At 47.7% G+C, this 141,559-nt stretch overlaps 5 protein-coding genes across 12 annotated transcripts in view; 1 reads left to right on the top strand and 4 right to left on the bottom strand.

The window, feature by feature from the left end:
* Positions 1-258: 258 nt before the first annotated feature.
* MRC2 (mannose receptor C-type 2) lies at positions 259-28,518 on the bottom strand. The gene is made up of 30 exons (XM_021542313.3): positions 28,336-28,518; positions 19,034-19,432; positions 18,587-18,760; positions 18,232-18,396; positions 17,945-18,058; positions 16,605-16,748; positions 15,906-16,094; positions 14,996-15,150; positions 14,617-14,724; positions 12,148-12,263; positions 11,862-12,010; positions 11,528-11,745; positions 11,177-11,319; positions 10,381-10,483; positions 10,154-10,292; positions 9,873-9,908; positions 9,221-9,381; positions 8,841-8,908; positions 8,480-8,577; positions 8,238-8,383; positions 7,712-7,826; positions 7,468-7,631; positions 7,155-7,263; positions 6,478-6,716; positions 6,222-6,390; positions 5,899-6,048; positions 5,503-5,622; positions 4,333-4,512; positions 3,906-3,932; positions 259-3,035 (listed from the first exon to the last, which is right to left on the bottom strand). Exons 1-30 carry the CDS (start codon positions 28,448-28,450, stop codon positions 2,815-2,817), a joined length of 4,434 nt encoding a protein of 1,477 aa, XP_021397988.2. The 5' UTR covers positions 28,451-28,518; the 3' UTR covers positions 259-2,814.
* Positions 28,519-37,084: 8,566 nt separating this feature from the next.
* TLK2 (tousled like kinase 2) lies at positions 37,085-79,628 on the bottom strand. 8 transcript variants are annotated; one of them, XM_021542310.3, is made up of 24 exons: positions 79,510-79,627; positions 78,087-78,161; positions 77,607-77,692; positions 75,802-75,867; positions 69,145-69,216; positions 66,678-66,747; positions 65,602-65,645; positions 64,427-64,522; positions 61,634-61,801; positions 60,990-61,085; positions 58,103-58,195; positions 56,449-56,559; positions 55,181-55,317; positions 53,683-53,835; positions 49,845-49,911; positions 47,938-48,035; positions 47,487-47,568; positions 45,751-45,842; positions 44,616-44,705; positions 43,973-44,142; positions 42,422-42,560; positions 41,228-41,339; positions 40,195-40,302; positions 37,085-39,719 (listed from the first exon to the last, which is right to left on the bottom strand). In XM_021542310.3, the coding sequence occupies exons 3-24, from the start codon at positions 77,685-77,687 to the stop codon at positions 39,546-39,548; spliced, it is 2,319 nt and encodes a 772-aa protein (XP_021397985.1). In that variant the 5' UTR covers positions 77,688-77,692; positions 78,087-78,161; positions 79,510-79,627; the 3' UTR covers positions 37,085-39,545. The 8 variants fall into 8 exon arrangements, with proteins under 8 accessions (XP_021397985.1, XP_021397982.1, XP_021397980.1 ...); XM_021542307.3 differs by lacking the exon at positions 78,087-78,161 and having other exon boundaries at positions 79,510-79,628; XM_021542305.2 differs by lacking the exon at positions 78,087-78,161 and having other exon boundaries at positions 77,607-77,695; positions 79,510-79,628.
* Positions 79,629-96,369: 16,741 nt separating this feature from the next.
* On the bottom strand, positions 96,370-111,996 carry LOC110476972 (tRNA N(3)-cytidine methyltransferase METTL2). The gene is made up of 9 exons (XM_021542304.2): positions 111,886-111,996; positions 110,293-110,384; positions 105,555-105,916; positions 103,582-103,631; positions 102,930-102,990; positions 101,610-101,749; positions 100,751-100,857; positions 100,487-100,552; positions 96,370-99,193 (listed from the first exon to the last, which is right to left on the bottom strand). The coding sequence occupies exons 1-9, from the start codon at positions 111,972-111,974 to the stop codon at positions 99,042-99,044; spliced, it is 1,119 nt and encodes a 372-aa protein (XP_021397979.1). The 5' UTR covers positions 111,975-111,996; the 3' UTR covers positions 96,370-99,041.
* Positions 111,997-116,957: 4,961 nt separating this feature from the next.
* ITGB3 (integrin subunit beta 3) lies at positions 116,958-137,578 on the bottom strand. The gene is made up of 15 exons (XM_021542300.3): positions 137,277-137,578; positions 132,536-132,621; positions 128,201-128,393; positions 126,033-126,285; positions 125,164-125,326; positions 124,416-124,577; positions 124,163-124,258; positions 123,909-123,998; positions 123,388-123,522; positions 122,336-122,765; positions 119,940-120,162; positions 119,576-119,676; positions 119,335-119,454; positions 118,173-118,339; positions 116,958-117,290 (listed from the first exon to the last, which is right to left on the bottom strand). The coding sequence occupies exons 1-15, from the start codon at positions 137,380-137,382 to the stop codon at positions 117,222-117,224; spliced, it is 2,394 nt and encodes a 797-aa protein (XP_021397975.2). The 5' UTR covers positions 137,383-137,578; the 3' UTR covers positions 116,958-117,221.
* A 3,916-nt stretch (positions 137,579-141,494) lies between these two features.
* RPRML (reprimo like) overlaps positions 141,495-141,559 on the top strand; it is a 336-nt gene continuing 271 nt past the window's right edge. The window contains exon 1 of the mRNA XM_077788265.1: positions 141,495-141,559. This exon is cut by the window's right edge and continues 271 nt beyond it. Coding sequence (XP_077644391.1) covers positions 141,495-141,559 — 65 coding nt within the window.

Consider the following 141,559-nt stretch of genomic DNA (forward strand, 5'->3'; position numbering starts at 1 on the left):
GCCTGGTGTGTGGCAGTGCTCTAGCCAACACTTCAAAAAAAACAGTGGAGCAGAGACATCATATCCATGGGACATGCAACCAAAAAACTTAAGGAATCAATACATCCCCCTCATCTGGGCACCTTGGAACCTCCACTGCTGCAGGCAGGTAAGTGTCATTTCAGCTTTATATTCATTACTTGTTGGGGACATAGGGAAAGACAAGTTTTGCTTTTCCCAATTAAAAGGAAGGAAAAGAAATAAAAGGAAGAAAAGAAGTGGGAAAGGAAATTTTATTTCCAAGCTTCTAAAAGGATCTTACAAAAGACAGAAAGTAAAAAAAAAAGCATATATATATATATATATATACATACACACACACACACACACACACACACACACACACACACATATATATATATATATTTGACAGGGTCTTGTTAAGCAATTCTTCACATTATCTAATGGTGATAGATGATACCATGTAATCATATATGCATTTCCCTGTAATCCTGATCACTGCCAACAGCTCACAAAAGTCTTCTTAGACACCATTTCTCCTAGACTGTACAGATCTTTCTCAAAAGCAAATGAGAAGGAAAAAATACAAAAGTAATCCAGAAGAAAGGAAAAAAGAAAACTCTCTTAAGCAAGGTCTTCCAGGTGAGAGCCAAGTTTAACACCTCCTGCAAGGCTGTGTGAGTTCCTTCCCAGCCTCTCCATGGCACAGAATTTCCTCCAGCACCTATCAATCCCCACCATCCCATCCATAATGCCTTGTGTTACCCTGCTTCTACCCTGCGCAGTCTCTTCACTTCAAAGGAACCCCAACCCTGCCCAGCTGCACCCTCAGTACTGCTCCACCCTCACACCTGCCCATCAATCCTAACCTCAATCTTTATTTTTTAGGACTTCCTAACGCCTCTGCCTACCTAGAAGGAGTTAATCCTAGACCTCCACTCCCACTGCTTCCAGCTCAGTATGCTATTCCAAGCATCCCTGCAGCAGGAATTCTAGCTGCTGGGGATGAGAAGGAATTCACACTTGGCTTTCCAGGATCTAGCTCCCACATCAGGAAGACATGGGCTCATGGATAGAACCAACTGCTCCAAATTAGAAAGGACCTCAGGAAATAAACGCAGAGAAAGCTGAGAGAGAGAAATGAAGCCACGGCAGATCTATGTGCTCCAGATTCTTCCTCACCCTGAAATGTCATGGCAGCTTTTGTAGGTTGCCAAAAATTAAACAAAAACTCAGCAATACCTGGTTCCCCTATTCCACCCCCCAACAGTTTCTTAAACACCTAATGTCCAGCTTAAGTGAAATCAACAGATTTTAAAATCCACACAGGTGTTAAAAAAGAGAAAAAATTTGCTTGTTCCTGTTCTTGCAGCAAAACCAACCCCAACTTGAGCCTCATAGGCAGAGAGCTAAAGGCAACATCTTTTGTAGGGCTGTGTTACCCCTCTTCAGAGGTCCAAGGGGTTCTTTGGATCTCCTTCCTAGCAGAGAATCTTTGTTGGGGACCTAACAATTCTCACTGTATCCAGGCATCCTTCATCCTAGGGATGCTGCTGCATGCAGCTGATGGAGAATGGCTTAGCCCTGGGCATCCCCACTTCTTTCTGCACAGCTCAAAAGCCAGACAGGGGATTAGCCAAACACTGCCTTCCTCCTTCCCCTCTACTTCCTCCTCTGCTATACTCTACATGGAAACAGGCAACCACACACACCCCAGTCAGCTGTGTGAAAAAACGTATATATTCAGCACACACTCAGTACAGTATAGTAACAAAAACTACCATAATTTCCTTAAAAAACCAACAAACCACCAACTTCAAAACCACCAAAACTTCCAAATCCTCCCCACCCTACAGCACTGATCCTCATCCCTCTGGGCCCAACAAGGCACCAGTGGCAAGTTACCCCATCCCCGTGCCATCCCTGCTTGGTAAGGCACAGAGAGTGGTCCCAGATCTCTGGCAGCCATCTCCTGCCTCAGCACCCAACTCCTCCTGTGGGGGTCTGGGGTGCTGAGGGTGCTCCCACCAGAGGGGCTTGGCCAGCAGTTTGCTGTGGTGCTCTCCCGTGCAGTTATTTGGGGGACACACACATCAAAGGAAACGGGACAAGCTCTGGCTTACAGAACAGGGAAGCTGCAACAGCATCACTGGGGGTGTACACAGCCCTAGGAATGTGCCAAGGAGGAGAGGATTCCATCGCTGATCATGTGGGGCTCCACGCTGAAATTGTTGCAACAGTGTCTGCTGCTTTCTGCTGGAGGTGGGGATGAGGCTGAAGAGAGGGAAGAAGCAGCAGTTGTGGGGCTGGGAGCTGGCAGGGCCCTTGCTGCTGCACACAGAGGGGAGGTAGATCGGCTTTGGAGATCTCTTGCCTGAAAGGATGTCTTCATGGACACCAGCTTGGTTCCTGGGGGAAGACCCTGCTACAGGGCCCTGAATCCCTGTGCTTGCCTTCTCTCAAGGCAAAGGTATCTTGTAGCCCGTTTGTACCACTGGAAAGCTCTCAAACTTGTGCAGCAACTTCTCTCAAAACTTTTTAGCCCTTAAAACTGCCACCACAGCTGCTACAGGTAAAATCGCAGCAGCTGGGAAACAAACCCAGAGGTGACGGCAGTGACATGCGGGGCAGGAGGGACCCTGGCTTCTCCTCTTGCCTACCTGGCTGGACCGCAATCCTGACACCAGCTCCTCTCCCTTTCCTGCCACACCAGTCCTGCTGCCACCCCTGCCCCGAGCACCATGGGGATAGCATGTGTGATGCTCTCCATCCTCCCCCCTCCCTAGATCCCCATCCCCAGCATCCCCTCTGCCATTAGTCTTGCTGCTCATTCATCTCCATGTCCGATACCAGGATGTTCTTCTCAGCAGATTCACTGGGGTTGGATGTGTTGCGACTGTAGCGAGCGCTCTCAAAGGCGCCACGCTCTGCTCTCTCTCGGCGTTTGTACAGGAAGACAACGACCCCCAGCACAGTGCACAGTGCCAGCATTGACAGCACGACCACTGCAACGGCTGTTGTGTTCTCTGGCAGAGCTGCAGGGAGGAAAGGCTGTTGAGAGGGAGACAGATGACTCCTGTTCCATCCTCAGCCTGCAGGAGAGGCTGGGGCTGGTGGGGGTCCAGCCACACTCATGTATCTGGGCAGGGTCATTTAATCATAGAATGTCCTGAGTTGGAAGGAATCCACAAAGGCCACCAAGTCCAACTCCTGGACCTGCACAGGACACCCCAAGAATCCCACTCTGTGCCTAAGAGCACTGACCAAACACCTCCTGAGCTCTGGCAATCTTGGGGCCAACCACTGCTCTGGGGAGCCTATTTCCCCTGTGGTGGGTCAGAGCAGGACAGGACTGAAATGAGATTAGCTCAGTCGGTTGAGCATTATGCTAATAACACCAAGGTTGTGAATTTAATTTCTGAATGGGTCATTCACTTAAAGAACTGGACTCAATGATCCTTGATCCTGGTGGGTCCCTTCAAACTCAGCATATTCTGTGACTCTGCCAATCTGCTTTGGTGTTTTGTGAACATCTTGCTCCCGGCAGACCTCCTGGAGCTGGGCAGACTTCCTGGGTCTTTCGTGGTGTGTATGAACATTTAGCAGCTGCCTGGGATGGATCTTTGGGATCCTACTAGCAGACATGCTGGCCATCTCTCTGACTGACCAGTAAGTGTGAGCACTGGAAGGAAAGTCTGGCAAGCGGCTGGGCAGACACACACCTTCATGAAAAGGTGGCTCCTGCTGCTGAGGAGTCCTAAGTCAAGGCCAAAGTCACTTGGGAATGGCATTCCCCACACATAAACGCCATTCCTTTCATTATTTACACAAGTCGGGCTGTAGCACAGGCTCCCAGTCCTGGTTTCCAGTGCCAGTACTATGCCCAGGCTAATGGTGCTACTCACCTGTCCTGGAAAAGCTGCTCTCCTCCACTGCAATGGCAACACAGACAGGTGAGTGCACAGCCATGACACCCTTCCATCTTCCCACAACCAGCACCTCTGGACCTACACCCTGCACTGCTCCCAGTGCTGCACCACATGGGCAACAGGAGGTGAATAGTTGGGGTGGTCCTCTGGCTCTGCTCTACCACTGTCCCACTGGCCTCATCCTACCCCATGGAGCTGACACAACCAAATGAGACATGCACAGCCCATCACTGAGCCCAATGGAGACTTGTAGACCCCAACACCAACCCATATAAGCCCTGGAATTACCCAAAACATGTGGTTGATGCTGCCACTGTGACAGTTCTACCATGCACCACCCTGCCCAGACCCCCATCTTACCCTACATCAGCCCAGAAGCCTCAGACAGCAGAGAGGGCCCTACCTCGGGGGATCTTGCAAATTACACCCATGGTTATGTTTGTGCAGGAGCCTAGACGCCACATGCCATTGCTGCTCTGGATCCAGTAGCAGCTGTTCTGGCTAAGCATGCTGGGCCCCGTGTCATGCTGGCCCCAGTTGGAGTAGTTCACGGCACTGTTGTCATGCCAAACCAAGGTGCCACCTGGGAAATGAGAAAATTAGGTTTGAGGAGGCTGAAGAGGACACCCCATCTTTGCCCCAGTTCAGAAAGTACAAGAAGTGTGACAGGGCTCTGGGAAACTTGGTCTAGTGGAAGGTGGCCCTGCCCATGGCAAGAGGTGGGACTGGATTGGCCTTAAGGTCTCTTCCAACCCAAAACATCCTGTCATTCTGTGATTCTATGATGGGGATGTGTGATGGGGTGGAGCAGGGGCTACAGCACACCTTCCTGAATCTGCAGGCTCCAGTGCCTTGAAGAAGGCTTTGGGTTTCTGTTGCAGAGGATAGATAGATATGATTGTTCTCTCAGCTAGCCGGATGTCACTTCTGCCCTTGGATGAATCCTGGAGTGAAATGGACTGTTCCATCCCACCCCCCAAAAGATTGTGGCTCATCCCACACCTCTGTACCTGCCCCTAAAACATCAGAGTCTGTAACCCCACTGGCCCATGCCTTGTCCCGGCCCACCTGGGAACTCCTGATAAGGGAGCTCTGAGGGGCCATGCGGTCTCTTGGACTGCCTCCCCCTCTTGGAACCTCTCCCCCCTCTTGGACCTCTCCCCCTCTCTTGGACTTCCTCCCCCCCTGGGGCTTCCCCTCTCCTAAACCCTCCATTTCTCTCTCCCCTCCCCTGTCCTCCTAAGCCTGTCCACGTGCTACGCCTGAGAACACGAGGCTCGGGCATCCCTGGTCCCCCAATAAACCTCTTTCCCCAAGAGCAAGCTTCAGAGATCCCTGCCTCCCTCCACCCACACCGTGCTGGAGCGTGATCCCATCTCACAGGTTTCCTATTCCACCAAACCAGAGGAGGACACATGCAGTATGCCCAGCACAGCCTGAGACACTGGTCACACTATGGTATGAGTTCTCCTCACTGGTGCCACCACCAAGGGCTTCCTCTGCTCACCAGAGACTTGGTGGGAATTCATGGAGTTGCCTAGGGGAATCTCAAACCTCATTCCTTCCTTTGTACCTTTGGGGTTGAAGGTCATGCCCAGCCAGGCCCCCTTGGAAAGGCCCTCGTACGCCTGAAGATGCTCCCACACAAAGACGTTCTCCATCTCATCCTGGATGGACAACACTGTGCCACCAACTGCAGAGGAAAGACTGTCATGGAGAAGCCCACAACTGAGAGGATAGAGTTAGGGCGCAGCAGTGCCCTACAGGACAAATTTCAGGACCCACCCATGAACCACAAGATGATTGTGGAACCCTAACACAGAACAGCAAGGAGACGATGGCTGACCAAGGCTGGACAGGGGCACAGGGACAAGGGGGCTCTGCTGCACCCACAAACATCCTGGGGATCCCACTGTCTTCCATTTCCAAAGATACATCATCCTCCTTTACCACCCCATCTCCCTCGTACCTTTCTGGCACCTCTTCAAAGCATCCTTCTGCCCAAGAGTGATCTCCATGTGGAAGGTGTAGCAGTGATCCCGGAAGGGGATCCAGGACGAGTCCTCCAGTGATTTGGGACAGCTGCCACTGTAGGTCCACTTGTGCATGCGGGGGTGACCTGGGGAGCATATGGTACATTAAAGGTGTGGTGGGCCACAGGATGCTGAGGCTCCAGAACACACTGGTGCACCCAGACCCACAAGGACATGCTCCAGAAGGTCCCTGGTGGGATGCCTTCTACAGCCCTTGGTCACACCTCACCCAGACCACCCCAGGCCCCCTGGGCAGCACCTGCTTGGAGCTGGCAGATGCCCCCCTGCAGCTTGGTGTCACAGCCAGCTGTGCGCCAGCTCCCATCCATGTCCATGTAGGAGCAGCCAGTGATCTGCTGGGGCTCCCCGTCCTGCCAGTTAGTGTAAATGAGATTCTCCTCTGTCAGCCATGAGTAGCTCCGGCCTCCCTGGAACACCAAAGGGAGGAGGTGCCTGGGAGGCTGCTGTGATCCCTCTGGGGACCTATGCCCCAGGTGCCTGCTCCCTTCCCTCACCTCATCATTGGCCAACCCAATCCAGAGTGGAACCTGCAGGCTGCTGATGGCCTGTGTGAGGAAGGCCTGGCTGTAGGGGTTGGGGATGGTGGCCAGGGTGGCGTTGAGGGTCTCGCAGAGCAGCAGTGCCTCGTGCCACCTGAGTGGTTTCTGCAGGATGCGGTAAGTGCTGTTGTGGTAAAAGAGGGTGCCAGTAGGAGAAGGGGGGAATGGTGCCTGCGCAGGGCTCAGGGCTGGGTCTGGAGGAGCAAAGAGACACTGTCAGAGAGCACAGAGAGGACATTCCTGCATCCCAGGTGGGTCACCCTTTTGTCCATCCCTACCCAGGCCAGGCTGTCCCTGGCAGTATTGTGCTGGTTGCACCTGGCAACATACTGGTGCAACTGGGGAGAGCAGAGGGATGTCCCCAGGAACGACAAGCAGTCATACCCTATCACTATCTCCACCTGGGATGTACATCCCTGTGGGGACACACCGAGTCAAGTTGGTGTGCACAGGTTTCAGGCTGTCCCACAAAAGGCTGGGACCAGGGTCTCACCTGCCCAAGTTAAGTCTGTCTCCCCAGGCTAAACCCATTGCCCCAAGCTCCCCAGTCCCACCACAGCATGGGGCACCAGGGTGGCAGTGGCAGATCCCCAGCCAAGAGAGCTGGAGCTGTCCCCTCATCCCTCTCCTACCTATGCTCCGCTGGCAGACATAGCCATGTTTCTCCTCCAGGCAGCTCCGGTCATCCCAGCGTCCCGTGAAGAGGGGGGGTGAGCCATGCCACACCACAACACAGTTGGTCTGCACAGCCAAACCACAAGGTCATCACTGTCCTTAGCACTACACCACAGAGATTCCCATGCCAGAAAATCCCACCCTGCAGGGCTGCATCCTGCACTGCCCTTGGACAGCCATCCCAGCCCACTAAATCTTTTCTTTTTCAAGGCTGGGTCTGGCACTGAGACCTTCCTGGGAGATGGGGGTGCTATGGGGAATCTCCCTCACCGGCTTGTCAGTGGGGCTGGAGGAGCTGCAGCCTGAGGGTTCTCCAGGTGCCCAGTTCATGTGCCGCAGTGGTTCCCCCTCCACCCACTGGAACTCCCCCTGGGCATCGTGTAGACCAATCCAGAGGTCAAAGGAGATGTTGGGCAGCATGGATGTGATGAAGGCTGCAAGTGACAGGTGACATGCTAAGGACCACCCCTAGCAGGTAGAACCCTGGTGGGGTGATGGGGCAGAGAAGACGTACCCTGCTCCAGGGGGCTGGCAATGGTGGCCAGGATGGCACCCTGGCTCTCGCACACCTGCTTCGCCTCTGGCCACTTCACTATCTCGCCTTTGTTATGGCCATAGAAGCTGAAACACTGCACAGGCAGGGGCACAGGATGGGCCAGGAGGTGCAGCTGACCCCAACCCTGAGCCCTGCACTCTCCCCACTCAGCCACCTCCTCCAGCCCCATTCTGCCCCAATAGTCTTTCTCCCCTTCACACCCTCATGCATGCCACCCTCCAACCCCTCTGGCCCTTTCACATCTCTCCTGGCAAACCTGTGCACACACTTCACCTTCCCTATCCCACAGCATGTCTCCCAGCATCCCTGTAAATGCATCCCCCACAGAACTCCCCACAAAACGTGCAGGCATCTCCATCCTGCCATTTTGCAGCCAACCCCTCTGCGCCTCAGCAGGGCTGGTGGAAGACCAGGAAGTAGTCATCACCTCTCCATCCTTCCATCCCCTCTCCCATCCTGCTCTCTCCTCTCCCTCCAGTGGTACCTTGCTGAGGAAGGGCAGCCAGCCTTGGGGACAACCCCCGCTTGTGGCAGCAGGTACTGTAGAGAGGGAAGGCTTCACAACTGTCCCGTTGCTTCGCTTGCAGATATAAGGCAGTGCTGTCATACACTTCTGGTCCCCCCAGTCCTCTGCAGGGAGAGACAGGCTGGGCATGATGCCCCTCTGCACTGGTACCAGTGCCCCAGCCCCTCAGAGCCCCATATGGAGCCCTGCCCTGCTCTCACCTCGGCTGGCTGTCATGTACACACACTTCCTGTCCTTGCTGGGCCGAGGCTTGCCTGGTGCCCAAGAGACAAAGTTGAGGAGGGACCTATCAGACCACCTGGAACAGCATCAAGAGGATGAGCAGTGATTTAGTGAATGAGACCACCTGAATGCCCTAACTCAGAGCATTTCCCACCACTGCTCTCTTGGAAGAGGAATCTCCAGCCCAGCACCCCAGGATGAGACCCCTGAGATGCAGTTGCTGAGTCATAGTACTCTGACATGTGCAGACAGTAGTGTTCAGGGACATAGTGGTGTGGAGATATGATGGAGACTGTAGTTTGGGGATGTCCAGGGATACAGTGGATGTCTGTGACTTACTTGAACCTCCCGTCGTTCTCATAGGTGTGCAGCCCAATCCACCAGTGCTGCTCCTGGGCCCTGGAGAACTGCATGCCCAGAGAAGACAGATCAGTGCCCTTCAGGGACTGGAGGGTTTTTGGGGGTAACTGAGGCAGCCATAGGGATCAGGCACTCTTCCCCAGCTTACAAAAGCAAGGTCCATGACTTTGCTAAACCCCAAATCCACCCCCAGGCATCAGGGCCAGCCACCACACAAATCCATCATGATCCCAGCAAAACCCAGCACCCCCAAATATGGTCCCTCCAGAAAAGGGTGAAAGAAGACAAGGAAGAGCAGCCCACAAGGCAGCAGAGCCCATGGTCACTGGTACCCTGGGAAGTTCCTGTCTCCTTGGTACCTTCTTCAGGTTCTGGCCCAGGAAGTGCAGCTCGGCCTTGCTGTGCACTGACGTTAGCTCAGCCTGGAACCAGCTGCAGATGCGCTGTGCTTGCAGCCATGTTGAGTGGTGTTCAAAGAACTTGTACTCGGCCTCCTGGTATTTCACCCACTCTTTGCTGCCTGCAGGCAAAGACCAGTTTCACACTGAGGCTGACACCCCTGCCACGGTATCCTGCCAGGGCACCCAGGTCCCTGCCCGTAGGGCTGCTTTGGTTTCATCCCTCTCCTGCAATGAAGCTGCAGCAGGATGCCTGGGTTCCCCTCCCCCCCACAACCCTGCCCACAACCCCTCCTCTTAATAACACTGCAGCAGACACCCATTGAAAACATCAGGGGGTCTATGCATGACCTGAAGTTGAGCCACGAGAGGCTGAGGTTGGGTATCAAGAAAAGGTTCTTTCCCTAGAGGGTAGTCAGGCACTGAACAGGCTCCCCAGGGCAGTAACTATGGCTCCAAAGCTGCCAGAGATCAAGGAGCATTTGGAAAACACTCTCAAGGCCAGGGTGAGATTGCTGGGGTACAGGGCCAGGAGCTGGACTCAATGGTCCTTGTGGGCCCTGTCCAACTCAGAATATTCTGTGACTGTATCAAAAGGCTGTGGCTAACACACCTTGGGTTGTGATCTCTGGCTCCTTCACATCGGCACCTGGAGAAAGGGCAAGTGAAGTTGTCAGTGGTGTGCAGGCTGGGATGCTCCCATGGATGCCCCTCTGCAAATCATCCATGGGCTACAAAGGCAGTATGCCTCTCCTGAATTCTCCCAGAAGTGACACCACCTCTCCCAGTCCCTGAATTAGGAATCATCCTCCCTCCCAACAATTCAACCACCCAGAGTCCATGCTCCTCCAGGTCAGTCACAGCTGATGGGTTTGGGGACCCCTTTGCCAGTACCTTTAGGCAGTTTGCAGATCCAATCCAGCTGGGCTTCACACTGCATTGGCATCCACTGCAGGGAGGCCAGATCCAGCACTACACAGCTCCGGATGTCATCGTCATCATAGTTACTGCGGTCGAAGTTGTGGTAGAAAAACTGGAGGTTGAGAGAGATGGGCAGTGCTGGTCCTTTCCACTAGCACTAGATTTGTCCCTCCCACAACCCAAATGCCCCCTGGACTCACTCCCAGCCCGTCGCTCCACCTCCAGCTCTGGTCCCCAGCAGGGTCTCGCCGGTTCAGGCCGATCCAGAACCAGTGCTGCTCATGGAGCTCCGGTTCTGACTCCCTGTGGGGACCCACGGGGACAGGTGACTACACAACCCCCTTCAAATCACAGGGGTTTATACTTATATACAAATATGTATTTATAATCTGTGGGATTCTTTAAAATTAGAGGGTTTTGGGTACGTTACAAAAGGCAAGCCTCAGAGACAGTAGGTTGGCGATTTAAAGCTAAGTAGTAGCTATAAGATTTGTTAGTAGATAAATAAGATTGTCATAACCATGTTATGAGACTAATGCTAAAAAATAAACAGCTCAAGATGCGTTCCACAGCAGTCCTGTCCCGTTCGCGATTTGTACGTAGCCCCCAACCAACGATAATAATCAAGGCTTTTTCTGTTTGTTTTCAAAGCCTGCCATCCCCACACACCTGAAGATAGGAACTTGGATAACAGGCATGCTGTCTCAGAACTGGAGCTGCTTTAAACCCAAGCTCCATCCCCAAATTACACTGAACTTCCTGCACATCTCCCACATCAGCCACACCAACTGATGCACCTTCTGTACCTCAATCTGTGCTCAGAGAGATCCACCCATCCATCCACCCCTCCATCATCCACCCATCCATCCATCCATCCATCCATCCACCCATCCATCCATCCATCCATTCACATGTGCTAGACCACCAGGAGGGCTGTGGACTTGTGGTAAGCACACACCAGCAGTGGGACACACACTGATGCCCCCAGCCTCTCACCCAAAAATCTTGTTGAGGGTGTTGACAACAAAATGCTCCTCCTCGTAGCTGCCTAGGCTGAGCAGCTGTGCTCCCAGCTCCCGGCAGGATTCCTGTGCAGTAATCCACGTTTTCTTCTCTTGCAGCTTTTCAAAGTTGAACACCTGGAAAGAAGAACCCACAGCATGGAGGGCTCAGCAGAAGAACAGAAGCAGAGCCCTGTTCGCACCTGGAGGCAGCCACGTCCCAGGGCACAGTGCTGCCATCTAGCCCCAGCCAGGGTTGTGGAGTGCCTCTTGCAAGCACCAAAATGTGCCCCTGCACTGGGGAGGCACGTGCATCCCTGCACCAACTTGTCCAACCCCCCTTCACCTTGTAGCAGTGACGAAGTTTGGGGTCGGAGCTCCATCCTGGGGGACAGGTGGCAGTGAGGCTGGGCGTGGGGAAAGGACCAGGCAGTTCAGGATTGACTGGGGTGCCCAGGTTCTGCCGACAGATGTACTTGGCCTTGAAGGTGCTGCAGTTCTTCACCTCCCACAGCCCCATGGAGCTGCCGGTGGCCAGGGCCACGCAGCCACCTTTGTTGTAACCTGGAGCGCTCACGAGAGCAGGGGAGATGCCAGCCTTAGAGTTGGACTGTGCTGAGGGGCAGTGCCAGCCCCGCCCTGCATGAAAAGGAAGTCCTCATCCCATCCCCATCCCTTACCAGGCTGGTTGCGGTTCCAGTGAGTGTACATCACCTCATCACCGCTCAGCCAGCGGAACGCGCCTGTCTCATTAATGTCCTGCAGAGCTGTCCAAAAATACTCCCCATCCCAGCCATAAATGAGGCTGTTCACATATGCCTGCTCGAACCTGGAGGGACAGTGAGAGTGTGCTATGCAGCGAGCTGAGACACTGAGCTGCCCATGATGCTCCAGCCCTCAGAAGTCACACTCCACCTTGCAGGGCTCATTTTGGGGCAAACTCACCACCAGTGGCATGGCACTGACCTGTTGGTGATGGTAACCAGCGTGGAGCTGTAGTCAGAACATGTCTTGCGGGCGCCACTGTAGGGGACACGGTCCTCACCCAGCCAGAAGCAGGATGGGCTGTGCCACTTCCAGCCCTGGGAATGGGTGACAGGGAATATCCACCACTGTCCACCTGGACCTCCCCAGAAGGATGGGAGCAATCCCAGGGCATGAGAGCAACATCCCAAGTTCCCCACCACCGCCTCTGCCTTCTCCTGGGAGGTCTCCTGCCCCCAGCTGCCCCAGATTGATCCCACTCAGCTTTGACCATTAACAAGACCCTGGCCCCAGAGGACATGGCTACAGGGAAAACAAACAACCAGACAGCTTCAAAGATGGGGAAACAGCTCTCCCTGCCAGCGTCCAGCCCCAGCGAGGGCACAGGCAGGGGAACACAATCCTCCTCTTTACACTTAGGACTGAGTCCAAAGTGAGTACCACCGCAGCCAGCTTTTATTCCCCACCTTGTTGATGCTGGAGTCTCTCTGGGGTTGGAGACACAATAGTGTCTGTTTTCTGCCAGAGCAGGGAGCAAGATGGCCCTGGGGCTGGTGGCAGTAGTGGCAGAGTGGGGAGGGACATGGGGGCTCATCTGCAAGAGGGGACACACACCCTTCACAAGGGTGAAGTGGCTCAGCCAAGGAGCCAAGTGGCCCCAGGTCCAGGGACCCCCTGGAAGGGGAAGCATCACTAGGGTTCTACTCCTGGGTCCCCAGGCATTGGAAGGACAGTAGGGGCACATGCCATATGCAGTGTCATCAGCACAGTGGGGAAGAAAGCAGGGGAGCAGCTTTGGGAAATGAAAACAACCACAAATCCTAGTTTTCCCCCCAAGTTCCTGCTCCTACAGCCTTTTTCTGAAGCTGGCACATCCAGGTACAGACCCATAAGCTGGGTCCCTCTAGAACAGTATAGATGCAACTGAGCAGCCAAGAAAGGAGGCCTGTCCTGGGACAGTGCAATCTCCCCAGATGGGTCCCCAACCAACAACAGCCTCAGCACCCCTAATACCCCAAGGGTGTACTCCCACACATTGATTATGACAGCAAGTCCGTGTGATCTAAAAGAGGACCAGGCTAGGCCTCCTTTCTTGGCTGGATCCCCAACCCCAAGTGTTGCTTCCAGTTTCCAACCCAGTGTGCCCCTACATTCCTCTCCATATCTGTCTTTCCCATTGCCCAAACCTCTATCCTTCATTGCTTCCTTTTTAAGGCTCTTCTGAAATAAAGGAGATTTTTAAAGGGGGGAAAAAGCAGCAAAGCCACCATGAAAAACCAGCACAGTGTCTGGAGTGGATAAGACCAAATGCCTGAGCAGGATGTGCCTCCTCTCCACCAGCTTCTGCCTCTGGGTGGCAAAAGTCCTCATTTAGAATGAGGAAATAGAGGAAGGATGGTTCTTGGTTAATTTGTCCCTTGCATTGGTTCATTGGTTTGTTCATCCATCACGGTTTGGTTCCCAGTGCATCACTACTGGGCACCCAGGGCCAGGATAAGACTGTGGCTGGAGAGCCAGGAGGGAGTTAAATCTGAACAGGGAGTCCTCAGGACTGCTTTAGGGACACACAGATGCGTGGTAGCAGAACTTTGCAACTGAGTGTCTCATCCCCAGCACCTGTGGACATGGGGGATCTTTCAGCTATGTCTGGCAGCCCTCCAATTTGGCTCTGTATGGCAGCTCTCCTACCTGCTGTGCTCCCCTGAGCTCTGGCAGAGCCAAGCAATTGCTAGAAATGGGGCAAGGACATGGGAGGAGCCCAGCAGCACCTCTGGGAGCTGGCCTGGAGTGGCTGCTTGCTAGTCAGGGCACAAGCATGCTGGTCAGCTCTGAAAGGCTGGGAGAGGTTCAAGAGCCACAATGCTGCCAGACTCAGTGCTTGGAGGTTTTGCAGAGAACCACAAAAGACACTTCCCAGAAGTGGGGAACAGGCCAGCTTCAGCCTCATGCGACAGCCAGGGAAACTGAGGCAGGGCACGGGCTGAGTGAGAATCTGCTGGTTTGGTGTCCCCAAAATGCCCATGCCTTGCCTGGGGGAGGCAACCTCATATCAACCATCATGTCAAGGCATAGGGCTGGCACCTCCATCTTGCCAGGCTCCCACATGCTCCCGTGTTTTGGCACAAAGAGAGGCAAGGGGGAATAAAATGAACATTCCCGCTGGCAAACAAGGCTGCCTGATGGGGAAAGTCTTGGACAATGTGCCCAGATGCATGTGTTTTGTGTCCATGGACACAAATTTCTTCCCATGGGCTCCTCCACCGCAGCAGCAAGGGGCTCAGCAGCCCCAGAGTGCTCCAGCTCAGCAGCTCTCAGGCACAGACCAACTGCTCTGGGTGCTGCTCATTGGGGCTCCCCAAAATGGTTTTAGGGAAATATCCCCTTGAAGCCTCGAGCACCATGCAGAGCCATGGAGCAGCCAGAACCACTGATGCCCCAGGTGCCCCTCACCTTTCGGCACCCATGGTCATCCTCCTCCTTCTCCTGGCTCACCCGACCAGGCTTTTTGCAGATGGATGGCAGGGTCTGGTTGCAGGGGCTGTCATTCCACCTCCCTTCCTGCAGGTGAGAAGAAGAGTGGCAATGACCCCATCTGACAGCCTGGGGCATGTCCAGCCCCTTCTCCTCTACCTTGGGTCCAAAGACTTTCCTTCCCTATACTAAATCCCCAAGGATGATGAGATGGATTCCTCCCATCCCAATGGCTCAAGTGAGCTAGACTGAAGCCAGCTGGAGACACTCCCTGAGGAACGCCTTCCTCAGCAATGAGGATGCTGCGGTGCTCCCTGCAGAGGTGCAGGATAATTCCCCATCCCCTCCAGGTTCTCACTGGTCCCCAGATGGTAACACAGTCCTCCAGGCTGTCACGGAAGTTGTTGGGCTCGAAGGGGTGCCAGTACGTGAACCTCACAGGCGTCCCGTCTGACCACTCGAAGTTCATTTGCAGCTTGAGGTCATTTAGGCCAATCCAGAGCTCTTCCACATCTGCCAGGATAGGAAGGGAGGGAGTGAAGTTCCCTCGTTCTGGCTGACCCCATGCAGAACCCCCCCATGACTTCAGCTCTCGTGACGGAACTGGTCTCTGCACCAGCACCTGCCAAAACCCACTCAGGGCTCAGCACTGATCTCCTTGTGCCAGTGGGCAGAAGAAGGCAGAAGAGGGCAGGGCAGCTCTTGCCTGCAAGGATGAACCCCCGGAGTGGGAAATACAAGGACATGGACCCCCAGAGTGGGAAACACAGAGACATTTGCCTGCAGCTTTCAGAGAGGGGCCAGTATGGTAGTAAAAGTCCAGGTCTGAAGGCTCAGGTACAGGGAACTACTGGTTTTCAACCATTCCTTTCCAGCACATCTCATTCTGCTCCCAGCCTGGGGGCAGCAGCTTTTCCTCTCCTTCCTCCACTCTCCTATACCTCCTTGCTGGCCTCCTCCGGCAAGTCCAGCAGGAATTTTTTTCCCATCTTTTCCTACATTAACTAGCTTGGACTAGCACCATTCCCAGCTGCAGCTGTGTAGCTTTGACTCAGCACTGCAGGCTCTGGGAACAGCTTTTACATTTGCTGCACAGAGAATGCGTCCAGATTATGGGCTCCTCCAAGGAACACAACACCTGCCAGCCTGGGACTTCCGCTCCCTGCACAAGCACAAAGACAACTCTGCAGCTTCCAGCACATCCAGGGACTTTTCCATGGACCCCATAAGACAGGAAAGGGGCTGCTGGCACAGCAAGCTCCTCTTACCTTGCTTGATCTCCTTGGTGACAAATTCCAGCTCAGAGAGGGTGTGGATGCTGACTAGATCACCCCCACTTCGCAGGCAGGTCTTCTTGGCCTCCTGCCAGCTCTTCTTCTCTCCTACCAACCGGTAGCAGTTGGATTGGAAGGGCTGCCAGCTGGGCTCACAGTCCACCTTCACTTCTGACCACGAGTCTGTCAAGACACAAGACAGCCTGAGGGTTCCTGCCCAGCCATTCATCCCTCTCCTTGGCAATGAAAGGACCACAGTCCTACGGGTGCTCAGCAGACAAAGCCAAAGCCAAAGTGGGAAAGCCATGGCCAAAATATAATAAGCAGTGCAAGACGTGGGAATGGTGGCTTCAGAGCTCCAGGGACAAAACAAAATTCCTTCTGTCTGCAGAGGAATGAGGGCAGAGCAGAAAAGAAAGCATCCCTTCTCCTGGGGACCACAGGGACTGGCTGCTCTCCATTCCTCCCTTACCACCCAACCTGGAATGGCACCAAGCACTTCTTGGAAATGTTCCCTGGGGATGACTTTTCCTAAATTTAGGGAGCTCAAGCCCTGCTCTGCACATTTAGGACACCAACAAGCTGAGGACACTATGGGTACCTATATGGGCAGCATCCCCTGACCATGTTGGGATGGGAGCACATATGGGTTATAGAGCTGTGCATTCCCAGTGCTGGCCATCCCCTTCTCACCTGTCAGGAAGGGGTCAGCTGTGGCATTGGGCTTCTTCTTGCAGACGTAGGGGAGGGCAATTCCACAGTCACGGTTCTGCCATCCCCCGGATGACTCGGTGCGAATCACCCCGCAGTTCTCCTCACTGGGGTTGTCAGGCTGGTCTGGAGAGTGGGTTAAGTAGAGGACAGGCTAATGGGGATAAGGAGGAGCCAGGACAGACCCACCAATGCAGCTTTCCCGGCTTCAACACTATTAAAACCCTTTTTAGTTTGTTATTTTGCATGATGAAGACATGACCCCAATATGCCCAAGATTTATAGTGCCTCAATGCACAAGAACCCAAAGGGTCACTGTTTTACCTGGAAATATTAATAGCAATCAGGAAGTCAAAATACCAGACCTGAACTTCTCCTGCCTGTCCTCAAACCTACTCCAAGAGTGTTGCAGAAGATAGATAAATATGATTATCCATAAATAATACAGCCAGGATGAGAACAGTTCTCCCAGCTGGCCGGACAACACCCCTGCCTAAGGATGGGTCCTGGGGTCAAGTGGACTGTTCCATCTCACCCCCCAAAATGTATGGTTCACCCCACACCTGTAACCCTCCCCTAAAACATCAAGTGCCTGTAACCCCATTGGCCTGAGCCTTGTTCCAGCCCACCTTGAAGCTCCTTGAAAAGGGGGATTCGAGGGGCCACACGGGCTCTTGGAACTTCCTCCCCTCTCTTGGAACTTCCCCTCTCCTAGAGCATCCTTTTGTCTCTCCCCTCCCCCACCTATTTAAGCCTCGCCACATGCTGTGGTTGGCAGCACAGGCAGGACCTTTCTGAATCCCCAGTAAACCTCATTCCCGAAGAGCAGCCTTGAGACATCTCTCGTCATCATTCACCCAAACTGTCCTGGAGAGGCAGAAATCTTCTACACAAGAGTATCACTGTTTTCCCCCAAGTGCCTTTGGGTGATGGCACCAGGCATGACCAACAGGCCATCTTCCCTCTGAGTACCCCAGAGTTAAGGATGGGTGTCTGCAGCTGGGGACCATTCCTCAGCTGGAATGGTCCCCAGCACTAAGCAGGGATGCAGCAACCTGCCAAACAAGGAATGGCAATCCATGTTATCCACAGGGTCAACGAGAGTTTGCAGAGGACCAATTCCCCCTTAGCACCCTGTGTCCCTGCTCCAGCTCCACAGATGTCCCAGGTTGTTGTTACACAGACCACTGGGGCTCTCTGTCCCCATGCAGCAAGGGGATACCCTGCAGCAGCCCAGGCCACTTCCCTTGCCATGGGGCCACCTCTAGTGGTCACACGGTGTTCCTCAAGCCCCATCACCAGTACAACCTCCCCCATCTCACCATTCTCCCAGTTGAGGTACTTGAGGGGTGAGTTGTCTGACCACTGCCAGCCCCCATTGATGTCAAGGTCATTCAGGCCAATCCAGAGCGTGGAGCTGTACCCAGTCAGCAGACCTGGAGCCAACACAGGCAGAGGGGCAGGATCAGTTCCCCAAGCCCAGTTCAGTCGCCAGCTTGTCACCCCCTCAAACCTGGAGCAGGCAGAGCAAACAGGCAGTGGCAATGCCCACACTGCCATCAGTTCTGCCCCAGATGAGAAGTGCACAAATAGGCTGCCAGAATCTCACCATTGATGTATGTCTGCTCATGGATCTCTGTGATGCTCAACAGGTTGGCCCCTTGCTGCTCACAGCTATTCCAGGCCTCCTGCCACGACAGTGTCGATTGAAAGTTGAACTGGTAGCAGCTGTTTGTGAGGTGGTCTTTGTCCCAAAAGGTCTCACAGTCGTTGCCTGTGGGGATGAGCAGGGTGAGCACCCAACACAGACACAAAAAAACCCCTCAATAACCCAATAAACCTCAATAACCTGTTGCTCTGGCACTGCAGACTGCTCACAGGGGAAGATGAGAAGCCTGGAAGTCCCCAAGAGGGACTAGCATGGGTTTTTTGCTTTTTCCCATGGGATGTGTCCCCCTACTTACTCTTTATGGGGCAGAAGCCCCACCGCTCGTCCTTGCCATAGTCCTGGGTAGTGGCACACCAGAGGTGCCCGTCCTCCCGTCCTGTGCTGGTGCACTCGTGAAACCACTGGTTGTCGTACTTGAAAGGGATGGTGCAGGGCTTCCCATGAGAGTTTCCCTGGATGGTGTAAATCTCTGAGGAAAAAGCGGAGCCCTTGCTTGAGGATATGTCTATGGGGGCTAGAGGGAGATTTGGGGTGAGGAGTTCAGGCTGGCCCAGTATGGGGGGCTATGGGGTGCCCAGAGGCTTCCCACTCCCCATCACCCTGATCTTGGGGTTCTGTAGCCCCAAAAATCTGGAACTGAGCTTCCCAGGCAGGACCCAATTGCTGCAGCACCACAGCTTCAGCTCACATTTTGGGGTTGGTTTGGGTTACAGGACAACAGTAATGCCCAATGAGGCTTTACCAGAGTAGGGCATGGAGCACAGATCCTCCTCGGTGCCATACGTCCTCCACTGTGAGCCTTGCACCTGGTCCCCCCTGTCCAGGGAGGAATTGCCTAGGCGGGCACCCAGATGCTGCAAGAGCTGCTCCCCGAGCCCACGGCAGCTCCAGCGCATGTTGACTGACTCATGGTCACACTCATAGGTGGCCAAGAGGTGCAGGCCTGCTGTGGTATTGGTCTCATGCCATGATACTCCCAGGCACTGCATGGCCCCCACATTGAAGAGGCGATTTCGGGAGACCCATTTCCACTGCTGGGCTGGAGTACTGGCATTGCAGCCCTTGGCCAGTCGCACCAGCGAGTCCTTGGTCTCCAGGCAGCCCTGCGTGCCCGTGTTGTAGATGAGAAAGACTTTGGAGTCTGGGGAGAGAACAAATGGAAAGGATGAAAGCATCACTGGGTGAGATTCAGTATGCGCCATGCACGGCCCTGAGTCCTAACAGGACATCCTGGCTCTGTGCAAAGCAAGTTTTGGCATGCACCCCTGGGCACAACACCCAGAATGCTGGGGGCCACCACTTCCCTTCAGCACTGACTCAGGGCTTGCCGCAGTGCCCATTTCCACTGGTGGGCTCTGGGCAGAGTGACATGGGTGGGTGTCTGTAGCCAGTGTGGCATCACCAAGGGTGGCTCTTGGGCATCAGAGCCAGTGCAAAGTGCTCACACACTCTAACTGCACCCGTTAGAGCCGTTCAAAGCTACCTCCCATGGGCAACACTTGGCTGCAGCATTCCCAGGCATTGCAATGGTGCCAGTGCTGGAGAAGCCAATGGCTTTGGCACCAGCCATCTGCTCCAGGCGGAGAAAAACAGAGCAGGAAAACAGCACATCCATCACTGCTATCTGTGTCTGGGGACCTGCTAAAAACTGTGGAGCAAACAGGAACTGCTGGACAAAGTCTCTTATCCTGTGAATGAAAACGCCTGCACAGCCCCAGGAAATACAAAATGTCATGTCAGGACCCTTTGTAATCCCAGCCCAGGCATTGGGAGGAGGAAGCCAAGTGAGGGGAATCGCTGATGGCAGATAGAGGTGCAGCCAACAAAGGAAGACAGGCCAAGATCAGCCCTAACTCCACACACATCCCACAGTCCTGCCTGCTGCCACGGGCCAACCATGCTTCTCCAAGGAAATTCCCTGACCCCCAGCATCACTGCAGGCAATTCCACCATGTTACTTTATCCCAACACCTGCATAAACCAATAAATCCCAGACATTATGCTGGAACATGCTGTTCCAGCTGATATGTCATGTTTAAAAGACACTTTATTTCTTCAAATGAATGTTTCTAAGCAAAAAAGCCACCTCAGGGCTTGTCACTGTGTCTTCCCACCCCAACACCCCAGCAAGAATCTTCCCAAAGCACCACATCAACACCACCACTTTTGTTGTTCTTTGTTATAACACATCCCATTTTTTAACACCACAACCATTCACCTGAAGTCCAAGTGAACTCACGGGCTCCACTATATTTAGCTTTGGTTTGCTTTGGTTTTTTGCCATTGTATGACTTTTTTGGGCTGAAAACATTTTCATTTCCTATTTCCCCACAACCTCACCATGCCCCAGCTCTGTTGTTACAGACAACTCTTGCACATTCAAGCAACAAACATCTTGGCTCACAGAACTTCTCTGCCCTGTGTATGAAAGGGAAAAAGAAGTGGAGGAAGACAGAAATCCCCACTTCTCTGGGAGTTCCAGCATCGACCCAGTTCTGGGTCTGAAATTATGACAGAGGCCCCTTCCCTAGACCAGATAACATTTATTTGATGACGTCAAATAAACAAAAGTGAAGCTTGTTTGCAGAGCTTTATTTAATTTGTGGGAAGCATTTCATTGCACTGAAATTATTTTTTATATCATGGCAAGTGAAAAAATAAATATAAATCTAGACAGAGCTGATTCTGGCTGGCTGGAGCTCAAGCTCCTTAAGTTGGCGCTGGTGTTTCTCCAGCTGGAACTGGCCTGATCCACACCTGGACAGTGTGATACTAACTCGTCTCCCACTAAACACATTCTCCCCATGTCACCACGACCCATGCCACACCCAGCCCATTGCTTTCCCCTTCCCACTGCAGCGAGGGCAGTGAAGCTCCTCCAGCACCAGGCCTATGGGGGTCTTTAAGCAGGTTTGGGTGATGTACTGTGACCCACTGGAGCAGGATGAGGCCTCCCTGGGGCACAGCCTGATGCCACAGTGGCTCTTCTGCAAGGAGCCAAACACCAGAGCTTTGCTTCTTAGAACAGAAAAAGCTGCTCTACCATGAGCATCACCACAGGGAGCATCAGCAACAGGACACCCTGTCTTGCAAGAAAAAAATTAACATTGGGTTGGAAAAGCCCTGGAGCAGCTCAGGAATCGGTGTCAGGGTGCTCAGTGCCACATTGGGGCTGGCAGCATCATGCAAGGGCCACACTCACCAGTGGTCCTGCAGTGACACCATGTTCAAGGAAACCATTCAGACTGCAGTGGGCAGGCCCAGGGCCAGAGAAGCACAAAATACCATTTTACTCTAAAAAGAGAAGAGCTGGAGGTAGGAAATTATAGGCTACAGGATTTTGGCAGCCCCTGCATGCTGCAAGTAGCTCAGCCCCTTGGCTCAAAGAAGGCAGGAGGCCACACAATGTGTATTCCCAGTGACTGCTGGGCCATGGAGGAATGGGAAAGCTCCAGCACCAGCTCACCCCTGACACCCCCACCAACTTTTCCAGCAAAACAACTTGCTGTGCACTGCTGGGGAGGAGCTGGGAGGACAACCTGCACGAGCTCAACACAAGGCAGCAAATCTATGCTTCATCAAAAATACACTTCTTTCCCTTATTCCTATGGAATTTGGGGTTGATTGAGTCCATGGTGTCCATGACATTGGCAGTGGTGTTTGGATAAGCTTCTGGGCACTGAAAGGAGCATTCAGCATTCCTGACCTCAGAACAGATGTGCAGTTGGGTGGAAGAAGGCAAGTTTGGACCAATGAATCCCTTTGCCCAAGCTGGTATTCTTCAGACCAAACCTAATTCTTGCAGGAGGTGGCTCCAGAGGAACATCCCAAAGGGACTGGGAATGCTCCCATCCCTTCCAGGGCCTGCTCTCCTGCACTGCCTTCAGTAGCCATAGCACAGCTATGGCTGACTCCTTTCAGAGATGTTCCTCAGGTTTTGGTACCCACCTGTGGACCTGAAATCACACAGGCAGAGCTTTCCAAACGCTCCCCAGTTATGCAAACCCACCCACAGCAACACCTGCAGATCCTTCCCAAAGAGCACATGTCCTCTGGCACAGGACAAAGAGCATTGGAAAACACAATCCTGCTGGATGCTCTTGCTTGGAATCACCAGAATTAAACCAGGGCTGGTATTGGCATGCTTCATCTCTCCCTCCTACCTTCTCCCTCTTTTGAGCAGGGCCAGCTTGGAGCAGCTCTGACCCATCACATCCTGGTCCTCCTCCTCTGTGGAGGACTTGTGAAAGTAAAGCAAAATCCCACACACTTCCATCAAAGATGGTCTCTTGCTCCAGCCATGCAGCCACTGGGATGCTGCCTTCAGCCTACTGGTGGGATCACAGAAAGCAGCTGGAGCTACAAGGCAGTGTTGTGGTGGGGACAGGGGGAACTGGGACTGAAAGCAGGACACTGGCTCTGCCAGCAGAAACACTCTTCTCACCCATGTGGGAAATACTGGGTGCTCGTGACCAAGCGCCACAGGAGAAACTGGCCTCGGCACTGGTGGCTGAACACTGCAGAGATGGAGAAGCAGCCATCTTTTGAGGCAGCCCTCAGAGAGCTTTTACACCCTGTGTTGGCTCCAGGTTATTTTTCTTACTCAAAAAAAGCAAGTTCTTTGCCAGCAGGAAGCCTGAACTGAAGGAACTCAGCTCAACCCTTCCCACAACAGCTTTACCACCCCGAAGCAAATATGGAAAACTTCACAAACTTTCAGCAGTTCTGGGGACTGTGGGCAGCACTGGATGAGAGGCCACAATGACAGTGGACAGAGAAAGCCCTGCAGCACAACACGGATGGGCATCCTTGGCATCACCCAGCCCCCAGCACATTCCAGCTCAGCCACCCACAACACCCAGAGCATCCCTGCTCCATTGTATTTGTCACCCTCCTACCACCAGCACAGAGCACATTCAAGAAAGGACCCTGGCCCCAGTTATCCTGGACTGGAGCAGCTCCAGGGCTCTGGCTTCAGTTACAACTGAAAGCAAATGCTGTCCCCAAAATGTCAGCTCTGCAAGGCTCTGATACCACAGCCCTGCCAGTCCCTGCCACCTCTCTGGCTCTGTGAGGGAGATCACCCTCTGTGAGGGTCATCATGGCACTGTGTGATGCCAGAGACCCTTGCAAACCTCTGGAACTCAGCCCTGCCCTGGGAAAGGTGCTCCCTGCCCTTGTTCTCACTCAAGGTTCCCCTTTATGTAGGATGTCCCAAAAAACATAGCTCCAAGTTGCTTGTGCAGGAGGCTGAATACACCTGAGCAACAGGGATAGCTCTAGGTGCTCCAAGCCAAGCTCCAGAATAAAAGAGGGTGGTTGTTGTTTTGTTTTAAAAACAGATCTCTGGGAGTTAAGGACCTCTTGCTACAAAAAGGAAAGTGAAGCTTCTGACAGTCTCGTTGGGGGTATGGAGAAGCTGGATGTGCATCTGGAGCTGAGAAACTTCTCTTGGCTGGCCCAGCAGAGAGAAGCTGCTGTTTATATGGTGGGAGCTGTATGAGAGGAGCTCCTTACTTGGCTGCAATGAAGATGGTAGCCCTGCTCACTCCTGCTGTCTCATAAAAGGTTTTGGAAAGAGGCCACATACTTCACTTCAGCCTCTCTGCAGACATTAAGAAGCCCATTCTCCCAGCATCCTGCCTGGGTCACAGATGAATGAATGCATTCCAGAAGGGATGCATGTCCCTTGACAGCCCAAGGTACTCACCACAGCAGTGGCCACAAGAGAGACAAGAGCCCCAGAATCTGCCCTCTGGTACACAGCAAAGGATAGAAATATGGAAATTTTTCCCAATTTCTCCCTAGACTTGGCCCAGGCTCCAGCCCTGCAGCAACTCCATTCATCCAGAGGTTCTGACTCCCAAGGAACATAGGGAGATGCAGGCAGCACCATCCATTGAATGGGCACCAGCCAGGATGGAGGAGTGCAATGGACCCACCAAGAACAGTGGGAGAGGCAAAGGCACTCTCCCAGGACACAGTGGCCAAACACTCACCCCTGAGCACTGCTCTGGCCCACATCCTCTGACTGTTCCCATTCCCTCACACACCAGCACCCCAGACCCCCTGGACAGCAACATGGCCAGTGGTGTGATGTGACATGCAGGACAGCCCTGACACGTCCGCATAGGCAAGGTGCTTCCAGCACAGTTGGCTGAGGACTTATCAAAATTTTCAAAACTACTAAAGAAACTCCCCACAAAATGATGAAAGATCCATGGATTTCTCCTCCCTTGTTTTTCCAGTACCACTCCTAGTGTTACTTCCCTGAGCAGTGGTATCATTGTCTCTTGCCAGGGACATCCCTATTCACCAAACCCAAGAACATTCACACTACTAGGGGCAGCCTCTGGCGTCCCATATATATATTTATATTTTTTAAATTAAAATTATATTTACCATAAAACTTCCCACCGGCTGCCTTTGTCTGCCTCATGCCCAGCACTTCCAGACCAGGCATTACTGGGTTAATGGGGCCTTTACTACAGAGCCTCAAGTTGCCATGTCAGGATTCAGATGGAGGAATGGGAAAAACTCAATCTGTCCATTCCACCTAAGCACCATCCTGCAAACAAATCTGTTTTACTTGGAAAAACCCATATGCGTCCCTATTGCAACATCACAAAGTGCAGTGCAGGACTGAGCAGTGGCATGGAAATATTGGAAAATACTTTGTGCCCCCTGAAACCACCAAACTTTTGGACTAAAGAGTGCTCCCAGAAATTTGCAAGTCAATCCACTAATCATTTTCTAATCCTTAAGAAACTACAGATGGGCTCTTTAAGAAGAAGAGCATCTGTGTGGGTCTCTTGGGCTCCAAGCAATCTTAGGAATGAGAAAAATGTTGATGCTCTTTGAGCTGTGCACAGTTCAGATTAATTAAAGTTCTTCTTCTCACTGCATGTGAAGAACCAAATTTTATAATTTGCTTAAACAACCCTTCAGGAAATGCTGACTTAGGCTGGGCTGAAGTGGGTGAGAGGGAAGCTACCACTCCCCCTCCCACCCAAGATCCAGCCACATTCATAGAGCTGAGCAGGGCATGATGATCTAGTGTGTAACACTGGGACCTCTGCCAGAGCTGGACCAAAGCCTTCCCTTCCCTGCTCCAAGCACCCACTGAGGCAATGGGACCAGAGCTTCTTGTGATGGATTTATCATCTGGAAAAATTTATTTAGTACAGAAGGATGATAACACCCTCAGAACACATTTGTTTTGATTTTGGGGCAAAATGTTTCCTTGGAAAACACTTAAGGGAAAGGTGCAGGGAAAGGTGCAAAATACAGCCAGAGAGAAAATGAAACCAGAGAGAAAAATCTGCAACGTGGCTTTAACCATCACCAAGACCTCAATGCCTGAAAATGCCTTTGCACATGCTGGCAAGAAGCACCTCCCCATGGGAAACCTCCTAGAGGCCCGACACCAGCTGGGTGGCTTTAGGGGAAGAGGAGAGATTTGCAGTTGAACAGTTTTGCATGGAAGGTTAAATTAAATCTCTTTTCACTCTTGTCATTCTTGCACAAGCACCATCCTCAACCCTGCTGCCATATCCTGGTGGCTGCTGTGGCTGCAGATGGTGGTGAAGTCTCCACTGTCTCTTGTGCCCTGCCAGGCTCTAGCAGCAAAGCTAACACCTCTCACCCCTTTTCCTGCTCCCAAACAGTCTGAAGAAGATCAAGATATAATTTCTAGGGGCTCCATTTGCCATGCAACAAGCTATTTCCATTAGGAAGGGGAAAATGGGGGACATTAATGTAATGGCTGCTCTGTTTGCTCTACAGGCTGTAAATTCTTCCCAGGTCCCTTTTGTGTTCTCTCTTGCCCCACAGCTGACATGGTGGGACCTACACTGAGCATTGGATAGGTGGAAAGTCAATCCAGCACCAAGACCTGGCAGTGAGACAAGGACCTTGTCCTGCCTGCAGCCATGGCAGGATGGGAGCTGCTGCCTCTGTTTCCCTGAGAAGGTATGTGGGTGCCCACACGACACTGCACAGATGTGTGAACTGAAGGAGATATTCCACCAAAGAGCCCAAAACCTCCTGCCAAGAGCTCTGCTCCACCTTTCTGGCTGTCCTGGAGGTGAGGGTTTGGCACAAAACTCTTAAAGAAGCAAGAGTTCCCCAGGGGAATCAATGTCTGTCTGCTGGGCTGGCCCCCACTAAAAGTGTCTTTGGGAACAAGGAACTCTTGGGATTACTCCATCCTGATCCCAAACTCCCAGTAAGGATCCTCTCTCAGCTGCAATCCAGCCTGGTGCTGGGGAATCCTGGATGTGGCACCTCCATTGGTGCCATCCTCTGCCCCCTTCATCCACTAGGTCTGAAACAGGACTGATGCAGGGCAGGAGCAGCTGAAAGTGGGGATGGGGAGGAGAAAGAGCTGAGGGTGCTCAGCACCAGCAAGGCCTGAGTGACACAGCCCTGCAGGCTGGAGGCCACTGAAAGCTGCCTTGTTCCTTGCCCAGGCCCAGCATGAGGTCAGCTGCCACTGCTCCTGCTCCACAGCCAGAATAGAGGTGCCTCTGTTCTCAGAATTGTCAGACTTGGATCCCACTGACATTTTTTGGGATGAAACAGCAAGAATCAGCCTGTAAAGGTAGCAAAACCTTGCTGAAATGAAATAACTCCCTAAAAGCCCACAGAAGGAGGAATTCATGGCCCTCAAGAAAATTATGGGGAAGTCTAACAGGAATTCAGCTGTGTGAAGTCCAGCTGAGACGTCCAACAAACAGCAGCAAATCCTGACTGCTCTTCCAAATGCCCCAGGGTACAGGGGTCTCCTTTCCCATTGCTTCCTACTTTCTCATATCCCAGCCAAGCAGTTTCTCCTCTGAACTCAGAACTGACCCCTTGCTTGGCATGGGATTGCTGCCCACTGTCATCATGTCCATGAGACCATGTTTGCCCCTTGGGTGAGGCAGCTCAGCCCCAGGCACTGTGAGACTGAGGGGAGAGGGGAAAGGCCAGGGGGCGCAAGGGGAGATGGGGGAAGGGATCAGTGTGATCCTATGCTGCCTCTTCCAAATGTGCTTCAGATTTGCTAAATGTGCTCTGACAAAATAGGTCAGGGGATCTGAGTTGTTATTTTCAGGCAAAAGTAGCCAATTTTGCTTTCTTTTCAAATCTTAAAATTTTCTTAATAGAGCCAAAATAATTCAAGGAAGCCCCAAAAGCAATTCCTTAGTTCTAGGCTAGACTGTCCTGGGATGAAAAGGGTCTCAAACGGCAATTTCAGGGGCCATGCAGTGGATCTTCCAGTGTCTGACTCATGGTGCCATCGGAAGGTTAAAATAAAAGATAAAATACAATCCACTGACTTTTTTTTTTTTTTTCTAGTAACTCTTCACAATAAAGTTTGCAAATATTCACTCGGGCCCCTATCCCGGAGGGCCCTTTTTCCTAAGATAGACACGTCGGGAGAGGGGAGTGAGTCAGGATGGGAGAGGGCAGCAAGAGCCAACAAAGCTATTCGCCCCCCTCCCAACCTCCCGCTCCGCGAACTGCCCTCCCCGGGGAGACAAAGGGCCGGAGCGGGGCTGCGGAGCGCAGCGGGCCGGCGGCCGTCCCGGCCAGGAGCCGCCCTGGGCCCCCCCGCGGCCGCGGAAGCGTTTCCGCTGGCCTCGGCCGGCGCTGCGTGGCCACTCGGCGCGGGGAGTTAAACTCAAGAGTGATAAAAGTGAGTGAAAACGCGGCGGAACGGGAAGAAAACACGACACCACCAAACTGGAGAAAAGAAAACGCGGCGGAAGACACCACGACCGGACAAGGATGGAGTAAAACAAACCGTAGTAAAAGCAAATAAAACACTCCGCGAGGAAATAAGCCACAGCGATGTGATCCGCGTTAGTGCCAGGCGGCCCCCCCGCCCTGCGCGCCGCCGCGGGGGTCCCACCGCCCCCTCTCCGGAGGAGCCCGGCCCGGGGGGGATCCCACAGCCCTGGTCTGGCTCCTCGACGTGGTTTGGCTCCTCGCCCCCCCTTTTCCCCCCGATAAGAAAACTCGGGAAAGTGGAAGGAGGGAGGGAGAGCGCGGTCCCACCTGGGTGAGCAGCGCCGAGCACCAGCTGGAGCCCGAGGAGGCAGCAGAGGGGGCCGCGGAGTTGGGGGCACAGTGGGGAGCACACGGACCGCGGGCCCCCTGAGCCGCGCCCCATTCCCGGCGCTGCCCGCTCCGCTCGGGCCCCTCCTGCCGCTCCTGCCGGGCCGGGGCCGCGGACGGGGACAGGGGTGAGGGGAGAAGGAGGAGGAGAAGAAGGAGGAGAAGAAAGAGGAGGAGGAGGAGGGACGCGAGCGGGAAAGGGAGGGAAAGAAGGGGACGGCGGGGGGGGGGGGGGGGGAGGATATGTTACAAAATAAAATAAGAAAAAACACGAAGCGTGCGCGCCGGGCTTAGACACTGCGTCAGCAGACCGGGGCCCGGCCCAGCGGCGGCGACAGAGCGGGGCGCGACCCGAGCTCCGGGGGGCTCCACCGCTGCAGCGCATGGCTGCGGCGGGGGGTCCGGAGATGAAGCGGGGGACTGGCAGAAACGAAGGCCGGACTGGCCAGGGCATCCCTGCAGACGCCCAGGGATGGCTGGCTCTCCCCAGCAGGGTACCCACGCAGCTCTCTTCACACCCTGAGAGGTCTCAATGCCCTAGTACGGGGCGGAGGGTGTGGGGGAGATGCCCGCGGTGCCACCGGCCCCGCATCCGCTTCCGCTGTGGGTCCTCAGCGTGGGACCCCACCTCGCCGGAGACAGCAGCCAGGGTCTGCTTTGAACTCCCACCACACATCGTCGCTTGCACTTCTGGGTGCCAGGCAGTTATCATTCCAAGCACAGCCAGCCCAGCTGGATCATCCTCCATCCATCCCTGTGGCACAGAGCTAGGCAGCTCCCAATCCAGCTGTGGATGCTGAAGTTGGACATGGCTCACTGCACTTTCCACCACAAGCCCAGTGCCTCCAGCCATAGGGTGCTGGTGCAGCTCTCCAGCTTCTGGTACTGTGCTTAGGGCATGAGACAAAGAACATCCACAATATTTCATGTAGGTATATCCCACATTCTGGAGCTGAACATAAAAGGCTTTTAAAAACTTTTGAAGGACTTTTAAACTTTTATTTTTCACACTTCCACTCTAGCAGGACTAGCCTCCCAAAGAAGGCAATATACGTGGAAAACACTGGAAGTTGGCATATTCCTGGCTTTTTACATCCATTTGGTGCATTTAGGCGATGCTCACGGTGCCCATTATTGTAGGAATAAGCCTAAGGGTGTAGAAGCCTCACCTCCTCAAACTCTTCTGGGATTTGAGCAGTGCAGGGAGGATCAGTCAGTCCTTGACACACAGACTGTGCCATACAGATTCAGGGGAGATTATGCTTTTGAGGGGACCAAGCTGATGGCAGAGCTCCCTTGAGCAGGGAGCAGGATCTGTTCCCAAGGTGTCACAAACCTCTGAGTGGGTGAGAAATGGGTGTGAGCCAGCCATGTTTTGTCTGTTGTTCAGAAAATAAAGGAATCCAGTTGTTTCCCAGTGAGGCAGGAAAGACCTCCAGGCTGGTGCCAGAATGGGCTTTTGGGGATGAAAACCCTCTGGAGGGGCTAATTAAACACATCAGCATCTGGGCTGTTGGTTTTTCTAAAGCAGGGATTATTTTTTAATTGCAGCAGCACTGAGAGAAAGGCCTTGCTGGCCTCCATGGCTGCCACAGGAAACAAGCATGGCAGCCCAGAGGAGAGGAAGGAATCATCCAGATCCTCTCCCCTATCCCAAAGACTTGGACTCCAGGGGGATGCCACCCACAGAGACACCAGTGGCTGGACATGATGGGGCTGTGAAGTCCCATGAGTGGGACCCTCCACACATTCTGGACAAACCTGACATCCCTTTCAAGGAAGTTTAACCCATCAGAAAGAAGGAACATAGCAGAGTCAAAAGCCTTTGGATCCCATGGGGCATTGCCGCTTCCTGGTCTGGTTCATCTTGTGACTTGGAGGCCCCTATGCTGCATGTGATTAGCAGATAATTAGCACTTCTTAATTAATTTCTTCAACACAGGCCAACAGCTCCTTACCTACTCTCTTCCTAATCCAGTTGAGTACCAGTTGAGTTGCTACTCAGCAGAGTGGATCAGGAGGAAATGTGTTTTTCTCTTGGGAGATTTCCAGGCTGACTGACCCCTCTGGCCCTAATGAGTTGCTGCCAGGCAAGGACAAGTTGACATGGCTGTATGCACGGGATGGCCAACTGCACCTCTGGCCACAATCTCAGGAGAGCTCCTTGCCTTGGAAGATCGATTCAGAGCAAATGGGTTTATCCCAGGATTACCCAGAACTTGGGGTATTCAGTGTCAGTAGCTGATTCCCACAGTTGAAGCATCTGTATCTTGTAATTTAATTCGAAAAATAAATTCTGGGTTTGGGCCAAAGCAATATCCCATGTAGGGAGTGGTCACAGTGCCAGGACTGCGGTGGGATGGGGTGAAACAGCATTGGCTCGAGTAAAAGTCATCCTGGAGAAGGTCTGAATAACATTTCTGGAGATAGATACAAGCCACTTGCCTGCCTTTGGCTGGACATCTGACCTGGTCAGGAACACTCGGGAGAAAGCAGGTCAGTCAGGATGCTCAGCAAGTTGCAAAATATGTCACCAACATGGAGTGGGATCCAACCATAGGGGTGGGGGAGAATCCTCAGATTTGGAGCTGGGGTGCTTAGTGGCAGTGAGGCACCACATGACTTACGAAGTTTGGGGCTGTAATGGGGCACATTTGGTGCATAGAGGCATTAGAGGAAATTTGGGGACCCGTGGACAGCATCTGTAGCCTTCAGAATTTTCTGAAGGAAGGGTCTGGCCACATCTGAGGACTGGCAAGTTCTAAGGGTCTATTTATTATATGAACAGGGAGGCAGCATATCATACTCTGTTGCATTCTTCCAAGGGTGTTCCCCCCAGCCCATTGCTTTCTGCAGGACTGAGGGCTCCAGGAGATCAAAGACCTGCCTCTGGGCAGCTGCTGTTAAAAGGACTCTGGTGTCAGGGGCTTGGCTTTGCTGGGGACCAGCAGTACCTGCCAGCTTCTGCCAAGAGCTCAGCATTGCCTTGGCCTCATTCTGGCTGCAAATAGGACTGGCTAGGCCAAGATCAACACCCACCTGGCAGGCGCTGTGCACTGAGGTCACTGCTTGGGGAAGAGGCTGTCTTGGCGTCTGCTGGCTCCTTCTCCCTTATGCCAGCAGCAGTGGAAGCAGGGAATGGCCATGTTGCTCTCTCTGTTGGAGACAGGCAGGAACAGCCAGTCCAGCTCCCTCTCCAAGCTCCAGGCTTTGCACTGCAGGCAGCGAGGATGATTGGTATCTTCTTGCTGGACTATGAGGTTTGGTGGGGAATCTCATGGGGGTACAGCAAGGGACTCGTCCCCAAGCTTTGCATTTGCACTCTTCCCTTTCAGGAGAAACCTGGGGACACCATGCAGAGGCTCAGCTCCTGAGCAGCCCCAGGCATGTTGGTTGTCATTGGGGTCCCATCCTGATGCTCCTGAGGATTTGGTTTTCTCATAATGGTTCAACACTGCAACAGTGCTCTCAGCGCTGCTGGCTGAGGTTCCACCAAGCACCTCCTGTTTGTGTCCCATTCTCCTCCCCCAGGAGCTGAAATACAGTGTTTGGGATCAGCCCCCTCAACACTCAGCTGCGAGTAGAGGGATCCTGGCCAAAATGAAGGGCCCTTTCCCTGCCTCCAGCCCAACCATCCCTTTGGCTCTTGCAAAGAGCAGATGGAGCTTTGCCAAGGTCCCTTAATGTGCTTGGTCAGCCTCATTCCCCCCAACCTCCTTCCCAAATTTGCTGCCTCCCCGCACTGAAAAGGGGGGTCCCTTCATGGGCGTCCCACATGGCAGCTCTCAGACCTCTTTGCTGCTCTGTCTTTTGCAGCCCTGAAAAGTCAGACAAGTTCAAGCTGCAAATAATTTATTAAAACCAGATGTGCTCACTTGGAGCTGCCATGAGGAATTTCAGGGCTCTCCAGCCTTGTGAAGACCAGTGCCGAGATCCTGGCCTTCTGCTGCAGGGGTGAGACAAGGCTGAGGGCTGCCCAAGGAGAAGTGCTGCCTTGTGAGCCCATTGCCTCTTCTTCCTGCCTGGCCTCCCCTGGAGGGCTCCTGGAAAGGGGCAGATACAGAATTCCACCCATGTACAGAAATTTTTCCTTTTAAAAAGACACTTGTTCTGCATGATTCATGAGCAAATTGGCAAAACTGGGCTGCAGAGTGGGGAGGGGCGGGGGGGGGGGGGGGGGGGGGAAGTAGCTGGAGAGTAGTGGAGGACAGCATATCCTAAACAGCATCTTCCTCCAGCCAGAAGTGGGTATCGGACCACAGAGCATAGCTCTTACCCTGTTCTCTGGCCCTTTCCAGCAAGTGCAGCATGGTCCAGTTGGCTCCAAGTGCTTCATATCCACCTCTGCCACTGCCATACCTCATAGCCATGGGCATGTTCCCTTCTACTTCCATCCTTCACCAGTTCTTTTAGCCTGGAGGGGTTTTGGCATCAATCCCTGACATTCTCCTGGGTTTGGGTGTGAGTGTGGATTTTCAGGATTAGTGGGAGCTGGGATGAGCCAATCCTGAACAAAGCAGGTTTGGAGTCCTGATCCTGATATGAAGTTGAGCCAAGAGCAGGGCAGTTGCCAGCAGGGCAGCGCATGCTTGTGGTTCCTACGCAGCCAGAGCCTTCAGCTGGGAGAAGACAGGGCTGAGCAGAGCTCTGGATTTTTTCTTCCCCTGAATGCAAAGCAGAGTCAATCACCGTATAACTTTGCTGCTGGTGTTTCCCTGGGCAGGCCAGGTGGAAATCGGAGATCTGGCCTGAACATGAGATTGAATCTCCCTGTCTTCATCCTGCTTCTGATCACAGCATCCCTGCATTTTTATCTTAATTCCTGTGTTTTTACCTCCATCCATGTATTTTAACACCATTTGGACCATGGCACTGCTCTGCACCATCCCAACAGCCCAAGCAGGGAGCATGATAAAAGCAGCTCTTGGCCAGGGCTGCCTGGGAGCTGGTGAGGCTCATCCTGAAATGAACAGGGCTTATGCCTTTATTAATGTTCAGTTCTTTATTGAAAAGATCAGCTGGGCAGGGGGCTTGACACTGAGCTCACCCTCGCTGTTGTAGCTTCCCCGGTAGCCGATGGGGGAGAAGGCATGCAGAGTCTGTCCCTGGAGTCTCCGTGGCACACTGGTAGCCAAGGTGAAGAGGTGTCCAGTCTGTATCTGAAGCAGCTGGAGGTGAAGAAGTGTGCAGTCTGTATCTGAAGTCCCAATCAGCAGACTGTCCTCTCTCCTTTCCTCCTGGCACACTGGTAGCCAAAGGGTGAGGGGATGTGCAGAGCCTGTTGCCAAGATCCAGCAGCAGCTATCCCTCTCCTTCCCTCCTGGTAACACCAGGAAGAGTGTCTGTTTTTCTTGTGCCTGCTTCCCACAGCCCAGTCCAGTCTGGTCCTCTGCAGGTTATGGGTGACAGGTCAAACAGAGACTAAGGATGGGGTTCCCTTTTCCCCAACCAGCACACCCATCCAGCCCCCTCCACTGTGCCCAGTCTTCCAGTTAGGGTGTTTTCATCCCCAAACCCCTCCCATTATTCCACTGTTCCCTCTATTTTTGTATCCCAGTCCTAGAATGGCAGCATGGGGGAGGGGAGGGGCGGCGGGAAGGTAGGTGATTCCCAGGAGCAATGGAGCAATTAGCTAATTAACATTTCAGTGTCAGTACTTAGCTCAAGCCCAAGTGTCACAGCAAGGCTGTTTTGTTCATAACAATCCCACACTAGCAGGGCAGATGGTGGATAACCTCTATTTTCAGGCTTCTCCGAATCAGCTCAAAACACTTCAGCTACCCCTTCACTGAATGTGTTTGGAAAGGAGTAGCAACAGAGAGTGAAACACAAGCTGCAGCTAAAGGTGGAGGGAGAAGACTACAGTAACCCATCCCAGGGGGAGATGCAGACTGGGAGCACAGAGGAGCAGGGCAGAGCACACAGGGCTGTGTCTTGGTTTGGAAAGACAGGTGTCTGCTAATAAAGGCAGGAGCCTCCGCTGAAATGGCAAAATGTAGACCCCTTCCCTCCGAATTGTTATAAAATTGAAATTAAGGGGGGCTCTCAGGCAAAAATATGGGAGCAGGAATAACAGTTGTTTATTAGGGAAGAAAATAAAAGTATAAAATAAACAATGCAGTGAACAAAAACAACACTGACAGAGTCAGAAGACAACCTGACACTCTGTTGGTAGCAGTCTAATTGGAATTGTGGCTGCAGTCTCTGGAGTGTCAGGTGGGTTTTATTGGAGCAGTGATTCTATCAAAAAGCGTGTAGTCTTCCTCTGAAGAGGCAGTGGAAGAGGCAGCTGTTCCTCTGGGAAACTCCAGCGCAGAAAAAGCTGTCCTGGTGTCCCAGAAACTCAAGACTAGATGCAGGTAGGAATGCTTGGCCCCTCCTTCTAGGCGGAGCATCTTACAATAGGATGTTACAGTTCTTTTCAGTCAGGTAGTGACATTCAATAGCCCATTATCAGCAGACGTCTCCCAGGAGGGAGGATTGATTGTGGAAGAGATAAGGAAAAACTGCCCACTTAACACAAGATAACGGCTATATAGGTGGCAAATGAATGCATCTTGCTTCTCAGTCTGGGACAAGCTGGTGGTAATATGCAGCTCCCCACCATCAGCACATGCCAGCAGCTTATCCTGGCTTTCACACCCCCTTGCAGCTAAAGCATGGAATGGGAGTGTGTCTCAGGCCTGCTCCCAGAAGAGACAATAGTGTCCTTGTGGCCAAGAGCCTTCTCCTGGGTGTGAATGTAGCAAGGGGAGGCCGAGCTGCTCTGCGTTTGTTTGGCCTTTTGCCCCCACCCAAGGTGATGTCCAGGGGGGCACCCAGCTGCCCCTGAGGGCAGCACTGGGGTCAGGGAGAAGCATACACCACAGGAGAGCCATGTGCAGCTGTGGAAAATCAGTGTCTGGCCGCAAAGATGCACCAGCACGTGGTAGCAAAGATTAGGTCCAGTCTCGGTAGGAGTCAGGGTTGTGCCTAAATTATGCTCCCACACACTCCAGTCTCCTGTTCTCCTCCAAGCTGTGAGTAGGAAGGTTTAGTTTAAGGCTGCTTGAGCCAAGCTTGTGTAGCACCAATAAAACAGCATCCTCCAGCAGCAGACCCCAGGCAGACAGTGGCAGCAGTTGCAAAGCTCACACTGCAGGTTTGCCAAGTCACAAAATAAACTGGGACTGGCCCATTTAGTAGAGGGAAGCTAATTTATAGCATGACTCCCAGCTGTGAATGTAGGAGGTGAAGCATCCAGCGAGGCAGCTCCTTGGTGAATCTTGATCCTGCAGGTGTCAAGGTGCATCCCTCTCACACATCCCTGCACGTGTGGGCACCTGCCTACCCACTGCAGGACGTTGCTGATGCTACTGAAGCACCACTGCTGCCTTTCCTGTCCCAAATCTGTGTCACATCACCTGAACTGGAACAGAGAGCTGGAAATCAATTGCAGCAGCAGGGAGGGAGCCAAGCTAACTCAGTGTTGGGTTTCACTTGCACTCACTGAGTTTGACTTCAGGCACAGTGAAGGTCAGGTTGTTATGAACAGAACAGCCTGGCTGGGACACTTTGGCTTGAGCTAAGTACTTGACATTGAAATGTTAATTAGCCAATTGCTCCGGGGAATCACCTACACCCCCACCCACACTAGGACCGGGATGCAAAATAATCCAGTGGAATCATGGGAGGGAGTTTTGGGGATGAAAAACACCCCAAAATGAAAAAGAGGGGCACAGTGGAGGGGACTAGATGGGTGCACTGGTTGGGGAAAAGGGAACCACGTCTCTAGTCTGTGTCTGACCTGTCACCATAACCTGCAGAGGACCAGACTGAACTGGACTGTGGGAAGCAGGCACAAGAAAATCAGATGCTCTACTTGGTGTTACCAGGAGGGAAGGAGAGGGATAGCTGCTGTTGGATCTTGGCAGCAGGCTCTGCACATCCCCTCATCCTTTGGCTACCATTGTGCCACGGAGACTCCAGGGACAGACTCTGCACACCTTCTTCCCTTTCGGCTACTGGAAAAGCTACAACAGCAGGGAGCCATGTCGAGCCCCCTGCCCAGCTGATCGTCTGAGGTAGCAGCTGTGGAGGCCCTGGCTCCTGGGGTTACCTGGGGACAGCCAATACATGCCTGTGGAGGAGCTGGATGTGCCAAGGATGCTAGCACTCCTCACTCCAGATACCAACTGACTCAACATCTTCAGCTGCCACCATCCTTTGTAATTTTCTGTTGCGTATTTTTTTAAAGTTGACAAAGCCCAGCCCCAAGAAATTAAAGGAGTTGAGCTTCATCACTGCTCAGGGTGGTTATTGTGGGTAACTGGGCGGGGGGACTTAGGTACCCATGGGCTGGGAGTGGATGGGAGGTTGTGACCCACACATTTTCAGCAACAGAGAAGGTGGGGTTTTTTTTATGTCCTCAACATATCTGGCTTCCAAAGGGCAGCTGCTGTTCTACAGGAAATGAGGGACAAATCCACCCCAGCTTTCTAATTTATGTTCCAGGACAAGATCAACACCAATAATTAAATTAATCAAATTTTCAGCAATTTCACCTCTGATGCAGAGATCTCACTGCTCTGAGCTATGGAATACATGCTTCCTCCATCCTTCCTCATCCTTCTTGTGTCATCTCTGTGCAGCCACGGCAAGAGAGCTCATGCCAATGCCAAGAGCAAAAAAATAGTAAAAGCCAAGCAAATCAGTTTCTTAAAACTTATTTTAATATCCGTATCTCATCTGTTGGGTAGAGCCAAAACAGTCTGGCCTGGCTTAAGTTACAAATTCTTCATACACTTTAAGTAAATGAACAGTGTGGCGACAGGGTCTGTTACTGGAAGTGAAACCCATCTTAACAAGGGAAGTGTTGCAGCCAGAATTCTACCAGGGTTCTTCCCTGCTATCAGCCTCAAAAAGCCATCACTGTCCCCTGGCACTAAATGGGTGTCACACAGCAGGAATAAATGCTTTTGACACAAATCACACCCACAAAGATGCACACACTGGATGGCCAAGAAACAAGGGGACCAGGATAGAAAAAAACCCTTTTAGAATTCTCCCTGATATGGAGAGATACCAAATCACCAGTTTTGGCAAATGCGATGAAGCACCAACCCTGATTTCTCCTGACAGAGGCTGAATAAACATGTTGAAGCTCCTTGCTGGACAATTAACTTCTGGCAGCAGGCATGGAAAGGGCTAAGAGAGGATGGCTGAGGATTTAAAGATGCAGTAATTATGTTTTTTGTATAAAACACTACAGCAGTTTAGACACCATCCTAAATGCAGCTGCAAGGGAGTAAATCCAATTAAAAGCCCAAGAGTCACTACAAAAATAATAAGAAAAATCAAAGCAGCAGAGTTCTCCAGTTCCCTGGCCTGTTGCTTAATTCCAACAGACTGCTCCATTTCTCAGTTAACAGATTCCTGATCAGGTTTAAGCACAGTATTTGCAGATGATGGCTTACAATAAGGCAGACAAGTGGCAGTTCTGAGTGCATGATGGAGAACAGCACTTGCCAGGAGATGCCAGTGGGGTAACAGAGCCACCCAAACAGCCCACAGGCTGCCACAACTGTGGGTACAATCCTGGAGGTGTCCCACAAAAAAATCCCCCAGCGCAGAGTAGTCCAGGGACTGGGCTGGGAAGTGTGCACAGGGTGGCTTGTTCAACCACCATCCTGAATTGCCATCATGCAGGGCTCATCTCCCCCCACCCCGCCCCGGGACAAACCCTGCTCCTTGACACTGCATCTTTAAATATTTCCGGCTAAGAACTCCTGCAACATGTTAGGAGCACTCCAACCTGGCTGCCACATGTTCAATTGCTGCGCTTTTTGCATTTTCAGTATTCTTTCTAAGTGGGAAGGAAAAGAAAGAGTGGGAGGCTCTCATTTCACAGCAGGCAGATCCAGCTGGAGGTACAAGACCCCTCCATGCAGATTACAGGAGGGAGACAATAATTAGGGTGTTTGCTCCTTTCAAGAACGTTAATTCCCTGCCATCTGAAATCCGATGCAGTGATGGCAGCAAGTTTCATGAGTCAGCAAGTTTGAAAATTGTTAAGGGAGAGAGGAAGCTTTGCTCCCAAGTCACCCAACAGAGAGGAGCAGACAAGGCTTCAGCTTCAGAACACTCTAACATGAACAAGATCAGTAGAGAGTTGTGTGGGCACAGATCACACCTGTGACACCTGAGCTGTACTTCAATCCCTGCCTGCCAGCCAAGATCAGGCTCACAAGTGTGGAGAGCTCAGTATGAGCATGATGGACTGGGTCTGCAAAAACAGCACTTCAACACATTAAAATGGTGCAACCAATTTGAGAGCGATGAAGCAGCAGCTGAGACCTTGTGGCAGCCTGAGCTGTGATCTCCTCTAATCACAGAATGACACAGGCCTGTTCTCCCAGGGCTTCACCACCCTCCTGAGATCGTGAATCATTCCTAAGAGGCCATCCCAAAGGAGCAGAAAGTTGCACCAGCTGCAGAATGGACACTGTCACAAACCTGCTAATACGGGTTTCACTGAGACCAGAAAACTGTCTTCTTCCAAGAAACTGTTATTAAAAAAAAAAAAAGAAATTAATTAGGGGTAAAACACTAACTCTAGTGCCATGAACAGGCAGGATCAACTTTTTTCCCCTCCAAAGGGCAAAGAGTCATATACCATCCCCAGCTGAACCTTGGTGCTTCGAGCTTTTCAAGGAGATGTTACCTAAACTTTATTAAAAGAAAAAGAACAATGTTTAAATATCAACACTGGACTAGCCCAGTCTTTTTTTCCAAAGTCCACATTCTTCATATGAAGCACACACGGCATCCTGGATTCCCCAAGGCTGCATGTTCAGAAGTTCACAGTACATGGAACCATTTCTTTTTGAATTTTTTTCTTGAATTTCCCCTCCTTGCTCAGAGCAGTCACCCCTTTGTGGTCACTGACTGGCTAAACCTTAAGCCATCTCCTATCCACATGGCTTGGCCTAGATGCTGAAGGCTTTCTTGATGAGAGTTGATGTTGTCATGCTCTATGGATGGAAAAAAGCAAGAGAAAAAAAGCACCTGGTACAGGTTTCTTGAGACCCTTGTGGATTCCTCTGTTCCAAAGGTGTTTCTGAAAGTCTTTTTGCCGGTTTCTCAAGCAGTTTTTGGCTTATGACTCTGTCTCAGTTTGAAGAGCTGTTATTGGATGATCCAGAGGTTGATGCAATTGCAGCTCCAGCTGGGCTGCTTGTGGATACAGATTTGCGGATGTGAGGCAGCAAGTAGGGGTCACAGGCCAGCTGCTGGACATCTATCCGGTCCTCCTTTCGATAGGCCAGACACCGCCTGATGAACGCCTGCAGCACCCCAAAACCAAATCAAGAATTAGTTTTTATGACAGAAGGAGAAAGCTTTTGACTCTTTGGGAGTGAGGCCAATGTGACAACCCCAGCACAGAAATTCCTTTCCTAGACAGAGCCCAGCTCTTGCACTAAATCTCATCTTGTACCACAAGAAGCATGGGCAGAGGCCGACAGCCGATGCTCGGCCTGACAGCTGCAGTAATCATGGAATCACAGAATGATTTGGACTGGAAGGACCTTATAGCTCATGTCATTCCAACCTCCCTGCCATGAGCAGGGACACCTTTCAGTAGACCAGGCTGCTCAGAGCTCCATCCAGTCTGGCCTTGAACACCTCCAAGGATGGGACATGCAAAGCCACTGATGACAGTGTGATAATAGGTGAGCATTAAACACAAGACTCCTGCTGGTTTTATGAAAACCAGGAGGCTGGAACTGCCTGTGCTGCCTGACCCTCAAGAAGATTTACCTTTGCTTCTGGTGTGACTACTGGCTTTGGAGGGAACTGAACCTCAGTAGCTTTCAGAATTGTGTTCTCCTGCAAAATATCCTGTTGTGACTGGTTGTGACCGAAGGGCTACCAAAAGAAAGAAAAAAGTTGTCAAAGGTTGGTGACAGGCATAAAACCCCCATAGTTCTACTGTTTATCATCACCTGACATCAACATTTTTCCAGGCAAGCAGCCCACAACTGCTAGGAAGGTGCTGAGGATACTAGAGGACCAGGACACATTGCTCCCATGCTCAACTGAACAAAAGGGATCAAGCTGGAACATGTCTGGCTTGCCCAGCAGGGATCTTCACCTGCTTCCAGACCTTGTGGTTTCCAGACCTTGTGGTTCCGTTACAGCATTTGTCATCCATTTGAGCTGGCAGAGATTCACCCACTCGTCTCTGCTGGGCTGGTTCCATGTGTCTGATGACAGCACTGAGCAGCACATATTTGTCAGTCCTGGCTTTCACAACACTTAGCTACTAGGGACTCCCGAAAACAAGAGCCCATGGAATCCTTTCCCTTCTCTGTCCAATCTTTCCTGTTGTCATAAAGCTGACAAATCACCTTTTCCTGATCCACACTTTTCCCTTCCAAAAAAGCCATCCTTCTAAAGTGGGTCTTTGTACCTACTTTTTTCCCCCCACCAAGCACTTGCAGCCATCAAGACCAACAAAGACTCAGGGCATGGAAAGTGTCACAGACAAGACCAGACCAAAAACCTCAGACAACGAATGACACACCTTTCCTGCCCAAAACAGCCTCAGTGGGAACATGCTCTGTGGAAAGAGATGTTCTGCAGAATGTCTTTTCTGAAGGAAATGCTAAAGGTAGAGCACAACACAGCCTAGTCTATGCTCCCCACTTCTATTAGCAGGCACTCTGCCCTGGAACTGATGGCAGGGAAACAAGGGAGCACAATCTAAATCTATGGAGAAGGAAGCAGAAGCCTGAGTTGCCTCCCAAAAGGTTTGGGAAATGCCACTAAAAGAAATTAAACGCCTTCTTACCTTTCTGCCATACAGACACTGATAGAAGATGACTCCCACTGACCAGACATCAACTTTATTTGAAATCTTTGGAGGTTCTTTCCCAACCACAAAACATTCTGGTGGCAAATACCTGATTAGAAGAAAGTGTTAAGAAGTTATGAGCAGCAGCTTCAGGTATTGTCCATTATTTCCTTTAGAACAGAAAATTCTATGATCAGATAGCTCATAGAAAATGGGACTCAAGGGTCCCATTACATTCCTGTGCATCTCTGGGACAAGATCACTAATGCCTACTACTCCTTCTGGGAACAGTGATCCCAAGGACTCTCCAGACACTTGTGTTCGGAGCTAGTCAGCACAGTCAGTTTCTTTTCACCAGAGCACGTAAAACAAGCCCATTCTCTTTTATCTTCAGAACTTGTATTTGCTTGGCCAACAATTCCACAATGAAAAGCACACAGCCAAAATACATATTTTTAGAAATACAACTCCAGATGCTATGCCCCAGTTAATGACATTTAGCTTCACTCAGGGTACAGCTAGTTTCATTTTTAGGAACAAAACAAAGCTGTACAACACAGAATGGCCCAATAAATTTTCTGTTGCCCATGGTGATAGTTTGCAGTTTGGATGACATCTAAGAGTGACACTTGGTGGCACTCACCAAGGGTCTGCTCTCAGTCAAGGGTGATACAGTGACACTTGGCACAGAAGATAAAGAATTGCTGAAAACATGACATTCAAGTGAAGCTCTGGCTACAGACAACACTGTGAGATTTACATATTTTTTGAGAGCTAACTATGGATCTTCACCTCCTAATTTCAGAAGAATACTCTTTTCATCTCCCTGATGCCCCTGAATTTCCAAATAGGTACAGTATTTCCCTTGTTCTTAAGATGCAAGACAGAGCCACTCTAGACTGTGAAAGAGCAGCCAAGCCCCACTCCATAGCTCACTATCTCAGCAGCATATGCAGCTTTTCACCAACCTTTTGAATATGAGCTGGTTTTCAAAAACTGAACTGTTAAACAGCGAAAATCTGCCAGCCTCAAAAGGAGCTGTGTGACAACAAAAGCAGTTTGCAGGCCCTCAGACCTCCAGTGTGTCAAGCTACCACAGCTAATGGCAGCACACATAGAGCTGACACACTTCCAAAGCTGTTTATAAACTGTTCTTGATCTTAACTTGCAAATTCCCCAGGCATTGCTTACCAGTAAGTACCAGCCCCCTGTGATGTCAGCTCCATGCCATCAACTGAGTTGTAGCTGTCATCATCCATAATTTTGGAAAGTCCAAAATCTGTAATTTTTATCTCTCCACATGCAGTACCATTGACTAGAAGAATGTTACCTAGACAGAGGAAGGAAATAGCCCTTAGCATACACATTTTGCAAGAATAAAATTGCACTGAGCCCTGCACTGCACAAGGACAAGAGACCTACAGTGAGCTGCACAAGATGTTTTATCTCTCAAAACCCTGAACTTCAGAAACAACTTGGGGACTACCAAGTGCTAGAGCTGATCTGCTCATCTTGAATGACCTCATATTGCTTGGAGTCTCCAGATCCTGAGCCCTGTTAGCCAAATAAGCTTCAAGCCCAGGCTATTTTGACCCCTTCCCAAAGGTCTTGTTGGAAGGGCAGGTCAAAAAGGAGGATTAAGGAGAGAAGTACACATACACAGTTATGACTCATTCTGCCCGGAAGTTCTGACTTGTCCTGTCTTCTCAACATGCCAGAAACTCTCTCGTTCCTGACAGTGTTCCCCAGTGACTTTCTAAGCTCAAAAAGGACAATCACTGCTTAGGCAAGAGTCTTTCATAAACCCATCAAGAAGTCAGATCATTGCTGTTTTTCTTCAAGCCTACAGTAAAGTAGTAGAACTGTGTGTGATAGCAGGAGATGAATCACAGCTCTAGGCAGCTGCAGGCAGAGTTCAAACAACTTGGGAACAGCCAGAGAGGAAACCAGGTCACTACAACCAGTGCAACAGCACCATCTCCCGTACACATTCCTCATGCTGATGCAACAAACCACATCACAAACCAGTTACACAATGCTGATGAGGTGCCACCAGTACAAGGAGACAAGCCAGGGGTTAACTGCCCAAAGAGATGTATGAATTTACTGAACTAGGAAAAAAGCTATGTAGCCAAAATGCATCATCCCAAAACGGAGAATTTCCATTTTCTCCCTTGTGGCTCTGCCTCAGTGGTAGAAGGAAAATATACAACACCATTTGGGGAGGATCTTCTCCACAGCAGATGCAAGTGAATTAACTCAAAGGCAAACCTGAACAGTCTGACTGTACGTCCTCAGCTTTAGGAGCTGACACGCAACATGAAAAAACAAACATTTCAAAATTAGCTTCTGCCAACAAATTCTCAGCTAGATGATTACAGAAAGAGTCAGAAGAATGGGAACATGAAGCACACCAGTAATTGTGGAGCCTTTATGAAGCAGTAACAGAAGCTCTCAACAGCAGAATACAAGTAGGACGTTAAGAATAACACAGTCACTTGGTGATTCAAGGTCTCATTCTTGAAAATATTACACCTCCTTGTTCTATGTTGCAATTCTGGTAGACAACACCCTTTACACATTTTCCAAAGGTTCTGTGAATTTCATGTTCTTTTTTCTTGTTGCAAGTTAGCTGTCCCAGACAGCCCTGTCTTTTTGCTGTCTGAACAAAAGAAACTGCCTCATATTATCTCCAACCCATTACATCTCCTGAGCATCCTTAAGTATGTTAGCACAGCATACCTGGTTTAAGGTCATAGTGTATGATGGGAGGTTTGATTTCATTTAAGTATTTTAAAGCATTCACAATTTGCATGATAATGGATCGTGCCTCTTTCTCTGACATTAGCTTGTGCTGTTTCAGGTAGAAGTCCAGATCATTCCCCTCACAGTATTCTAACACTGTACAAAACCTGAAAGAAAAACACGAGTTGTTGCAATTAAGGCACCTGATAGAAACCAGAACATTTTTGTTACTGCTTGTCTTTAACTCACCCATTTGGCCAATATATTAAGAGTCATTCAGCCTATTAATCCCTTTCTAGAAGTAAGCTACCAGGAGCACAGACCTCAAGGCTCAACAGCACAAAAGTCAGAGATCCCCCATTAAACACCTAGAGGCTGAAAGCTGTATCAGCTGTGGCATTTGCCCAGGGCCAAGAGCAAGATTTACCAGTAAAGCACCACATCTGACAGAATACACCACATTGGTTTGTGAGCTGGAGTCTCTAGAAAACCAGTGTATGCTGGAAGTACACCTTGGTTATCTCTGCAGTAAAGTCCAACATTGGTGTGGACACCTTCTGGACTTTCCTGGAAACTTTTAAATACTTTGCCTTTAGTCAATTGGTCAAACCGTGGGAAAGGACAGAGCAACACAACTTACGAGTCAGTATCCAGTGAGAAGTAATCGTATAGTTTAACTATTCGAGGGTGATCCAGTTCTTTGTGAATTCTGTACTCTCTACATGCATGTCTGGAAACAGCAAAGTCTGAGTATTAGTCATACAAGGTACTTAATTCTAATTTCTCCAGATAGTGAATCCAGACATACCACACAGCATCCAGCTTCAATCAAACCCATGTACGTTCCTCAGACAGCTTCAGACAAATCAAGTGAAGGAGGGACTGCACAGAACAGCTCTTGAGAACCACAAAACCCCAGTGCAGCTCCAACCCTGGCAATGCTACAAAATAACTCATCTTGATTAATGGTACTGCTTGCCAAAATAGAAGAGCCTCACAATTCCTTAAGAGATCTAAGAGAGCTGAATACAAAAACCAACAAGTTCTAGAAGAATTCCATGATGCTTAACAGTCTAATTTCCAGGCTTCGAATTCAGCTTTATTTTTCCCAGTAACTTATTGAGGAATTAAGAACAGCTTTATCTTGAAAGTCCTATGGAGAAGGCTTGGTTGTCATTCTGCAGTTATCTAACCCATGACATTAGGAAGCAAGAGCTACCAACAGCAAAAGGCTTCCAGTAAAGGGTTTCTTCCTAATATTTAATTTAACCCTGCTCTCTGTCAGGCTGAAGCCATTCCTCCCTTGTCCCATCATTCCAGGCCCTTGTAAATAAGTCTCTTTTCATCTTTCTTGCAGGCTCCCTTCAGGTAGTGGAAAGCCACAATTACAATCACTTATTCTAGGAAACAAAGGGAAGGGGAAAGCTTCCAGAGAGCACAATGCAGGTGTGTATCTGAAAGATGGGAAGGAAAAACCATTTCCTATTGAATTGCTTGAACATTCCAGAGAGAAGCCACTTCAGCACTTTCCTCATAGAGCAATGATGTTTTAAAATGCAGAGGCACAGGGCTTATACAAAACTTTCTCTGAGTATGTACACATTTAAAACATTTCTAATCTGACTAGAACTTCTTCAATTAGTTACTAAGACAAAAAGCGGCTTTTGTAAAGTAGCAAAGACAGGAAAAAATAGCCAGCCTGCTCACTGGGTACTGGATAACCAAATGCAGGAGGAATTGGGAAACATTGCTGGCAGCTTTACAAACTCACTTACTTGTGATAGTTTTCTTTCTTCTCATCCCTCCAGTTTTTATTTAACTGGTGTATTTTCACAGCTACATATCTCTGTTCTGTTAAATCAAATGCCTGCAGAGAGAAGAGCTGAAAATCAGTAGGAATCGCAGGCTCAAGTTAATAATGCAAAAGCAGACAGGCTCTAACAAAGCAATATCTCCACCCAAGAAATCAGCATTAAAACAGAGTGAGGGAAAAGCAAACCCACATTTTGATTTGAAAAGTTGCACTAATGAATTCAAGCAACTCTGAAAACAACTGAATATTCTGTGCTTTGATCTGACTTTCCCCATAGGATCTAACTCAACTGCATTGATTTTGTCATTTTAGTACCAGAGTTACAAAGGGACCAGGAAGACCAAATTACCAAAATATAGTTTCTATATTGGGAAACCCTGCTATTATTCTCTCAAGTCCAAAATTCATTTTATACACTTGGGTTAATAAAAAATAACCACCAAAATACAGAAGATTTTTCAATGCTTTGTTTCTCTGGTAGCTCAGTCTCCAGCTTAGAGCATAATGTTTCAGCACATATAAAAGCTGGAGAATTCAAGAATTTAGCAGAGCTGTGTGATCTTGTGCTTTTATCCTTCCCTCCACTTCTTTATTATTTAAACAGTCCTTAAAGAATGGACCTCTGAAAATGCACTCACGATGCAATGCAGAAATCTTCTACCTCGCCTGAGAGTAGCAACAATAATATAATGATTTCCAGGACAGGACACGGTGCTGTGGTAAGCAAACAGGCATAATGTGTGTTCATCTCAAAAGTTGTCTACTTAATTCCTAATGCTTAATAGATTGGCCAAGACCCTGGAGAGGAAGGCCTAAGCACTTCTTTGTTTTAATAACAGTTACAGCTCGAGCAGGCAGGTAGGAAACATTCATACCCTCTTGCTTTCATCTGTGGAGCCAAAGCTTTCTGCTTAGTCAGCAAAGCACTTCAAAGTACTTAGACACTCACATGTTTTCCCCCCCATCTGAGCAGTCTAGTCCCCTTAGTTTAGGTTCCTATTGTTGTGCTGCATCAAAACAATAAAGCAACATGAAGTTTCCAATATTTGCACTGGCATAATTATTTCCATTCTAGCCAAATTCAACATAAATTCCAAACTTTTGAGTAAAACTGGGGAATACCGAGAACTGGAATAGCTCAAAGTGTAATAGTCAAACAACAAGAACCAAAGTATCCCATGTCTTGGCTGTTAGAGTGCTGACACCAGGAATCCTCAGCTCTAAGGAATTCCCAAAACTACACACACACAGCCCCCAGTCTGCTATTTCAGAGGGTAAAATGAAGGCACAAGAAATAGAGGCCTTATACCCCTAGGAAGTACTGGCTTTGCTCTTATTAATTGAGCTATTTTCACTTATTTATAGACACATTCAGACTTGCTGTACCATCTCAGTAAGGCTTAGCTACTGCAAGTATTTGTGCAAGGCATTTGAAGACACAAGTGGTTTGCTCCTCTGTCCTAACAAAAACTGAAGACTTGGTGCAACACTTTTTGACACATATTTGAAGGAAATTTGACCCCTGAGGACAAGGCCAGCACCTGAAAATCTCAACTCTGATGTCTAACACAAGCCAGATGCACCATGAGCTTTGTACTCCTTTTTTCCCTCCGTAACATGTACAGCATTGAGAAAACAAATGTAAAAACTCTGCTTCCTGCAGATCCAGATTACATCAGATTGCCACTTCCAAGTTACCTTATATACTTCACTGAAGCCACCTCTACCCAGGAGATGTAGCAACAAATATCTATCATTTAGCGTTGGATGGTCTTTAAATCTGGTAAGAAAGACAGAGTTTAAGAAAACAGAAATAACGATCTCCTCCGCACAATAAATTACAGCTACCGCACAGTTAAGAAATGAAATTTTCACTTTCAGACAGAGAAATATAATTGTGTTAATGACTGACAAATTTGATGATATTTGATCACACTGCACCTTTTTAAGGGTGCCTTGATGCACGTGGAAGCCTGTTTTACGTGAACCTTCAAGCTATACCTGTACCACCCCACAATCAAGTGACTATTGAGTTGTAACATCAATTTAAAAATGGTTAAGTGAAAGATTATGAAAAGATGGTTTCTCATTATGAAGAGAACAAATAAAAAACTACTTAAGTTCTTATCCCTGAATCCCATGTGCTTACTGTGAATTATCTTCATTGTGTATCCTTTTCAATTCCCTGATGTGCAGATTTCTAACCCTCTCTAGCCGTTCCAGCTCTGCCTGGATCTCAGCTTCTTCCTGCACAAGGGAAAACCAAAACACAACACTCTGTAAGGCACTGCAGGTAGTGTTTCCACCTGATTTATGGAAACACAAATTAAATTCCGCTTCTGAAGAGGTTATTGGTATAAAACTTGTCTGGGAGATCAGAGAGATGGTCAGTGTCAATTTGCAGTCATGTGGCAAGCAACAGGAATGAAAACTGACTGGGCAGTTCTGTTCACACCTACACAGACAGGAGGAGACATATCTTTACACCTCCTTGTTTATAATATTTTCTGTAATTAAGAAGCCTTGTTGCTGTGGTCTTGCTTCTTCCCTGAATAAGTGTCATGCAGCTGTTTTTGAAGGAAGACAGCCCTCAGCAGTAAGAGCAGGGATGTCATGATGACACATGGGATGGGGCAGCATCTGGACAGGATGGGAAGTGTGAGAGAATGACCTTATATTCTACTAGTGATAACTGCTCAAACAGGAAAGAGTGTTCCTCAATGCCACGTGGAAGTTCTGACATAGTGCCTGTCTAGCTGGAAGTTCTGATGCCCTCAAAAATGACATGAGAATTCACATCACTGTGGCCAGGGCTGCAAACCTCAATTCAAACATGCTCTCTGAGCAGTACAATTTGTGTATGTGACTCAGAGGACACTGTTACCCATCTGTCTTATGATTCCACTCCTTCCCTTTCCAACTGGTTCTATTTTTAGACAAAGAATAAGCCAGTTTCCAAAAGTGGAGAAGGATAAGCACAGCTTCAGACAATGCCACGATCCCAACACATGACTTCATTTTCCATTAAGGTCCATTTCCAAATTTCCATTCCAGGGTGGCACTGTTATACCAGGATAGATCGACCTGTAGTTAATTCCCTGGAGCAATATGGGAGCTGTAGAGCCAGCATGCCTGCAGCAGTCTCCCACCTGTGTCACTTCTCTTTGTTCAGAGGTTAGTAAAGCATAATGGGCAGACTGCCAGCAGATTCTGGGTGTGCAGTAACTTTCCCTTCCACAGAAAATAACAACGAGTACAGACACATTAATGAGGCCTTGCATTCAACTTATGTGTCAAGGTTACAGGAAAAAAACTAAACACAGAGCTTAAGCACCAGCTGAGAAAGGAAAGGGCACTCCAGCGAGACATTTACTTCTTCTTTGGTTCATTTCCAAAAGAAAACTCCTTGGCCTAAGCAAATCAGGAAATGGCAGAAGACATCTACTTTTTTTCCCAGTATTTAATCTGTTGAAGTGTCCCAGAAAACTTATTTATAGGTCACTACAATCACTTTCAAGGTAACCAACAGCTTATCTAAATATAACCTCACCTGCAGGTACAGTTTCTACTGAGGCCAAGGTATTTGAGAACAAATGTGCATTGCTGCTGCCTGAACAGGACTGGCTTGCAACAGCCCAAGAGATTTTACTGGAATGATAACGTTGGTTACTCAATATTGCAAAGAATTGGAAAAGTCAATGACTTGCATTTTTTGGTTGTGTTTTTATAATTTTCTTCCCTTAGTTCATTCCTTACTGCTCCCTCATGTTACACACATTCAGAGTCCACCACCAGGCAGGTCACAGTGACAGAAGATGTATCAAAAAACTAGAACTTCTGTATGAAATCTTAACTGTAAGGACAGAGAAAGCTATTTATTGAAGCAAAGAACATCTTCTGTCAGTATCACCGCCCCCAGAAAATCATTACAAAATTCTGGCTATCCCTTTCAAGTGCAAAACCCTCTTGATTATCAAATGAGTACTGACCTCTACAGAGAAAGGCTCTTGTTCACAGAATACTGCACAAAAAGCCTTTGCTTCAACTAGTTCTTACCTTTTTAAGATGACCTAGTCGGAGTTTGAAGATTTCCTCCTGTTCATGGTATTCTGCTAATGTTAACCTGCATGAAAAAGAAAGACTCAACACATTAGGTTTCCAAACACGATAAAGTGAACAATCAGCAGAATGCACATTGCCAGTGGAAGTAACAACTCCACAAAGTAGATCAACAGCCAGCATAAAAAATTTTAGATAAACACTGTAACTTATATTTTTTAATAATCAGTCTAAAGGAGAACAAAACCTTAAACCTCAACAATATCCATTAATTTCAAAGTCAAGTCCCTAATAACACCTATATAGGCCACTGATTGACTTTTAACAAAGACAGCTAAACCACAATCTAAATATAGAAAAGCAAAGCCCAAATATTCCACATCTTATCTTCCATGTAAAGTTTGCTTTACTGACTAATTTTTAAATTTTTCCTTGTAATAAAAGCTGCATAATTCAATCCAGATATTCACTTTGAGACTAGAAACACACCTGGCCACACAGCCACTGTGAAAAGAACAATGACCTCGGATTCAGAACTTTTTCCTGTTTCAGGTTCTGCCAAGTAGTTTCTAGGGAAACCTTCAGAAAGTTATCGTATTTTTGACCTCATGTAGTTAGGAGAAGCAATGGGATGAGGGGAATAATCCCTACTTTATTTATAGCAAATTATGTGCAAAGTCTCTGCTCTAGGTGGTTGGTCAAAAGAAGTTTCATAATGTTTTTGACCTCTTTTCCATACAAGCATGCTATGTAGGACAAAGCACAGCCTTACACTAAACCAGTGACAGAGCCCATTGCTAGTGAAATGCAACGACAAACTGAGGTCTTTAGGACTAGGAAAATGAATCGCTATATTAACTGTCTCATTACTACCTTGCTTTTACCAAGGAATTTGGTAAAAGCATCACATGCCAAAACAAAGTTATGACACGCTTATCAATGGCATCTGTTCACACTGTAAACGTGACCTGCATGTGACAGCATACAAATATCTTCTTTTAAACCTAAACTGAGTTCAAAGCATATCCCAGGAAGATTTCTGCAACAGCAATTATGGTCTACACAGTATTTTCACACAAAGTTGGTGAAGAAGGCCTCCAGAGCATCAACACCTCAACTTCTTTAAAAGGGGGACTGAGTCTGGTGTCTGTGCAGGGAGACCTTGCTCAGTAAATTGAGAGGAGAGAGCATTCAGCTCCTCAAGTGCTCATCTTGAAATGTCCCAACTTCCCTCTGTTGATAATGCAGAGTCCAGGTACTAGAAACAAGGCCTAAAGCAGCTACCTGACAAATTTAATGAAAAACTCATAAGTCAAGTTCCCTATGAAAGAATCTTGAGCAGAAGGAACTGCTTCATAAAAAACAAAGCCAGTACCAAAGATGGTCACATGCTGTCTCATTTCTTACACAACTGCTGGTGGCCCTGAGCTGGACTTGAGGATCTTTGGGAGTCCCCTCCAACTCGGGATATTCTGTGATTCTATGATTCTAATTCACACACACAGCCTGAATTTTAATTAGATTCAGATAATCTAAAAGACCGTCCCAAGAGTTTAGGTCTTTGTGACTCTGTGATTCTTTGGTTGCTGTTGCTATGTGAAGAATAAAGAGAAAACTGAATAAACCAGCAACAAGGTTTGCACATATGTTTGTGCACAAATAACAAACCCATCAGTCTACTCACTAGGGCAGAGATGTAACAAGCACCACCAGGCTAACAATGCCCAAAACAGCTGCCTAACACAGTAACCATCACAAAAATCAAGGGGGCTCTGAGACAAACACTACCCTGTTCACAGAAACATACTAGAAACACCCTACCTACCTCTAGCACAGCTCAAGGCTGCCCTGCTGAATCTCAACCAGTGCCAGTGGAATTAAAAAAACTCTTTTCTCATTCACAAACTAGAAAACTCATTTTGGGAGAGCTTGTGTTTAAATTTGCATCACAGGACCTTCCTCTCCTTTTTAAGACACAGCAGCAACCATAAACCACAGAGGAACCAAAAATCAAAAAGGAACTTGACTGTCTGCTTCTCATTCAACTTTTAGAAACATTTCTATTTAAATTACCTAAATATCACCCTCTCTAAGAGTTCCACAATGAAAAGCCTCTCTCTAGAGGTCATAAAATTTTGTTCCTGATACACAATGGTCCAACAAATGCACTTACTGGATAACTAATGATTATCACTTAGTTAGTTCAGTTGCTACAGCTGACTTGCAAAAATCTTATGTTTTCACATAAGCTACAACACTCCACACGAACCATATCCTTACCCTGGCAAGCAGTTTTTACAAAGTACACCACAGGAGCCTTTTCTAAACCATGAAAATATCACCCTAAAACGTATTAGTGAAGAATGATAAACCAGCAAGAAACAGAGAAAAAGTCTTGGGAACTCAAGAGGCTTCCTAGCAGAGCATGGTAAAGCTGGATTATGCCAAGGCAGGCTCACAGCACAAGCCAGGGGACACTAGGACCTGTGCTGCCATGTCTTCAGAATAAGCCATGCTACAGCTGCACCAGACTGCTGGAGAAAAAGTAGCCCACAAAAATGGAGAAAGCTCATCCTGCTCTTTGGAAGTGAAAGTTGCCAAGGTGAATAGCAATGCTTCAAAATATCCATGTACAGACATTCCATTTGCTTCTCCCAGCTCAAACCTGGCAATAAAAAGGATGACTTGGAAGTTTTATTTAGTTCTTTTCAGGCTCCCTTGGCCAGAATGAGTGGGTAAAAGGTCTCCAACCAGTTTAGTTATTTTCAGGAAGCAAATAGTGCTCTCCAACACAACCCACCTGATCTGCAGGTACCTGTATCGCACTCTGAGGACACAGCCCTGGAGCTGAGGGCACCCTGAATACCAGGATTTACACAGCCTTGTCCCATCTCTGCTGAGACTGCAGAGGCAGTGGGACCTTTTGCTTCACATGTCCTTTTAAAGATTAAGACCAAGAATTCAAAGGGCTTCTGGAACTTTTGAGGTCAAGTCAAGCCCAGGAGATTTAATAATGAAAAACGAAAAGCATCAATAAGGGTTATGGTATTAGCCTACCACAATAAAATGAAGTCTATAAAGGGAACTAGGAGAAGGTAGGGCTAAGTCTCTGCATTGTATGGAAATACATTGTATTTCTAACTCACAAAAGATTCTGAAAAAATAATATTCTAAGTTTCTTTCAAGCCCCAGCTTTACTCTAGAAGAATATCAAGTCTCTTAGAACAACAGTAACTTTAAAAGAGGCAGAAAAAAACCCCAAAAACATGAGAAGAGTAGCACTTCCACCATTTCCCTGAGTCACGTATGTGTGAAGAACTGTTTTGGAGAACAGGCCAATGCTCAATACACTATTTCTATAGAGAGCATCTTATTGCTTCAGCATCCCAAATGAAATGTTTCAAAACTCTTAACTCAGAATTCTCCAGAGTAAATACACAGAAATCAAGGCTTCTAAATGTGTACAATTTTGTTTTCCTTAAAAAAAGCACCACGTATACCCTGATACTGATACCAATTCTGAACTTACAACACTAAAGTCAGAGCCCACTTTTCAAACCTGACCACAACAGGAATACTGAAAAAAGTTACTGGACTCATAAAAAAATAAAGCTCATACATAATCTGAACTTGGCAATGATCTTTGTTTTACTTCAATGAAAACTATTTAGAACTGGAGCAAGATGTTGGTGAATGCCAGGCTAATTCCACAATATTCATTTCTGCATCGAGTGAAGCCTGGAGGCAAGGGCAAAATTCCATTTCCCAGGAGATATTCTGCACGCTAATCAAAGCATGTGGCTTTGCCATGCACCAAGAAGGCTAGAGAACCTACGTTTCATTTTCTGCTCCATTGGTCTTGTTCTTGCGTTGTTTCTGCTCTGTGCTTGCTGGAGGGGTCTGGCCCATTGCGGGTGGCTTCCGCTTTGCTAACATTTTTCGTTGTCTTTCTATTTCTTCCCGCTGGGAATTTATCCTTTCCTGTTGCCTGAAAAGCAGAGGAGAAAAAAGAAAACAAATAATTAAGGGTGTGCACTTGGTTGTTTTCAGCATCTGTTCTTACCAAATTGGACCCATGAATTTCGAATCAGTTGCACTTGTAAGATTTGTAAGTATTTTTGTACAGAAAAGGGAGATGTGCCAAACATGATGAGTCAGAGTTTTAAAGGTATTTTTACATAAAACATGATTATTTTCCTGGCTCCCAGGAATCTTTCAGTAAGTGAAAGGTTTAATTCATGCAGAGGACCTCCAAAGGAATTGCCAACCCCACAGAAACCTAGGATCCATTTCAAGTCACTAACTTTCCACACACTTTTTCCTAAAAGCCTCTGTTAGAAATCTCAGATTTTCCTGTTAAAACTATTCCTCAAGTCTGGCACTGTCTGAGGAAGTATCCTTATCCTAAATTCTCTGGAATATAACCATCATCACTCCTGATTTCACTAAGGAACTGCCTCTCTTCCAAGATAAAAAGACTATCTCAAACATTTTACAGTGATAAAAGCACTCTTGGAATTTCAAGTCTAAGTGACCTAAGCATTTGCTTACCTATGTCCCTTTTAAAAAGGAACTGAGACTGCAGGTAACTATTCCAGAAGTATTTTTGCCATGACTTCCAGCATAAATGAAGAAAGAATTATTAAGTCCTTAATCTGTGCCTAACAAGCACTGCACCTCCCTATCAGACTACAGAGAAGTGGTGTGATTTTAAAGGATCACATATAACTCCCTAGTGCAACTAAATTGCCAAGTCCTACTTAAAGGTCTAGGCCAGGTGGGAATTGACTGGATCTTTCCATTAACATCCTGCACAAAGGGTCTCTGATCTTTATTTCCAGGTTTCTGCAGCCTCTTTGATCACTGTTACCAGAAGGCAAAACAAGTTACATAGTATGGATTTTTTCTTTCAAGCTTCTATCCTTTCTACTTAAGGGGAAAAAAAAGGGCAAGCTAATTAGCCTTCTTTGACTAATATATGCAAATATGCAAATCAAATTAATTCACAATATATGTGAGATTTTGGTCCACCCCTTCACCCCAAACACTACACAGCCAGGTGGGTGCACTGAGGATTCCCAACAGGTCGTAACAGTTGGACCAGAGGTCAACTGAAACCATTTCATTCCAGTTCAAGTCTCTGGAAGTTTCAGTGGAAATGGATTTCTCACTTCAGTGTGAAAGAGTTCCCCATTGTCAGGAGTTCCTATCCGATCCTTCCATGCGTCAGTCACACCATTCTCACATTCTGATGTGCAAGACATCACACACAACTGCTAGGGTTTTTTCCCATTTCTGCCTCTGAAGTTAAAGACAATCCTGTTTGTCCTCACTTGATGAGGTTCTGGAAGGCATAACCATCTGTCCACTGCTCGGTGAAGGATGCGCCGTGCCGCACCGTGGTGAAGTGCCCCAGCCTCAAGCGATCCTGCATGCTTTTATCTCGGCATGCCATCTTCTCCTGCTTTGACTGAAAGCAAAATAAAGCCATGTAAAAATACAAGTAATGAATTACTAGCTAAGGGCTGTGCTGCATTTTAAAGCACCACCAATTCTTTCCACTTTCTATTATTTCTGATTATCTGAAACCCAGCTGAATATCACTGATCAAATTATTGCTGGTGCTTCACACTGGTCTGGCAGGCATTTGTTCACCTCCATCATGGCATTTCAGCCTCACTCTTCCCTCCTGATGACTGCCTGGGCAGCTCACCCATCCTCCGATCAGTTGAGATCAGCCTCACAGTAGGATAAAAACTATCTCTTTGTATCAGTACCTTAGAGAGACTTCAGGCCCAGCTCTGATCATGCCCTGCTTCAGGAGATGAAGAAAGAAAATATACCTTGAATCACTATTAAGACTAAGATACAGTGATCAGCCAGCTCAGTCCTACTCTCGTACATGTCCAGAAGTGACACAATCTCAGCAAGGTCATCATTCTGGAGAAGGGAGCCCTGCTCAGCCAAGAACAATCAGCTCTGTGACAAAATCAACTCTAACAGACAGCATGTCCCAGTCAGCACCTGGGTAGTTTTACCCACAAACAATAGGTATAACTGGCCAACAGGTGAAAGAGCAAACAAACCCCCACACTGTTTAACCACCAAGAAAGCTGGAAATCTTTCCGTAATGAACCAGGCTGGATGAACCCGGCACTGTCCCCAGTGTGTTGTTTTCAGTGTTACACAAACCAACAATTTCCAACTTTGCCATTTGAAAGAAGGTCTAAATCACCTGCCCATGTCCCAGAGTGTATCTGCAATTCCACTGCACAATGGGACACTGCTCCTGCATTCCCAGAGCTGCACAGTATTGCTTTTCAAGTGTATGGGTTTCCAAATCAAGCAATGCCTGCTGCATTTAGAGCTCTTTCATTTAAGCAAGAGATCACTCTGCCACTATGGAAAGTGACCAAATCTTAACATTGTGAACCACTTCAGTCTTTGGATTACCGTCCTGTCTGCAGAGAAGTAATTCAAGACAGAATTCTGGAACAGTTATCTTTTATCACTGAAGCAATAGGAGCAGATTTTTACTGCTAAGAAGACAGAGATGCTTTCAAGGATATGAACTGTGGCTGCAGAGATGTCCCCTGCTCACCTTTTCTATAAGAAGCTTCTTGCTCATCGTTACACATCGATTCAACCGCTCCTTGTACTTCTCCAGCATCTTTTGCTGCTCGTCTATCTGCCGTCTCAAATCACAGTTGGCCTAAAAGTGAACAGAGAACAAAGCCTGTGATTTCAAACCACTCAGAAGAGCCAAACTAAGCACCACTTAGGAAGAAGTTTCTCCATCAAGCCATGGGGATCAGACTAAAGTCAGAAAACCAGCAGGATAAAATAACAGGTTTTGTTTAGCAAAACACCCAAGACAAACTATTGAGTTTTTAACTCGCTCACATCTTAACACCCCTCTACAACAGGAAAGTTCCGACATCCTGGTTTAAATGTAAGGAACTAAGGTATAAAGAAACTGAAGACAAGCAAAAGTATTTTAATTTTTTTTTTTTTTAAGCATTCAAGACCTTGCCACAGCAACAAAGTTTCAAAATAGCTTATTAACTGCTGGACTGTGTTCCCCACTTTAGCCACAATATTGGCAGAGTAAAAGCGTGGGGGAACTCTTTGTATTTTCAGGTAAATTCTTGTTTGAGTCACTTTCCATCAGCCCCGACTGCACCCAGTGGCAAGCTGCTGATTCACACCATCACAGCATGCATCAGGACTGTATGTGCAACCACCTTCATTAACAGAGTTAAACTTAACCATTTCCCTTCCAACAAATAGTCTGATAAAAGCAAAAATAATAATTAAAAAAAAAAACCTATTTACTGCTTTGTGGATTGTTTCCCACAAGCATACATGTGCCTCATGTCTCTAATGAGCTTGACTGAGTTCTTTCAGGTGCTGAGACCAGACACACACAAAGCCTTCCCTCTACTCTCTTTAATGTGCTTTCTAATGCTTTTCAACACTTTACAAAAGCTCTCTCTCACAGCTGATGAAAGCTATCAGAACACCTCCATTAATACAAGATCCTTGATTTGAAGGTATTTATCTTTTACTGAAGACTACTAATGGGTTAAGAACTTTATTCTTTTGGTTTGGCCAAAGGATATTCTCATCTCTATACATGTCTCTGATTCTCCTGAGTGAGCATTTCAGAACACAGCTTCCTAGGCTACTGAGAGACTAGTGAACATGCTGCCAAACAGAAGGCAGAGTCAGCTCCTAAGGACTTGGAAGAGGGTAGCAACTGTTTGGAAGGAAAAGGGAGTCACCATCCCTGGAAGTGTTCAAAAAACATGCGGATGTGGCACTTGAGGACATGGTTTTGTGACAACATGGCGGTGCTGCTACACTGATGGTTGGATCTTCAAAGTCTTTTCCAACCTTAATGATTCCATGATTCTGTGAATTGTGCAGAGAAACCTGTTAGGTTAACCAACAAAAACACACAAGTGTGCAACAGATCAAAGGGAGGCCAGCACTGCTGAGAACACAAACAATTGAGCTACAACAACTCTGCACTGCACATCCCCAGACACTGCTTAGGTTCAAGCAGGCCCAATCAGAGTCCACAGGCCAGACAATTATCCTGCTGGTAAGGGTTCATTGGATTTGTTTTACCTTGCAGGTGTTGGTTCTACACCTGCTATACAAACCCCTACTCTGTAGCCTGGCTGGCACAAGCATTCTAAGTACCTTTAAATAGCAGCGTTTAGAAGAGTTGTCCCACTTTAAATACTTACTCTTAATAAGTCATCTATCCTCCCCTCCTTCTTCTCCAAGTCAGAGTTCTTACTGTTTTCTAGTGCAGATATTTTTTCCATTGTGAGGTCAGACTGTAGGGAAAAATCACCATAAGCCATGTTTAAGACAAATGGATAATGTTTAGAATAGTCAGTCAATAGACTAAAGTCCCAGCATAACCCCCTGCAGGGTCTCAGAAGAACCGATCCCCTGCATCCTGGCACTCAGGGGAAGAATGTTCTCCATTATTTATTTTGTTGTTGCATAGTGGGCTCTTCCGGCACAGGAGGTGCAGTCAGCCAGCAGAGCTATGAAGAGCACAAACTGGTAACTCTCAACAGCCTAAAATATCCTCTGTGTCCTGTGAATTTTACATTTATAGCTGAGTTTTGCACACTCTTTGGTGGTCTCTAAGCAGAAGAAATTGCACAGAAAAAAAGGCTTAAGAAAAAAAACCCACACCTAATCCCAGCCCTTAGCTGGAGTGTCAAATTTATGACCTTTCATGTGCACAGACAACCACCAGCAGAAAAAGACAACACCTGTGGGCTCTAAAGTAGTCCTGACAGAAAACACAGGTATTAATCTTAAAATATTGTAACAGATTGACAGCAAGAATACTGGGCACAAGCTTTTGTTTCTGATAAACTGATGTATTAGTGCCCACTGGGGACAGGAGCTTTATAGCTTTCGAGTGAAAACTATCTGGAAAAGTCTTATGCGATGCAGAACATCTCAAATACCTTCAGTGAAGCTGCGAAGTGAGGGTTATACCTGGGAACAGAAGACACATACTATATCTTTGAATATTTCAGATTCAGCACTCCAATTAAAGGGTGGGGAAGGGGAAGGAGTCAGTATGTACCTGAACACAGAACCTAAAACATGTCAACATAGAGGAAGTTCGCCAGGACTGTACAGACAGATTTCACACTTGTGGTTACCAGGCACCTATTCCATTTCTGAGAAGAGATTGCAGAGGCTTACCTGTGGAGTTGTTATATAGCTATTCTCCAAATTTTAAGCTTGCCTGGAAGCCAACACCATGGAATAAGAGGCAAACTTGGCTGACTTGCTTCCTGACATATGCCCAAGTATGGAAAAGTTCAATTAGAGCTCCTGCCAGCATGGTACATCAAGTAAGATGGGTCTAAATCCCAAGAGACAAAGTGGTGGCCTGAGCAGGTCACCTCACCTCTGACTCAACTTGGTGCATGCTTCCTTGCCTCCAGGAAAAGCTTTGCCATGGGAGGCAACATGCAGGATGTCTGTGGAGAACCTGGTGCAGCTGGTGGCCAAACAGCAGAACGTTTTAGTAAGTGACTGTTACTTTCCTTAGGCAAGTGCACAGACATGCTCGCCCCTTGTCAGATTAAGTCAGGATACATACCCTTACGTGTGACTTCACCCCAAGTCATCTCAGAGCACTCGGGCCCTAGCACTAACTGAAAACACTGAGGAAATCATGCCAATTTGTTTTTGGCACTGCCACAAATGATTCAAGCTGGGAATCACTGAAGTTTATCTATTTTTTAACTCTATCAACTTCTAACAGGCTTGGAAGGGAAAAACAAAGAATCTGTACAGGACCTCTTCATGCCACCGAACATCTTCCTAGATTCTTTCCTGCATATATATATGCCCCACCTAGACCTCTGGGGAATATCATGAAGCTGAATATTGGCAGAAAGCTTGTTCAGATAATGTCTTGCTAAGAACATGGACCTTGTGTTAAGCGCAGAAGAAAATAAAACCACCTTGTTTTTTCCTCCAGGCGGGACCACTGTTTTAAGCATGGGTGTTGGGACAGCAAAGATTAACATAATCTCTGGCAGGTTCTTGAGTTGTGGCATCATTCTTACACAGAGACCTCTCCATGCACTGTCAGGAAACAGGGATCTTCCCAAGCCAATTTTAACAATACAGACGATAAACACGACCCTAGTGACAACATAGAGCCCAGACTTGAGTGAGTACCCTCAGAGGGGGGATTGCTGTCCTTGAAAAGAGAACTTGTACCACCTGCAGGGTTAATGGAGAATGGACCTTCCCAGCAACAAAATCACCTCTGACACAGACTGGTGTGAGGAAATGATTGTTTAAATATTACTCAAGAGAAGACACAGAGAAATCTGAGATGAAAATCCAAAGAAGACTAAAAGCCGGCTTGGAGAAGAGATAAACCAGGTGCATTGCAGATAAAGCTGGGCACCATGGTAAGCAACAGAAGATGACACATCTGTAAGAATCTTAGTAATTTAAAAGGCACCTAAAAGATATCAGTGCAGTCAGAAGAGCAACTCCTCTTATTAACTCCAGATAAGTGAAGTTGCTGGGAAGCACTTCCAGGAATACATCATGTTCCACCTTGACAGGACAACTACTCCACAAGTGGACTCTGCAGAGGTCAAAGAGCTGCCAGCAAGACTGTGGTGATTTGTACTGTAAGCAGCATGATGCACCCATGACCCAGCGCCTGAACAGAGACATTCACAACTATCACTCAGGTTTCCTTCTCACCTTCACTTCCAGAGAGAGGAAGAACACGGAGGATAAAACAGAGCAGAAACAGACAGAGCTGAAATGGTCCTCTCCCAAGCACAATTACATACAGCTGACAAACTGACCACAGCACTGACACAGAAAAGCCTCAGTAGCAGATTGGAAAAACTCCAGCAGCAGCAGCTGAAAACGTTCTTTACAGGATGAGGAACAAAGCTCAGAGAAATTAACTTCATTCAGTAGTTACAGTAGATAGAGCTGGGAATACTGGCTCTTCTCACTGGAAACATCATGTCCACTACCAGCAGCACCCTCTAGCACAGTAGACAACTGCATCAAGCTTCAACCTCACATCCAAGAGCTATGTTGTCTAGTGAGCTATACCTGTGACTGTTTGTGCTGGAAGGAAATCTGTTTTTGGGAGGTGCAGGAATGCTCAGTGTTCCCTGATCCGGTAGAAGATGGGCTGCCTTGCTGGGCCTGTAAAAGAAAGTTGTGTATTGTTACATGTCCCTCAGCACAACCACCAGTGTCTATGCAGATACATTCATCTCCACACTGGAGCTGCAGTCTGGCCTGCACCACACTTTCATGCTCAGGTTTAAGGATGCTTTATAGATACAGTTCATTAAAACAGAATCAGTTTCTTCCAAGAAGCCTGGCCCAACCTGCTGAACACAAAGCTTTTAAAAGCCGGATACAATCCACAGCAGCTGAGTTTAAGCAAGGCTAAACCGAACACTTCTCGTAACAAGACTATACTTCAATCTTTTGCTTTTCTGCATCTATCACATTATCCTCTCAGATTACATCATTTTGATCTAGGTGAGATTTTGAGCTGTTAACTTAAAACTCATGCCATTTTATTAAAAAAGCAAAGGCTGGGACCCAGAACTCTTCACAAGGAAGATGAACTTACCAGAAGGTGACAGCAAAAACAAGGTTGCACTTGGGCAGAAAAGCTTCAAATTCCCCATCCCTTAACTAGACACATGCCTTAGGATTCAAATCTTTTCAGAGCTGCTCACCGAGACAAAAGTAAAACAGAGGCCACCTCCCCTCTGTGCCAGCTGCTCATTCTCTAGCCGCTGCTTCGCCAGCATCACCGACATCAGCGTTGGCAGAGCAGAGTGTTCCTCCTGCGGCTCCTTGGCTGCGCTGCTGTCTACCCCATACAGCGGCTGCTCCACTCGCCGCTGCAACACAGTCAAAAAACAGACAATGAACTGTTTTTTTTTTTAATTAAAAGAAGTGATTCTCTGACTCTGCCAAAACTGTTGTCAGTGAAGCAGCAGCTCAGGAACGAGCAGGCAGTATGGTGAGGATCTGATAACTCACAGAGGACTCCTGCAGTGATTGTTCCAATGGCAGACAGCAACAAGCAAACGAAGTTAACAATTGAAAAAAACTCTAACAAATGAACACACAGGATAAATTTCCTTGTCAGTTAACACATCCTCTTCATTTGCAAATACATGTGCTTCAGAGTCAGTGGAGCAAAACAGATTGCAGGTCCAAAAATCTACATTGGGATTTTGCTCAAAGCATTCACAATTATATTTCTTAATGCTTCTTAAGGACTCATTTTCAAACAGCCAATTTCATGATATGTTGCTATTCTGGTAAAGTAAACTGAGTCAGAAGCACTAAATGGCAGCAACCTAACCATGTCTAGGACCCAGACAGTAGGGTATGCTCACTTCTATCATTACAGCTTGGGCCCATCTCCTGCAAGATAAGCCAAGTACTTATTAATTCCCAAAATCCTTTAAAGGTCCATTACATCTCCTTTCTCCTGTAGTAGATTAGTTTTCCAGCTATGGTAGAGGAACTGAGTTTAACAAGAAGAATCATCTGACCTACACTGATTACAGCATATGGCATCTCAATGCCCTGGCTTCCATAGCCACACTATCACTGCTAGAACTTGGCAATCTGGGTAATAATCATGCAAGTCCTTCCAAGCTGTAACTCCAGGCCATGCAAATGCCTCCAAGAAAGCAGTCAGGTCAGGCTTCATTTTTTCTTAAAAATGTAAATTGCAACCTGTTTTCTGGTTAACATTACCAATTCCAAGAGTGTGCTTCCTTCCCCAAAAGAATGCTTGTGCATGGGAGAGGCCTCTGCAAGAGCCTCAAGACCTGCAGATCATTCTAATCAAATGAGTAGTGAGGCAATTCAAATCAGCCAAGAGGTTTGAAGAGAAGTAGTCACATCCTAAGGCCATTACAATTCCTCTGTAAGTTCTGATTGCAGCATTTTCTAGTACAGTACAGATAAATTCAGATCTGGAGGTTTCATGTATCATGTCAAAGACATTTTAACACTCTGCTTCCTTCCAAGATCATTACTAACACCTGTAATGGGTAAGACAGTGTCCTCCAGTTTTCACTCATCCCCCCATTTTTTGGGGGATTAGATCAAACCATTGATATTCTGTTTGTAAGGAGAAGACAGATCTTGCAAAGGCCAGAATAGCTTGTTATGAATAAGTAAACATCACAGGTTTAGCTGCAAGAACAAAGAACAGAAGATAAGCACCTGTGTAAGGAGAGAGACAAACTGGTCTGGCTGAAACTAACTGTGATGTCAATATTCACCAGAAACACTCTGTTCAACTTGTACCCACTCCACATATACAAGCACAGAAGAAGAAAATCAAAGGAAGAATCCACCTGTCCCATTGTGGGCTTCCGGAATAAAGAATTGTCCCTAATCCCTCACACATCTGCAATATTCAGAGATGCTATTTCTTCGTTAACTTCTCTTTAAAGAGATGTATTAGTGAATTGATACATGATATCACAAAAATCCATTCAATTAAGACATATTTTAATTTTTAGAAACACTAAAAAGTAACTGGAAGTGTATGTGAAGCTCTCCCTTCAAGTAGCATTACAAAGCTTCTGAAATTTATGAACACAGGGAATTTTGAGCAGTGTTTAGAGTTGGGGTTTAGTTCAGTACATTCAGGAAGTGTGCAAAGGTTTCTGCAGAATAATGTAATCACTAAAGACCCTGCATTTGGCTTTGGGAATACCCATCTTTCCCACAATGTCTCCAGTCTTTTGTGACACTCAACAAATGCTGAAAATTTTTAAAGAGAGGCTCAGCCAATGGTCAATACTAAAGCCCAGGCAACAGAGGCTCTGAATACTGCTTTGCTAGTTGCAACAAATTTTTTTAGCTGCTCTGTCCTAAAATGGTTTAAAAACACTGGTTACTTCCTTCACATCCAGACCTCACAGAAATGCTGCAAATAAAGTGGAATTACATGCTAAAACCCAGCACCAGCTGGGCATGTACACACATTTCTCTGGAAGCTTTTGCTAATGCCCCTTGCAAGTCATGTGCACACAAACAGAAGTAAAAGGCCTTCCCAAAATAATTATGGTGGGCACATTGTTCAAGATACCCAAGGGGTCCAATCAAGATCAGGATAATCCTGATTAGTACTGCACAAACACACAAAATACTCCCAACTCCATGGAGAAGTTCATGTCCTACAATAGAATAAAGGGTAACTAACAGGTCAGTTCCACCTTTATTAAGGACCAGCATCCCTCTGTACTCACACAGCACATTAGAAACATTCATAATTTAAGTTCAGATATTCATGACAGCTACAGCTGGACTAGTCACTGTCTCAGGGTCCTAGACATGGCTTTGCTCTCAGAACCCAGTTTCAGCTTTAAAATGGAGAACAAACCAAATGACTTGCCAAGAGACAATTCCCTGTCCAGAACTGTATTACCTGTCTGAAGCACGGCCACCAAGTTAACCGACACCAGGCCACCAGCTGTGTCCCCAAGAACACTCACCGGCAAGGGGTTGGACAGGGAATGCTGTGGAGAGGATCTGGCGACGGGTGGCACGCTTCTACCGGGACTGGTTCCTGGGCCACTGCCCCCAGCAAACTGGGTACACAAATAAACTTGATCATCAGGAATTCCACACAGATACTACATTTAACCAAATTTAAACACAGACAGAAGAAACACATTCACCATAAAAATGAGGCCATATAGGCTTCAGGGAATAATTTACATAAACTGAACATAAATTAAGAGAAGAACCTTAACAGTTAATGTAGTTTTCAAAATAACAGAAGTACCTAAGGCAAAAACTTGTATTTGCACTGAGTACATTTTCCTTTGTAATACAAAAATAAATAAACCTGCATGCTTGGCTGTATATCAGTTATTTACTCTGTGGAATTAGAAAGCCCATTCCCTGTGAGAAGTATCTGATGTGCACTATAAGAGTGGTAGGGAATGTTCATCTCCACTGAAGCACCTGTGCCAGTCATTGTTAAGAGGCAGGACAGGTAAGGAGGTGGGGAACTGCTCCATTCATACAGAAACCCCTACAGTGTACTGCTCATAAAAAAAATTTGCCCTGGAAAGAAGTAAACACTAATAAGCACTTAATTTCTGACTCCAAGTTATTCCATAAAATAGAGAACAAACTTAAGAGAAAAGCTACAGCTCTGGATTGTGCACATAGAAAAACTTCAGATATTATGAAATGCAAAAAGGATACTGAGTTTAGAATGTCCAACACTGTTTTAGGGACAGGTTTGGCCCCTATGGTGCCAGACCACCATGGGAAGTTTTTCTTAAGAGGGAACCCTGTAAACAACTTCCCACTCCAATCAGCAGGATTGTGCACATGGGCTCTTTTGCAACACTGGATCTTTATCAAAACTGTTTGCAAACCTAGAGATATCCTCAACTGAGATACAGGTTCCATTGGAAATAAACCTCAAACCTATACTTAAGTGAAAAAAAAATGCCCTATCAACTGTTCAACTAAATGTTAATTTAAAAATAAATTTCCTCATATCCTTTGCTAATCAGATCTGAACATATCAGGCTGACATCATCAATCCATGATCTCAATGACAGATCAGTAATACATATCACATTACAAATTTCTATCTACAGATTTTGCAAAATGTGAATTAAGGCAGATTTGTCAATGAAAAGATGCTTACCTCAAAATAATCACTAATTTTATGTCCTCTAGGAGTGCCTTTCCCTAAAAAAGAAAGCAAAGGATTAAATTAAGAGCTGTACTTTAAAGAAGAGAAGTTACCATGCCATCCTAAAAATCTCCTCCTACGTTTTGACACTCCTCTTCCTGTTCAGTGCAACACCTATCACAACAAAGCTTCCGCACAACAAAAGCCCACCCCAAGGTTACAGCCCTTGTGCTGTTTTTGGGAGGCTCTACAGCTGACAATTCAATTAACTCTCAATTCCAAACATGTCAGATCCAATCAAACAGCATTTGCACTTGCTAAAGTACTTGGTAAACACTAAAGGTCTTGACTGTTGCATAGGTTCTCCAAACTTTCCTTCAAGATAAGGAGAGAGCAAAGGGTACTTTTACTCTTCTGCCTTCAAATAAATTAATGCATATTAGATCTCCTACAAGTATTCCTGTAAGAGTTTGAGAGATAATTAGCAGTGGCTTGACATCATCTCATTAAAAACTAGTCCTTTTTTCTTATTATCATATTATCAAAGCAGTTCTGTCAACACAATTCTCATTACTTTCTTGTTGAAGAATGAAAGAACTCAAAATCTGCCCCTCTGCCCATTTCCTAGAAAATGTGAACTTGGATTGAACACACCGGGTTTTTTACTCAGGACAGCACTGCCTGCTTGGGCACAGCTTGTTCCTGATTTGTCATGGTAAGAACTTGCTCCAACAAGGCAAGCATGTGTCTTGGAAAACAATGAAGAGAGTACAGGCTGTATTCTGAAGTCTGGCTGCTGTATATGCAGCGACACAGACCAAAACAACATTTCGGAGCAGAATTATGAAACCTCTGGGCAGCCTGTCCCATAAAAATGCAAGAGTTTGTGCAAATAAGCCAGGTATTTTCCTACCAATAAAGATAACAAGGCTCCCAGAAGAGAATACACCATCATGGAGTAGTCTATAATAAGCTGCCTGACACACCCTTGAGAAGAGCCATTAGTTTCCTAGGACACTGCCTGTGCACATTGTGCCCAAGTTACCAAGCAAGTGGCAATCCTATGGCAGGGTCAGAGCATGGATTACCTTGACTGGTCTCGTAGGCTTCTGCTTTTCTCTTCCTATTCCGCTGGTCATTCTGCTTTTTCTCGGGAGTCTGTTAAACAATACTTCAAAATTAACGTTACTGCAGTTACTCCAAGATTTAAAGAAAATGTCTAAATACAATGATCTGTTCCATATCCCTAGTGGCCATTTCATTTCTCTGGTTAATTTCTTTCTATTGTTGGTACTTAAAAGAAACAACTGCTCTCAAAGAGTTGCAACCTTCTCATAGATGTGCTGCAGAAGGGAGAGAATGTGGTTAACAAGGAGGTAATTGATTTTTTCTATTTCAGCGGCTGCAAGCCAGTGACCTTACAAGGTTAGCAGAGCAAGCTCAAACATTTATAAAAACCTATGTAAACTCCTTCAAGGTGATCATGTACTGGTCCAAGGGGAATAATGATGAGAGGTTTAAGTACTGACATCCAAATCTGCAGTCCAATCACAGTCTCTTAACCAATTCACTCTGCCTGCAGGTAATGCTTCTTCTCAAAGCCCACTGCAGATGGCTGCAAGAACTATCCCAGGACAGCAGGCAGGACAAAGCTGTTACAGATGCAGCAATTCACCTAGGCTTCTGTTTGCTCCTCAACAGCTCTCATTAAAGTCATGGGTCAGTTGCATGCGCAATTCTGTGAGCACCCAGAGACCTGATGGGCAGCTATCAGTGGATTTATGAAAATCAATTTATTTATGCACAGGCACAACATAGAGCACAGCTGACAGGCCTGAGGGCTCCAAAAGTGTCACCCCTAATCTGTCTGTATGAGGCTAGCAAGCCTAAACATGAGAATGATGGAGGAGACCCTGGTGCTTTCCCCATCATCAGGGTCACATCTGTGGCCAAACCTACTGAAGACATTGGGAAGCACTGCTGGAAGCAGCTCACTGAGGCTGCTAGAAAGAGATGTCTTGCTATTCCCATTGCCACTGTCATTTAAAAAATATCTCTTATCCCAAATTGCCCCAAATAACTCCCAAGCTGTATGTTCTCCAATCACTGCAGCCACCACTGAACCATAGGCTGGGGGTGGGGAGAAAAACACTGCAAAACACAGCTCTAGAGGGAAAGAAATGGCCAGAGAGTCTGTGGTAAACCTAAGTTTCATGCTCTTTGGAAAACCATATCTCAAGTACCCTCTTTAAACATCTCTACCAAGACTTACACATTCTAAGCACAGAAATAAACCTCCCTCCATTAGTAGGATAAAAAGGATAAAGTTGAATCTAAACCTGGCTGTGTTGCCAGTGGGTGCTGGACATCTACAACCACCTGTTACCAGCTGAGCACTCACAGAGAGAGAGCTGCTTTGGTAAGGGGATGGAGGTGATGTTAAGACAAAGATGGTTATTATGTCTGCAAGGTACTTTTTTAGAATGAGGGGACTGAAAATTCCAAAACTACCTAGAGACTTGCTGCTCCAGCCCCTGTATGTATAAAAGTCAGTGACATTGCCTCCTCAAGTGTGTAGTTAAGAGCAGCTCCTGAACAGCGTTGGCGTGACTAACACCACAGGCTCCATTACAACCTCCATGGAGCTATGAGCATATTAATGAGAATCAGTTTAAGTTGTTTTTCCATTCAAGTACTTACATAATAAAAATGACACACAACATTATCTGTTACAGACTGAAAAAGTAAGGAATGGGAGATCTGAGTATGTCAGCTTGGTCAATTTGTATCTCTCCACAGAAGTTAATTAAAAAGAAAAACAATTAAAAGAATGAATACTCAGATTTTCACTATTAACTATACTTACTTTATGGAGTTTAAGATACTGCATACCTAAAAGCTCCTCAACCTAGTACTGCCATATAATAGAGGGAAATATGACCCAAAACTTACCTGGTAACTATGGGGGAAGTTTGTAAGAAATGCATAAGAAAATGCACTTAAATTTGAGGTTTTTGTTTATTTAACATAGAATTTTAGAATAAAATTAGATTAGATTTTAGAATAAAAATCCAAGTATAATTCATTTAGCTGCTTTAATGAACATTTTGAAATAGTTAATCCTAAAGAAGTGAGACTAACCATGGACAAAGCATCAATTTCTCCTCCGACACTTCCACAGAGTAACCCACAAAATGCTCTGCCTTGTACAGGCTTAGGCAAACTCACATTTTTATAGATATGGCAAACTTTTCCATTAATGCTCTCTGGCTTTTTATGTGTATCCAAAAATGTATCCCAATGAGCTAAAAACATTTTCCCAAGCTGAGCTTTATGAATGCTTTGTTTGGGACTGGGTAAAACCTTCCTGGTATGGTGGGAAGCTTTGAGAAGAGCTTCACAGAGAAGTTGAAAGCCTGCAGGGTAAGCTAAATACTTCCCTGGTCCCTTTCACTCTCCAAACTATGACAAACATCACTGACTCTCACAGTTTGCTTTGAGATGGATCATGTTCACTTTAAACCAAACTACCCCAAGCAAGTTATGCCTGCTTACCTCCAATTCTTTATCACTCAGAGAGCCCACGCTGCACAAGCTCTGATTGGAAGACTCACTATTTAACGGACCCTAGTGAAAAGCAAACAAAGACTGTTAGAAACAACTTCCCTACAAGGCAGACACATCCCAAAAACCAGTCAGTCTCTGGGCTAGCTACAGTTATGGCAGCACCATGGGTCAAACTCCCAGAGAGGGGATGGGGCACTAAGAGCCTTCAGAAGCCATTTGCAGCAGGACAGTTGTATTGTTCAACAATTGTTTTCTCAGGATAATGATCTAGCCTTTGGAGTATTTCTGCATCAGCTTATTTCCTAACTGGTCTATTTACCCACATCCACAAAATAGCCAAGGTGGCATTTATAGAAGCCTGACACTTGAGGAAGAAAACCTGATTTGTTGAGTAGCAGGAGTTCCAAGCTCAGCTGTCTAGGCAAGCATCTGCTTGAGCCTGAGCTAAGCATTTAGATGCATCTTCATCTAGCAAGCCAGCTATTACTGTCATCAGATGCTGGCCGATTTAAACATGTCATTTTATGCCTTTTTAACACTAGGAAAGTGAACAAGTGAAACCTGTATTAACAGCAGTACAACTGATACCCATAACACAACCTTTCCCACTTGGCTATTTTATGGACCCATGCAGAGCATGGACCTGCCTGCGGAGCAGCTGCTCCCACCAGGCCAAAGCAGAAACTCAAGAGATCACAAAAGATTTAACAAAATTGTAACCAGGTACCTCAAGAGTCTGCTGCATCTTTGCAGGCTCTGCTGGATACATGTCTGCATTTTTACATATCCAAGTAGTTTGGAAATGATTTAAGATCTCTAATAAAACTGGTTTTAAAAGGAAAAAGTGAATCATGCAAAGTCACTGTGTTTTATACTGACACAAAAGTATCCTCCTACAGATCTAACTTAAGAAATTAGACAAACTTGACAAAGATGTAAAAACAAGATTCACAATTAATAATGGAATTTATTAACAGGAAGAATGACATGATAAAGCCAGTTCTCCACTAATAACTTGCAAGCATCTTTTCCGCAAGATGCATTATAATATTTTTAATTTTGCAGTAACCACTTCCCACCAATCAATCTTTCCTCAAAGCAAAGCCACTTCTCATTATACACTTGAGCAGAAGACTCCAGTGATGGAGTGGGGAAGAAGCCTTAACACCACAGAGAAACCCCACACTAGGCAATTTTTGAATAGATTAGTTTTTCTTCCCCTGTTTAGGGGACAAACACCACTATGAAATTGTAACATAACCTAGCTATTACTAACCAAAATTCCCAAGCAGCCATGTGCTTAAAAGTTTACCTTCTGTGTTCACTGTGAGTATTAAATATCAAATTCAGTTCTCTTAAAATGACATGCTCAGTTGCTTCACCAGAAAGAAAAAAAAAAAAAAAAAAGAAAACCCAACACTTGAATAGCTCAAGAAACTGCACATTTAGGATTCCCTTAAGGAAAAATTTCAGGTTTACAATCTTTAAGCCATACTATGATCCCTTCAAGGGATCACACAAATAACCCAGGACCAGAAAAAAATGTTTCACCTCATCTTTTCAGCAATAGTTTCTTTTAAACAAAGCAACAAGCTCCTTACCACCCAATGTGATGGCTCACAAATGTTATAGGTACAGCTCTTGGTTATTCCAGGAATTGACTCTTGGGCCAAGAAGACTTAACAGAAGTGCCAACAACTAACCTTAGCTATATCCATGTGAAAGTCTCACTGCCAAAAAAATTGTAAAATCTTATGGCAAGTGGCAACAGAAAGTGAATCCTTCCACCCATGAAAAAACTTGTTTATAAACTGCACAAATGCTGCTCTCCAAAATCTTTCCATTCTCTCAGGGACTCCAACCTCAACAGCACATCCAAGGCACCAATTAACCAACCTCCTGTGCCAGGTGAGAACTTTGTAAGATACAGGAGCATCTGTCCAAACAAGCGTTTGCTGGGCTCACACTGGGGTTGTGACATGATAAAGATGAAAGTTGTTTCCACATTTGCTTAAATCTCACTGCCTCCATTTTGCACATGGATAGCAAATGATGGGAGCAGCTGTTTCAGAAACACCACATTTGAACTTTCCACTAACATTATGACTGAAGGGGAATGTCAGTGGCTTACACAGGACAATTCTTCTGTAAGGCCCCTGTATTCTGGGATCATCTGGAGAATAAACTGATGGAGCCACTCATATCTAGAAATTATATTAACAGTTTTCGTAGAAATACCAGTTTATCTTGTCCAGTACAAGAAAACCACTCAGTTTGCACCTGAATATAAAGTTCTGGAATGCAAACAGCTGGAAAAATGTCTCATACAAAATCCACGATATTCTTCTTACTTCTAGGACTAGAAGTACCTGCACTGACTACCCTGTGTGGCAAATTTTTAGCTCTACCACCTGGAATCAAAACAGTGTCTTGCATCAATGAAAGAGAAGTTCAATGTTGGTCAGATTCTTGAACAGAAAAAAACCCCTTTTTTACCCCTTTATTTTAAACCTTCCTCTAGGACCTACACTGATGATGTGGTAAAATTCAACTCAGTGCAGTAGTAGAAAGGGTGAGAAGGAACCAACTTCTTCATTATGGAACTGGAACAGAACAGATTGCCATTGTCTACAGGTATCCAGCAATTTCACTGTCACATGTATTGATGTGTGAACAAATGCATAATTAATTCTTCGTAGACATGTTTTTGACCATGCAATGGATCAAATACATCACAATCCCTTTCCCCGGTTACATTTTAGAGAATCTTCCATTGACACTTTTCTTACTCTAAAGGATAAGACCTTTACAGATGAGAGCTGAACTTGGCAAAGTTGGCAAAAAGTTTTGTTTTGAAGCATTTCAGCTATGAAAACACAAATTATTCACTAGAAAGTGCTGTACTCAAAGCAAAGAAGATGCAATACCCAAGATGTTTCAGGAACATGACCTTGTGCTCAGCTGCACCTCTTGTCATGTAGTGTCAAGCTAAAGGAAAAGCAAGTTTTCCTGATTATCCAGATAACATGGGGTTATGCGTGAAATTAGGTATCAACTGCTTATAGCAACAAGTTTAGGTATGGATGAGAGAAACCATATATCTGAGTACATCCATTCAGTTAACAGTCAGTGTGTCTATAAAAATGCTTCAAATTTGTATTTTATCATTTTTGACTGTTTAACTCAGCAACAGACTTGGGATAAATGTTAGTACTTAATTTAGCATACCATTTTTAAGTGGACACGACACAAAAGGAATTAAAGGAATGAATGTGAATTTTGGAAAAAAAAACAACCTGAAGTAAACAAAGAACATTAACAATAGGATATTGCCAGGGAAGTAGCAGGGTAGTATTAGTGCATAAAAAACATGCAATAGTTTATACAGAAAAGACTTATGAATTTTATTCCTGATTTTTCTAGCATAGACCGATTAGGGATAATACTGCACTTCTCTGCTCTCACTTCCAGCCCACTCATCCACTGTGCCCTGTCAAGGCAATGGTGATGGGGCGCAGCAAAAATTCAAAATACGTGGGTCATCTGAAACAAGCTAATAGTTCCTATAGTATTTACCCAAATGACAAGCACAAGAACAGTACACACTTCCTCCTCCACAAGGAATTTCTCTTCAAGATAAGCTGGCATGCTTTCTCTCCTTGTGATTCACCTATCAACTGCTGCTTCAAAGTCTGTAACCTACCTATGCATAATAAAGCCTCCATGTTGAGAATTGGATTCAACAGCAGCAGGCATTTTGAAGATTCCTACTCAAGAGGCAAGAATTTAAAATCTGGCCACTCACGGGAGCTGGTTAGTCATTTCTCCCTTTGCAAGAGGCCCTAGAAAGCTCACAGTGAGGCTTCAATGGCTGAGACTTCTAAAGAAAAAACTTATGCTGCTAATAGCTCCCACCAGATCATCTAGAACACCACCAAGCTGACTCAGCCCCCCTTACCATCTCCTGCCTCCCATGACTTGTGCATTTCCACAGTCTCCCCGAGTTCCCAGAAATGATCCATCACTCTACAACTCAAGCTGTGCAGTCTCCATTTTGTGCTTTCCAATTCCTCGTACTGAAAGGGAGCTCTAGGAATTCCAGCTGCCTAGCCAGAGTCTCCAACATAGCGTTACAGCAACATGCACTGCAAAATTCTCTTGCTGTGTAAATGAAGGAGACATGGAGATAGACATGCTTCATTACCTCAAGCCAGGATAACTAAATTTCTGCTGAATTCTGTAGCAGATCAATGGATTTCAAAGGCAAATAGTCAATCCTTTGTTCCACTAAAGCTTAGTGCTGGCTCCACACAGGTTTACACCAAAGTAAAATGGCCGCATGGTTTTACAGTTACTCTGGTCTAGTGCTACTGTGTCAGGTTTAATTAACATATTATTATCTTATTTCAAACATCACGTAAGTATGAGAATTACAACCTGCTTCTTAACTGGACTTTTAGAAAAGCTCAGTACTGCTGCTGATAATGAAATCCCTGAATCACTGAGGTCTTTCTGCCACGAGAAGTTAATCTACTCTCAGCTGTTCACAGGTAACCCCCACTTTATCAGATGGGGAAGCAGATTTGCAGCAGGATTTGATTGGCTTCCATTATGCTTTGAGAGTTCTCTCTGACTGGAAATATGGTATTTTTATTTTACTGACAGCAAACCAGACAGAAGGGTCACACAACTCATCCTAACCCTCAGCTCAGGAGCAGAGGGTTTGACAAGTATTTGAGATTTAACAACTATTTCTGGGCTCTAGCAGCCAGACAACACATTTGAAGTAATGTTGCACACAGAAGCATCCAAACAATTTTAAAGTATCTGGCATAAAGTCCTGGCACATTCTGTGGCAGCTGCAAAATTAAATTCTAAGTTTTAAAACTCTTATTAACCGGTTCTTCTCATGGACTATGACACCTGTTGGGGACCACCACTGTGCAGCACCACTTCCCTCCAAGGAAGACATTATTATCCTCAAACACAAATTCTCAACATGGTAACTTTGCTGCTAAAACTTATTGCTGAGTACATCACAAAACTGGAGTTGCTGAAGTGATCAAGACTTCAAAAGTTACAGAGAATTAGTAAAAACCAAACTAATACAAGCAAATACTGTTCTTTATGATAAATTTTTTGGCAGCACATATCCTGTATCGTTACCTCAAGAGCAGGAGGAAAGGGAACACTAGCTACCAAGACCAAGACATTTTCAATTCTGGCACAGTCAGATGGATCTACAAGATTCCTACAGCTCAGCTACACTCCCTAGAAGTACTTCAGCCATTTTAATTTCACTATAAAAGCGGCACACAGAGCTTGGTAGAGACATCTTTTGAAAACCAAACTTGCAGAAGATACATGTGCTGCTGTGAGGATCCACCCTGGTTAAGCTTGAGACAGGCTGCGTACAAATATAGGTTCACCCATCACAATTACTTACTCAAATTATTATCCAGGGAAAGGCTGTGGAAATCACACAAATCCCTTCAAGCTAACCTACTTGACATCTTAAAAGTAGCACCCAAATAGGAGGAAGGGAAGCAGAAGATGAGAACAGACTAAATTAAACAATATTATCTAGAGAAACAACTCACATTTTGTCTCCTGGGCCTCCTGACCCAAGGAAGATGTCAAGTCAGCATAATGCCTCATGGGAATATGCTTAGGTTTTCCCAATATGTAAATATAAACAGGCTAAATTAGCAGGAACAGTCAATGTCAGAGTTATGTCATGTGTTTTAATTCAGAGTCTTGTTCTGGGAATTTGGGGAAGAATAGCACTTCACCATATGGCAAGAATAGACATCTAAAGATCTAAAGCAACACCAGCTTTATGAAGCTATCTAGTGACATGAGTGAAGCACAGGAGTATAACAGTTGCCTAGAAATATTCCTTGCTCATAAAAATTTGATTCAGTGAATTAACTCCAAGCTTCTAGTGAAATACATTCTTCAGCTACTAAGTAAGAAACTTCTTCAGACACTTGCAACAGAATTTTGAGGCTTTTGGAGCTGCAAATGACCTTGGTCATTGGGTTGTGTCTTCAGCTACCACAGGAGGCAACAAGCACACCTGTTTCTAAAACAGTTTAGGATTTATGTCCTCTACTGTTGTTACTGGAAAGTTCTTCCAGAATTCCATGAATCTGATGGCTAGAAGCTTTTTTCTAGTTTCCAGCCTGAAAACTTGTTCTAGATTAGCCTGCTCTCATTCATACCTCAAAACACAGCTGCTCTTTAACAACAAAGGGGAACTGTGGGCTTGAAGCTGAAGTTGTATTCAGGAATAAATGAATACTTTAATTTTATACAGGTCCAAAATATACTCTATACTTCTAAACATTAAAGAAAGAATCCATACACAGCAAGATACGCCAAGTGGGAGGAAGGCAGGAAGCTCAGTACAACTGCCTGCTGGCTTCACCCAATCACATCTGAAATGACATTTCTTCTTTTTATGCAGTAAACAGCACTGGATACCTTCCAGGATGGGCCAGGCCCTGTCCCACGAGATGGCACTCACTTACTCCACAGTTCTTTCCTTAAACATTTCACTGGAGCCAGCTAAAAATCCTAGCTGATTAACACAAAATTGTATCACAGCTTTCCCAATATATTCCCTTTAAGACAGTGACCTACCAATGCCAGTGCGGAGCATGACGGACGGAGGCTTGGGGGGGTAGGGAGGGAATTTGAAGCACCAACCTGGGAGGGAATGTAGTAGCTGAAATTAATATTGCAACCAAGATTTGCTGCAACATAGCAGAGTCATGCTAATTTATATCAGTGGTTGGCTGCTACTGCAAGTAAGCAAGAATGCAAGTAAATACATATTGTTTGCAGTAAGTGTAATGCACTTTAACAGTTTACTGGCTAGTACAACATAAAACCGCATAACAACAGGTAAAAATAAAACTCAGTAACAGAACAGCTTTGCTCAAAGTGAGGCCTCTAACAAATGAGGTTTCTTTCCCTGGATTGCTTTAGAAATGAGTTTTCAATATTCATCCCGACAGAAAAGGGCATGAACTTTCTGCTCCAAACATACTGGAAACATAACTAAGATTTGTTTTCCTGTATCTCTCAAAGGTTATTCCTTTAAAAGGAAGAGTTACTAACAGTCTTTGTGAAAGCTGAGTACATTGGCACTGCTTTAAAGCTATACCAGTGTCTATGCTTTTAGCTGTTCTAGTAAGATGTTTGGGTTTATCTGTACTGGTACAGCTAAAGATTCTGAAGTGACAAAATGGAGGAAAGGAGGCAAGAAACAGGTGATAAAGTACATGAAAAGTTGTAATGTTGTATGAAACAAGATTACAGTACAGTAAATGCCATCAATTTTCATGCAATAAAAGAATATGTTAAAAGTTTTAAGAGTAGGGGAAAAGATAAGAAATCCCCACACTCGTACTTCAGCAACTGAAATTGTTACTTCAACTTCTAGTGTTAATCTTTTTTACAGCTGAGCATTTGGTTTCCTTGGTCTTTCTTCCCAGACTCAACTTCATCTGAGAGGCAGAACAGAAAGAAAAGTGAGAATTCAAACAAAACTCTTTCAAGTTTTGAATCACTTTGTGTTTTTCTGTGAAATGCAGCATCTACAAGGTTTTATCTCAAAATAATTCTAAGTGGCTTTAGCAAATCATCTAACAATGTATTGCTTTACCTTCATGTTCAAAATTCAGTATCTCCCTCAAAAATTAACTCATTATCTGTGACCTAGTTTAAAATGAGTTCTGTCACCACTCCACTTCATTGCTCAGAAAGACTGACATTAACACTACCAGCAACCTTGAGAACTCACAGCTTAATGCCACAACACCAAGCAATGGCACAAGGCTGTTTCTCAGGTGCTTTGCTTTAGATAGCCCCTGACCAAGTGGAAGCTGTACATGAGGATAAAGATGGGATTTTATTAGCAGATTGCGGATCAGACACAGGAGTGCCGCCATGCAAATACATTTTTGTGTGTTCCATGTGAAGGAGTAGACAATTTCAGCTCCTGAACCCCAAAGAGTAGGACTCAATGGTTATGTTTCAGTATGGTTATGTTGTATCCAACACACAACACTTGAAACTGTATCCCATCAGCAGCCAAATTCAGCTCTCAAAGGTATTCTTGGAGAAAGGAAGACCCAGATGAGATTCCCACTTTTACAAAGTTGTCATGGAGTTTTTTGGGCATGCAAACTGCCTGAAGATGGAACAATTCCTAAGAACTTAATTAGAGCCCAAAATCTTATGTACAGCAAAACATCTGCTCAGACATCCCATTTTCATTCCTCTCTAACATACTTCACAAAAATTAGAGCTCAAAACACAACAAGTGACATAGAATTTGTTTGCAAAGAAAAATTATCCATGTAGAAACTTAAAAACCCAACCAAAGCACAAGGCATGATGGCTAAGCAGTCATACCTGTCACCACAGGTACTCACACTCACCTTGGCAACCCCAACCCCAGTGAACCTGGCCTCCAGGAGCTCCTGCCTGCGTGGGTCCAGGCTATGCAATTCTTCCATCATTTCTGCTGCTATGGAAGAATAACACTCAGATTATGCAATGTAAGGAAAGGAGAGAGACATTTAATAGTCCGTGCCACTGATGAGACTTAAAAGTGCCTGTTCTGCAGCACAACAGTGTAGAGAGCATTTTGTTGCAAGAGAAATACAAGATTACCATGTAGTAACAACATGACTTTGCCACCATATTATAGTATTTAAACCATAACCGTTCTGGAGTTTCCTCTCCTCTACTGTACCAGCCATTTCAAGATCTCTAAATCCAAGAAACCAGTTATGTCACATTCTCCCATTGGATGCTTTATTAAAATGAAAACATGGGACCAGAGTGTTATGACTAAAAGCTTCAGAGCTTTTCATCCATGCTTCATGACTTGAAGAAAAAAAAGCAACATTCTTTACCCCATAATTTATTTTTGGCCAATCCTGGAAATACTCGAGCTTCACGAACTCCAGATTTCACTGCTAACAGCTTTGCTTCTTCCAAGCAGAGTGGGATTATAAGAAGAAAATAATGCACAATTAAGCCTTTTGATTTACAATGTAAAGCATCAGATACTTCTAAAATAACAGCAGCTTTTAAACCCTGGATGTACCTGGAGTACCTCTTGGCAATCCAGCACTATGCGTTATTTGCAGGGTTAAAAAGCTACCCTGCATAACTATGTAAACAGGTTAAAAATCAGGAAGTACATAATTCCAATCCAGAACTGAGAAAAAATGGGACAAAATTCACTGTTCATTATAACTGAATCACATCTTCCCAAGTGCACCAATCAAGTTTATTTCCAGAAATGTCTGTTCCAGTTTCATTTTCTGGACTAAGGTAGAAAAAAAAAAAAAGGCCAGAAACAGAAGATAAAGATTTGCTGTGTAAAAAGCATATGCAATGAGGAAAGTTCTTGAAGGGCAGCAAGTGCCCTCTAGAACAAGCAGTGCACAATTGTTCCTTTTATGAACTGCCCATTTTGTCCCTGCCGCTTCCTCCAAATGCTGCGACTCCAAGTCACGGGGGCAAAGTGAATCCATCCGGGGGCATTCTCAACTGCTCTCCCAGATCAGTCCCAAGCTTCAAAAACTAATGGGATCCTAAACGTCGTTATTAAACAACCTATTTCTGCCACGGGCTCTAAAAGCCCAACAAAGCACTCAGCCCAGTTTTCAAAACAGGAAATCTGAACAACGATGAAAATGAGAGACAAGCCGCAAACGCCAAGATGTTCAAGTGCTCTCAGGGCTCTCGTCCATCATGAGGCGACCATCCGCAGGGAATCGCATCCCCAAACCGGGATGCTGCTCTGGGGAAGGGGCTGACACAAGTTCCCCCCGTCGGGGACTGCTCCGGGACCCGTTGCACCCCTCCAGGCATGGCTGGAATTTCCTCCTGGGAGTGGATTTCCAGCACCCCTCTCCTACCCACTAGGGACGCAGAGGCACCAGCCGCCGAGCAAGCAGCCTTGCCCCGCTGCCAGCTGCTGCAACGCCTCGGCCTCTTCCTCCTCCTCCTTCCCTCCAGCACCGCTTCAGCCCTCATCCCGAGGCTTCGCAGGCCATGCCCACCCTCCGCCGCCCCCAGCTCTCACCCCCACCCGCTAGGCCGGGCCGGGCCGCGGGGCCTGCACTGCTCCGTGCCCGGCGAGGGGCCCAGGCCGCGCTGCCACCGCCCTGGCTCTCAGGCCGCGGCCCTCTCACCGTGACCTGGGCCGGCCCGCGGTACCAGCCCCCGCCACCGCCTTCCCCGTGGCCGCCCCCACCCACTCTCGTGCCGGGCGGGGACGAGGCGAGGTGTCCCTACGCTGCCCCCCGCCGCCCCTGGGGGTCTCACCTGGCGCTGCCGCTCCTGCCACCACCGCCCGGCCCAGCGCTCCCCGGGCACCGCGAGGATCCCGCCGCCGCCGGGGGCAGGAGCAGCAGCAGCAGGAGGAGGAGGAGGAGGAGGAGGAGGAGGAGGAGGGAGGGAGGGAGGGAGGGAGGGAGGGAGGGAGGGAGGGAACCTGCTGCAGCGGCGGCCACACGGACGGGAAGAGGAGACCGGGGGCGGCTCCGCGGCCTTCGCCGCAGGCACCGGGACTGAGAAGGGCGGAGGGGGAGGGTGGCGGGGGATGGAGAGAGCGGGCTCCGGGCTGGGGTAGGCCGCGGATCCCCGGCCTCGCGTGAGGGGCCTAGCCGGGCCGGAGCGCGCGCGGGCCGGCGGTGGCAGGACAAAGGCCTGGCGGGAGGACGCGGCGGCCAGGTGGGACGGGCGGGAGGGGCGGGGGGTGCCAGGGACCGGCGGGCGCGGTGGGGCCGGGGCAGGTGCGGCCCCTCGTCCCTCCCGCCCCGCGGCGCTGGGCCCGGCCCGGCCGATGGGGGCACACGCGCTGGGGAAACCGCGCCGCGTCTCGCGAGATTTGAGTGGGGGAGGGAGAGAGGGGGGTCAGAGGGGGCGTGGCTTGAGTGGGGTGGGGCCTAAGGGGCAGAGGGCGGGGCGGGGCGGCAGGTGGGGGGGGGGGGGGGGCACTGGGGCCTGGGGGTCAGGGCAGGTGTGAGGGTAGCAGGAACTGGGGGTATCACACAGGGCACGGCGGCAGCCGGGGTGGAGCTTGACCGTCATGAGGAGCTGCGGGTCAGGACAGGTCTGAGGGGGCAGGGGGCATGGCAGGTGTCACACAGGTCTGGGGGAGCAGCAAGGGCTCAGGATGGACCATGAGGTTACAGGGTTCGGGGGGGTGAGGCTGAAGGGGCAGCAGGCTCAAGGGCAGGTCGTAAATAGTTTCAGGATGGGCACGGTTCTGGGGGGGTATTGGGGAGTAATGCACATGAACAAATAGAGGTTCAGAGATCCGTAGGGTCAGGGTGGCTGGGGTGGTAGGCACCAGGTGGAGTCAGAAGGGCCTGGGGGTCAGGGCAGGTCTGGGGGGTGCATGAGGTATGGAGGGTGGTCATACAGGGCTGAGGGGAAACAGAATGTCAAGGTGGACTATGGGGTCATGGAGGGATGAGGCGGCAGGATCCAGCCTTGGAGTGAAGTCAGGGCTCAGGGTCAGCAAGGTGGGGGCAGTGGGTGATTGCAGGTGGTGGGGAAGCAATGGTCAGGGGCGGCCAGAGGGGCTGGGGTGTGACAGGCACAAGGAGGGGGTCAGGTCCAGCCAGGGCCTGGGGGTGGGGCAGGGCAGGCCTAGGGACATGTCACCACCAGGGGAGCAGAGGCTGACCTACCCCCTGCCCCAGAGACGGGGTGCAGGTATGACATCCATGCACCCCCTAGTTCTTCACCTCCTCTCCAGTCTCCATCTTACACACCCACGAACAATCTCACTCCCCAAACCACCCTCGTTCTCCTGAGGGAGGGTGCAAGGGCACCTCAGCACCCTCAACTCATCCATACTCCATCCTTGCCCCCTGGGAACAGCATCTGGAATGGGCTGGGCCCCTGGTTCAGGGCTGATGCAGCATGTATATCATCTGTGAGATACAAGCCAGGTGCCTCAGCAGCCCCCAAGATACACAGTCCACTCTTGTCTTTCCAAGGCCAAACTGCCACCACTTTGGGAAAACAGTCTCCAAAATTAATAAAGATAGGGCTTGTTCTGGCTGGAATGGAGCAATTCCAATGCAGTTCATTTGGCTCATTGCAGGCAGCAGGGGCAGGACCCAAAGCGCTGCGGGTGTTGCACCCCATCGCTCCAAGGCTGAATCAGCTGTCTGAAAAGCAAACAAGCAGGAGAGGATTGTTGGGAAAGGAAGTGGCTAGGCCTGTCCAAGGGGAGGCAGGCGCGGATTAGCAACGGGAGCAGAGGTTCCTGGAACTCGATAAAGGATTTGCCAGGGCTGGGAATGCGAAGGGACATCCGTCACCTCCCCTTCACTGCATGACATCGAGCGATTTATGACCAAACTGGAACAGACTAGTTTGGCAAAAGGGATGTGGAGAGGAGCCAGCGGAGCATCGTGGAAAAACTGCTCCTGCAAGGCAATAGGGGAAATTGTGTATTGCTAATTTATTGTACTTTGTTAAGTTGGTGCAGCAAATGGCTCTGTGAGTGCTGCCTGCTTGTGTAAGCTGCTTTTCCTGTGCTTTTTTTTTTTTTCAGTACCAGAGGCACTCCAGTTTCAGCTCCTGCTCTGTAAGTCACATTTTCAGCATGATCAATGGCAGGAATTTGTAAAATAATTAATTAAATAAATAGTGGTTTGTGTCTGTGTTGGGTTGTTTTTTTTTTTTTAAAGAAAAAATTCTGGAGTAAATATTCCATCAGCTGGTTGCTAATTATAGCCATTTAGGGAACATTAATTAGGACCACTTGCAGTGAACTTTGTTCAAGGAGGTTTAAATTTCATTTGTGCATTTCAGTTTGATTTTGGGTGGAGAGAGGAAAAGTTGTGGGAGCTGTTACACCCAATAAAGGGACTTACTGAATCCCCCAGCTCTTCTGGACTCCACTGCCCTAAGAAACACCTCCAACTCCAAATGGAGCAGTTCATCCGCTCAGAATGCCAGAACTGGACACCAGTAACAACCAATCTATGGTACTGTCCCTCACCTTTGTGTTTTAGGGGATCATTTTGGTCTAATTTTTCCTGTGTGTTTTCAACAGCGCTTGATGGGGCACTTCCTCCTCCTCCATACATTACCAGGGACTTCCTTGCCAGGTATCACAATGCCATCAGTATTTCCATGTAGGACACCAGAAGAAACTTTTGCTGTCACAGAATCACAGAATGGTTTATGTTGGAAAGGTCCCCAAAGCCCATCCTATCCCACCCTCTACCACAGGGCAGAGACATCTTCCACCAGACCAGGTTGCTCTAAGCCCCATCCAACCTGGCCTTTCACACTTTCAGGGATGGAGCAGCCACAACCTCTGTCATTTCCCGATGGTCGTTTGCTCACTGTCATTGTCACTGAAATCATAGACCAATGCCCCTCTTCTCTTTCCCTCCAGCAGGACCAAATTCCCAGGGAGAGCTTCCTGGAGAATCCACTGCAGCCAGGAATGTTTACCAAGACATCCCTTGATGCACTGCTGAGTTCCAGGCCTGACAGAGGACCCATGGCAACAGCCCTGGGCTCTGCCAGGTTAGGCTGGAACAGGAGGTGGTGACATCTGATAAGGAACAGATAAACCGAGGTTGCACTATTCTACTCCTGTGACTCCCCCTCTCCTGCCCTGCATTAATCTGAAATAACTAGGGTTTCTCTTCTCACTCTCAAATTCAGATCTGGGGCATATCCCCTTCAGCATATTCTGTAAAGGCAGCCCTTGTGTTTTGCAGTCCAAGTGCTCTGCTAGCTCAGTTCTGCTCCTGGGTGTCCAGCAGTTCATCCTCGGCTGTAGTCATATCCTTCCTGACACTCCTCTGCTGCACACTCAACCATGGTCCTCTCCACCTTCATCCTTTGAAGAGCAGCTCAGAGCAACACTTCCAGCTGCAATTTCCTTTCCAAGATGCCAAAATTGCACCTCACACCAGATACGGCAGCTGGTTGCTTTGTGGCACAGAGAGGGAAGGAATCAAGTTGTAACTGTATTTTTGGCTGTAAGCAGGAATTTCAGAGCAGCCTTTAAGGATCCTGCTTGCTGTCAGCAGAGTACAGGTAGGTACAAGGGACTTTAGAAAAGTTTGTCAGATAACAGTAGGAAGGAAGTTACTGGAAAAATTTCCCAGTGATCTCAGAACTTTTTCCTTCTACACTCCATCAGGACACAACTCTTAGGACACGGGGATGCACTGTACAGCCCAGCCTGGTATGCCACTTCCAACTGTGCTGTGCCAGCACATGTGAGATTGGGCTCCCTGAAACAGCAAAGGTCTCTCAGGTAAAAATATAATTATCAGTGTTGACACATCAGTCTTGGACTACCTTTTATGACATGTTCTCTCCTGGGAGCTGATCCTACAGATTTGGACTTAGCAATGAATTGGTGGTGCGATTTTTTGTTTATGTTGGTGGTTTTTTGTTTGTTTGTTTTAATAAGAAAAGCCAACTTACTAGAAGGTGCTTCTGGTCAGAAAAGGTCAGTTTGTTCTTACAAGGAAAGGTTTGCTCTTGAAAGTGGCTCAAATATGTAAATAGTTCATCACTTTGTACAGGAAATTTTCTGATTAAATTAAAGATTCTAATGTCAACTTCTAAGATTCTACTTCTAAAAGCTTATGAAGCCTCAAAATTTAAACAACATAAGGTTAGAAATCAGGATTCTGTTGACCTCAACTTGCTTTTTCCCATCATATTACACTTAGGGAGCAATTTCTGTGTGCTTCACATTCTGGCCCAGCAAGAGAAGAGACTATTTGGACCTCCAAGAATTCTCATGCAGGAAAACTCCTCCTTCCAGCCCACACCTGAGTGGCATATGAAACTAATCTGTTTTCCCTTTTTCTCATTAACTTTTTAAGAGCCCCTAAGCTCTGGTCCTTTCAGAAGAGCTGGTTATGAGTAAGAGTATGTACATGGCTGACCAAGTATCTCATCCATGGGGACAAGCCAGCTCTCCTCCAGCATCAGCTCTGCCAGATTGCTCCTGTGCACATCCTGCTTTCCAGGTCTGCCGTCAACCAGTGTTAATGTCTCTGATTACATTGCTGTGGTAGCTCTCCTCTTGTCTCAGACTCCTTGGATGTCAGTAATATCGCTAGTACACAGCACTTGTGTCATGTTTTGAAGAACGACCCAGATGCCACAGCTATTTTCTTTGTTGGTGAAGCTTGGAGTTCCCTTCCACAAGCACAGCATGCTCAGCAAAACAGCAGCAAGCCCTGCCTTCCCACCACAGCCACTCTGCTAACCCACAGGTTAGATTAGACCAAAGTTGGGTAAGATTTTATAGATTTTAGCAGAACATATAACAATTTCCTTCTGCCTTTTTGAAAAGATAAAATGTCAGAAGATTCTGATTTTTTAATGTGTTTTTGGTGACTTTTCTTTGTCTTTGCTTTCCAGGCTTGTGGAGTACACTAACTGCATTTTCCCAAGCATTTCTGTACTGTCATAAGGTCTGGAAATCTACTGATATGAAGTATACAACAGAAGACATGACATTCCTCAGTGATTCTAGGACACAGGCAGCTGGGGACTGGAGAAAAAACAAATAGCCTGAATTTTTAAAATATAAAAGATTGCATGAATTATCTCAAATCCAAACATTTTGTAGCACTGGGGAAAAAGAAACCCCAACCAAAACCCACAAGAGTACAATCCTGAAGAGGCCTACCCTTGTCTGCACAGCAGATACTGTTAGACCTAATGAGGCATGAGCTGCCAGTGAAGATTTTTCTAGGCTTGGGGCATTCAAAACATGTCACCCTTGTGCAGATTCTTGTCTATTAAGGGTAGGGCTTCTGCCATGCTAGGAACATTAAAAGTGTCTTTCCTCATTTTCCTTAGGGAGACAACTGGTATTTGAGTGCCTCAAAGATAACATGCCATCACCTGACTCCTTCCTGAGGCCATTCCAAGAGTTTCCACCCTCCTACACAATGGAGTTTGTCTCTGAGGTAGTTCCTGTCCCTCCATCTACACCTTCAGGTATTGCATTAGGGAGGCTTTGATACCCAAACCCAGTAGGAAAGCATCCAGGTCACTCAACCTCCACAGAAGCAGCAAGCCATGTGCAGCCTCAGAGCCCTGATCCAAGGCAATGTGTGTGCTGCTCTGGAAGAGGAAGGCAGCTGTGTGCAGGCACCTGTAATCATGCAGCCACCTGGAACTGCACAGCCACCATGGCCGGGGAAACAAACCTTGCAGGCAGGAAAGGAACACCTCTGTGATCCCAAAGCACACAGTACTGGAAACATCTGCTGGTTCTGCAAGCATCTGAAACAATGTGATCCTCCTGAATGTGCCAGCAAGTCATTCCCCGTCCTTGCTCACTCTTGGATTCCCAGAATGCAAGAGGGCTTTATTCTCAACAGGGATTGTCCCCTGCTTTTCTTTCTCCTGAATAAAATGGGCACAATTGTGGTCAGAGGTGGGACGGAGTTGAGCTGCAGGCTGTGGCATGCACCTGCAGGAGCACATCGGAGCACAAAGAAGCACCTGGCAGCACAGAGAGGCTCGCATCTGCCCAGCCTTGGCGGGAGGAGGTGCCACGTGGCAGAGCCTGCAGCGAGAAGCCCACCCGGAGCTGACAGACGGGTGAACAGCCGTGACCGCCCCATAGAAGGACATTGACAAAGCGTGTTGCTGACGTAGCCATGTGTGATAGGTCACTTACTGAGAATTACCATAAAAGGAAATACTGTGTCTTGAAGAAGTGTTTAAAAGTAGCTTGTTTCTTTGAATAAACGATTCTGATTTCTTGCTGGTCTGACTCTGTCCCTCAGTTGTTACAAAAAATACCTCTACCTTACAGGGCTTTGGAAAGCCTTAATTAGACAAACTGCTCTGAGATTTGTGTAAGAGGAAAATCAAACCAACATCTTATTGTAAAGCTGGAGTTTTCTTAGTATATTCAGCCTCTTTGTGAATGTCTGCAAATGCATTTCAACCTTCCTAATGAGACTCATCTCAATAGGGAAGAAGTCACCTGCAGCTGTGGAAAAGTCAGATTTAATTTTCTGCGTAACCTCCACTGACCTCTTAACATCCACTATTGGCACCAAATGTGGAAAAAGCTATTTGGCTGTGTAATTACAGACTGCAGTGAGGCGCTGCTGCCCAGGTACTACTCCCCAGGTGAGGGGGATATGCAGCATGCCTTGAGCCTGGTCCCAGGGATGAAGAAGGAGTCCGAGGGGAGATGAGGCAATTTAATCTCCAAATGAGGAAAGCCACATCCAGTGACCCCGGGGAAAAGTGGTACCTCTCTTGTTACACCTGAGCAGATCCCTTTGTGTTCCACACCCAGCACAGAGGTGTGAGCCTGGCCCCTGCGACCAGGGACTACCAACAGCAGCTTCCTGCTTCACAGGAGCTGAAAGTAAATTACATATTCCAAAGATCTGGCAATCCCCCAGAACTCCCTAACTTCCACATAACATGAAAGTGCAAGAGCTACAATGGTCCTTATCCAAAGACAACCTGAATACAGCAGTCTTGCTCCACCTGAAAATCAAGATGCTGATCCCATGCTATGTTTGTGCTTGCAGTGAGGGTTTTTTGGAGTTAGCACCAGAGAGCACAGTTTAGAGCAGCAGGGTCCAAACCTCACCAGGATTTTCTTCTTTCCTGGAAACTCCCAACAGGCTGGGAGCTGCTGGCAGGTGCTAACATGTAAGACTTGCTAGTGAGCTTTGCCATTACTGCTTTCCAACTGCTGCCATTTCCTGCTCATCCCCCTGTGGGTCAAAGACCAAGAATAAAAGCCTTCACTGGCATGACAACTGCCATGCCATATAATCCCTGGGCAGGAGGGAAAAAACAGAGGCACACATGGCTCAGATTCCCTTGCCTTTCCCTGCCTGCGTTCCAGCCAAGTGTCCAGGCCTGGCTCATGCTCTTCTGACTCATGCTGTATCTTATTTAGTTCAGATCAGCACCCAGAGCTGCCTACAAAGGTAATTTCCTGCAATATGTCCCACTTTTTAAGCAACACAAGCTGCCATTCAGGCAGGCAGTTACATACAGGAACTTACTGCCTTCAGTGAGAGCTTAAAACATGAACTCCAGAGCTTTGCTGGTTAAGCACAGACCTGACAACTCCTTTTTCTCCAGAGCACTTCACTTTGTAGAATTCCTCCTAATCATAATTTTCCTGGTAATTTCTATCTTGCCCTGAAACACAGTTAAAATCAGAACTTCTATTGAGTCAGTGTCTAGGGACACTACATACAAGAATGTGTGCCAGGCACCCCCATGAAGGAAGAGAAATAGTGACAATAGCAAAAATGGTCCTGATTGTGGCATCCTCCCTGATGGGCTTATTTTCCCCGGTATGGCAACAAACCAAAACTGGTGGCACTTCTCTGACTGACAAATCAGATCCTCTTGATTGATCAGAACAAAGACTGCGTGACTCAGTTTCCCTTCATCTGATCGTGTACAGAGATGGAAGGATAGTCCCTGAATCCTGTAATAACTTGATCCCTGCAGCCCCATCCTCACTTCTAGGCAGTAAAACCTGCATCTTTCAGCAGTGCTCAGGAAAAACAGCTAAGTTCAGTTTGGGGCTGCAATTCCTGTAGGGAATCCATTGGGGACAAGCCAGAGTTCATCCCAATGCCAATGACAGCAAGAAGCTCTTCCAGCATTTGTTACGATGCAGTGCCAAAAGCTGCTGGTGTGTGCACAAGGAGGTTCTCTCTGCTCACATTTCTATTGAAAATAGTCAGGTCTCATTTATCCCAGAGCTCTAGAACTCACTGTAGATTAGAGATGTTGGCAGCATACCCAAAGAAGGCAGAGCAGAATTATTTGTGAGAGAAGATAACTGTGTCTATGCCCCTGGTCAAAAGAATTTGATGACCACTGCTGTAACAATTCAAACCACTATGGATGACTGTTGGGAAGGATGGATAAATATAATTATTCATAAATAATACAGCCAGGATGAGAACAGTCCTCCCTGGTAGCTGGACAATGCCCTTGCTTATGGATGGGTCCTGGGGTCAAGTGGACTGTTCCATCTCACTCCCCAAAATGTATGGTTCACCCTGCACCTCTATCCCTCCCCTAAAACATCAAGTGCCTGTAACCCCATTGGCCCAAGCCTTGTCCCAGCCCACCTTGAAGCCCCCTGATAAGGGGCCCCCGAAGGGCCAGACACCCTCTTGGAACTTCCCCTCCTCTTGGAACTTCCCCTCCTCTTGGAACTTCCCCTCTCTTGCATCTTCCCCCTCATAGGACTTCCACCCTTTCCTAGAACATCCTCCTGTCTCTCCCCTCCCCCATCTCCTTAAGCCTCACCACGTGCTGCGTCTGGCAGCTCGAAGCAGGACCTTTCTGCATCCCTAATAAACCTTATACCCCAAGAGCAGCCTTCAGAGATCTCTCGTCTCCATTCACCTAAACCATCCTGGAGCTCAGCGCTCCCTACAGTTGACTGCTGTTCTCACTTTGCTGTGCTGTCAGGAAGATAAGGTGAAAGCTCCGACTTGCAGTTGAATTTACAATTTACTTAATTTTGAAGTGATGGCATCAGAAGTAGCCCCCAGCCCCTTGTTCACATCACTTCCCCTGTTCCCTCCTGCCTCCCAATTCATAGCCTGTCTGTGAAACCACAATACTCTGAGAAGAATTATGTACCGGGGGAGGCAAAAACTTCTTTGGCCTTCACTGGAGCCAGTGAAGGGAGCCCTCAGCACCACGGCTGGATCAAAGTCCTTTCTGAAGGACTACCTCCAAGTCCAAATTGAAGTCACAGGCTTGATGGCATTATCCCTACGTAAAGGATTATGTGAGGGGTGACAACAGGTGATGATAAAGTTCCCTTCCAGCCAAAAAATGCTATGAATCTCCAAGGAAATTCACCATCTTCTGGCAAGACTCAGGACCAAATTTTCCAAAGTGTAACAATGCCTGGCTCCAAGATCGCCAGGGCAGCGCATGTGAAAAACTACAAAATCACCTCTTCTGCTTGGGAGTGTCATCAGGGCACACCAGCATTGCCTGTAAGCCACAGACCACAAGATTTGGAATACTTGGAACAAAACCAGAGTAGAAATGCTCAGAAAGGCTTTAGAGTTAATATTACTCTGCTAAGAAGGAAGAGAGGGAAAAAAAACCCCAAACACTAATGGCACTTAACCTGTCTTTTCAGCGTGGTGAAAGTCAATCTGGAGATTTCCTTTGAACATGCTGGAAGGCTTGAGCAACCCAGTCTGCTCAGCAGGCCCAAGGCAGGAATGGTAGGAGCTGCTGCAAGTCAGAACCAAAGTACCTGAGCAGAGCTGTGTGGCAGGCAAGGCCTCAAGTGGCAGGAAAGCAGCAGATTCTGAGAGAACAGGAGCTGGTAGGGATTAGTTAAGGAAGCTCAGTGTCTGTAGGCTGCCTGGCTCAATTCAAGGCCATTAACTTGTTGCTTTCTGAACACCACCAGGAGGACAAGAAACAAAAGCACATCTGCACAGCACGGGCCCTGCTGAGTGACTGCTTAAATATTCCAGCAGAACTAAGAGCACTGAGAAAGGCAAAAAGCCACTTCAATGGCTCCAGGCTCACAGGGCTGCAAGTTTTTGCTTGAAGTCCAAGTTAAAACCAGGCAACTGCGATACAGCCTTGAAAGCACAAACATATAAGCCTTCATTTTTTCCCATTCAGGAGTTTGAGTTTAAAGGGGAGTCCATCAACTTTACATAAATCATGTTTATAATTAAAAACATATTTTCCTGCACTGCTTACAAGCCTTTGGATGATTAATAAGACATTTTTCAAATTACTTTAATTTGCACTAATTATGCTGATTGTGTACTCCAATAATTTTTTCTTGCAGGGAGATAAAGCTATCCCAGGAGGAGGTCTTCCTTCAGGGACCAAGAGGGAAAGGACCCCAGGGAACTGCCTGAGGCCCCAGTAACACAGAGGAGGTCTGTCACAGAGGTCGTTACACTGAGTCATGTGAGGTCTAATCCTCATAGAGCTCTTGATAAGCCTGACTCTGCACCTGGATAAGCTGAGGAGACTTCAGCTTGCTCACCTGCTTCCAGAGGACTTGAGCTGTGTTTTGCCTAGACCTTGGCTGAGGCCCCAGCTTTGTCAGGGAACCAGACTTTGTAGGTTTAGCATGAAAACACAGCAGTGACTGCAGAGCTTCTGGGGTGGGCCAGACTTGTGCTCAGCAGAAGCCAAATAGGAATCCTTATCTACTGGATTCTCAGAGGACAAGAGCTACATAACCACCACTGGACCTTCAGAGGAAGACCAGACCCTTCTACAGGATCACTGCTTCAACAGAACCACATCTATAATTTAAAGAAGACTGCAGTCACCATTTAATGGGACTATCACCCCCCTGACCAACAGGGTGTCAGGTTATATCCTGACTTTGTCAGGTTAAGCCTGTGTTTCTTGCCTTTATTTACCTTTCCTATTAAATTGTAGCTCTGACCTGGTATCTCTTGTTGGTTTGTTTTCAAAGTAGCACAGCCTTTCTCTTCTGGTTCAAGACAGCAGTTATCTCATAACCTGTGTGGCTCTAGAGGTGACAATGTCAAGCTCCAAATACGAGTCTGTGGCTAATAAAATACAGGGGAACTGTGCTTCAGCCAGGACACACACAACATATCTTGATGCTTCATGAACTAAAATAAGGCTACAGACACCAGCTAAGGCTTTCTTCTTCAACTAAAGGACAGACACAAGTGAGACTTGTAACGAGAGAAGACTGTAGTTCCCTAATGGTGGCCCAGGCTCAGACAAGCACATGAGGTTTTTTGTGGGATATGAGGCTATAACTGTTAAACTGCTGAAGTTGCTAAGGCTAATGCTCACCAGAAGGCCCTGTGGGAAAGGCACAGCTGCAGGCTGCATGGTTGGAAGCTGGCTGAGGGGTGAGAAGCAGCTATGAGTGAGGAGAGAGTCCTCACTCTGGAAACGAGGTTGTGGTATGGACAGTGTATGAGCAGGAAGGTGATTGCGTACGGACAGTAGCACGTATGGACAGCAGCACTGCAGCTGAGCCAACCAATGGGTGCCCTTCTTCTGTTAAGTTCTGTTAGGGCTTGGTTTGCTTTCAGTTATGTCAGGTGGAGATTAAAGGTATAAAAAAGGGTGATTTCTACAATAAAGCAATCTCTTTTGGATGCATAAGGGGGTCCATCTTGCTTTGTTCTCCATTGCTACAGAATGGCTGGCCTGAATGGGGACCTTTAAAGTGGTGCAGGGTGTGTTATCGCTCTGGTAGCAACTCCCACTGGCTCAAGGGATGGGCCAGCTGCAAAGAGTCTGGGAAGGGATCTGGGGAAAATAATCTGTGAGAGTTTGGGGAAGAACTCAAGAATCAAAAGTGTGCGCACCTCACGTACCATAGGTGAGTATACCTGTAGAAAGAATATGGGAGGTGGAATCCCCTGGAACAAAGCAGGAGCTTAGTCTGGGTATGGTGGCTCCTACATCAGCAATCTACTAATATGACTGATGCAAATATGCAAAACTGAGCACCCTGCTGGACTGGGTCTAATCATGCTAAAGATTTTCTCTTTAATGGGGTCCCTTCAGTCAGACTGGCAAGTGGTGGGGCAGGCAGAGACTTTTTGATACTACCAAAGATGGCTATGCTGAAGATTGTGAGTGCCTGGCCACATGGTGGCCTTTAAAGTAAATTGCATGAATGGCAGCCATTATGAAGCTTCAGAAGTTAATTTCCCCAAACCTTCAGAGCCACTAGTGCCTGTATATGACCCTGAGATTAACCCATACTCTACAGAATTGCCTTACTGCGAGATTAACCCAAGCCCCATGGAATTGCCTTACCCTAACGGAAATCCTTGCATAGGTGATCCTCTCAGTGCAGAATTCCCACGCCACAGGTGGGTGATGGGTTCTCTCCCTGTCCAAAATGGCAATGCAGTAGTCCAGCACTGGCAGAAATGCAGGGAAGCTGCCATGAAGGAGAGCGCCTTGGCAGTTGTTACAGCCTGCCTAGTAATATATGCGCCAAAATAACACCAACCTACCAAGAGCTAGACTATAAAGTAATTAAAGAACTGAGGATGCTAGTAAAAGAAAGCAGCATATCTTCCCAACATGCCCTACGCTATCAGTCTATCAGAACTGTTTGTCCTCATACCTCATGACTGGAAAAGCATAATGAAAATGATTCTAACAGCAATGGAGTCTGCAGTCTGGCTAACCAATTACTGAGAACTGTGTACAATCCAGGTGGAAGTGCTGTGAGAAAGAAATCCATCAATTGTGATGCACAGCTGACCAGAGAAGGTGCTTTTGTAGTCCCTACAGCGCAGGCAGGCCGCCTGCGTGATATGTATGATATCATCACCCACCTAGCTTTGCAAGCGCTGCAGCAACTCCCGGGGACGGGTACCCATTCTAACATGTTGTCCACTAAGATTTTACAGGGTCCAGCAGAGTAGTTTGTGTAATTCCTGGATAGAATTACTGGACAAGCCGCACTCTCCTGGCAAGTTGATAATAATGAAGCCAGAGTTATTCTGTTGTGGCAGCTTGCTTTCACCAATGTGAACGAAGACATTCTTCCTTCATGAAGATATGCCTAGAAAGCCATTGCTTGCTGTTCACAACCCACATACTTGTGACATAGCAGATATGGTTAGAACATGCCAAAATGTGGGAACTACTGCTTATAATACTAACTCTTAAGCATCAGCTTTAGCCGAACTCTTTCAAGTTTTGGACATGCAGGCAGGGGGTTGTTTTAAATGCAGTTCAATGGGTCATTTTAAAAAGGGTTGCCCACAACAAAGGGACAGGATAAAAATATCACCTAGAGATTGTCATTGGTGTGGAAGAGGGAAACATTGGGCTGCTGAATGCTGCTCCCAGTGCCCTGTAAAAGGGAAGGCTACACAGCCAGGAAGCTTCTGGCGGGGGGCAGGTTTGCACATCCCAGAGAATCAAAAAAATGCAAGGCAAAATATTTGACAAGCAAGTTCCTGCCTGCAACCACAGGCAGTAAAGGGCTGGACCTTGCCTCCAGAGAATCAGTAACTCTTAGGACATTTTCAGTGCACTTAGTTCCTACTGGAGTGTGGGGACTCCTTGGTAATAACATCCATGCTTTGCTAATAGGGTGTTCCTCTGCTACTCAAATTGGGACATTTTGTACTACCTGAAGTTATTGATTCAGATTATGAAGGCGAAATACAAATTGTGCTATGCACTGCCGAGCCACCCTGCTTTATACCTGCAGGTCAATGTACAGCACAACTTATTCCCTTTTCCAACAAAACACCTACTGGCAAGGGTTAATGTTGCACAAGTAACTTTGGTAGCACAGGTTAGCCACAGGCGTTCTGGACAAACTCTATTACAACAGTTCACCCAACCTTAACTTGCAGTATAGATGGCAAATATTTTAAAAGGCTTGTTGATACTGGAGCTGATGTCTCTATTATTAAAAGCAATGAATGGCCTAGTAATTGGCCCACAATCAGCCTCACACTGACCCTAACTGGGGTGGGAGGAATGCAGTGCCCTAGACCTAGCACTCACCTTTGGCTTGTCCTTGGCTCTGATGGGCAAACTGCCTGAATTGCCCTATTCATTGCTTCTATACCATGCACATTATGGGGAAGAGATGTTCTGGGACAATTTGGAACAACCATACAAAGAGACTCAACCTCACTGGAGAACTTTCTTTCATAGGGGCCACTGAGCAGCCATTCCAAAATCAAATACTGGACATATGCAAACTCACATGGTGGACTGAAGACCCTGTTTGGATCGACCAATGGCCCCTATGAAAGGAATGGTTACTAAATTTAAAACAGCTTATGGAAGAGCAATTGTACTTAGGCAATATCTGCCCACCTTCTAGCCCTTGGAATACCCCTATATTCTGTATACCTAAGCAAAATGGCAAGTGGTGATTATTGGAGGATGTATGGGCAGCAAATGCAGTTATTGAACCTCTGGGGGCTCTGCAGCCTGGGCTTCCATCATCCACAATGATTCCCTAAGGGGAATCTTTGTTTAAGACTGGCTCTTAGTAATTTTAGACCTAAAAGATGTTTTTTTCATCATCCCTTTATATCCTGATAATGTACCTCAGTTTGCCATTTCTGTGCCTACCCTGAATCATGCATAACCAATGAAGATATTTCATTGGACTGTGTTGCCACAAAGCATGAGTAACAATCAAACTACATGCCAAAGGGTAGTTAATCTTGTCCTACAGCCTGTTTATCGTAAATTTCCGGCTGCAACCATGTATCAATTATGGATGACATTTTACTCGAAGCTCATGATCAATCCATCTTATGTTCTATTCAGGTAGCTGTCATGCAGGACTCATCATGGCACTTGAAAGCTGCAATGTGAGTCTCCATGGCATTATCTGGGGTGGAGAATTATTCTGCAGACTATCAGCCCTCAGCCTTTAAGGCTTTGTGTTAAAGACACCCTAACTTTAAATTAATTACAGAAACTGCTAGGTTCCTTGAATTGGTTGCATCCTGTTTTGGGTCTCTACAGAACTTTTACACCCTTTATTTGACTTACTCAGAGGAAACCCCCACCTGCCTTTGCTTTGACAGCTGACCCCAGAAGCTAAAACTGCCTTTTCACACTGTGCTCAAGTACTAGAAAACCAACACAATTGGAGGTGGGATCCTGATAAATCTGTGTACCTTGTTATAATTGCTAGCAAATGTCAACCTTTTGCCATTTTCTTTCAATGGTTTGTTAATGATAAAGACCCTTTACATGTGTTAGAATGGTTATTCTAACCTCACACAGCAACAAAGACTGTGTGGACTGTTAATGATATGTTCTCATATTTAATTAAGAAAGGCAAAGAGTGACAACAAATTCTCAATGGCCAAGATCCATGTACCATTTACACACCTGCAAGTAAAGACATGGCAAGAAATTTGGCAGGGTTACTATTAGAAGGCAGTATTTTTCAAATTGCACTTGCAAATTTTTCTGGACAATTATCTATCCATTATCCCTCAGGTTGTTTATGGACAAATACGGGTAATCTCCCCTTGTATGCAAAGCGTCACTGCAGCATGACCCCTGTCAATGGACCAACTGTTTTTACAGATGCATCCAGCAAAACTAACAAAACTGCAGTGATTTGGCATGGAGGTGACTCTGCCCAGTGGCATAAGAGGGTATTAATATTAAAAGATGCTTCTGTATAAATTTTAGAATTGGCTGCTATCCAATATGACTTTCAGTTATTTTCACAAGAACCACTTAACATTGTAACTGATTCCTCATATGCTGCCAATGTTGCATTCCATTTAGAATCTTCCTATTTAAAGCATGTTAATAACCATCTTTTGTTTACAGAGTTAACACTGTTGATTTCGATTAACAGCCAGCAGCATGATTTTGTGTTACATGTTTGCTCCCACACAGGTTTACCTGGGCCTATTGCAGAAGGTAGTAATTAGGCAAATATTACTGTTATGACAGGTGTGGTACCAAATACTTTTGCTCATGCCCAGCTATCTCATTACTTTTTCCATCAGAATGCTTGTTCTCTTTACAAACAATTTCAATTGACCTCCTCCTAAGCTCGTGATATGCTATTGTCTTGCCCCTCTGTAGTGGGATTGCTCCTGCTCCTTTAGGAGAAGGTACTAAGCTCAAGGTTTAATAGCTAACTCCATTTGGCAAACTGGTATTACCCATATCCCAGAGTTTGCTAATCTTAAATATGTTCATGTTTCTATTGACACCTATTCCCATTTCCTAATGGCAACTTCTTATACTGGAGAGAAGGCCTGTGATACTATCAGGCACTGGCTCACCTGTTTCCCCACTCTGGGCCTTCCCAACACCATCAAAACTCTGGGCTTTCCTGAGACCGTCAATAGACCTGCCTACACCTAAGAGCGAGTTGGTAACTTCTTGCAGCAATGGTGTGTATCTCACCATATGGGCATTCCCCACTCTCCCACAGGGCAAGCTATTGCAGAGCATACCCATAAAACCCTAAAAACGATGCCTGAAAAACAAAAAGAGGGGGAGTTGCAGTGCCCTCATGGCAGACTAGCTAAAGCCTTGTATGTCCTCAGGTTTTTAAATTGGGATGAGATGGGACAAACTGCATGCGAAAGACAGTATTCCTTCAACACAAAGGCTCATCTAAGACCTCCAGTAATGGTAAAGGACTTTGGTAAATAAAAATTTAATGGTAAATTAACTGGACAATGGAAAAGACTCCTGGACTTAATCACATGGGGAGGAGGTTATGCCTGTGTCGCCACAGGCCACGAGGTGGAGAGGATTCCATCACAGTGCGTGCAACCTTTTGTTGTACTATCCTGATTCTAAATGCATATAGTTGCTATGTTATAAACACGTTACAGTTTTTGAAAAGTTTTTATAGTTATTATTGTTGTCACTGTTATTAATATTTTTAGGAGTTGTTTAGGTTTTTGTTGCCTGATTAAAAAAAACACAGGGGAAGATGTGGGATATGGGGGTATAATTATGAAAGTTGCTAAGGCTAATGCTCACCAGAAGGCCCTGTGGGAAAGGCACAGCTGCAGGCTGCATGGTTGGAAGCTGGCTGAGGGGTGAGAGGCAGCCATGAGTGAGGGGAGAGGCAGCTGAGTGACAGCGGGAAGTGAGGTGGTGGTAAGGACAGTGTATGAGCAGGAAGGTGATTGGGTATGGATGTATGGACAGCAGCACTGCAGCTGAGCCAACCAATGGGTGCCCTTCTTCTGTTAAGTTCTGTTAGGGCTTGGTTTGGTTTCAATTATGTCAGGTGGAGATTGTATAAAAAAGGGTGATTTCTACAATAAAGCAATCTCTTTTGGATGCATAAGGGGGTCTGTGTCACTTTGTTCCCCATTGCTACAGTTTTTGCAAAGCCTGATTTACATTAATCAAACAATCACTGAAAAGCACAAAACTTATTCTAATACCTGTTGTACCACAACCTAAAAATAACAGAAGAAAACAAGCTAAGGTAAGAGATACTTGTTGTCAAAGTCAGGAAAATACCTTCTGGAAGTTAGTGTTGGCTTAATCTTAAGAAATTAAACAAGGGTGCAAAAATTAAACTTCCTGCAGATTTCAGATCAAAGAAAGTGTCTCGTGTTTTGGTTTAGCACATCACCATGGAAGGGTGGTTTGTGACCTGGGAGCTGCAGCCACTAGGAAAAGCAGGTAATTATTTATAAACCCTGGTCCTGTTAGCTGCTTCTAATCTGCTGGACTCTGAAGGTGCCCTAAAATCAGCATCAGCACTGAACTTTTGAAAACCTGAACACTGCCTGAGCTATTGTTTAGTGGTTCCCTGGGAGGACATCCTTGTGGACAGTGAGGGCAGAGCAGCATAATTTCCTTTCTCCACAGGTCATCTCCACACCTTGAATCATCCACGGAAAGCTGGTACAGAGAGACTCATGTTGTCTCAGTTCCTGCCCTCAGATCAATGTATTTTAACTCCTGGATTGGCACACACCTGAATGACTAGGAAACAGCTGCATAAGATAAGCTGGCCAAGGGATTCATATCAATGAGCCATTCCAGAGAAGAGCAGGTTTATCCTTTGTATGTTTGTTGCCAAGACAAAAGTACACAAGACAGAGATAAGGTCAGAGCTTTCCTATTTCATGTGGAAATCTAGAGTATGAGACAGTTGCTACTCAACTTGCTCAGCTGCTGTAAGATACCATCTCTTAGGTTAAAACCATAAATAATTTTTAAAATTCAGACCAGTAGCATAACATTTAAAGGGCTCCCTTCTCAAGCTTGTGCTCTTCAACATCCACATTAATGACCTGGATGCAGAACGTGAAGGAGTACTAAGGAAGTTTGCTGTTTGCAGTGAACTGGGAGGAGCTGTCAAGTGTCTCAGGTGCAGAGAGGGCCTCCAGAGAAACCTTGACAAATCAGAGATATGGGCAATCACCAATCATGGGAAGTTCAACAAGGGGAAGTGCTGGATTCTGCATATGGGAAGGGGCAAGCCTGGATGTGTGGGTGGACTGGGGAATGAGGCTGAGAACAGCTGCAGGAAGGGACTCAGGAGTCCTGATCCATGGCAAGTTGAACATGAGTCATCAGTGCCCTGGCAGCCAGGAAGGACATCTGTGTCCTGGGGCATTAGGTAAAGCATTCCTGGTCAGGCAGGGGTTTGTCCTGCTCTGCTTTGGGGCAACCCCACCTCAAGTGCTATGTGCAGTTTTGGGCACTACAATATAAAAAAGACATTAAGCCACTAGAGACCATCCTGAGAATGGCCATGAGAATGGTGAAGGGCCTTGAGGGGAAGCTGTATAAGGACTTGGTCTGTTCAGCTGGAAAACAGGAGACTGAGGTCAGACTTCACTGGGATCTTCAACATCCTCCTGAGGGACAGCAGAGGGGCAGGAACCAATCTCTTCACTCTCCTGACTAGGGACAGGACTCGAGAAAATGGCTGGAGCTGTGTCCAGGGAGGGTTAGGCTGGATATCAAGAAAGGGTTCTTCCCACAAAGGGGAGTTAGGCACTGAACAGGTTCCTCAGGGAATGGGTCATAGCCCCAAAGCTTCCAGAACTCAAGGAGTGTTTGGACAACGCTCTCAGGCATGGGGTGGGATTGTTGGGGTGTCCTGTGCAGGGCCAGGAGTTGGACTTGATCTTCATGGGTCTTTCCCAACCCAGTGTATTCTGTGATTCTATGACATCTAAAATTCTTGCTCTACTTGCAGGGCATTCGTCCTTAGAAAAACTCACTTTAAGTGATGCCAGGCATGGTACAAGGCACTGAGGTCCTGGGTGTGCAGAACTGCACCACACAGGTCACCAGGAGGAGATGAAGAGGCTCCAGTCCAAAGTCCACATGCCTCATGGCTGAAGGGTGGTGGGTTTGCAGTACTTGCACTGGATCCACACCCGATACATTGTCATCTGTTTCCCACGGTTCACTTGCAATCGCCGATCAACCAGATTCTGGATTTTTTCCAGCCCAGCTGTGGTGAACAGATGATCTAATTCATCTGGAAGCAAAGAGAAGGAAACTGAGGAGACTACAGCTTTACTTTAACTGATACCTGCTCACACTGAGTGCAAAGCTAAGCTGAAAGATGGGCCAGAAGAAACACACAGTCTCATCTGAGCAGGGAAATGATCAAACAAGACTTAACTACTTTACTAAGGGAGTTTAACATCACAGTTTTCCAAGTTTTCCTTCCAGCAAAGAAGGAAAGAATTATTTGGAGTACACCTAGAACTAGAGACATGACAAAGGAAATGGGAGCAGTTTCAAATAAGGGCACTGCTCATAGTAACCAGTTAAGGAGCATCTTCTGGCAAGCTGGGACAGAGCCATTCCTTCTTCCCTGTGCAGAGGAATTTCAGAGTCCAAAAGAGCAAAGAACAGGATCAGACCTATGCTTTTAAACAGTGGCACTTAGATCTGTGCTGCCTAGGCTGGAGGGGAATGGGATTCATTATGGTTAAATGTGGGAAAAAAAAAAATCCTAAACCCCACACCCTGTTGGGGCCCAATTAAAGCACTAAGAGCCCTTGAGGCTTCAACAATTCCACTGGCAGGTAATCCTGACCAAACAAGTAAGTTTCACAGTGCCCCAGTCCTGCTGAACAGCAGAGCTTACTCCCAGAGCACATGGTTCGTCTGGAGTTTCTGTAGGAAAAGTCCAACAGGTCTTAGCTTGTGCTTCTTTATCAGATGCTTTCCATTGTGAGGTGTTTGCCAAACATGCATTAAACATTATTTTTCTTGTGCCAGACAAGACTTGTGCAGTGGAGAACAGTTCAGTTGTGCCACTGCTCTAGAACTGACTGTGCACAGGGGCCTGTAGTGGAGGGACTGGAGATGCAGCTGGTGATAAACTGGGAGAATAATTGCTGCTAACATCAAACAGCTGCAGAACTGGAGGGGCTGCCTTAGCTCCATGCTGTACCACAGCCTTCTGATTTCCTTACAGGAGAGGAGGAAACTTAAGGGAAGTTCTGCTAGGTGGCATCCATCTCTCTCCATCATCTGCAGCCAATATACAAGGAGAGCTCCTCCAATCCCACTCCTCCCAGGGTAACAAACACACCAGTCTTCTTCTTAAAGGATTTTCCACTAAGGAAATTGACCATGCCATGCTTGCACCAGAAGCTGACAAGCCCAGGTCACTGTTAGATACTTAACATTTCACAGTGCTCTAAGAAAGAGGCTGAAAAGATCTAGTGGCCAGTCTGGAGGGCACAGGGACAAGAAGTGGTGAAGAGAGTCAGAGAGATGTTTTTTGATGGTCAGAGGCATGTTTCTGTCCTCCTACCTTGTGTGAAGAAGTAGACTCTGGTGCCATCACCTCTCACATAGAAGTTATCAGACAGACATTGACCTAAGAGCAAGAGAGATATAAACAGTTACCAGTCATCACTTAAAAATCAACAACTGCCATCCAACAACAACAGGCCCTTCTCCAGCACACACTGTACTTCACGGAATTAATGAGCTGCCTCCAAACATGGCAGACACAACTCCAGGGAAGCAGAATCTAGTAGTGATGGGGCAAGAATTCCCAGGGGGAAGGAAATACCTTTCTTAAACCGAAGTTGGGCGAGATCATAACGGCCATAATCTCGTAACAAGATCATTCCCCCTGGTTTCAGAAGGCGACTCAGTCTGGTCACAATGCACTGCATTCTGAGAGAAAAACAAACCAGGAGTGCTCAACAAGCTGCAAAATCATGCTTATTTCCTTCCAAAAAGATGGAATATAGTTCTGTATGTTTCAACTTCATGTAATGAGCTACCCAAAGCCAGCAGCATTCTGAGCTCTCCCAGAGTCAGGTGGGTTCATTTTATTTGGCCTCTATTTTTTGACATTCCCCGATTATGCTTTTTTTCCTACAAGGATAACATCCTGCCAGAGCAGGGATTAACTGCTCTCTCTTACTGATTACGAAAGGATCTCCACTGATTTCTGCAAAACAAGTAGTAAGCAAACTTGAAGAGAAGTGTTGTGAAGTAAAACTAAAGGGAACAAAAGAAGAGACTAGTGTAGGTTGTAACAATTATCACACTAAGACCACAGAACTTTCCTTACCTTTTTTCTGAACCTGAACACTTCCTTCTTGCTACCTCCCATGTGAGAAATTAATCTACCCTTTGAGCCTGAAAATCCAGCAGAATACTTTCCAAAGTAAATGCTCAGTGTGGCTGGGGCTCAGAACAGTGACCCCAGCAATGATCACCTGCAGTCACTTAAAATCACCCTGTCCTCTATCAGAATTGGTAACAACAGCAAATACCTGCAATACCTCATTTTCTGAGGCTTCATGGAAAACTGGACCACAAATAGAACAAATTTTAATTTTCCTTGGTAGGAGATTATCAAAACACTCCAGTTTTAGAAAAATTATCTTCTGCAATCAGAAGGAATTATTAAAACTTACTTTTCTGGGAGAATTGCTGAGAGGACAAAGATAAGAATAACAATGTCAAGACTCTCCTCTGGCATTGGGAAAGGACTTTGGTCATTGCACAGGTCATGGACAAACACAAAGCAGCGAGAAGAATCGTATTCTGCATTTTTCTGTATTTGAGGGAGAAAAATTAAGAACATTAGTAGCAGACTCTGATCTCAGTATTAGCTGGACTACATGGATTATTAGTATTATATGGAGTATTTTAACTTTCACATTATCAAGAGGTGTGTCCAGAGATCTGTTTCAGTCTCACTGGACTTCTTTGTCAGGTATGTTCCTTGGTCAGGCAAGGAACAGATGAGAAATGTGAAAAAATATTTACACACAGGAGATATACAAAGAGCTTTGGTCTTGTTACAATCAATCAGCACTGAAAAAACCCGCAAAATTGGATCCAGGGTTTATCACAATTTTAAGGTCAGAATTTCCGCTAACAGTGGTAAGAAATGAGAGATTTATTCTGATAAATTTGAAACCTTTACATAAGTGAGAGTGTCAGGGCACTTCTCTGCATCATTGAAATCAAGATTCATTTCACATACAAGCAGATATTCCTTATACATCAAAAATCAAACTTGGTTGCCTAAAGTTTCAGTCTTAAAAACCAGATTTAGATGTCTTTTAGAAATTGCATATTTTTCTAAAGCTGCTGCAACAGATTGCAGAAGCCTCTACAAACAGTGCTTGTGTCAAATCCAGCGGACAAAATGGATGCTGTGGTGCTATGCTCCCCTCTCATCTCAAGAAGTGACTGATTGCATTTGATACTTCATATATTCTCAGTTCTCCCTTGACCTGAAATGTATCAGTGGTATTTGTCCTTCGACTAAATCCCAACCTCTTGCACCACAAACCTCCTCAGCTGACTGTGCAGAACCAATTAGACCATTTTCCCAGAACTGTGGTGACAGTAACACACACAAACCAAAACCAGCTTCAGTTCCTCTTAAAAAATAGCCTAAATATTTTCAAGGTTTGAGTTTATTTTCAAGTTACTTAGCTAAAAGAACACTGTATTGAGAAAAGTACTGCCAACCATAGGGAAAGAAAACCTGGCTGACTTGTTTGCTGCCAATATGACATTTTGAGAACTTTTACTTCCCTAATTTCTACAATCTTTGATGGCTCATTTTCCAGATTTCCCAATGCAAGGGTCAGCACCAGGGCTGGCTAAAATCAGAAAGCTGCCAGCACTGCCAGAGTCACTGGCAGCTGGTATAGATTTGTGTTAATAGGCAATTGGCCCCAGATGCTTCCCACATATTCATAAGTCACCATTGAGATTACCTGGACAAGATTCACAGCTGTTGTAGAAAAATCACAGCAATAAACAAATAGGCCAGGGTCACTGCAATAAATCAAAGAAACTTATCATTTATATAGAGTAATTAAGGAGTATTTCAAATGCACAAACCCCAGAAATCCTGAACTTCAGTTTTTGTGCAAATCTGGTGGATTCCATTGCTCCTCTATGCCCATTATTCTCACAGGAACAGACTGCTTCCTTTTTCTAAAGGAAAAGGACTAAAACCAAGGGCTTCCAAGCTCAAAACACAATAACCTGAAGCTGCAGATTACAAAGATACCATTTGCATTTGGCTTTTCTCAGAGATTGTCATAGAACATTTTTACAGTTGTTTTTCAGAGGCTGTTATCTCATGCAGGTGAAAGCCTACTGAGAATTACTTCACAGAATCCCAGAACGGTTTGGGTTGGGAGGAACGTTAAAGCCCATCCAGTCCCACCCCTGCCATGGGCAGGGACATCTTCCACTAGACCAAGGTGCTCCAAACCCTGTCCAACCTGGCCTTGGACACTTCTAGGAATGCAGCAGCCACAGCTTTTCTGAGCAACCCACCCTCACAGGGAACAATTCTTCCCATTTATCCCTGCCCTCTGGCAGTGGGAAGCCATTTCTTCTTGTCTTGTCTCTACTTACTTGTTGGTTTGTAAAATTGGGAAGACTGTATTCCCAGCCCCACAGCCAACCTGCATAAACAGAGCAGATGTATACAGTGAAAATAATTCCTTCAGCATGTACATACAGAGGATTTTCAATCATCTCTCTACAGCCATGGAATGAAGAGCTACACAATAGTAAAGCTGAGAATGACATTTACCATTCTTAAGTGTCCATGCAAGACCCAAGCATGTTAATGTCTGAGGAACAGGATTACATGCGTGGGAAACCACACAGCAAGCTTTTGTCAAAATCTTAATAACCATCTATACATTGTTACTCTTTTGAAAGCTGTTTTTGCTGGAATCCCAAGCATAGCAACCAGTACAAGTCAATGAAGCACTGGCAAAGGCCACGGATGAGTTACATTCACTTCCATAGAAAATCAGAGCAACAGAGAAGTTAAGTTTGCTTTACTCTAATTACTCCTTCTGCTCGTTTCCATTTGAAGACATAATGGCTCACACAACTTGGTTTAGGGAATTTGCCTCTGAATGTTTAAAGAATCAGTAAAATTAAAACTGAGCATAAAACACCACAGAGAGTTTGCAGTGACAGATGTTAAAGTGCTCAGGTGAGATAGGAAACGCACGTTGAGAACACTGAAGTCTGAGGAAATCTTAAAAGTGTCAAATTAAATTCAAAAATTGGGACAGCTCATACTAAGGGACAGTTCCTGCCCCTGGAAGGGCAGGACTTTCATATAATACTAGGTATTAAACAAATCCAGTAATATCTATAGTGAACAACTAGAGGTGGCAGAGCAAAAGGTTACAACCAGCTGTCATCAGTCCAATATTTATAACTGCCACAAACTTCTCTGGGACAAAGCCTGTGTCAGTCTGGGATTCCCTGTTATCACAAGGGCCCTAAGGAACAAACCCAAGAGCATCTTTACATTCTTGGCTTCATTGCTTTGTTTCACACCTCCCAAGGCAAACAGGAGTCAGCACAAACATGCGGAAGATAATGATAAGGTGTCCTAGGGTGACTATATGATGCTTGTATCCCCGATCATCAGTTCTGTTTATGCTGGATATTAAGTTCTGCACCTTTAAGACTGGTTTTGAGAGCAAAGGGGGAGAGAAGTGCGCAGTTTGTTTGCAGAAACTGCACTTGCTCCCCCCACTCTGCATTCCTTCTCACAGATTGTGTTGTCTGTAAGACAATAGGAGAGACCTCTCCTTCACTTTTCGTTAGTTTTGTTTAGGTAGGTAAAGGTAGCGAAGTTCCCCGGACCCTGGTTATTCTTTTCCTCGGAACTGATTGACCCTGCTCTGGACTAAAATCACAGAGGAACACTGGGAGCTCACGCCTGTGGCCCACTGAGGCCCGGGATGTGGTATTCCAGCACCAGAGAGACTGATAACAGTGAGCCAAACTGCACCCCACAACAGGGGCTTTCTGAAGTTGCCATCTCTTCAGAACAGTGAGAGGTTTTATGGCTTATTATTTATTTTTTTTATGCCTGTGAATTCTTTATGCTTGTTAAAGAAACAGGTTTTTTTTACTTTTCTCCAAGGAAATATTTTCCTGAGACACTTGGGGGAGGGGCCACTTGAATCTGCTTTCTAGTGAGACCCCTTTGGAAGTTTCCTCTCAAATTTGCCCTAAACCAGGACACAAGGGAAAGCTTTATACAGAGTAGAAGAATCAGAGTCTTCAAAAGATGACTTTTAAATGTTTGTTTGAACATCTGATAGCAATAGTTTGGCTTTTAAACTTGTAAACTTATTATGGTCCTTGTGCTCTGTTAATTCAGAGTCTGAACAAAATGAATCCAAACAGATTTAGTTCAGTTCTAAACTGCTCTCTGATTTTTGCATTTTACTGACTGAAGGTAATCATCCACTCCCTTGCTGTTTGGCAGTGACACACATATTTAGGTTCCAGTCACACTGACACAAGGGAGGCTTTGATGTGTGAGTGTGACTTTGATTTATAGTTTTTACCTCTAAGATACGGTAAGATGCAGCTGATCCTGGGTAATGCCCATCACTCAGACTCAGCTCACTGTCTTTCTGTGCAGCCAACTCCTCTGTGTGGCCTCCACGCGGGCTCTCTATCAGGTTTAACTGACTCTCTGTCCTGGTTTCCAATGAGCAATGGCCATTTTCACAGCTTCCCAGCCCTTCATTTTTGGATTCTTTTGTGTCACTAAATCCATGCACAGAATCTCCATTTTGGCTTGAGTTTCTGTTAGGTGCCAGCTCAGGAAATTCAGTGAAGAGCCAGTGTCTGTCCTTGAAGAAGCCATTTTCGTGGATTTTATAGAAGTCATCCCAGTATTTCTTAGCATTCACCTCATATTCCTCTGTGAACACAAGCAAAAATATCACCAGGCATCAAATCAGAAGGTCTCAGGGCTTAATCAGTTCAGAGAGTGAGGGATCACTGCAGGTATCTAGGCACCAACCTGCTGTAATAAGTGACATTACTGACTGAAAATCACCTTTATTTAAATTTGCAATCCCACATAGGCACTCAGCCTATGTTGTCACAGTCACTTTGTTAGGACTTAAAAAAAGAAATAGAGAAGAGGAAACTGTCTCCTGGTAGGATTTAAAGAAAGTTGGCAATAGAAAAAGTCTTTTTGAAGGAGACTGAATTAAAGAAATCCAGGTTTTACTTCCATCTCTAACACTGACTTGTTCAGCTCACCGGAACAATTAATTTGGAGCCTGGTGACATTAAGTGTCAAGCACAACTCTCCTAATTTTCTGAGAGCTGCTTGGAGCTGAAAGCTCCTGTCCAACACACTGCTCTTATTTTCAGGTGGAGAAACCAAAAAACGAGTCAACTCTCCAGGCCAGGAAGCTCAGTTGGAATTTATGCAATCCTGCAGGTAATACGACAGCATGTTTTCCACCAGTCCAGATAACTTTGCTTTCCATAGTTCTGTGTGTGTCAGAGCATCACACATGTATGAACAAAAGAGGGGAATCAACAGTGACCACTGCATTAAAGTACCAGTGGAGAGCTAAGGTGGACAGGCTAAAGTTGAACAGAATTAATTTGAGCAGCAGCACTTTCACATCAAATGGTTCATTCCAGGAGCAAGCTAGTATTACAGAGAGCTGGAATAGCTCTTATAAATCCATGATGAAGACATTTGAGTGACCTGCAAACTTATTTCTACACACTTTTACAGATTTCAGATCAAATACAGTCTGGGAGAACAATTTCTTCCTTGGGAAGCTGCAAATCCAAGTGACTTTCTATGACTTCATCAATGTGATGAGCTCTCTGTCCTGGGAATTAACACCTAATTATAGCATCCTATGCTTGGAGTCACCTACAGACATTAACATCCATGGCCAGAAATCCCAATTGCATGCCAATAACAAGTAACTCCTCAACCATCTTTGGATGGCAAGAAGTGCACTGCTGAATAAAAAAGACTGGGGGGCATTATTAGCTGAACTGCTGTTTATTTACTAGTCTTCCTGAAGAACATAAACCTGTTTCAAAGTGAAACAGTAAAGTGAACCCAGAACACCTGGAAAATATGTAGCCTCAGCTAAATATGGACAAAAATGGCTTTAACAAAGAAGCACTAATCAGTCATCTCTATTTTTAGTAGTATCTATTCCTGCAGCACAAAGAGCTATATATAAAAATAATGTCTTCACCTCAACTATAAGGATTTTCTCCTTTTAAGAAGTCTGGTTCTTAAACCTCAAGCCAAAGGAAATTTTAATGCCTGGCATTAGACACAAACAGTAAGTTTGTGCCATGATCTCACTGTGGGTCACAGTGAGCAGGGTCAGGTCAGTTCACTATTTGCATGGAAGAAGTCAATGACTGCTGATGCTGGAGGAAGTGCTATTGATCCAAACCCTCGCATACTCTATCCTGAACAGCCTTTCTCCCATGTACTAGCAGGAATCTGCAAGGCTTCTGAGGCTGAAACACTCTTTCACCTAACAAAAACACAGATCCTGATTTCTGCTCATCTCCAACAATCCCATGAGAACCTGACTGCTGTGGAACGCTTACTTGAGATGCCGGGACAAAATTCCAGCCCAGCCATTTTGGATTGCCCACATTTTTGCCACATTACACTGGTGAAGAAGACATTGTACTCTTCCTTTGTTACATTAGTGCAAAATTCTGTTGGATGCTACTGAAGAGCTGTCATACTCCAAACCACATGTGGGGAAGCTTTATTTAAAGTTCATTTACCTTGGAGCCTGCTGTTTTCAATAAACTGAATAAAGGATCAGTAACAATATAAATACAAAAAAATCAAGGGCCAGCTGACAAAGATCATACAAGAAACAGATTTAAGTGAAAATATGACCAAGTTAATTTTTCAGGAAGACTTCTTGCCAGAAAAGTTCACATCATACTTGTCCCAGGCCTTTTCGGGGTATTAGCTCACAGTGCCATTGGTGTGCAAGCCAGATTCCTCCAGAGACTTTCCTGATAAGGATTCCTGGCTCATCTTTACAAGCACACCCCCAAACCCAAGCCCATACTCACCCCTTCACTCTGTAAAAGAAGAGTAAACAAAAGTAATTGTTCAAAAAGACCGGAAGAGAATCAGAAACCTCCTGAATTGCAAGGGGGCTAATTATGGAGCCTCAAAAAGAAATCAAGAAGCTTGGATTTTTTTCTCTTTCTTTTGCCATCCAGAAGACACATCTTCCACATACCCACCAAGCTTACATCCTTCTTCAGAATAAATCCTGACATACCCAAGTAGTCCACAGAATAATACAACCATAATGACCAATATTCTGCCTTTGTTTTCCTCCTTGTACATCCTGATGCTCAAACTACCAGACCCTTCAGGCACATTTGCCTGGGCTGCTTTCCCTACTTTCCAGCCATCCCATTGTCTCCACAAGCTTCCCAGTGAATAGTAACCATCAACATTGGACTGGCCTCCATTGTTCAGTCTGGGAAATACATCATGGAGCTCTGACAAATGGCTCCAACAGCAAATTGCTCCACAATTTCCTAGTTGTATATAGGTTCTCAAAGCATGACAAACAGCACCCTTTAATGCTAAGCAGATTTTAAAATGAGCTCAACACAATGGGCATCACAATGGAAAACCACTGGATACCTCTAAGAGTCCAAGAAATTAGGAGGGTTACTCTTTGGTGTAATTAAATTTGCTATTGTGAACACAACTGGAAGCTATATGGAAGTGTCAATAGTTCCAGTAGTGCTCAACATCATCTTATGGGTGACATACTCAATTTAATTTGAACAAAAGGAGCAGATACACCTTAGAGCTCAGCAGGGTATACACATGTGGTGGTGTGACAGTTTTACAAGGATTTATAAGGTTTTGGTAATTAAGTTAGAAATTAGTTGTTAGACAGGTCTTGTTGGTATGTTCCATGTGTCCCCTATTCCTCCCTAGAAAGGTTTTTCCGCCACAGGGTTGTCAATCTCCCTATGTACCTAAAAATACCCCTGTCAGTCCAAGTTGTAATGCCCCCTCTCCCTGTCAAACCCTGAAACCACCCCCATTTTCTTCTAGAATGTTCGATGTCAGTCATCCCTGTTCTTGTTAGTAGTATTGGTCCCTGGAAGCCTTTCCCCTCCCTAAGTTCTCCTCATTGGCCCCCTGCATTGATGTAATCCCTTCCTATTGGTTGCACTGTGTTCATCCCCCTCATGCCAACACCCTTTATAATCCCCTGTCAGACCCCAGGTAGAGAGACATCTGTCACTGTCCCGGTTTGGGAGAACAAAGGCTCTGCAGACCTCATACAGGTGTCCGCTCCCCATTCCTTTGCTTTGGGTCTTCGTAGCTTTGCTGTGCCTTCGTCACCCACGCCGAGGCAATCACTGCCACCCGGTGCTCTAAGTGAGGAGCTGGGGGCAGCCACACTCGTAGCTCCCTCCAGTCACTTGAAGGGGATACGCTAGCCGGCACAAAAGATCCCCGTGACTGGGCAAGTGAAGCGTACAATCACACAAGTTTCTTAACACACCAAAGAAGAATTTCACCAACATTTGAGGGACTGGATGATCTCTATCAGGTGTGTAGAAAATGCATTATTAACCATTTCAGAATGGCTTCAACCATGACTTAACCAAAGAGCTGAGCTCACACTTGATTCAGAGACAAGTAAGCTCTGCATTTTGGATTGATAAATAACCTTTAAATCATATAAAATAAAAACTTTGGAATCTCTTTGCTGTCTGAGGGTAAACAATCAAGGTAAAATAGTTTTTCTTTCTCTGATGAAAGTGCTCTCATGCAGTTTGTTTACTCTGTAGAGACAGATACTGGACATTATCAGACCCTTTAAAGAGAAAATCAGCTTGGATCAGGGCTCACTCCACAGCAAGCCAGCAAAAAGAGATTGATTACTAGCAGTTAAGCTTTAAAGAGCAAAAATAAGCAGAGGCAACAACTCTACATTCAAAGAGGTTTGTTGACAATGAACATAACAAGTATTTAACGTACGCAACATGACAAAGAAACTCAACCCAATCTGACTCCTCCCAAATCGGAGGAGTATCTAGTGAAGGTGGAAGAGTCACAGAGAGATAAATTAAAAACGGAAAGGTTCCTCCTTTTCAATTTCCCATTTCCACACATGTGTTAATGCCTTCTGAATGACTGGGAGAGGGGGAAGAGAGGAACTGATGATGCTCCGATGTGACTCTGGCCAGACTGTTCCACAAAGCCAAGACTCACATGAAGATACTCTCCAAAAGTACCTTGTTTATCTTGTGGTAGTAGCTGTGAGGTGTTCTCTTGAACTTTACTCCTGGCACTGGCTTCCTGCTCTTCTGACCATTCCACATTGTCCCTGTTGTGAAAAATAAGATGAACTAGAGCTAAGCATGGGAGGAAAGAGAAAGGTCTGGAGAGCCCTCCACACGGACAGGGGTGCAGATGTGATCCCCAATTCCAGCCCAGCACCAGCACAACAGTCTAGTCAGCACATGCAGGTCCTAGTCCGGAATGAACTCATGGAATTGCAAACAGAAGGGATCCTAAATCTGTCCCATTTTGGATGCTCAGTCAAATTTAAAGGGACTAGATCCTTGCTAAAACCATGAGGGCACTCAGCACAGAACTCCATTGTCTTTCTCAAGTTAAAACAAAAAAGGCAGTTGGGTTATTTGGAAGGTAACTGTTAAATTAAATCTAATTATGAGAAAATTATGGTAAGCTTTAAAGCATTAAAAATTATTAATAACTTCAATGCACACACACAGCCATGCAGTCATTGAAGTAATTCACTTGGCCTTTTTTCATTAAAACAAGTCAGTGAAAAGCAGACTACAAGGCCCAAGAAGCAGTTCTTGTCTCCAAAGTGATCAATCTTCCAATTTTAACTCACAAAACAAAGGCTTAAATATTAAGCCTGTGAAAAAGCAGATTATTAAGAATTTCCACAGGAAAACTAAGGATATGCTTTTGTAACATACCTTTTGTATAGAATAGATACCTTTTGTATAGAAGAGTCTCAGAAGGAATGACAGACTGACACACATAAATATTACTTAATTACAAATTAAACACAGCCAATTCTTAAAATGGTATAGCAGCCAGAGAGCAAAATTTGATCTATTTACACCAAAAATGCAAAATACCTTCAGTTCCCAGCAAATTGGAGAATTTGGATGTTTAACTGACTTAAAACAACTTCTGTATTAAGAGCTCCTGTTCCAAGTACACACTTGGAACAACTTTACTGAAGGAATGACAGGTTATGGATTTCTAACAGCAGGTAATTAACCACAGCAATAAAACAATTGCTACAAACCACAGGAGCCTGAGGAATGCAACTGCTTCAGGAAGGGTTGAGAATGGCTCAAAGCTCCCTGTCTATCAGTCCTGAAGATTGAGGACATCCTGGGGATCAGTCCCAAAGGTTCAGGAGCCTCCAGAGGATCAGTCCCCAAGACTCAGAACCCCGCAGGGAGCAGTTTCAAGTGCTCAGGATCTCCGAGGGCCAGTACTCGTGACCAACACCGGCCACACAGGGCAATGCCCTGCTCGGGGATGCCGCTCCCCACCCGGGCTGCAGTTGCTGTCCAGCCGCCAGCCCTACACCAGCCCGCTCCACGCCCCGAGGGAATCTCTCGAGGCACGTCCGGGAGAAAAGGGACCCCGTGAGGCGGAACGGGCAGGTTGCGCTGGCCCATTGCACAGCACTTGGCCACAGACATCGCAAATCGGAGAGACGACGGCGAGCCCGCCCCGGCCACCCCCACCCCACCGCCGGGCGGCACCACAGGGCAGCAGAACCCCGGGCGGCTCACGGGGACCTCGAGCGGGTAGCGTCGGCAGCCCTGACGCACCAGGCGTTGTGCTGGAAAAGCCGAGCGGGGTCGGTGAGGAGCCGCCTCCCGAAGGGCCGCCGCTCCCCCGCCGCGCTGGGCGCCGCCATGCCGGCCCGGCCAGCGCCGGAAGCGGAAGCGGCACCGCCTTTCCGGCGCCGGTCGACCCGCAGGAGGCCTGCGGGCGGTGGTCACGTGGGAGGGGCGGTCAGGTGAGAGGTCCCGCCGGGTGAGGTGGGGAAAGGGTCCCGAAAAGGCCTCTTGGAGAGTTTATCCCGCGTTTCAGAGCTTCCGGAATGGGACAGGCTCGAAGATACCACAGGGGTTCCTCTGGTCCAGCCTTCCTGTTCCAGTAGGGTCATTCCAGAGTACATGGCACAGAATCCCAGAATGGTTTGGGTGGGAAAGGAACCTAAAGCCCACCCAGTGCCACCCCTGCTATGGCAGGAACACCTCCCACTGTCCCAGGCTGCTCCGAGCTCTGTCCAGCCTGGCCTTGGGCACTGACAGGGATCCAGGGGCACCACAGCTGCTCTTGGCCTCTGCTCTTTTAGCCAAGAACATCTGAAACAAAGCAGAAAAAGAGAAAAAGTCAGAGTCTGGACTAAATCCAGGAGCAGAAATCCCCATCATAGCATGATGCCTCTGTGGCATCTGGAGGTACAAAAATAAGGTATTAGACCCTGCTGAGACAGGGGAGGATGATTTTACTGCTGGAGGACCCATCAGTCCCTCATCACCAGAGACTTGCTTCCATGTTTATCCCATTTGTGTGGGAACCACTGCAATATTTTAAGGGAACCAATTGCTTCATGTTAACATTGCATCCTTGTCATCTGACAAGCACCAGTACAGGCATGCAGGAGGCTTTTAACTTACCTGTTGGTTCCCAAAGATTCTAGGTTTCCTCTAAGGAAAAAGACCTTAGATACCTAGCCTTACCTTCTTCTGTCCTAAGGCTTCCAGCTTTACTTGCTGGTCAGGTGAACCCTGCTGGCTGTGGAGCCCAGGATGGAGCTGAGGCACACACCCTTGTGCCCTAGGGAAGTGCCCAGGCAACGTTTGAGTGGAGCAGGGAGTGTTGCCAGTGCTCCAGGGAGATTTCAGGTTTTGGGAGTGACAGCAAAACGGCAGCTGGAGAGGCTCCATCCACAGAATCCAGACTTGACACCTCCCATGGCTCTGGGACCAAGTGAATCTCCTCTGTAACCAGGTCAAAGCCCAGATTATCCACAATGGTCATGCTCTTGGTAACAAGAAAGTCTTGGAAAACTGCCCTGCCTGCTGGCAGTCAGAACAGACAGACTTGAAAAAAGAGGTTAATAATAATAATAATAATAATAATAATAATAATAATAATAACAACAACAATAATAATAATGATTCCTTTGCCTTTCACCCACTCCATCCATCTCAGGATCTGAAGAAATGTAGCCACAATAATGCAATGAAACTCCCTCCCTCCCAGCAGGGTTGGATTCTGAGGCCAAGAAGATTAAATTACCTTTCCGTGGCCACTCATAACCAAACAATGCTCCACCAAGCATACAGACACAGCCCTTTCTCCTATGCCCCGCTGAGGGGTGGCACTGCTCAGACACACTGAGTTCACACTGTGCCTTTCTGCCATATAATGGAAAGCAAAAATTCAACCCAAGATTAAGGGAAGTGCAGAAATAGAGAGAATTTAAGCTGTCCTGAGTGCACGGTTTATCCCATGCCAGAGTGACCCAAAGAGAGTTGCAGAGACCCAGTATCTCCCTGTGTTTCTGTCGCTGGGTTGCTGAAGGAGTGGACAAGTAGGAGCCCAGAGCAAGAAGGGAAATGCCAGTCTCCTCCTGTGGTGTATCCTGGGCTTCCTGCACCTCCTCACTGGCAAAGGGGATAGCTGGAATCTACATTGTGGATGTCAACCATGTCCCCAGGACTATGGGGGAAGGTGGAGTTAGTTAGAGTAATGGAATGGTTGGGGTTGGAAGGGATCTTAAAAACCATCTCATTCCACCTCCTGCCATGGGCAGGGACATCTTCCACGCAACCAGGTTGTTCCAACCGCTGCCCAACCTGGACTTGAACCCTTCCAGGGATGGGGCAGCCACAGCTGCTCTGAGCACCCTGTGCTAGGGCCTCTCCACCCTCACAAGGAGGAATTTCATCCCAATATTCCATCTAACTCTGCCCTCTGTCAGTATGAAGCCATTCCCCCTTTTCCTGTGACTCTAGGCCCTTGTAAAAGAGTGTTGTTCCATCTTTCCTGTAATCTTCTTCAGGTACTGCAAAGCCACAATTAGGTCACTCCGAAGCTTTGTTTCTCCATGCTGAACAATCCCAATTCTCTCAGCAAGTACGTTTGAGGAAGGGGAGCCCAAAATACAACAACATAAATTATTCTGTGATTTTGTGCCAAGGAAAATGCAGCATTTTGGTTTTCTGTTTTTAATTCCAGCTTTCTTCTCTTCTCCAAATCTTAAGTTTTCTGCCCAGCAAATGCTTCAGATCCTGAACTGTCCTGAAGTGCCAATGTACTCATCATCTACAGTCATGTTCTTCAGTACCTCCTGCAGACTCTGTTCTGGAAAATGGATTTCCATTGAGAATGCTGGGACTTCAGCACTCCAACACTGGCCTGCTTCCCTAGAGTGAATGGGGAGATGTGTTTCATTTCAGAAAATTCCCCAGACATGTAGAAAACGCCATTCTGGGTTGTGAATCAGAAAAGATTCACCTTTTGTCATTTTCTGTCTGTATTGGAAATGCTTTGCTTATTTTTTGGGTTTACTAACAGGAAACAGTTTACAAAAGGAGTTGATGGGGTTCAAGGAAAGAGCACTTCAGCGCTTCCAGGAATTAAAGTAGCAGTAAAGAGAATTCTGGCCTTAAGTGTTGCTGTAGGAGCTGTGTCAGTGGGATGGGTTTCGGAGTATCCTCACTCCCTGGGAACCTCCGTGGGGCAAATGTCCCTGTCCAGTGTGGGAGATGATCACTCAGCAGCCCAGAAGGTGGGAAGCTCGGGCTGAACACATACAGACACCACCATCTAGTGGTGCCGGGCTCCATCAGCCTCCATGTAGCCCGGAATCGGCACGTGCCGCAGAGTTGCACCTAGTACAGCTTCCAAATGGCTTCTCCCGGGGAGCTGAAAGCAACCACAAAGTTCACGCCCTGTCCCAGGAGGGACCTCTGGCTGCTCCCTCTCCTCTACTCCAGCCGGCACTGCCTTGATTTTGGGGAAAAAAGTCACTCCAGACTCAGAACAGCTGCTCCTTGTGGTCATGGGCTTGATCTTGCAAATAGCCATGACCCCTGGCATCAAGGGGCAGTGAACTAGGATAAACTGGGGTCTTGCCTAATCCTACAGCTCCATGGGAAATGGAAGTCTCCTGCCTGAACAGCATATGTGGAATTGTTGGGGTTTCTCCAGTGGAAGCAGCCCCAGGCAGCCTGGGGGGAGCTCATCATGCTTCTTCATGTTGCAGCTAGGCTCTCCCTTTGCTTTTGCCTTTCCTGGAGCCCACTGGCAGGCCAAATGCTTAGCCTGGGGCCAAACCAAGCTGAGCCTACCTTCAACTCAGGCACAGATTCCACTTGGGTGCTGTAATCACCCACTGAGCTCCTGCCTGGCACAGCTGGTGACACTGAACACTGCCCAAGGTGCCTGAATATAGTGTGGGTTCGGAGCACCTGGTAGCACGGGGTGTGTGTGGGATGTCAAAGACCCAAGCAAATAGGATGTGGCATTGTGGGGTTGACTCCCCTGCAAGGGAATGAGGTGCTACCTGTACCATAGTCTGCAGTGGCTTTGGCCCACCTTGTGCTCCCCATCTTGTTATTGACACTGAGGAGGGAACCAGTAACAGAGCAGAGACCCCCATGGGGAGTCCACAGCCCTGTTTGCCCTGGTTCTGCCATCTGCCAACCTATCTCATCTCAAACCAGCTCCCCGAGTTGTGCTGGGGTGTCAGGGGCTGCCCTCAGGGCAGAAATCTGGGCATAGGCTGGGGACCACCCTGATAGTAGTCTGAGTGATGTTTTTTTCCTCCTGGTTTTTGTTTTTGTTTGTTCTTTATTTTTATTTTTGTGATGTGAATCACTGGCACTCTGGTGTTGCCCATCCATCCCTGGCCCCCCTACAGGGCTCACACCCAGATCCCACTCAGTACCAACTGCTGCCCCTGGTCCCACACTGCTGGGACAGGCCAGCCAGGGAACAGGGACACAGAGCCACCACCAGCTCAGCCAACAAACTGCTGGGGACATTGGGGCCAACCCCATGATGGGAGCAAGGTCACTGTTGCTTTTTGGGGCAATTGAGGGGAATTGAGCCATGTGTTCTGGCAGGGCAGGGACCAGGTAGCTGCACTGTTACAGCCCAGCACTGCCCCTGGGACAGCTCTTTGTTTTCCTCCACGGGTGACACACAGCTTCAGGCAGCAGGACATAGCCTGACCCCTGCCTGCTCTTCTGGAACCCTGAGCTACACAGAAGTCCAGGGATGCTGCAGTTACACAGTCCAAAAAACACAGTAAGGGGAGAGAGGTGGTCAGGCTCAAGGGATATCAGGCATCATGACCCTCCTGAAGCAGCTGCTTGGACATCCATGTGTGCTGTGGCATGGGGACAGTGGAGGCAGACAGGAGGAACTCAGTGCCATCCCAGGGGCTGAACCAAGGCTGCAGCTGGTACTAGCACAGCTAATCCTGTATGGAATTGGCAGGTTGTACAGACTGAATGCATTGGAGGGAGTGATGGAGGGCACTGTTATGTGGGGCACAGCTTTTTACCACCCTGGGTCACAGCAGCACCAGTGACATATGGCTGCAAGAAGAAAGGAGCTGCTGGGCTGCTCAAGCAGTGTCCTGAACCCCCAAAGCCAGTGATGGCTCCTGCCTGCTGGCAGCTGCCCTGTCCTGAAGGAGAAAGTCCCTGTGCCCAGATGGATCAAGGCCAGTGCAGAAGGGGATTCCGAGCGGTCAGAGCTTCACCAGCACAGGCTGTGGAGGAGAGCACAGCTCAGCATGTGGTTCAAGCAGCTGCTTCTGAAATTCCTGTGGCCCGATGAGCACCAAAGAATTCACAGACTGACAAAGATCATCCCATTTCTCTGTGCTCAGTGTATGGGGGGCTGGTGGCTTTGCAAGCAACCCGCTGAGGTAAGGACCGAGGTTTGCCATGGAAAGCACATCCCTGCAGTTACAGTGGGGTGACAGACAATATGGGTTGGAGGCAGTCAGGGACTTGTTAAATCACATGCAGTCATTCACACAGGCAGACACAAACAAGCTCTTCTATAAACTGGGTTCCCGGAGATCCCACGGATCACCAGCTGATCCCATGGCCAGTGCTGGATGTTGCAGTCCTTACATGTTCCCACGGTATGTAATGTTGGTGAAGGTAGATGTGGCTTCTTTATATAAAGGGTTATGGGTCTGGAGAAAGAAGGAAGATGAAAAAGAGCATCATCACTTTGATGCTCTTTGCTTGGCATCTGCCTTTGTTCTACTTAACATCTGGGGTAACTGAGGCACTGTCTCAGCATGGAGTGGTGGATCCCTGTCTCCACTCAAGGCTTTGGATGAGCAGTTTAATGGCTCCCCATAAGTTTTTATGGGGCAGAATAGGGAAAAGCTGCTGTGGAGGAAAGGAAAAGCAGCAGGAGCTCAGGAGAGAGACCTCTTGAAAGAGCCTCCCATCCCATCCCATCCCATCCCATCCCATCCCATCCCATCCCATCCCATCCCATCCCATCCCATCCCATCCCATCCCATCCCATCCCATCCCATCCCATCCCATCCCATCCCATCCCATCCCATCCCATCCCTTTGCAGGGGGTTAGGAGATGGAGGAGAGGTGGGGGACAGGTACCGGTGCTGTCCCACCCCCTCCCTTGTGCTTGGGGTTCCTCAGTGCTTTCCAGCATCCTGTAGCAGGAGGGACTTTCTGCCTCACTCATGGGATGGAAACACTGCTGTGAGTAGTGAGTAAGGGGGTCATGTTGCTGACAGGTGCTTTGGATGTGCTGGAGGGGGGAAGATAATCTAGGACATCTCATATCACCTGTGCACAGCCCCTGAGAGCACAGCAGGCTCAGGGAAGGGGTGTCCCAGCTGGCAGTGTCACCTTGAGTCCTGGCTGGGACAATGTCCCAAGCTTTAAAGAGGAATGGGACAAGCTGGCCCTTAAGGACCATGTCATGGGACAACAGACAGCAGCTGGGCTCTCATGCCAGGAGCACTGGGATCTGGATCCTTCAAGGCAGAAGCTATAGGGTTTTGGGACTCCTGCCCAGCACAAAATCCACTGCCCCTCACCGTGTCCCACTTGGCCCTGGCCTTCTCTTCCTCGAAATGGGCGAACTCACGGCGGTCATGGATGGTGATGAGGAGCTTCCATATGAGCAGGGCAGCGAGGCCAATGAGCAGGATGGCACCTGTCACTGAGAGCAGGACCACCAGGATGTCTGGCCCCTTTGGACAGTCTGGAGCAGAGAGGAGGGCAGGGTTAAGGAGAGCTCAGCACCCCCAGGGCAACTTAAAGCAGCTCTGGGGCTACCTGGCCATGGGTACATGGAGCTCCTTTGATCTTAGGAGGGCATCATCCTCCTCTGCCAGCAAGCATGATCCTCTACCCTGAGCACAGCAGGCTCTGTGAAGGAGGATCCCATCCATGGGGCACCTGTGCCAAAATACTTGAGCACCTGTCTGTAGGGTGGGGGTCTGTACCCAAGCCTCGAGCTAGATCAGGGGCATCACAGGTCCACCCACGTGGGGGGGTGACACCGGAGGCCAAGTCCTTGTGCTTGTGAAGTTTGCCCCAAACCACCAGCCCACTGTCACCCCACCCCAGCCTCTGGCCGTGTGTCAACACTGAATTGGCAAATGGGGGCAGGGAGATCTAGTGTGAGCCTCCGCTGTTCCTGCTCCCTCTGCACACTGACCCGGCCTTCACCCTGCTTCTCCTCTCCCATCTGGATGTGAGGCTGGGAAGTGTGGGCTGTACCCTGCCATTGGCAGACAGCTGCAGTGAGAGCTAGTGGCTGCCTTTATGGCCCTGCTACTGAAGGATCTGCAGCCACACACTCCCAGGCTCAGCTGAGGTCAGTGGAGACCTTGGGGCTGCTGATGGGAGCCTCTTCCTATCTGCTTCCCAAGAAACACCCCCCCCCCCCCCCCCCCCCCCAAAGTCAAACACAGGATCAAGGCGGTGGGAAGGTTGAGCCCCCATCCTTGGCCTCAGTGAGGGGATGAAATAACTTAGGAAATGTGATACCTGAGAGGCAGGAAATCATGGCCCACTGGCACTGAGAAGGGGACAAAAAAGTTCTTTAATCCCTCTCAGCCCCCAGCTGTGGTGCCTCATGAGCCTGGCTGGAGTGGGAGATACAAAGGGAACTCAACATCCCCCTGTTCCACACAGAAACCCAGCACAGTACATTCTGCAGCCCCCAGCCTGAGCATGGCAGCTGGGTCTTACCAGGCTCCTCGATGACATAGAGGATGGAATTGCCACTGGAGTCCTCGTAGTACTGGAACCTCATCACACAGTCATTCTCATCCTTATAGGTGCAGTTCACGGCATTCTTGCCCCTGTCACCTGCCAGAGGGAGAGGCTCAGAGTCCCCATGCTGAGGGGTGCACACACAGAGGGAAATCATGTGGCATACACAGCCCCCTGGATTACCACGTATTAGGACAGGGGTTGGGTCTCCTCTTACCCAGTTCCTGCACTGTCTCAATCTCATCACGGCACATGCGGCTGCAGGACTGCTGCTCCATTAGCTTTCCCCGCTCAAACTTCTTGCACTCCACACAATCCCTGTGGAAAAGGAGGGAGGTACCGTGAGCTTTTCCATGCTCTCCTCAGGGAACTGTCACACCTTTCAGTTTCAGGTTGTGGAAATCACAGCAGTCCCAACCCTACTGGGCTGCAGATAGTGAGAGCTCCAGCCTTCAGTGCTGCCCTTTGCAGCATGACCCTTTGCAGCTCTCTGCCAGCTCCCCACTGGAATATGACCTATCCCAGCTCCCTGCCAGCCCACAATGTGGTATGACCTGTCCCAGCCCTCTGATCTTTCTCACTTTTTGATGGTGCAGGCATCCGGGCAGGTGGGGCACTTCTCGCAGGTGTCTCCGTAGGAGCCGGGTTGGGTGCACTCGCAACGGCCACACACACAGGAGCCATGGCCGCTGCACACCAGCCCATTGCTGGACATGCAGGTGTCAGTGCGCGTGGTGCAGTTGCAGTAGTCTCCTGTCCAGTCTGAGTTGCACAGACAATCCCCACAGCTGCACTGCCCGTGGCCTGGGGACAACCAAAAGGCATCAGAATTCTTAAGTGTCTCCACAGAGCCTGTTAGCAATTCCCCATATGGATTCCTATGAACCAGAGTGGCAGCTCACCCTCTGTGGCACTGCAAGGCAGAGTGGCCACCTAGGACAACTCCTTTGCACTGTCCTCGGGGTGGGACACAGAGAAGCTCACACCAAACCCAGACCTTCACCATGTCCTAAACACTCCTCTTATCCCACCCAAGCAAGATCAAACTCCCACATTTCAGGCTAAGCTGCCCCAGCTCCAGCAGCACCAACTGGAGATGCTCCTTTAGATCTGTCTCTGAGTAAGTCAAGTTCTTTCTGTGGCTTTGAATTTCAGATTGAGTCAGGACATCTGGCCCCAAGCCTGACTCCTTTCTCACGCCTGGACCAGACAGGGAAAGCTGACTGCTGGGAAAAGCCGTACACACGCTCACTGAGAATGGTTTAGTCAAACAGATAGACAGGCATGCTCAAATCCTGCCAAACCCTGGAGCTATTGGGATTGTGGTTTATTTCATCTCAAAGACGAGACACAACAAGTGGTGGAAACACTGTGAAGCTGCAGGCGCTGACCTGTCCTAAGCCCCGAGCACAGTGGGACACGTTGGGAATGCTGCTCCCTGTGAAGGATCAGCTGGGCACCGTCCTGGCCATGGCTTTGGAGGCACCGCATGTAAAATAAATGTATAACCCCATTAATGAGGAACTAGGGCTGAGTCACAGGAAAATAGTGCCACGCTGGGTGACAAGGCAAGGAAACAGACGGGTAGGCTGGGGAGAAGTGGCTCAATGGGGTCAGAGAGTTCAGGTTAATTAACAGCCCACCCTGGTCAGGGGCAGCTCTTCATCATTGCCCTTCACACATCCTGGGGACCTGCAGCCCTTGTTCAAACAGGAACAGGCTCCTTGAGGACAAGGACTACTGACTACTCAGGGTGGGGGAAACCCAGTGTTTTCAACCTCCATTATCAGCAGGATGTTAAGATAAAGGATCAATCTGAGCAGCACAGAGGCAGTGTGAGCCATGAAGTTGGCCTGAGGGACAGGTGGGATCAATTTGGGGACATCAGGGAGCAAGAATTGAGTGTCATCTGGCCCCAGGTTTTCACCTCATCCAGGCTGGGCTCCAGTGGAGTGGAATCAGCTTTGGCTACTGATGTTTTTCTGGAGATTTTCGGGATTTCAGCAGGAAAGTGGTAGCTTTTTTTTGTCACTCTATTAGCAGCTACCTATTCTGGGCTTAGAGAGGGAGGCTGGGGTTAGGAATGGGAGTGGCTGCCCCTCTTCCATTCCCTTCTTAAATCAGTTTTGGGGTTCTCTGCTCCTGGAGACAACGTGCCACAGTTTCATGCCTCATTCCTACGCATTGTCACGTCTCTCATACCCCTTAAATACATGAGATAGGCAGCGCATCGCAATTCATTCAGACCTTCAGTGTTTAATGGAGATGTGGGTGGAAGGAACCTTAAATGAAGGTTCCTGGTGGGTAAGAGGCCTTGGCATATCAGGACATTCGGAACTGCTGTTGGGATGGGGTTTCTGCAGGAGGGCTTCTTCCCTGGGAGGAGAACCAGAGAACCCAAGGACCTGGTCCTCTCTTTCCAGTACCGAAAGCAAATGGACTGGAGAGGGAAAGTCTGGGAACATGTGGCAGAGATGAATATTCAGGAGGGGAGATGCTGTAAGGCCAGCAAGGAGGGAGAATTTACTTCCCCAACACTTTTGCCAATAGGAAGTCTCCAGAACTGAGTGAAGGATAAAACCCACCTCTCCCCACCCCTCCCCCTCCACCCTGGGGTTTCCTCCTGGAGAGCAGTACTTCTGATGTGTTTGAGCTGTATGAGTCAAGCAAGGTCCCTGACCTGTACACCCCAGAACTGCTTCTCTTGGTCCCCACCGGCCCCACGAGACCTTCTTTTTAACCTGCTTCTTTTTATCCCCACTCCCAGCTCTCAGGTACAGGAGGTGATATCAGTGCTCAAAAGGTAGTAATTTCTCTTGCATCACTTCAGACCAGGGCTGGTGCAGGGACAGCTGAACAAGTCAGAGATGGGGACAACTCACAAGACAAGCCCCAAAATGACTGGTGTGTCCCTTGCCCATGATCTCAGACAGCCTAAACAGCCCTAAGCTGCCTCCCTGCCAAGCCCAGCACTCACCTGAGCACATCTGGCCCTTGAAGCGAACACAGGAAAAGTCGTCACACTCACAGTACTTGCCCGTCACCTTCCCAAAGTCGCTGCTGTGGCACACACACTGCCCACAGATGCACTCGCCACGCTGGCTGCACAGGGGCTGGTCTGGCCGGGGGCTGCAGTTGTCCTGCTGTGAGGGGTTGTACTCCTCCTCCGAGCACTCGCAGTGTGAGCCCAGGCGCCCCGGGTTGCAGCGGCACACGCCGCACTCCAGTGTGCCATTGCCATGGCTACAGGACGGGCTGTTGGCCTCGGCGTGGCTCTCACAGGAGCACTCACAGTCAAAGTTCACCACCACCGTCAGGTTGTCCTTGAAGCCCACAGGTTTGATGGTGAAGGATTTTTGCTGCTCCTGGGGGCAGCCCCGCACTTTGGCCTCGATGCTGAAGCTCACCTGGAGGGCAAAGGTGTGTGTCTGGATATCAGTACCTGCTCCAGTCCATGCCCCAACTTAAGGAGATCAGAAATGGGAGCCACCAGTTCTCTTTGGGCTCATCAAAGCTTATCAAAGCTGTCCCAGCACAATGTGGGCTAGATAATGTGCTTGCCACAGTAACCAAGCAAATTTTAGGTTTGATATTAGGAAAAATTTCTTCACTGAGAGGTTTGTCAGGCTCTGGCACAGGCTGCCCAGGGAAGAAGTAAAATCACTGTCCCTGAAATTGTTCAAAAAAACCTGTAAATATGGTACTTAAGGACATGGTTTAGTGGTGGACCTGTCAGAGATTAGCTAATGGATGGACTTGATGTTCTTAGAGGGCTTTTCCAACCCAAAGGGCAGCAGCCCAGGTTGAGCTAGAGAGATCACAGAGTTTGCATCCAGCAGATTCAAAAAAGCATTCTCCTCCTTGCACCCACCCTGCTGGACCCCTCTCTGTCTACTGCTGAAATTCCAGGGTCCGTGTCACCTGGGAGGTCATGGGACAAGCACGTGGTGCTGGTGCAGAGCAACAGGTGACCTGGCAGTGCTGCTATGTAGAGGGGAGAAAAGCCAAGCCCATGCGTGGGATCCTCACCGTGTCCCCGATCTTGAGCCCCATGCAAGACTTGAGCCCAAGGATGACCTCGTCGTTGAGGCAGGTGGCATTGAAGGTCAGGGACAGCTCTTCAGGGAGGTCACGCACCTCCAGCTCCACTTTGGAGCGGATTTTCTAGGGAAGGAGAGAGGACTGATGAAGACACAGCACAGGCTGGGCAGGGCATAGCCCTGGTGAGGTCCTCCCCTGCCCCCAGGACCACAGTGATGCTCCCATGCACATGGGAAAGGTGCCAAGTGCCCCAAGTCTTTCTCAAGCCTCAACCATGTCATTGTCTACAGGGAAAAGTTTTCAAGACAGGAAAGGACAGGCAGTGAACACAGTGATCTCCTGCCCCCAGGGTGCCTGCACACATAGTTGGAAGCAGATGCTCACAGCTGTTCCAAGGAGGATGCTTAGGACTGGGGGAGCTGACAAATCTGTGGGTTATTGGCAGTGGGAAGCAGTGGCTGTTTTGTTAGGGAGAGTGTTGTTGTGGGGCCATCACACTGCACACTCACCCCATAGGAATCTACTATGAGCTGCAGGACGTTGCTGGAATCTCTGGACAAGGTGCCCACGGTTGTGCCTGGGATCAGCTCGCTGTAGTTCTGTAAGAATATCATAAACATGTTATGTTTGTGATGGGTAAATGTGCTATGGCTGGGCAAAACCCTATCCAGGAACATGGGAGTTTGATAGGACAGACCACCAAGCCATGTCCAGGTACCCATGGCCCACCAGCCCCCTAGGAGGGTGGCTTTGCAGCTGGTACCTGGTAGAGGCCAACAACCGTATCTGTGACAGCAAAGATCAAGTTGATATTCTTCTGTGAGAGTTTCTCAGTCATCAGGCCCAGAGAGGGATAGTCCTGGGGAAGAGAAGAGCTATAGCCTAGGAACATGTACACTCCACCACCTTGGTCCCCATCATGCTCTCCAACCATGGCTGAAACATCTTTCCTATCCCATGGGGACCCAACAAATGCTCTGTGCTCTCCACAACCCCATGCCTGGGTCAGGCTTTACCAGTGTGGTGGTGGCAGAGTAGAAATTATCCTTGTCGATGTGGCACTGGGCATCATTGGGCTGCATGATGCCAGCCAGCCGCCCGTCCAGTGCTATGTGGGTCTTCGCATCCGTGGTGAAGACAAGCAGATGGGAAGCATCATTCCTCCAGCCAATTTTTTCCTGCAGTGAAAAGCAGCTCCCAGTCATGTGTCAGCACATGCTGAGGGCAGTCCCATGTGCCAGCACCCCACTGCTGCCTTTGTGCCAGGGGGTCATGGCTTGGCCATAGAAACCAACTGTTGCACAGGGAACCAAAGCAATTGCTCTCACAGGGAAGTGCTGTGAAAGTGTAGGGTCTGGAAGGTGGGCATGGACTGCTCGTAGGTCGAAGATGAGTTTTAATTGGTTAGAGTGTTAATTAACGTGGCTAATGACTCAGGGATGCAAGATCTCCAGCAAAACCAAGGTGAAGGTAGAGGAGGTGTTGTCCCTTCTGGACTGGTCACTGCACAGCTGACATGGGATTGTTCCCGAGCACCTGCTCTGCTCCTCTCCCCTGTCATGATCCCATGAGCATCCCGCTCTTCCCTTGACTATTGGGCTGGAAATGTTTCACTTGAATGTTCACCCTTTACAGAAATCAGTCATACAACAACTCAACAAGGCTTATGATCATGTCCTGGAGGTATTGATTGGCCCCTGCCAGCCCACCTGGCCCAGCCTGGTGACCCTTTCCTGACCCCAGCCAGGCCTTCCTGCCCCTTACATCGCACACAGTGGCCTGGATGATGGCATCAAAGCCGCCCTCAGGTGCATCACGGTTCCGGGAGACACTCTGCTTCCGCACCTCCTCGTTGAAGCGAGTCACCTCATCCGTGAGCGACAAGACGTGTTTGTACCCAAACATGGGCAGGCAGGTTTCCCCAATCCTGTGGGAGGAGAGCATTCAGGGCACAAAGCTCATCAGGCTCTTCCAGCTTCCATTCCTGCCCTACAGCCATCCCACATCCCATGGTCCTGCCCAGGATGTGCTGGAGGGACCCAATGCCCTCCAAAGAGCCTGAGGCTGGTGAAGGACGTTTTAAATAAAATTAATGTTGAAGGGATACTGGGCTCAGGTCAGCTCCCAGCCTCAGTTCTGCTGGGATTTTTAGGAGTCATTTTCTTCCAGCCTCAATATTTCTTTTGAAAACATAACACAATTTTTTTCCCTCAAGAGCTTTCCTGTGATAATGATATTTCTAATTTAGACCTGCTCCTCCTCCCTGTGCCAGCAGAACACAGATTGCACCAAGGTTTAAACCCTGTCCAGAATCAGGCACCCACTTTCTCCACTCCCCTATTTTCCTCTCAGGCTCAACTGCACTCCTCTGCATACCCCGCTCCTTAGTAGCACAGGTGAACAGGGAATGGGGGATGAATTCAGTTCCTAACACCTCTGCCATTCCTTCCTCCTCACACTCTCTCTTCCAGCCTGTTGTCCTTCCCATGGGAGACAGCCTTTCAGGAACCTTTCAAACAAAGGTCATTCCTATGGGCTGCAGTTCTTGGCCAACTAAAGTGTATTTCCAGCCACATTTCAGTGATGTCCCATCAACTTCTGGCCCTTACAGGACTCCCTCAACCTGGACTTACTCATAGCAAGGGTTCTTGATGGCTTCTGGAGGAGATATGTACATGTATGGGGAAATGGGTTTGTCCACAAAGGCCCCGAAGCCGATGCGTAGGTTGCTAGTGAGCTTACGCATCTCACTGGCCAGTTTTGTGCCCAGGTTCTGGATGTTCCTCAGATCATCCTTCATTGAGTTAGACAGGTCCATGAGGTAGTAGATGTCCACAGGGTAATCTTCCACTTGACGCACTTGGACATGAAAGACCTGGGAGTCATCTGCAAAGTGACAAGGCAGTAGAGTGAGATCTCATCTCCTGGAAGGGGGAGGGGGGCTCACCACAGGATTAAGGGGGAGGGGTCAGCAGGAACCCAAGGGGATGGTTAAAAATTCTAGGAGGAGAATATTACCTTTAGACAGAGAGAAAAAAACCTTTAGTCAGGTGCTTGCACAGGAGATATGCTGTGCACCCCTTGGAAGTGTCCAAAGCCAGGTTGGATTGAACTTGGAGGAACCTGGTCTAGTGGAAAGTGTTCCTGCCCATGGCAGGGACTGGAACAGTATTGTCTTCAAGGTGCTTTCCAACCCCAAAACCATTCTGGAATTCTATGGTAGATGGGGGTTATGTCTCCTGTTCTCCTAAACTCTCAGTGCTGGAACATGAGCAGATCTTCTTGTCCAGGGTTGACCTCTCAAGATATCCTATAGGAATAGCTGGATGGAATGAGGGAAACCCCCAGTGTGCGGGCAGCAGGTCTTAAAGGGATCACAAGGCAGGCTGCAAGGCTTCTTCGGATTTCTCTGAGCTTCCAAGGACTCTGACCATTTTCTGCACCCTCCCCCATCCCAGTTCCCTTTCTCTCCTCTTGGGTCTCCCAGCCCCTCCTGAGAAAATTTTGGTGAAACATTTTCCATTTAAACAAAAACCTCCTTAGAAAGAACCTTCTGGGAAACATCCCAGTTTTGATGACTTTTGCACATTAAAAAAAAAAAAAAAAAAAGCTGAAAACACTTAGAGTTGACCTTTTCTTTCTGCATTTTTAAGAGACATAGGTCCTTTCTTCTGATCTTTGAAAAGGTTTATTTGAAACATAACCCAGGGCACAGTTGCAGCCTTGTCAGAACACCTCACATGTTCAGAAAAAAAGGCCTTAACTAAGCTTAAATTATTATTAATTTCACATTTCTGTCTAAATCTGCATGCCATGTTCTTTCAGGATGAAGAAAGTTTCAAAATTTATGACAGCCCAAAAATCTCCATCCCCTCTCCAGCTGTGCTGGGAACCCACCATAGAGCCAGGAGTCCCATTTTTGTGCTTAGAGAGCAGCTGTTTGTCCTCACTGAGCTGAAACCATGAGGATCCTGAGCTTGTGGGACATGAGTTGTGACCTGTCCAGCTTGTATCCTTCATGATTTGGTCTTGGTTCATGAGCCAAGGCAGATGGCTTATGCCAAACCTTCTTGGTTTGGCAAAGATGGTATCAAGCTGGGGGTCTCTCCTCTTTATTCCAAGGAAGAGGGATCTACAGCACTCAGAGCAGCATACTCACCTGCCTCCTGACAACAACCTTTAGACCTAAAGAGAACAAAAGCCACTTAGAAGCACCATGTCCTGATTGTGTGGGGATTCCTCTGCCTGCTATCCTTCCAATGGGGCAGGATTCCTCCTGCCCATGCCCAGGGATGTACACAGAGTCCCTGTACCCTATAGTTTTGCCTCCTGCCTAGCATCCTTGAAACTCCTGAATTCTGGAAAAGGACCAGAGCAGTTAATTGGCTCCAGCCTGCCTGGCTGAGCAGAGCCTGGGATATTACAAGGATCTGGTGGCAGCCCAACCCTGATAGCTGCTCTGTGGCTCGTTAGGTATGAGCTGACTTCCATGCAGGCATTCTGAGCACAGCAGCAGTGCCTCAGGTCGGAATGGCTTTATAACATACCCCATGTGTTGTTTAAGTCACATCCTATCCTGCCTCTCAAATACCTCAGGATTGAGGCAAGAGAATGAACACAATGATCAGAGAGCTCAACTGCCCACCAGAGATGTTCTGGAGGATTCTGTGCTGCCAGCAGCTTGGCCTTGACCCCGAAGGACACAAAACCACCCTGGCCAGTGAGGCAGCGTGATGGCTCTGAGCCCTTTGTGTTATTCCCACTGCATCTCCCCCTTTCTGCAGCATCTGGGGGCTCTTACCTGGCCGCAGGTTCAGCTGTATTCTCTGGGGGCTCATCTGGGTGGTGGTGGACCCCCCTGAGCCCTTGTTGCTGAGGGGCCGGTCCTCCAGGATGGTGACACTGCTGCTGGGGAACTCGATGTGGTCCTGCCCGCAGCCATTGTGCAGGAGGTTGGCATGAAGGTCACAGCGAGGGGCTGAGTGTGCCCAGACCTGCAGGGGAGGGACACGGTCAGGAGCCTCCCAGGACTATGCTGGGAGAAGGAGAAAGGTCCCCACCTTTTCCCTGGAGAGCCCCTGCTTTGTCATGTCTAACTCCAGAATAGGATCAAAGGCTTCTTGGCGCACACGGTCTCTTGCCTGAGGAAGGCAGCAGACAGAGGGGATTTGTGATCAGCAGCTCCTGCTGGAGCAACTCCTGCAGAAGCCCATCAGCCCTTGCCAAGGAATGATGGATAGCATATCCCTGCCAACCTCCTCCTGACTCCTGGCAACTAGAGCCTTAGGTTTGGGTTTTGGCAGAGCTAAAAGGAAATCCTATCTCTCTGGGATGGCTAGAGAAGGGTGTGGCAGAATGTGATCATGGCAAGCTGGGTAGAGGCAGTGTGGGACTTTTAAAATTATTTATTACTTTGACAAAAGACAAATAACCTTTCCCCCCATTTTTCCAATATGGGCCCTCAGAAATCCTGCCATGAGCAAGGAGTGTGTCCACTGTGGGTGAGCTCATTGCACAGAGCAGTGCTCAGTTCCTGTCTGGAAGTGGATCAGACTTATCTCCAGCTCTCCAGCTTCCTAATGGATGGAGCCAACCAGGGAAAGGAGCACCAAAAAAGGAGTGAAAGAGTGCAAAGGCACTGAGGCTGCGGGAGAAGTCTTGAAAAGCCTGTCAGGGATAGGAAGCACAAAGTGTGGAGTCATGGTAAGCTCCAGCCTTGTCCCTCCTTTCCTAGAAAGATTCTGGCTCCTCATCCTTATCACAGAGCATTCAGGAGGGTTCCTATTCTTTGGTTGCTTATGAAGACAAATATGGGAGGAATTTGTCTCCCAGCCCAACACTTCTGTGATCTGCTGCCTCATATTCCTGCTCAGGAAGCACCCACCCTCCCCTCCAAAGGGATTCTTTATCTCCCTCCCTCAGCCCAAATCTTTTTATATTAGAATCCTCCAGCAGAGGACCACAACAGCCTCTTCCTACAGCAAAGGGAGGTGGCACAAGTCCTGGTGGGGCTGGTTCAGTGCCCTTCCTGCTCCTGGGATGCTGGAATCCAGTGCTGAGCCTTCCAGTGCTAGAGAAATTCCCATACAGGATATCAACTGCCCTGAACTGGGTTCAAGCTGGTTGAACCCAGGGATGAATTTGTATGCTTTATGCAAATGAGTCGAAAACCACAAAAGGTGTCAGGAGGCCCTGGCTGGCCCACGGCCCTCTGGAAACTGTGGCCAAGCAATGGCCAAAAAAAACATCAGCAGGCGTGTTCCTACCCTGCCCCCGCCTAGACAGTGTGCTGACAGAGAGGAGGACGAGTCATTCCTCCAAATTAGCTCCCTCACACTCACCCACCCATAAGCTTACTACACAGGGCTCCGACTGTGGGAAGGGGTGGCTTGTTCACTCCAGATCCCATCAATCATCACGTACATTCCAGTCAGGGAAATCACTGGAAAAATATGTGGGTGAAAGGCATGCTGGGCAGGTGGGTTTTAACCATGGTGCTCAGTAATACCTGGAGATCCTAGGGAGCTCCCAGAACCTCCGAGGCCTCATGGCACCTTATGGGATTAGCAGCATCATTCCTGCTGTGAGATTTCCATGGAGGAACTGTTTAATCCCAGGGCTGCATCCTTCCCTTTCTTTGAAGCCCTAAATATAGTGACTGACTCTAGACTTTCAGGAGCCTCTCCAACAACAAAAACTACCACAAAAGTGGGACATTTGGCTACAAGGCCCTGGCAACCCCCAGTTTTTGATCCCTGGCTCTGCCACTTTGCTGACTCAACACCTGGGGCACAGCCCCTAGTTAGGAGTGACCTAGAGGTAGCCCAAGCTTGGTGGTGACAAACTCATAGCACAGGAATTTCATCCATGAGAAACACATTCCCTGTCAGCACAGACCTGATGGCATCAGCTCCCTACACAGAGATGTGGGGAGATGTGTGCACACTCTCTATCCCAACCATCCCACAGCCCTTCCCAGAGACGTTCACCAGCTCTCCCTGCTCTCTGTCCCACTGCAAAGCAGACATTTGCTTATGCTCCCTTCAGAATAGGAAACCTGATTATTTTATCCCAATTACTGCCTCCAGAGCTGATTAGTGAGGGCAGAGTCAGGCAGGGCTCTGGCAGAGCCAGTTCCATCCCTGAGCTCCCAGGGTGGCCGCCTGTGGCAGCCTGTTTTCATCTCGGACACAACCACATGCAGCATCAGCTTCTCTTCAGGACAGCTCTTGGGAGCACTCAGAGCACAGATACCACCACAAATTAAGCTAAAAACTCCCAGCAGCTTCTCTGAAATCTAAATCTGGTCCAGTCTAGCCTCCAAGAGACCCAGAGTGGGTAACATTTTGGGTGGGTGAGACCCTGAAGGATCTGTCACAATAATCTCCAAAGGGATTTTAGGGATACGTCTCAGTGTTACAGCTTGGCTGGCTTTTTCCAAAACAGCAGATGAGGACATCTATTTGTTAGTAAGATTGGTCAAGTGCGGTGGTGTGTCAAGGTTTCTGAAAAATAAATAAAACTCAGCTCTGTTCTTGATTAATGCTCAGGGGGTCAGTGGTCACAAGAGACCACAATGAAATCCTTCTCCAATCCAAAACCCGACAGAGCAGAGTAAATCATCACTCCAGGCTCCTTGGGAAGGCAGTGTCAGTGGAAAAGGGCTGTAGTGGGAGCAGAAGGAGCACAAATATGGGCACTGTCCCTTTAAAAATGGGGGTGGGGGGGGGGGTGCAGTATCAGAACCCTCTCCCACCGCAGGGAAATTAAACAAACCCACACACAGAAAATACCCTCATTTGCTAAATTAAGACATTGTGGTCCAGATGTTGGAGGCAGAGTTGCTGAGTAGAGTGTGCAGCCCAGCTCTCTGGGGGCTGGGCCTAGCAGCAGGATGGCTCCCTCACTCTTGTTGTGTCTGCCTGGGAGCACAGCTCAGAGCAGCACTGGAAATATTTCCTTTTTTGGAAACCTTTACTGATCTGGAGGAAAAAAAGCCCATCACGGCTCCCTCTGCATTGTCAAATCATCAGTGCAGCCCAGGATCAGTGGCTGGGAAGGAAGAGCCCAGCCCAGCTACTGAGGGGGAATGGAGAGGGAAGCAAGGCCTTATCAAGCTGCATGTTTCAGCCACTCCTTGCGGGAGATAAGATTGGCACAAACATCTCTATTAACACCACATGCCAAGCTGCCAAGATCTGTTGGGCACATCAAGCCAGAGGCCTACCCTCTGGATATGCATTGATCCCAAAGCATTAGACAACTGCTGGCATGATCCAGCAGTTTTCCAGCTTGGATCACTTTTCCCAGATCTTTTCCAAGTCCCAGTAGGCATTATGGGCACAGTTGCAGCTGACAGAACTGGGTCTCCAGAAGGAGAAAACAAGGAAAGCCTTGAGGGTTTAATCACCTTTCCCCATCCCCATCACCTCCCTTGGCTCTGCCCTGAGGTTCCTCTCCCATCCCCTTGGGAAACTCCCTCCTCTTACCCAATGGATTAACCCCCAGGGCAGCATTTTTGGAGGGCAACGTGGCAGATCTGCTTGGCTCTCACCTACCCAAACCGGATGATGTGAGAGCCACAGCTCAGCACTCACATCCACTTTAGCTCAGCAACCAAAACCAGGCACCTTGTCTTCTCCCCTTATTTCTAATGAGAAAAGACTTTAAAACCCAGCCATTAACTTCTGATGAGTATTTTCAATTCCTCCTTGCAGGCCTTCCAGGCCCCTTTTCCTTTTCAGCCCTTCCAGGAATTAGGCTCCTTCAACCAGTGCTTTACAACAGGTTTCCAAGAAGCAAAAAAAAAGCAAACCAACTTTTTAAATGTACATTATTTGAAAGATAAAGTCAATTCCTAGTAGAAACACCACAATTTCCCAGCCAGCTCAATGTAGGTCCCACCAACACACTCGGAGATAAGAGGCATATTTTTGGAGCAGGGCAGAAGCAGTGCCCACTGACCAAGTGCCTTGATCTGAGGTCTCAGCTAGGTGCCACCAAGGAATCTGTTTAGATATAGTGAGAACAGATGGAGACTGAGCTTGTGGCTGTAACCTAGACTCATCCCAAAGGTTCTTCCCTTCCTTTACATCCCCTGCCCTTCTCAGGGCCCTGCTCAGGCCCCAGCTCTTACCTCAGCAGAGCACCAGGCACAGAGGGGACTGACAGCCAGGCACTGCTTGCAAGAGTTCACCCCACGGGTGGTGCAGATGTTGTCCCCTGAAACAGCAAAACAGAGCAATACAGCCCACAGAACCCAAACTCACTTGTGCTCAGCCACCAGCTTCTGAGCACCAGAGCCCCACCAGGACCCTTCTCTATCCCTGTGCCCATCTGGAAACCCTGGATGTTGCCTCCTTGCTCTCTCCAGCCTGGTATGAGCTAAGCTTCATCTTGCCCAAGGCTGAGCATCATTCCCTACCTCCCAGCTCCTCAATGGGTCCTCTCACCCCTGCAGCATCACATGGGTGTTGGAGTGAAGCCCCCTGGCAGGGGGTTCATGTATCCTTGCCGACACTCCTGCAGACACTTTGGGGCAGCAGGAGTAGAAAGAGTGAATTCCCAAGGGTGCAGGATGGTACCCACAGCCCCGCCAGGGATTGTCTGCCTCTTCCCATCACCTTGACCCAGGGTGGTTTTTGACACCTTGAGCAGACACTAAACTCAGTGGCTGGTCTTGGCTTGGCTTCAAATCCAGGGAAAGGAGAGGAGTGAAACAGTACAGGTCCAGAAATGTGCTGGTGGTAGTTGGCACCAATGTCCCAGGAAAGCTTGGGCTCTGTCAGTTGCTGTGGAGACTCTGGGAGATAACCTGCTGCTAGCAGTCTTGAAGGTCAGAGGCCAGTGAGCCTGTGGGGGAGAATTAAAGGGCCACAAAATGCCCGTGGAGCTCAGGGGCAGGAGGAGCTCCTCTGACACAGACCAGAGTGGGCAGCCCTACAGTTCCTGCTGCCAACGGCTGATGTGACAGGTGGCTGGGACATCGCTGCCATGGTGTCACCCTTGGCTCTTCTTTCCTCCTGGGCACAAGCATCTTGACAGTTTTAGGATTCCCTGGGCAGAGAAAACTGCAGCCAAGTACCCACTTGGCTGGGACACGCTGCAGCCTAGGGAGCCTGGGGGATGCTCGTTGGGAGTAGTGTGCACTAGAGCCTCTCCCTCTGCCCTGTATGCCCCTATGGTTGCTCAGCACTGTCCCAACAGTGTCCCACAACCACAGGAAATGGAACACAAAGCAGAAAGAGGAAATGGTGAAACAACATCATCAGATCTTTGAGCAGAACCACAACACAGCACTGTGAACTCCTGCCAGGGAGTGTACACATGAGTTCACACCTGTGTGTGTGTGTTTGCATGAATGTCTATCTGAGGGTAGTGTCACAGGCTGTGGCTGTCCCAGGGGCCAGGGGCTGCTTGGGGATGTGCCCCAGAGCATCCCCATCGCAACTCTGATACCTGCAGCTCCCCCTTGTCCCAGACTAAACCAAAGGCTGAGCCCAAGTGCTTTGCTTAGCACCAGTTTTGGGGTGGCACCCATGCCCAGAACTCTCATCATACCCTGAAATACCTGGCTCCATGTGAGGATGGGACAGATTTTAAATGTAACATTGCCCAAAAGAGTGACACGTTGGTCTCTGGTGCTTCCTGCCACCTCAGCAGTGTGCCAGCAGCAACACTGATCCTTGGGTGGACAGGGCTAGGAAGAGGGAAGGCAAAAGGCTCTCTGAAAACAGCAACGACAACATCACCTCCCACGACTCTCACTGGCTCCTGCTGCGTCCATGTGAAATCCCTTCTGCCCTGCCAAGTGCCGGTGGCTGCAGCCAGAGCATGTGCCATGGATTTGTGCTGTGCTGTGCAGCTGGGAGCCAGCTCAGCCCTCTGGGAAGTAGGGAGGCACTGCCCAGACAGCTCTCAGGGATAGGACAGGCTCCTGTTTAATGCCAGTGTGGATTTTGTCCTGTCATGGTGGGTTTTATCTGGTTTAGTCATCTGGCTCTGCCCCAGCACCTACCTTGCTGGGGAAGGGCAGAGCTGGCAAGGACTCCATGGGGATTCCAGGACGTGGGACTCACCAGTGCAAATCCTGCCTCAAACAGGTTTTCCCTGTGACTTGACCTAGTCCCTCAGCCACTTCCTGCCTCAGTTTCCCCTGTGCAGTGTTAACCCTGCTCTCAATGAGATCAGGTTCCACTAAAACTCCATGTGAAGGATTCCAGGGTCATGTCTGCTGGCAGAGCCCCAGGGTGCCTCCTCATGCTGTGAAATCTGATCTTGTGGCTAAGGAGCCCCAGAACTCTCTAAGCTCATCTGTTCCTCACCATTTGGTGCAAATTACCTCCTGCCTGTGTGCAGCCCCTGGACCCTGAAGGTTTCCTTTCCTCTCCTTCTGCTGCCACCCCAAAGCCCAGGGATCCTTTATCTGGCATCCCCTCTCTTTGTAAATCCAGTCTTCTCATGGATTTTGGAATGAAGGACATAGACCTAGGCAGAGCACTGTCATGGCTGGGGAGCTGCACCTGGGCTCAGGTGGGGCTACAGTTGGGAAGTCCCTGTGGGAGGGATTTTGCCATTCCCAAGGCTGCCCTGGGGTCTGATGTCACATCATGCCACCACGCCATTGCTGGTGGCTTTGCCTGGGGGGTCCCTGGAGGTCTGTATCTGCTCCCAGATTCACACAGCCCTGTGGTCCCTATGGTGTCCATCACTCCATAACCAAGACACTTTCCTGGGGATGGAGGACCCTTCCCTTCCTTGGAACCAATCTCCAGCACTGCACAGGGCCATTCCTGGCTGCATTTCCATGGGGCTGGATGGAGCAGGGCCTGGGCAGTTATGACCATCCAAACATGAAGTTGGTCCTGCTGTGAGCAGGCAACTGCACACCCCCAACACGGGGAAATGTTCCTTTTTTGGCATTCCCAGGACCGTTTGTATGGCTGGATGCAGGGATGCAGTGTTGGGAGAGTTTTGTGAGAGCAAGGACCTTGTAAGGATGTTGGAACAAAAGCACAGATGGGTGGAAGTGGAGGATATGGAGGAGGTGGAGGATGTGAAAGATGGGAAAGATGCTGCAGCTGGAGTCCTCTAAGGTTTTGGCCCTGTGAGTGCCTGGCAGTCCTTCCCAGACTCAGACACTACCTGGCTGTGAGCAGCTCAACACCATCCCAGTACAGCCTATACTGACAAATTCTGTATTTTTTGGTGACTTTTTTCCCCATCTTTGGAGTTTTTTTTTTTTCCTAGCCATAAAAACTAATACACCCAAGTACAAAACCTGCATTTTTAAACCATGATAGCAGCTGCTCTCACACAATGAGCTGATCCTAAAGACTCCAGTTTTTGAAAAAAAGCAATCTTAAACTAATATTAAATGAAAGAAAAACACACCACCGCATTGAACTACAAGGAAATGGGAGATAAACTGCACAGAATGATGGGAACCACCCATCTGGGGCTAGGCAGAGCTGTGGTCCTCAGAGAGGTGAAAACAGGGAATCCCAGACTGGTTTGGGTTGAAAGTGACCTTAAAGCCCATCCAGTTCCACCCCCTGCCATGGGCACAAACACCTTCCACTAGCCCAGGTTGCTTCAAGCCCCATCCAATCTGGGATTGAATTTAGGGAAATAATGCACTTGAAGCACCCCAGATATCTGTGGCTCAGCATCATCCTGTCCTGACTGGAGAAAATTACTCAGTCCCAGTGTAACCTCTGTGTGGTGCAGGAGCAGCCACACACTTTGTTTTCCCCCTCTGCCAAATTGAGCAAGAATGAGCACAGAGAAACCCTGATAAAGACATTTGAGGAAACTTGATAAATGTACAAACCACATCCTCTCCAGCCTTTCCGTTTGACTAAGTGATAAGAAGCTGGGCTTTCTTGGCAGATCCCCACCCTACCATTCTGGGGGTGTTTTTTCTCTCGAACCTTTCCCTTCCTGCCAGTGTCTTCCTGGGAATGGGATGCCCCAAACTGAGCACAGGCACCAGAGATATGTGCACAGCCCCAAACTGCAGCTCTATGAATTCAAACTCTTGCAGGGGTTATCCCATGTCCTGTTCTAATGACAGCTCCATCCGGCAGCAAATCAGAGCCTCAGGCTGTTCCTGGGAATTCACTAAAACCTGGAATTCTTTAGACAGAACAATGTTGCTCCAAATCCCAAGTCTAGCCGTGAAAACAATGTGACCAATTTATAAATCACCATTTTTAAATTTCCTTTCAGGCCTAGTCATTAGGAACACACCTGGAGAGGACATAATGCTTTTCCAGGCTTTTCTGTACCTCTGACATTTGAGAACTTTTTAAAAATACAAACTACATTTATCCTGAGATCATATGATGCCAGAAATCAGATTTCTTAAAGAAAAGCATCAAAAAAACCATGAGAAAAATAACACCGGACAGCAATGCTGGCATAATTCCCCCCGCCCCCCCACCCGCACCCTTAAAGTGTCCTGACACTGGGAGGGATTACTTGACATGATTTCTCCCAGAGAATTTCTGTTTATAAAGGATGAAGCCCAAGTCACACCCCAGTCCTTGCATTATAAACTAGTAACCAGAGCCAAACACAGAGCAGGTAGATCCAGTAAGATCTACCACATCCAGTAAGAATAACCCACTAAAGTATGTCTTGATTCTTTAACATAGAAGTTCCTGGCCCCGACCCAGATGAAGCCCAACCGGCCTGAGCAGTGCTTCCTATGTGGGAATGCGCTGCAGCTCAGGCTGCCAGCTCCCCCTCCGAGTGATTTTCCCATGAAATCACAGACCCTGGGAATGCAGAAAGTCCTGGGATTTGTAGAAGTAACAGGCAACATCTTCACTAAATGGCTATAAGCAGTGACAGAAGCGACAGAGTTAACCTACCCCAGCTGCCAGTAGCGCAGAGCAGCAGGATCCCGAGTGTCACGGAAAGTTGATCCATCTTGTCTGAACCCCGGAGTGGGGGGACGGCTTGGACCAGCCCCTCCATGAGTGATGGGCAGCGGCTCTGGAGTAGCTGGAGGCTTTTAGCGGCTGAGGGGGTGAATCACAGGGCTGGGTGAATGACACACACGGCGAGTGGGGCGGCTGGAGGAAACTGCTGCCTCGTCACTTCGGAGTCCGTAGTGTCCCCGCCCGCTATGCCGCCAGCTCTTTATGAGGTTTTCGCTCTCTCGGCTTAAACAAGGACCAAATAAACCCTGGCAGCGAGTCCTCCCTCGGCACTGGTGACCTGCAGCCCCGGAGCTCGTAACAGGCTCTTTCACATAGACTCTTCCGCCTGGCTTTAATTCCTTACAAAACCTTGCTCACTCCTTCCTTTTGTTAACTATTGAAAGGCAGCTGGTTTTAAACCCCGTCTGAACTGCTGGAGTTCAAGGATTCAAGGAGAAATAGAGGAAATGTACATTAATACGAAAGTGTGGGTTCTCAGCTCCCTCACCTGAGAGGGAATATCCCTGCTAAAGCAGAGCTGGGAGCTGAGGGAGACCCAGCCAGGAAGTGCACCTGATGGAGCCAGTAGTTTGGATATAAACCTGGACATCTCAAAGGGAGGGAAGCTCAGCTTGGGGTCACATAATTTGGACCTGATTTTCTTCTCACTTGTATTGTTTTTTTCCCCACTGTGTCCTCAGGAATTGATTCTGTGCTGAACAAATCCAGGGATTGGGATCTGCATAGGCACTGAGCCCACTGAAGCATCAGAACTGCCTGTGGGTGTCTCTTGAAGGTGTTTTACAAACCCCTTGTTCCCCTGCAATACCAAGGTCCTAGTCAAAGCTGGGGAAATTGAGGCACTTGGAATACACATTGGGAGCAAAATGGAGAGAAGGGCTGGAGTAATTTCCCTGGGATGCTCTATCCCACCAGCTGACAAGGGTTGGGGGCAATAATGACACAGTCCTGGCTCAAGACAACCCAGCACACAGAAATACCAAGCTGTGGAATACAAGTTTTTGTGGGTGCCAAGAGCTGCAGACACATCCTGGAGACAATGTGCAGAGAGCTGTACAAGAGCCACAGCCCCATGCTGGGAGATGGGGACAACAGCACTTGTCCCAGACCTGGCAGCTGTCCACAAGAGGTAACAGTTTTTGTGAAGATGAAGTAGCAATACAGACTCTTCCTCAGGACCTGGGGACTTTCCTTGGCTTTAAAAGAAGTTTTGGCCCCTCTTTGCTTCTCCACACTGCCTCACCAACCTTGAGGATGCTGCTGTCCTCTTCAGTGGGGATCACTGTCCAACTGGAATCCAATTGCTTCCCTAGGACTTGTTAATGAAGATTTGGCAAAGGGGACTAGGAGAAGCCCATCAACCCTCATGCAGTATCAAATATGGCTGTACCTTGGCTAAGACAAATCCTAAACCTGGAGCCATATCTCACGGCAGACCCCATTAGCCAGTTTTAGGGCATCTAAATTCCTTATTTTACTTCCTTGACATCCTGCTTATATGGCCTTTCCCATCATGTGGAGCTTTCTGCCCACACGGTTGCCTGTCCCCATGTGCTGTGCTGTGTCATCTTGTGACCATGTCTGAGTGTTTCATGGAAAGGAACATTAGTCTTTATTGTCTAGAGAGGACTATGGCATCCTGTTTGGCTCTGCACACCCCCAGATCCAACCTGCCATCCATCTCCCAGGCTCTCTTCACCAGGGACTCATTCTACCCAGCTCCTGGCTCCCCAAACTGGCAAGTGCTGCTGCTCCCAAACAACATATTACCCTGTGTGTCCTGGAATCCCTTACCCAGGGTGGGCTGTGATACTTTCAGCATGGTGCAAAAATGCTAAAGAAAAAGGAAAAAGTCACAAAATGAAGTGTTTGACCTGTCTTCACTTTCCTGGGCTGGTCCTGCCTGAGGACAAGGATGGAATTAACTCAGTCCAAGATGTTCGGGTGGAATTCCCCTGCAAACTGCAAGAAGGTGCTGCTTGTCCTGAAAACATTGCTGGGATGTGAAATTCCCATACCTGGTAGTGTTCAAGGACAGTTTGGACAGGTTTAGCAGATGTCCTTGCCCATGACAGAGTGTTAGAATGACTTGAGGTTCTTTCCAAACCATTCCAAGATTCCACAATGCTACCTCCAGGCACTGCATAATAGACAGTGGGATGCTCCAGATTTTGGGGTGCCTGGTGGGATGAAGGCAGAAGCCAGCAGGGGAGTGTTTGGGAGCCCTAGCTGACCCATCACCACAGGCTGTGACCCAGGAGCAATGGGTGCAGCCCAAATCCATGCTGGGGTGTGCTGGGAGAGGAGATGCTGGATCTGGAGCCACCAGAGGGAGCAGAAAGTCCTTCAGTCTGAGAGCATGCAGGAAGAGGATCCCCAGTGTCAGGCTGGGGCACTGGGTATATGCTGTGATTTCCTGTGGGATTGTCCCAGGTTAAACACAAGCAGATGCTCCTTGGATCAGGGTTTTCCCCTCCTTCATGCACAACTTCTGCTTCAACTGCCCTAGCAGAGTGGGCAGCAACCTGGAGAGAAATACCAAATCCAGAACAAGGAGGAAAATGCAACAAGTAAACCCTGAACTGAACAGGTCTGAGCCCGTAAAGTCACAGCAGCAGATCAGGGGATCCCAGCTGTCTAAAAGGAAGATCACTTGACACTGTCCCTGCCAAGTTGCCTGCCACCCTCAGCCAGCCATATGTCCCTGACTTGAGCTACAACTCATCAATCGTCATTTTTGTTTTATTAAAATCCCCTAGAAGGTTGGGCAAAGGAAACAAGCCAGTATGTACGTGGATAAACCAGGGCAAAGTCCTCACACTGTGCTTTGGGGGTGATCTGCTACTCTGGGCCGTCCAGACAGATTTCCAGGCAAATGCCAATGGGCAAAGCCAGGAAGCTTGGACATGGCAGTCCTATGGGCAGAGCCTTGGGATGAGCAGGAATAGGAGTAAGCCTGACAAGCTGGACACCCTGGCTCATGGTGTCGCTTTGGGAGCTTGTGCAGACACGGAGATGGGAGTGATGGTGAAATTTCCCCTGGGATTGCCTTGGTGGGGCTGAGGGGCTTGTGATGCTCTGGCCCTGGATGCTGCAGTGACACTGCTGTGGGACCCAAAGCTGGGGATAGAGCAGAGATCAGGGTGCAGTGCCTCCCTTTGGAGGAGCTAAAGTGAGAAGGGGAGGAGAGGGAGACCATGTGCCCTGAGGAAGAAGCCCCCAGCCAGAGGAACAGGAGGAAGAGAGGGGCTGTATCCAGCTCTTCTCTGGAGGCACAGGACAGGAATCACCAAGCAGAGCTGTGGGTGGACTGGCTGGATAGGGCCATGCTGCTCAGAGAAGGAGTGGGTGGCATGGAGCAGCAAGAGTGACAGCAGTGCTGACCTGAGGTTTACAGGAGCCTTTGGGGGAACAGGGACCTGCCAGCAGTCCGGGACAAACATTCACCATGCAAGATGCTTTTGGGAGCAGGTGGGAGGGCTGGAGGGAGGGATGAGCTAGGGACAACTCTGCAGGGCCTTAGGGCTCAGCCCCCACCTGGGGTGGCACAGGGGTGTGTGCAGGCACCTATGGCAAGGCAGAGATGGGGTATGCAGCATGGGGAAGGGGTGGGCAGCAGGGTGAATGTGGAGGGGGAGGAAGGCGGGCCTGGGAAGAGGCTGGAAGGGGGTGGAGTTGCTGTTTTTTCTTTGAGCACGGTGAAGACTTTAGCTTGTAACTTGCATTTGTGGAGCTCCCCCCTGGCAGACACCAGCTCTCCTTCCCCCGGGAGAAACCTCAGGATCCAGCAGTACTGCTTCACTGTTTTGGGAGCAGGCTGGGAGGGCAGGGGGCATGGGGTGATCCCCGTCTGCCATCCTCTCCCCCAGCTCCCTTTCTCCTTTTCTCTCTGTCTCCTTTTGCTTGTTTGGGGGCTCATGCTAATGCTCTGCTAGGAGAGATCGGGATCCAGACATCTGTCGGCTGCACGGACTGGCTTCCCACCTGCTCACAGCCTTGAGGAAGTTCCCTCTCCATCCCTGGGCACTGAGAGAGGAAAGACAGGAGGTTGCTTGGAGCTGCCAAACCCTGGCTTGTGAAGGGTGGACAGGGGGACAACAAGCTTCCCTTTTACTTTCCCTGAAGATTTGGGGTCACACACAGACCATGAATGGATCCTTTTTCAACCAGACTCTCCTGGAGCAGGCAGCTGACCCCAACAGGACTCAGGG

This window comes from Lonchura striata, chromosome 25 (assembly GCF_046129695.1).
Source record: "Lonchura striata isolate bLonStr1 chromosome 25, bLonStr1.mat, whole genome shotgun sequence".
In the NCBI taxonomy this organism is placed as follows: domain Eukaryota; kingdom Metazoa; phylum Chordata; class Aves; order Passeriformes; family Estrildidae; genus Lonchura; species Lonchura striata.

Coding starts and splice junctions, on each gene's coding strand:
- TLK2 (XM_021542307.3), bottom strand. CDS start 77,687: ATGATGGAAGAATTGCATAGCCTGGACCCACGCAGGCAGGAGCTCCTG. Junction 61,086..61,633: donor TCTGTTTTACTTTTGTCTCG/GTGAGCAGCTCT, acceptor TTTCTTTTACAG/GCCCAGCAAGGCAGCCCATC. Junction 48,036..49,844: donor GACTAGGTCATCTTAAAAAG/GTAAGAACTAGT, acceptor TCCCTTGTGCAG/GAAGAAGCTGAGATCCAGGC.
- LOC110476972 (XM_021542304.2), bottom strand. CDS start 111,974: ATGGCGGCGCCCAGCGCGGCGGGGGAGCGGCGGCCCTTCGGGAGGCGG. Junction 102,991..103,581: donor CCAATTTTACAAACCAACAA/GTAAGTAGAGAC, acceptor GATTTATTGCAG/TGACCCTGGCCTATTTGTTT. Junction 99,194..100,486: donor AGTCTACTTCTTCACACAAG/GTAGGAGGACAG, acceptor CTTTGCTTCCAG/ATGAATTAGATCATCTGTTC.
- MRC2 (XM_021542313.3), bottom strand. CDS start 28,450: ATGGGGCGCGGCTCAGGGGGCCCGCGGTCCGTGTGCTCCCCACTGTGC. Junction 8,909..9,220: donor TGGGCCAGAACCTGAAGAAG/GTACCAAGGAGA, acceptor CTGGGCATGCAG/TTCTCCAGGGCCCAGGAGCA. Junction 5,623..5,898: donor TTTGAAGAGGTGCCAGAAAG/GTACGAGGGAGA, acceptor TTTCCTCTGCAG/TTGGTGGCACAGTGTTGTCC.
- ITGB3 (XM_021542300.3), bottom strand. CDS start 137,382: ATGGAGGGGCTGGTCCAAGCCGTCCCCCCACTCCGGGGTTCAGACAAG. Junction 124,259..124,415: donor ACTCTGCCACCACCACACTG/GTAAAGCCTGAC, acceptor TCTCTTCCCCAG/GACTATCCCTCTCTGGGCCT. Junction 118,340..119,334: donor CTATGTCATCGAGGAGCCTG/GTAAGACCCAGC, acceptor TCTCTGCTCCAG/ACTGTCCAAAGGGGCCAGAC.